Source organism: Telopea speciosissima, chromosome 9 (genome assembly GCF_018873765.1).
Source record: "Telopea speciosissima isolate NSW1024214 ecotype Mountain lineage chromosome 9, Tspe_v1, whole genome shotgun sequence".
Lineage (NCBI taxonomy): Eukaryota > Viridiplantae > Streptophyta > Magnoliopsida > Proteales > Proteaceae > Telopea > Telopea speciosissima.
In genome coordinates, this window is record NC_057924.1 from 63,828,165 (window position 1) to 63,972,343 (window position 144,179).

Here is a 144,179-nt window from a genome sequence, read left to right on the forward strand (position 1 = left end):
CATTTGAGGATTTAGAAATCTCCAAGTCTTCTCAGACTCATCAGCCGCATTATTAGCAATCAAGGCACAGGCATGCTCTAGGGATCAAGTTTGACATTCAACTTGAGAATATATCTTATTTGTACACTTTTTGAGACTCTAGGAGGACCATAAAGTTTCTTCTAAGCCAGGATTGTGAGATAATAGACTTAGCGATTTTTAGATATTGCCATTGTATCTTGTTTTTTGTGCACCATTGGAGAAGATGAGGGTATTTTGGTCATTAGATACCCTGAAACTAACATCTAACGTTTTAAATTAACGACAGAGACTAAAGTGCTATATTGTTTTGAAAGTTGGGGGAATTTGCAATTAGAAAAGTTATAAGGCGGCATTTGGACAAATGGGCATTTTCAGGGGGCATTTGACAAAAACCCTTTGTTTTTTTAGGGAAAAGAACGCCACCTGGTCGCACAGTGCACGCCGCCCCTAAGTCCAAACATAGGGGTGCAAGTAATGACCGTCGCATCCCTTGAAAAGATGGAAATGATCATGGGTGTGGTGGTCATTTTGTGCACCGTTGTGTCTAGGCGCAGGGGTGGTATGTGCTGCGTCACCGGATGGCATTCTCTTTCCCTTTTTTTTTTTTTTTAATAAATCAAAGACCATCATTTGTGTAAGATAGAGGATGGGATTAAAATCTTCTTCAACCATTCGTCATCCAACAACATGTAGCAGAGCTCAAATAGGTGGGTTACTCTTTTCTTTTTCTTTTTTGGTTTTAATTCTTGACTTTGCAGGTCCCCATAGAACTGCAAGGTGAGGTGTTGTTGCTGGGGCTGCTTCTATGCAGGGAGCACTAGGGCAGGAGGGATGGAGTAGAGAGGAGTTGGCTTGTTGCCTGAATGCCGTGATAGGCATGAACGACGCATTGCGCGAGGGTTGGAGAAAACCAAACGGATCTAAAACCGAAGGGGTTTCAAGTGGGTTTGCCCTAGCGAGCATGGGGGATTTAAGGTGAGCACGAGGGTATTTCATGTGAGGTGTGTTGTGGGGTGGTTCTTGTTAGAATTTTAGTTCTAATAAAATTCCATATGGACATAATTAAATCCCTAAACCAGGCTAATTAAGGTTTTGGTCTAATAAAGTGGGGTCATTAAGTTATATTAGAAGTCTAATGTGGACTGGCTTAGTGTGGGCCAGATAGATTCCTATTGGGACTGTGATGAATCAGACCCTATAGGGATTACTATATTAGGAGAGCTAGGTCCCCCCTCTACCCATAACAACTAATTATTCTCAATCACTATTGAAGAGTGCATTCTGGAAAGAGAGGGAGATATTCAGTGTTCATCGCCTCTGCGCATACGGTATTCTCATCAGGCCAGTTACTTTAGGAATAGAGGGGAAGCACCTAGATCTTTATTCTTTATTTTCCGCTGCAATCATCATCACTATGGATGCAAAACAAGGTCAGTGGTTCTATCCCTATTTTTTATTATTTATTTGATTGTGTTCTTGAACGCCCTATGGAGATCCTGGCTTTTGGGATTTTGTCCCTATTCGGATCGATTTATTCTAACATGTGGTATCAGAGATTCCATAGATCCGTTCTTGAACCTATATGGATTCAAAATAATAGAACATAATAAGGGAATCGAAAATTTTTCGGTTCGAATCAAGTTTTTTAGGATTTTTTCAAAAAACCCGTACGGATACTGGCATTCTGTCGGATTTTTTTTGGGCGAAAGTCGAATCTGACTATACAGGCAAGTAGAGCATTAAAAAACAGAAATTTCGATATGTGGATCGTCGCCGGCGGCAGTCGCGGGTGATCTCACTCGCCGGCTGAAGTGAAAAAAAAAAAAAGAAATCTGGGGTTTTGCTATCGTGCGCCCCTGACAGGTATAAAGGCTACTAACGTGCGTCGATGGGCTGGGTCGACCCGTTTTATGGCCCGAAAACCCAACCCGTTGACTCGAATTATGACCCGGTCAAACTTGGTCCGAACCCGATAGGACCAGTCCTGAACCGGTTTGCTCGAACCGGGGTTGAACCAAATTGATTTGATTTGACTTTTCGGACCGGTTTGACCAGTACAGTCAATCGAATTTGGACTTGAGCTTTCTGGGGGCTACGAGACTCCATTTGGGGTCCCATTTTTTGCGTTGGCTCTATTTTTCTGTGCTCTACACAGTGGTGCCCTCTGTTTTGATCAGATATGTATATTTTAAATACTTTTGGTATTCTTTTGATGCATGCCCTATTCTGAAATTTAACGATTCGTTCCATTGGGAACCGAACTAATTTTCTGACTTACTGGAATACCTACTTTGATGAACAATACTGTTGGCATATTTGTGTTAATTTTGAGACAGTTAAGCCCCTTGTCATAAAGTATAAAATAACACAATTTATTTAAGGATGTAAGTAATTTTGGAATATCCCAAGAGAGGGTTCCATGGGTTTGACAGGATGCAGCCGCCAAAGCGACCTTCCTTATTGGATTTGTGAAACACCGGTCTCATACAGTTGTGGGATGTCCTTCAACTCTAATGTGTGGTCATACACCCAAAGGTGGTGATCATGTATTGGTACTTAAAGGGGTACATATACAGTATGCATATAAATAGGCTGACCCTAGAATTCTGCACACCCAAAGGTGGTGGATTTTAAAAGTTGAGCTGTATTCCCATGGCCACTGGTATGTAGGGATTTTTACAATTACATATTGGGAATTCAGTCCAAAGGTATTTTCACAATGATGTGTGTAAAATTCTCATAAGCTTATATGGTTTCAAGCTGTACTTGCTTCATGCTGATTATTGTACTGTTCATTGTTTAAATTTTTAGTCACCTTTTCTATCAATAATAACATGGTTACTATTGAGATTCTTACTTGGTCAAATTTTAAGAAGTGGAAAGAGGACATTATGTTTACCATGGAAATGGCAAATGTGCATACGTCCCTTGTTATAGATAAACCAATGGACCTAACAACTGATAGTACTGAGGATGAAAAATCTGTACATTCTGCATGGGAAAAGAGTAATCGTTTAGCTGTACTATCTATAAAGAGGTCGATATCAAAACACCTTAAGGGTGGTCTACCTAATAAATGTACTGCCAGAGAATTGCTGGATACAATTTCCAAGAGATACCAAGTTTCATCGAATGCTGAGATTGGGAGACTTCTGCAAGGGCTATTTAATATGGAATATCATGGTTCTGGGGGTGTTAGGGATTATATTGTTTGGATGGTTGACTATCAAACCAAAATCAAAGCCTTGAATATTGCTCTTCCTGATGCCTTTATTGTTCATCAAGTTCTTAATACCCTACCTTTTGATTTTGACATCATCAAAACCAACTACATTTCCCAGGATGGTGTCTGGAGTATCAATGACCTTATTTCTAGGGTTGTATCCGAGGAAGAGAAACTACTTGTTATTTCCAAATCCCATGAGAGTAAAAAGTCTAAAAACCATACTCATAAGTCTGCCAATAAAGAGTGCGATCGGATTACCAATTTGGGACCTAAGAAAGAGAGTGATCGCTGCTTCTTTTGCAAGAAGAAGGGTCACATAAAGAAGGACTGCAACAAATACAAGACTTGGTTATCAAAACCCAAGCCATCACGTAACGATTCTTTAGCTTTTGTTTGTGAATCCAATCTATCATAAGCCTCATCCAGTTCTTGGAGGCTAGACGGCGGGGCAACTAACTAAGTTGCATTTACCATACATGGATTCATAAATCGGAAGAGGCCAAATCAGGATGAATCAAGGCTTGTCATAGGGAACGATGGATATGATTGACGTAAAGTTCATGGGAGATATCATTTTCTTACTAGTTTCTAGTTTTAATTTGACTGTAAAGAATACTTTTTTATGTACCATCCTTCAGGCGAAATTTAATTTCGATTTCAGTGTTGGACATTGGTAGTTACCATTTTGAAATAAAGAACAGTATGATAAATTTGTTTCAAATAAAGTTGGTTCTTGCATTACGTCCAATGGATTGTATAGACTGTGTTTATCTCCTAATGATATCTACGTCTTCCATAATGTTGAAAACGTTGTTTTCAAAAGACCCTTACCTAAAGAACGGTCTTTCACATTGTGGCATAAGATGTTAGGTCATATTTCTAAGGTAAGAGTGGAAATGCTGATAAAGTCTGACATCCTACCTACTCTCGAAAGTGATCTAGAAACTTATGTAGACTGATGTAAGGGAAAGATGACCAAGATAAAGAAAAAAACTGTAGTCTATAGTTCTGACCTGTTGGAGGTCATTCATACTGACATTAGTGGTCCCTATTCAGCCACATAGTATAGAAATTTTTTATTTCATCACTTTTAACAGACGACTACTCCCGATATGGCTATTTGTTCTTAATTAAAGAAAAGTCTGAATCTCTTGACAAGTTCAAGATTTTTGGGATTGAAGTTGGCAAACAGTTGGGGAAAGTAATTAAAATTATTAAATCCGATCATGGGGGTGAGTATTATGGCAGACATGGCGATGCTGGATAGCTTAAGGGCCTATTTGCCAAATACTAAGAGGACTCTGGGATAGTTGGTCCATTTACTATGCTAGGAAGTCCTAAGAAAAATGGTGGCGTCGAAAGGCATAACTGCACTGGTGAGGAGTATGATTAGTAAGACAAATTTTACCTAAGTTCTTATGGGAGAAGTTTTTGAAAACTACTCCTTGTATCCTTAACCATGTAGTTACTAAACCCAAAACCATCTTAGAGTTTGGGGTGCCTCTGTATAAAATTATATTATCCGACTTTGAACAAGTTGGATCCCAGGACTACTCATTACTATTTTGTTAGCTATCCAAATCATTCGAAGGGATATAAATTTTATAACCCCTGCGGAGACACTAGAATTATGGACTTATAGGCAACGAAGTTTCTGAAATTTGATGTGGCCAAAAGGAATGATTGTTCTCAAACTGTTCGAGATAGTGACATGGTTGGTACATCGGTACATGTTTTTCTACTTATTCAGACGGATGTGGGGCATACTACACCATTAGTTACACCTGCTGGAGTTCAGGAGCCTGATATTGATAACGGTCCTTGACATTCATGTAGCACCTGATGAGATTCCTCTCAATCAGGATGCGATTGAGGATCCTATCATTGATGCAGTTCCAACTGAGATTTCTCAGATTCAGGGTGAGGCAGTGGTAGCACCATCACGGAAATCCATCAAGGGGAGAAATTCAAAAATACCATCTATCTATAAGGTCTATCTGAGAGAACATGACTACGACATTGGTTGTGTGGTTGATCCAGTTACTTATTTAGGCGTTGTTTCTAGTTCTCAGTAAGATTTGTGGTTAGATGTAATGAGAGATGAGGTAGAATCGATGAAACATAATGATGTTTGGGAGCTTGTTGAATTAAACCTGAGGGTCTTGCGGTGGATGGTTCAGACCATCTTGCGTGGACTCAAGAAGTCTATTTACGGTCTCAAACAAGCTTCCAGGCAGTGGTATTTGAAGTTTGACAGTGTCGTGACTTCATTCAGTTTTGTGAAAAATAAAGCGGATCAGTGTATATATCACAAGGTCAGTGGGAGCAAATTCTGTTTTCTCATATTTTATATGGATGGCATCCTGCTTGCCAGTAGTGACCTAGGGATGTTGCATAAATGAAAGCAACTATTATCTAGAGAATTTGACATGAAGGACCTTGGTGAGGTTTCTTTTGTCCTTGGCATTGAGATCCATAGGGATCGTTCTCGTCGTTTACTAAGTTTTTCTCAAAGAGCTTATGTTGATCGTATTCGGAGAGGTTCAGATGCTGGATTGCAAACCGGGAATGTTCCTGTTCTCAAACCGAGCTCGACACGAGTGCCGAAAAATGAAGCGAGAAGGATGGCATAATGAGGTGCCTTATACTAGCGCACTAGGTAGTATCATGTATGCTCAGTGTCTGTACGGATGGATATTACTTTTGTGATGGGTCTTCTTGGAGATATCGGTCGATCCTGGTCTTAGCCCACTGGGTTGCTGCCAAGAAAGTATTATGGTACTTGTAGGGGACAAAAGATTATATGTAACATAAAGACACATTCCTGAACTCAAGCTAGTGGGTCATACTAATTCCAACCTTGCTAGCTGTGAGAATGATAGGAGATCCACATCTGGTTATGTTTTTCTAATGACAGGAATGGTAGTATTATGGAATAGTACAAAACAAACATTGGTAACCACATTGACTATACAGGTAAAGTTTGTAGCATGCCATGGGGTTGCTACTCAGGTTATTTGACTCAGGAATCTCATAAAGTAGTTGACCATTTTAGATTCTGTGGATAGACCCATCCAGACATATAGTAATAACAGTTTTACTGTGTTGTTTATAAACAACAATAAAGAACTTAGAGGGTCTAAGGACATGAAGGTCAAGTATTTGACCATAAAGGAGACAGTAAAGAAAGGTGACATTGCAGTGGAGCATATTGGTACAGATGATATGGTTATAGATCCCCTAACCTAAGGTCTTCGCCCTTGTATTTTGAAAGACATGTCATAAGCATGGGTTTAGGTGCATTATGGGATGCGATTGGTTAGTGGGAGTTGTTTTGCTCCATTTTAAATAAAGTTTATTTTCATCTGTAATTTTTACCGTGTGGTAAATCTTGGCTTATATGTATCAGTTGTCATTGCATGCAAAATCCTTTTGAACACTTGGGTGTTTCATTTATTGACATGATGTATATATATCTGGTTTTAAAGACTTAAGGAATGTGTTAACCTTAAGCAAGGCTGGGGCATTAAGTTATTAGCCTAAAGGTATGTCTTGTAACACATAAAGTAAAACTCGAGTTATTCAAGATGAGACATACAGATTCGTTAGAATCACAAAGATTATTTCTCTAGTGAGCCTGTGCCACTTAAAGAAGAGAAATTTTGGACTGACAAATTGATAATACATAAGAAATCACTATGTGAGTATTGCCACATTACCACATTACATCCATGTTAGTAGAGTTGAGGGCTCTCGTGACCATGGAAGGCTCTGTATCGCTTGATCATAGATGCAGTTATTGCCATGATTCAGTGTCTAAAACTTTATGGGATAGGATTGACTTTCTAATATGACCTCTAGACCAATTTATTTTAAAAATTGTGCACATAAAGTTTTCTTAAAGAGTTGTTAGCCTGTGATTTGTTTTGGTCAAAACTGTTTTTAAATCCTTTTAAAAATAAGGAATTTAATGTAAGTCCAAGTGGGAGAATGTTAGAATTTTAGTTCTAATAAAATTCCATATGGACATAATTAAATCCCTAAACCAGGCTAATTAAGGTTTTGGTATAATAAAGTGGGGTCATTAAGTTATATTAGAAGTCTAATGTGGACTGACTTAGTGTGGGCCAGATAGATTCATATTGGGACTGTGATGAGTCAGACCCTATAGGGATTACTATATAAGGAGAGCAAGGTCCCCCCTCTACCCATAACAACTAATTATTCTCAATCACTATTGAAGAGTGTATTCTGGAAAGAGAGGGAGATATTCAGTGTTCATCGCCCCTGCGCATACGGTATTCTCATCAGGCCAGTTACTTTGGGAATAGAGGGGAAGCACCTAGATCTTTGTTCTTTATTTTCCGCTACAATCATCATCACTATTGATGCAAAACAAGGTCAGTGGTTCTATCCCTATTTTCTATTATTTATTTGATTGTGTTCTTGAACGCCCTATGGAGATCCTGGCTTTTGGGATTTTGTCCCTATTCGGATCGATTTATTCTAACAGTTCTGAGAAGCATGTGTGCAGGGGGTTACATGGGAGTGTTGTGGAAGGGTTTATTAAATACCCGCACAATTAACAATGGACGAAAGAGTGTTTTAGGTGCGCACGGGGGTAACACGGGAGTGTTGCCAGGCTTTGGCAATGGGTGGTGTTGGGCTTGTAGAGAAGGTGGGTGGTGGTTGGTGCGAAGGAGCATGATTTGCAGGAGGTATACGATTGCAGCAACTTGTGGCAAGGATGGGGTATATACTAGTGTAGGGATGGTGGCGGGACTAGAGATGTGGTTGCAGCAGCGGTGGCCATTTTTTGGGTGCGAGATGTGACCAGGGGTGGGTGCTTGATGTGTTGGGCTCAAATGACAGCAAGGGATGGGGCCTTGCAGGGGCGGTGGTGGGTCTTGGGCCTTCTCCATGCAAGGAATGGTGGAGCAAGAGATGTGGAGTAGAGAGGGGGCTGGGATGAGTTGCAGGTAGAAAAGGTGTGGAAGGGTTGGGGTGTTTTATCGGGATCAAAGGAAATAAGTTAGGATTCGTTCCCCTGTTTTCAATCTGATTGTAAAGAGCATCTTTAAAATGTTCTTTGATTTTTTATTCTTGTAGATGTTTTGCATTGGTTCAACCCATGTGAGCAAGGAATTGAACTGAATTTTTCAAATATAATTTCGCTCTCAAATTAATTCTGCAGAACAAGAAATAACAGAATCAAGAAACATGAGTGGAACCAAACGTGGCCCAAGTAGGGAAAACACGATTATGAGGTCGTATATTGCCTGTGATCGAATATCGTCATTGTCAACTTAGAAAAATCGTCCTTTGGATTTAAAGGGAAAATTTCTTCCCCTTCCCCTATACTTTGCCACATAGCCTCATGATGTGGGTAAGGAATGACAATTTTAATTCTCAAAATAACCTTGGGTGAATGTAGCATGACCCTTTTACCCTTAAGACTTGAATAATATTCTTCTTCTTCCTCCTAGCCTCACATTGCTGATTATGAAACCAACTCCCACAACCTGAATAGTATTGCGGCGAGAGAAAGGAACAACATGGGAGTTCCCATGATTAGGCACTACTTCAATATCAAGCGAAGATGAAGAGACCTGAAGAAAAAAAAGAGCAACATGAGGATGAGGAGGTTCACTGTGTCGAACTTGATGGCGGAGATGACGCATTTGTAGAAGCGCATGACTAGGAACCATTTGTGAGGATGGCAGGATGGTTTGCCAAGTGAATGTCACGGTCACAGGTGACACTGAACTGGGCTACAAGTCAGTTGACCTACTCAAAGTGATCTTCTAAGGCATGGTTTGATTGAATCATATTCTATTTATACTATCTAATGAATCTCAGTAGCAATTTCATCAACAAATTATTGAATCTACAAATATAGGTGACAAAATTTTCATTTCCAACATAAATGGGGGGATGGAAATTACGTCAATTGAAAGGGTTCATCAACCAAATCAGTACCAGAAAAACCATCCATTCAGGTTAGCTCTAGGCAACTGAGATTTAGTTTTCCCTATAACCATATAAAATTGAAAATCCCAGTTAATGGTCTAGACTACATCAGAAAATGCGAGCATTCTTGAGAGTTGGACACCCGATCACACCTGCAATGGTCCAAATAGGATGCAACCCCTGACCCTGATCAACCTCAAGAACTGCAATGCAAGACTCATCGGCCTTGAGACGAGGCTGAACCGTTTCCTAAACCTTCTTCTTCTGGACCTGATTAGGTAACAAAGGATCAATCTGAGCTTCTGTCTCTTCCATTCCAAACCAGATTCTCTCGCCAAGGACCCAACCCTCTGGAGGTAAGAGCAACTTAATGTTCTCATGTGATGCATTAGAAGCAACGAGAAGCATTTCACTCGACTTGATCTCATGCATGTTCCCATGCTTAAGATGAACAACCACTTTTAACCCTTGGATTTGGTCCATAGGGATGTAATTGATAGGAGCGTTGCATATGTTTGCATATGTTTTCACCAGAGTTTGAAGGAGATACTTGGAGCTTGCTAGTTTTGTTCAGTATCCCCTCCCAACAAATATTTTGGGTGTTTTAGGTTGAAGATGAAGAAAAGATGTAGACACCCATTATGTCATTCCCCCCGAAGGCTTCCCGTGAAGATGATGAACATCTTCCAAGGCATAGAGTCAATGTATCTGTAGATGTAGAGTAAGTGTGCACTGCCCGAATCCGTCCACAGATTGTTCACCCCAGTAAATCCCTAGTAGAGGCCAAAACCAAACTCTATAGCACTCCAAGATCCCATAGAAAGACTAGCCCTGACCTAGACTTATTTGGAACCAACTTGGCTTAACACAAACTAGCCCAAATAGCCCTAAACCCATCCTGTCGACATCCGAATTAGGGTCAACATCCAAAGACCCTGAGTCAACATCGACCAATCTCTTTAATGTCGAGCAAAACCCTTATAATGTCTATCTTATATTGACATTCAAAATATTCATACTAACATTCAAAGCATCTCCATTGATGTCGATAGTTGTTCATCAACAGCAGCTCGATGTCGACCTTCCCCCTCCTCGATGTTGATTTGACCCCATCTCACTGTCGACCCTGCGCAAATCCGGGAAGCTTGAACTTGCCACCATGTTTAGCTCCGATTTCAATTTCTTTCCCGCCTAAGGTTATATTTGGCAACTTGGATGCAATTTTGGCTCTCTTAGGCCTCAGACAACTCCCCCTTTGGCAATAAATCACTTGCCCACATCCCATTGTCTATAACTTTGACCAAACACCCACCGTCGATGTAAAGATACCCATGCATTCCAATGCTTCATTGACGATCTAGATCAAACCAGCATCCTAAAACGCATTTGGGAGTGCACACCTCCCTCTACAACTATATATACATCCCTCTCACGTTGAGGAGGATCCCCGATTCGAATTCCCGAATCCTTGGACATTCTCTAAGTCCTACCTTAGCAAGTTATCTCACATCAAGTGATCTTCAAGTATGGTAGACGAAGTGTTGTCCAAGGGAGAAACAGAGCAGCACGAACTATTAGCGATATCATCTTCGAACATCTCTCCCTAAGTCACAAAAGGGAAGCCTCCACTTTTAGTCGAGTTTAAGCTACTCTTAACTAGGTAAACCTCTTTTCATTAGTCTTTTTGTCGAATTTATCATTTGCCTTGTTTCTTTTCTCATACATGTTTTGTATCTCTTTTGAGGCATGTGACCCATTTATCTAAATGGTGATCACACAATCCCTTGTTTTCTTCTATCTTTAGCTTTTTATATTCTCTTATATCTATAATCCCCATCCCTTGTAATCTAAGACTCCCCCTACTTGTATATAATTAATGAGTCCCTTATGTGATTGTATGTCCCACATCTCTTTTTTTATGTGTCCTCTTTTCTTACTAGCTTAGGTTTGCATGCTTGCATATCATGATGTCTTGATATTATTGAATCCATCTCTCATACGTATTCACCTGTCCATGTTTCATGTGTCGTATCATATATGTGTTTCTCCATGCTCCTAAGTCTTGATTAACACCATCTATGCATCCTAGTCTAGAGTCTGCGTATTTAGGATTAGTTTCCCCATGCAATGTTCATTCTTATCATTGTATATTATTTCTTTACATTATGTATACTAACCATGCAACCAAACCTTCTTGTATGTTTGTAAAACTCACACTTATACTTTTTTACTATTACCATTTCTTGTACTTTACTTTCTTTTCCAAAGCATGTTATATTGGCCAAGCCAAGTAATATAATTTAATTTCTTCTCTGTCTTTTACTGTAAGAAACTAACTTCAGACACAGAGAGGGAAAAAGAGAGAAGAAGAAGGAACCATGGTGGGAAACAGGGGTGTGAAAATGAAAACCCTCTTCATTTTTTTATTTTTATTTTCTTGGGTTCGTTGAGTCTTTCATTCTCTATACCCATCGGTATTGGAGAGCTAGCACCCTCTGTGTCTGTATGGGGTGGGGGTGAGTGTGAGTGTGTCAGTGTGTGTGGGGACAGCAAGGGGTGGGTGAGTGTGAGTCTGTATAGGGGCAGCATGGGGTGAGTGTGAGTGTGTCAGTGTGTATAGGGGCAGCTTGGGGTGGGGGTGAGTGTGAGTGTGTGACTGTGTATAGGGGCAGCATGGGGTGGGGTGAGTGTGAGTGTGTGGGTGTGTGTAGGGGCAGCAAGGGGTGGGTTAGAAGGACAGTGCAAGGTTAGAAGGTTAGAAGGTGTACTAAAGGAGTAAATACAGGGCGAGATTTTTGGTGTTGCCCGCAATCCATCCCGGTAAATATTGTTTATTTGTTTGTTAGTTATTTCGTTTGTCAAGTCAAATTCTTGAAAAGAATCATATTTGGATTGATTATTTAACAAAATTATGTTTTTTCATATTTCTTATAGGAAAACAAATCTGCTGGTTGTGGAATGTTTCAATTTATAGATAAGGGAGAATCTTCTTCTTCAAACGAGCAAATAGTGAATACATCCATGGGTCTAAACTTCACCATACAACCACCAATTCCAACTACGGACTATCTGTAGGGATTCATCGATTCAACAATTAGAAGTTCTGAGCATCATACAAAAACGTTGGAACATGTCCTTGAAGCTGTTAAAAAACTTGACCTGAACAAGTAAAGAAGTGTGGGAAGTGGGAAAAGAAGATGATAAGGGCATCAATATTTCTATCCTTCAATGCATTCCCTTGGAATTGTTAAACAAAATTTCATTTCATGGATTTTATTTATGTAATTGAATTTAATTTTCATGTGAATGCTACTGACTAAGACATTGAAACCAATTAATTAAATAGGGCATTTGGGACGTTTTTAGTGATTTACAGGATCATATTTTTTTGTTTTTAAATTTGAAGCTTTATTAGCTAGAAAGTGAGCAACATAGAGATTTGAATTTAGCACCTGGCCATTAGTAACTGACACCACCAAGAGATGGAGATTTGTCTTTTTTATTACTTGACAATTAATAATGTTGTCAATATCCTTTTGCATATGGTAGATTTAAGATGAATCCAACTACAAGACACAGGGTAACCAAACAGTTATTTAGATAGATTTAGGATAAATCAAAGTCACAGACTCAGGGTAACTAAACGGTTATTCATATAGATTCAGAAGAATCCACCTGACAGACTTAGGGTAACCAAACAGTCTTTCAGAAAGAATCAAGATACAGAAGTAGGATAACCAAACAGTTATTCATGAAGAATCATTTAACAGAATCAGGTAACCAAACAGTTAAATTTCAAAATTACGAATTCACAAGAACCTGATTTTAGAAAACCTGGTCCAGAATCATAATCTAATTCTTCAAAACAATCGAACCAAACGCTTCCTAATATCTTCCCCAAACCGTAACTTAATCCATACCTAAACCAATGGACCGATTAGTCCCCAAAGGGCATTGCATAGGAATCATTACATTTCCAATTCGGGTCCTAGACCCTCCTCTAGGTGGTAACTCCCAACATTTAATTCACCTCTCTCTTCTCCCTAAAGAGGAATGGGGTGGAGGACACATGGCACTCCCTCACATGTCATTGCCTTCACAAATGGGTAGCATTGTAATTGTATTTATGATGATTTAGTGCATGGGTAAAATAGTGTTTTCCAAACCATAACTAAGATTACACTAACACCGCAAGCCAAAAGGGGTCCGAGTGTAATAATTGAAAAATAGAGAAGAGGAAGTTGTAATTGGAGCAAAGTACAACGAAATGGGATGAAATTTTCCCATTTTAAAATTCAAAGAAAAATTTGTAACCTTCTGTGAAATAATCCGAATATTTCGGATTAAAATTCGGGGTGTAACATATCCCCGATTGATTACCCTTATTATTTTGACTTTTGAGGTTTGAGTTGGACCGTTTGCGCTCTCTCTGCTCCCTCCCTCCCCTCACCCAAACCCTAGGGCCGTCCCTCTGGTGATACTATGATTCAACTATGGCGATGCCCGAGCACTCCATGGCGTACGGTCCATTCGGCTCAAGTGGTGAGTGACGACCTGAATCATTCCTTCTCGTTGCCTCAAAGAATTTGAGTCTTTGAATTTGGCAACTCGGCTCAACCTCAGGAAGGTCCTCTCTCTCTCACTCTCTATTTGTCTATAAAGAATCGAAATTCCAAGCTCCAAATCTACAACTGAGAAGCCTGGATTCTTAAAGTGCATTTGAGAAACCAAAAAACTAGTAAAACAGGAAGGGAACGAAAAGCCTAACAAAGAAAACCTGGTTAAGCAAAAAAAGCAAGCTGTGCAAATCTGATTCACGGGAAGTAGGGAACCTCCTTAAATTCACCCATGAACCTGGAAAAAATGATTTGATTCAACGGTGATCTTGGGTTCCTGTTTGGAGAATTTAGAATTATTTTTTTGCCTATGGATTTTATATTTTACTATAGCACATATTTTTTTGGGATCTTGGTGGTTGTTTCAGTTTTAGAATTTTTTTTGATGAACTTAAATTTTTTTTCTTCTTCTTTATGAACCATGGCTGTGAGGAAGATTTCCGATTGGTTGTCAAATGTTCGTTCTTTTACATACCTCTGAAGTGTATAACAGGCAGACTTAAAACAAAAGAACGCACGCGCATGCCTTTGTGTTTCAGACAGGTGTTATGAAGGAAATCGCTCTTGTTATCAAACAAAAATCTTAGCCAACACACCAATTCTATTCCAGGTTTTCTCAGTACCTAGAAACCTCTCAAGCTCTCAAGCTGGCCAACGGTCGACTCTCCATCCCCGCCTCCTCAGGCAGCGGCTGTCGGCCAAGTCTCTCACAGGTAAGTAAACCCTCCCCCCACCTTCCCTAGAATTCGCCCAACCCACCGCCAGATTTCCTCTACCTATCGTCTTTCACTACCAGAACCCAAACCCATCCACTCTCTCCGCCTGATTTTCTCTGTTCTCACCTCTGAACCCTCTCTCACTCGACTCTATCTCTGACTTCACTGGATCTCGGACCTCACTCGACTCTTTCTTTGACCTCACTCCCATCCATTTCATCTACCCAGCGTCTCTCACTACCAGAACCCATACCCCAGATTATCCCACACGGCATTTCCTCTCACCCCCAGAACCCAAACTCACCCCACCTATTTCCTACCCATCGTCTTTCCACGAGAACCCAAATCACAGATTATTCCACAAGCATTTTCTCTCAGACCTCAAACGAGTCTCTGTCTGACCTCACTCCCTCCCATTTCCTAACCATCACCTCTCACTACCAAAACCCAAATCCAAGATTATTCCACACGACTCTCTCTGACCTCACTCTCCTCCATTTCCTACCCATCGTCTCTCACTACCAGAACCCAAACCCCAGATTATTCCACACCACTATTCCATTGACTCTCACCGCCTGAACCCCAACTCATCCCCCTGTCTTCTCTCTATCCTCACACGACTCCCCATCGATTTTAGCTCTACTACCCTAGCTTTCCCCTCCCACTGGCTCTCTCTCCCCTTCTGCCCTGCTGATGTTCCCTCCACAAAAGTTCTTATAGAACCAAACCAGTACCCCCTCCTTTCCCTTGGAATCGATACCCAACTCAGACCATCTCATTCTGTTTTTGCACCCTGAGAAGTGTGAGAAGGGTAAATAGATTCACACTTCCCAACGTCATTGACTCCCCGCCGCTCTGCATTACTCTGTTGACATTGTTGGTGTTAGGCTGCTGGCTTTGGATCACCCTGAGTAGTAAGGGATATCTCTTGAACTTTTGTACTTATTGATACACCTACACTACACCTTCACTCAAACCCCCACTTTCACTTCCACAATCACTTTATTCCTATACTCACACTTACACTTCACGTATACTTCATATTGACATTATTTCGTACATTTCCACAGTTAATTATCTCTTTACTTGCTTAATATATTTGGCTTAGTCTATTGCTTAATCACTTTGCAGTTTATTTGCTTGTAGTGTAGGAAGTTCCGAGATATTTATTCTTGTATTTAGATCACATGTTTATGCATTCCAACATTATTTGTTTAGTTCTATTCATTTATTTATTTGTTTAGTTTCATGCGTTGTTGTACCACCCCAATATCTTGCTTTGTTTGAATTAATTAAGTACTTGTTTGTATCTTTGTATTCTTATCTACTATATTTTATAGTTTTATATAATGGTGCATCAGGTAGGCAGCCGACACTTTATTTATTAAGCCAATCACCTTTGTGCATGGATCCTCTTGAGTTTTGATTTCTTGTTCTTTTTCTTTTTATCATGTCTTCTCGTTCTTATTTGGCTAGGGCGTCCCCCGTAAGTGACGTGCCGCATCGACACTCGGATGTGGTGATAAGTAGGCAAAGGGTAGTGAGAGGAATTATGTCAGCCTAGAAATGTAGGATTAGATTAGCTTCCTGTAACATTAGATCCTTAATTGGCAAGAGCATGGAGTTGATAGATGTTATGAAGAGATGAAGGATTAATATAGTTTGTATACAAGAGACTGGATGGAAGGATAACAAAGCTAAAGTGTTGGACAACTTCAAACTTTGGTATTTGGGAGATCAAAGTAATGTAAACGGAGTGGGGATAATAGTGGATAACGATCTAAAGAAAGATGTAGTGGAGGTCACAAGATTATATCCATTAAACTGGTATTGGAGAATGAGGTTGTGAATATTGTTTGCGCTTTCGCACCATAGATAGGATTGGATGGCAGTAGTAAGCGCCAATTTTGGGGCCACATGGATGATTTAGTATAGATTTTTGGTCATGATGAAGCGATTATTATAGGAGGTGGCCTGAATGGCCATGTTGGGAGCGATTGTAGAGGCTATGAAGGTGCCCATGGAGGCTTCGGGGTTGGGGAAAGGAATGAGGGGAGGACCTCAATCCTAGACTTTGCGGTAGCTTATGACCTATCTATTGTGAACACTTTCTTTGAAAAAAAGAGAGGAATGTTGTGTAACTTTTAGTTACCTACAAAAGTGGGATGCATACCAGTCAAATAGACTTCTTCCTAACTAGAATGGTTGACAGAAGGATTGTAAGGTTATTACTGGGGAGAATCTAACTACCCAACATAGACAGGTTGTCCTAGATATGTGCCTCAGTGCACAGAAGTGTAAGAGGAGGGAACATCTGTACCCTAAGATAAGATGGAGGAGACTAAAAGGTGAGTCCCTAGGCACATTTACTGAAAATGTGGTCAATCAAGGAAAGTGGGACTGTGAGGGAGACACTAATGTGATGTGGAATGAGATGAGGATGTGATTTAAGCGGGTTGCCAAAGAGGTTCTAGGGGAAGCAAAGGGTAGGCGTCAGTCCCCTAGGGAGACTTGGTGGTGGAATGAGGAGGTCCAAGTAGCCATCAAAATCGAGAAAGAGAGTTTTATGATTTGGCAACGGACTAATGAAACAGAAGATAAAAAGAAGTACAATGAGGCTAGAAACGAGGCTAAGAAGGTGTTGGGGATGTCTAGGGCGAGGAAATAGGAGGAGCTCTATATTAATCTAAGCACAAAGGGAGGGGAAAAAGCTATTTATAAAATAGCTAAGCTGAGAGAAAGGAAGAGTAGAGATTTTGAACAAGTGAGATGTATAAAAGGGGAGGATGGAAGAGTACACTGTGAGGAGATGGGATGACTATATTTATGAACTTCTAAATGGAGATAGTGTAGGATCAAGCGCTTGCTAATCCCCCAAAAGACGCTTTGTGAAGGAAGGTGCAACTTTATTTTCTTATTGCACACCAGCCAGTGTGCATCTTTCCGCCCGAGTCGGGATCTGGGTGGGTGTTGGATTCCCTAATAATCCCCCCCAATGCATGCTCAGGGACCACTCGCAAATACAGTCTGCTTCGCAGTATGTTGCACTCAGGGAGACTTTAACTCGCTACCACCTTCTCTGATACCAATTGTAGGATAACCTAGAGGGAGGTGAATAGGTTATCACTAGTGAATTATTGTCCTTTTTGAATTTTTCTTGAATTAAGATAAGATAAAGAAAGACAAATGCTCAGATAGAGGACACACAAGAATTATAGTGGTTCGGTTAACCAAGCCTACATCCACTCCTCTCAACCTTGAGAGAATTTCACTAGTGTCTTCCTTTCAATACAGTAGGTGGGAAGAATACTTTTACAATCTTTTTCTCGGGATAAGAGGATCCCAATCTTGTAAGGATAAGAGAATCCGAATCTTTTAAGGATAAGAGGATCCTTGCAATGTCGAAGTACAGTCTAGGCTAATGCAATAATGCTTTGTTAACTCAAAAACATAAACAAATACAAAAGAATAATGGTAAGGATTACCTAGGCAAGGAGTGTGACATGTACTCCTTGTAAGTGTCAAATGATGAAGAATGAATGCTTTATGATGATGACCTTCTTTAAGACTTCTCTTTAAAATGCAAGCAGGTAAAGGTCTTTGAGCTTTGAAGTTAACCTTCGAATAATCTTGATGTAGAAAATTTGACTTCAATGATTAGAACATAAAATGACTTTTCACCTTTCACAAAAGTTGTACTTTGAATTGTAGTGGATAGGTAAAAAGGTCTAAAATGTTCTCTATTTATAGGCTCATTAATGGTCTTTAGAGCATGTGCAAAATGTGTTCTAACAGATCTATTTTTAACCCATCCGGTCGACCAGATCATAGTCGTTGGAAAACTAGCCATTAAAAACTAACTGTTGGAGGGCAAAACTGGCATCTGGTTGGAGTCCGGTCGACCGGATAATCGTCCCACTTGATTTGGTCAATCAGATCATTTTTGGGAACGTATCCATGATGCTTCTATTTGCACCCGGTCGATGTATACCCTGTGATTCAGTCGACCAGTTCACGGTCCGGATCCCTGTCTTGGCTTGACTCTGACAGTTTGATTGTGGGGACTTCTCCAGGGTTTTCTCCAATTGTTTCCAACTTATTCTAAGGTCAGAAGGGGTTCAATTATAACTTCTTAAGGTCTCTAAATGATGCATGTGCACTTTCATTTATATTTTGCAAATGTATTTACAAGTATGCAATGTCTGTATCTATGTATGTGCACACGAGCATCTTGATGCAGGTCTTGACTTCTCTTCAAATGATGTTATTCAATCTTCAAAAGACTTTTCAAGATCTTCTTTGCTTGAGAAGCTTCGCATGCCTTCGATATCTTGATCTTCAAGGCTTTGTCCTGAATATCTTTACTTTGTGCTATGTCTCCTAAATTTTTGACTTATTGATTTCATCATCAAACCTATTGACATATTGACATACAAGACCTTGTCCAATATGTTTGTTGTCATCAAAACAATTATGGAGATAAGAAAGGCTTCCCCAACAATCTCCCCTTTTTTTATGATGACAAACATATGATTTGGTAATAACATAGAGCAATGCAACAAGATATAATGCAATATATTGATTAAAACAATTATGTGCATTCACTAGAAATTCACAAGTCATGATCCAAATCATTTGAATATCTTCTTCCCCTTTTGTCAACAACAAAAAGGAGTAGAGAAAGCTCCCCCTGTAATATAATGATAAGCAGAAAATAGAGAATGAACTCGAGCAGAGAAATTAAAGTATTGCACCCCATAAGCATATAGTCAACCACATAGTCATAAGAATTTGAACCATAGAGTCATGAGCACTCTCCCCCTAGAGATATGCATCACTTAAGGTGTCTCAAAGATTAAAAACATATTAAGCATAAGTAAAGTTACTGTTTTACATTACAACCCAAATTGTCTTAAAAAGGAAATAAAACTTAACAAACTAATCATCTGCAGGAGATGTGGATAGGTGAAAATGCTGAATAAGCATCCGCAGTTGGATCATGATCTCCTGGTTGTCTCCACGAAGTGCAGCAAATTGATCATCAAACCCCTGGAGGTGAGTGTCGAGCTTTTCTTGATATGCAGCAAATTCTGCCCTTGTCACATAATCTTCATCTTCACTTGCATCATCATCATCGTCGTCGTCGCTTTCAACTATGGATGTTGAGGCTTGTTTGCACCTTTTTTGACGGGGAGGAGGAGGATCAGATGCACCAGTAGGAATTGCCATCTTCTTCAAAGTGGAAGCATTAATGGCACTTGGATTGGTGGCTGGGACTTCATCAGTGAGGTCAACTTCAAAATGCTTGAAGATTATAGTCAAGAGACGACTATAGGGAAGGCCCCTTTCAGCAGCCAATTCCATGGTTTTCATGATGATGTAGGGAAGGCAGATTTGATGGGTGTTGGCAATGCACCAAATGAGATAGGCTTGGAATCGAGTGATGGCATCTTTATGCCCATCGGTAGGGAGTATGTTGTAAGTGAGAATTAAGTTTACAACCCTAGGAACATCTCCAAGATGAATAGTAGTAAGGCCCTTGGGTTCACCTAAATAATTTTCGAAGATTTTTTAGCACCATAATAAGCCTCATGAATATTCATGAAATCATTTGGAGAGGTTTTGGTTCTGAGATACTTGCGTTCTCCAGAGTCATCAACTCCAATCATTTGTGCAAGTTCCACCGTATCAAAAGAGATATATTTGCCCTTAACTAGAGAGGTGATGGTGTAGTCACCTTCAACACCTACAACTTTAAGGTTGCAATAGAAGAGTTGGACAAGTCTAGTGTAGGCTTTCTTTTGGGGATAGAGAATGGAATCCAACTCAACATTTCAAAGAAATTGCTAATTTCACAAGGAAGAATGTCATTGAGTTGGGTAACACTTACTAATCTCTCGTTGATGAGTTTCTTGAGTTGATATTCTTTCCACCAGATTGAAGCTTCTTTTGAGATGAACAAGTTCCCATCAAAGGAATCCTGCTTCTTTGAAGCAAATGTCTTCCTATTCTTTGAAGATTCTCCTTTGGAAGCCATGTGAGAGCAAGGGTTTTGGGAATGAGGGTTTTAGAAAGGGTTTTGGAGTAGATAGGGAAAATCTTGAAGATTTGATGGTGAAAGTGAGTTTGGATCACCAATAGAGTAATAATCTTAAAGGATTTTGGAAGATTTTGCCCTAGAAACTCAAGAGAGGGTTTTTGGAGAGGAGAGAAATGGGTTTGGGTGAGATTGGAATGAGCCAAATGACCCTCAGATTGGTTTAAAAACCATTCTATCTGCAATCCGGTCGACCAGATGACCTAAAACCTGTGTTTTAAGCTGGTCCGGCCCAGAATTTGTTCGAAAGGCCAAGTTGGGTTGGTTAAAGGAATTTTGACTCATTCAAAGGGTTTGCACATACCCAATTCACGTCGAAGAGTACAAAATCGTTCTTTGGACAAGGGTTTGGTGAAGGTGTTAGCGACTTGCTTTTCAGTCTCAATATGCTCAAGGACTACTTCACCCTTTTGGATAGTGTCTCGAAGAAAATGATGGCGAATATCTATGTGCTTTGCTCTTGAGTGAAGAATGGGGTTTTTGCTCAGATTGATGGCACTGTTATTGTCACAAAGGATTTTGGAAGGATTGAATGATATTCCATAATCATGAAGAGTCTGACGCATCCAAAGAATTTGGGCACAACACCTTCCAGCTGCAATGTATTCAGCCTCGGTAGTGGAGAGTGCCACACAGTTTTGTTTCTTACTAAACCAAGAAATGAGATATGATCCAAGAAAGTGGCAAGTTCCATTTGTGCATAGGGTACCACAGTACTATATTGATAGTTCCTTTCAAATATTTGAATATTCTTTTAACTGTACTAAAGTGTGATTGCATAGGGCTAACCTGAAATCTAGCACATGCACAAACATTAAACATGATGTCAGGTCTGCTTGCAATTAAATATAACAAACTTCCAATCATACCTCGATAACGAGTAGGATCAATAGGAGTTCCATTCTCATCTTTTGAGAGACTTATTGAGGTACTCATGGGAGTGTTAGAGGCTTTTTGAGAATTAATATCAAATTTCTTTAACAGTTTGATATATTTTGATGTTATAAAAATCCTATTTTCAGTTTATTTAATTAGTAGTCCAAAAAAAAAGTTTAGTTCCCCCATTAAACTCATTTCAAACTCATTTTTCATGCAGTTATTAAATTCAATGCATAAAGATTCATCAGTAACGCCAAAAATGATATCATCTACATATATCTGTACTGTAATTAATTTTGAACCTTTATGTTTAACAAATAATGTAGTGTTTATCTTAATAATAGTATATACACTTCCAATCAGAAATGTCTTTAACTTGTCATACCAAGCTCTTGGTACTTGTTTAAGTCCATACAATGCTTTCTTTAGTTTAAAAACATGATCAGAGTGAGAAGAGTTTTCAAACCCTTGTGGTTGAGAGACATACACTTCTTCTTCAATGAAACCATTTAAGAAAACACTTTTCACATCTATTTGATAAAGTTTGAAATTTTTAGGGCAAGCAAATGTCAGGAGCATTTTAATGGCTTCTAATCTAGCAACAGGGGCATATTTTTCATCAAAATCGATTCCATCTTGCTGATTATATCTTTGTGTCACTAGTCTTGCTTTATTTCTAACAACAATTTCATTTTCATCAAGTTTATTTCTGAAAACCCATTTAGTTCAAATGATGGATTTGTTTTTGAGTTTTGGTACAAGTTCTCATACATCATTTCTTTCAAACTGATGGAGTTCTTCTTGCATCGCCAAAGTCCAATCATTATCCAACAGAGCTTCTTTTATGTTTTTAGGTTCTATCATGGATAGGAAGGTAGCAAAATTATAAGTGTTTTGAAGTTTGGACCTAGTTTGAACACCTGATTCTAAGTCTCCAATAATTTGTTCTAATGGATAGTTTGATACGGGTCTAATTTCCTTAGGTAGCTCTAATGAGTTTTCTGTAGATGTTTCTAGAGAAGAAATATCATCTTCTTTTAAAGAAGTGGTCGTAACTCTTTTTGTGATTTCGGATATAATATCCTCCTCATCATCAACTAATGGTCTGTATTTTTTCTTTTGGAGGAGAAACATCAAATATGATGTTTGTAGACTCTTTTACTACTAAGGTCTTTTTATTGAATACCTTATAAGCACTGCTATTGCTAGAGTACCCAAGAAAAATACCTTCATATGATTTTTCATCAAATTTTCCTTTGGAGCCTTTAGTATTCAAAATGAAGCATTTACATCCAAAAATTTGAAAGTAATCAACTTTAGGTTTCTTTTCAAAGTACAGTAATGTGGTTTTGATAAGATTCTTTGAATCAAGACTTGATTTAAGACATAGCATACAGTATTTACAACTGCAGCCTAAAAATGCTTAGGTAGAGAATATTCATTAAGCATACTCTGGGCAGTCTCTTGAAGAGATCTATTTTTCCTTTCAACAACCCTATTAGATTGAGGAGTTCTAGGAGCTGAGAAATTGTGAGTGATGCCTTCATCATCACAGAATTTCCCAAATTGGTTTGAGTTGTCAAACTCACCACCATGATCACTTCTTATTGTAGTGACCTAATAGCCCTTTTGGTTTTGGATTTTCGTACAAAGATTTGAGAATTCATTAAAGGCCTCATTTTTATGTCTAAGAAATGAGGTCCAAGTGTATCTAGAGTTATCATCTACAATGACAAAAGTATATATTTTATCACTCAAGCTTGGAGTTGGGATAGGACCAAAGAGATTTAAATGAAGAAGTTCAAGTGGTTTAATAGTTGAAACTATGTTCTTTGATTTGTGAGAAACTCTAACTTGTTTACCCTTTTGGCATGCAACACGAAAATGATTTTTGTCAAATTTTAGTTTAGGTAGGTTTTGGACAAGTTCTTTGGATGCTATTGATTGAATTAGTTTGATATTTATATGTCCAAGTTTTCTATGCCAGACATTTGAATCTTCATAGGAAACGAAGCAAATATTGTGGGATCAAGCACTTGCCAGTTCCCCAAAATACGCCTTGTGAGGGAAGGTGCAACTTTATTTCCTTATTGCACACCAGCCAGTGCTCATCGCTCCGCCCGAGCGTTCGAATATGATTGATTCGGTTAACTACATTAGTCATCAAGACACCATACATCATAGATATGTACGAAAGGTTGGTGTGGCAAAAGTGAAAGAAGCCTTAAGAAAGATGAAAGTAGGCAAGACACCAGGCCCAGATGAGACCCCAATAGAAGTAAGTGTGGAAGGCCCTAGGATCTTGTGGGTTTATTAGTTAACCAAGTTATTTAACAAGATTATGATTACAAGGAATATGCCAAATGATTAGTGGAGAAGTATTGTAGTTCCGATTTACATACATGAGGGTGATGTCCAGAGCTACAATAACTATAGAAGCATAAAGCTAATGAGCCATACTATGAAATACTTTGGGAGAAGGTTATTGAAACTTGTCTAAGAAGAGAGACTCATCTCCAAGAATCAATTTGTTTTTATGCTAGGTAGATCCACGACTGAAGCTATCTACTTATTGAGGATGCTCATGGAAAAATGTAGAGCTAGCAAGAAGAACCTCCATATGGTTTTTATTGACCTTGAGAAAGCCTATAACAGAGTCCCTAGAGATTTAATCCGGCATGTTCTTGCGAAGAGAGGGGTGTCGAATAAATATATAGATGTAATTAAGGATATGTATGAGAATGTGGCGACTAGTGTGAGATCTGTAGGCGGCTAGGGCAAGAAATTCCCATATGTGTAAATTACAAAATTGATTTTAACCGATTTTCACCGTAATTCTTGTTGGTGAAAACATTTTCTTATTTTTTGAAGGAAAATAAAACCTTAAGATTTTCTAATTGTTGAAAACATTTTCTTATTTCTTAGGAGTATGCGTGTTCTATTCAATTAATGTTTGGTGTTAGATTTATCTTTACACACGTAATTTATACTCATTTGAAAACATTTTCTTATTTCCATCGTAGTTCTAGTGGTACCGTAACTGATTTTAACTGACTTCCACATTATATCTAATCAAGTATTTCGATAACCTTAGTTCTGATGAACTCAATTACTTTTCATCAGCAAGATAAGTTAATTTTGGTTAAATTGATTTTAATCGATTGAAATGTGTAGTTCTAGTTTATATGGTAAATCATGAACTTTAGGGAAAATTACAGTGCCACCCCCAGAGGTTTATATAAAATACAGAGCAACCCCATTTTTTAAATTATACAGCTACACCCCTTGAGTGGACGGTGTTAAATAATACATTTTAAATACCAACTTTGCCCTCTTCTAATATCCTGTTAATACTCAATGGGAAATTCCAACTTTGCCCTCTTCTAAGATTATAAATCAATACCTATTATGTCGTATGTGTAATAAGGAATAGTTCTCCTTCAACCTCACAATTGAACAGTGGGAACTGCAAACTAGTTCCATAAGGTAAGCTGTAACTTCCTGGAATTGAAAGAGATCAGAATAGGGCTTCAGCAATAGGATCCCCCAAGCCTAGAAAGTGATTCCGAAACCAGAAAATAGATTTCCAAAGTGATTCCCAAACCAGAAAATAGATTTCCAAAGCAACATGGCTAGATCGATGGGTGAGTTGTAGAAATTTCAGGAAACAGAGCAGGTCTTTTTTCTGTAAAAAAATAAAAAACAGCTGAATAAACACACAACTAAAGCCAGATATATAAGAGGAGAGGTCAACAAACCAAAAATGGAAGCAAACAGAATACTAGTCTGTTAGATATGAAAGGATTAAGGTAGCTGAAAACTAGCAAAAAAAACAGGGGATCCATTTGCTTTGAAACAAGAAGAAACAAGAAGAAATATGAGGGATAAGAGAGAGAACAAGGAAGAATACACCTGGAAGGAAAATACCAGCTTCAAACTGACAGAGGACTAAGAGGGGAAGGAATCAAGCGATCAGCCAAGTGGTCTCCAACAAGAGCAACCAGCAACCATGATGAAAACATGCTTCTACTGATTCAAATTAAAATCTTAATATTGATGGAGGGTTACATCTTACATAAATAACCTGTGAAAAAAGAAGATATCGTTGTCGCCGTTCGTCACAGGTCGTTGCCGTTCGTTGCTGATCTCGGTGATGGTCTTAGCAGATCCCACGTCACAGTTCTCGGTGATGGTCTAAGTAGATATCGCCGGTATGGTCGTCGCACTTCTCGGTTCGTGTAGCAGGCAGGGGATGGCGTTGAACACTGCCTCAGAAGATCGCCATGAGAAGTTGCAGAGGACCAGAACCCTAATCTAATTCAAGTAACAAGGCAGGGGAAGGGGGTGGGAAGCTCACACCCCTAAGAAGGATATATTAGTCATTTTAAGCCATGAATTACCAACACCGTACCACTTAACAGGAATGATATAACGGAGTGGGGCTGACTGTAACAATTAACCAAAACTCGGGGGTATATCTGTATAATTTAGAAACACAGGGGGTTGCTCTGTATTTTTTACAAATATCAGGGGGTGGCAGTGTAATTTTCCCTAAACTTTATCATCATATTTAAGGTTTTTTGTGTTCCTGATTTAACAGGTTGGGGTGTGGCTCCTTTTTTCATCCCAAGCTTCTTAACTGTATCTTTTGAAACAACATTGTCAACCATATTTTTTATTTTTGACACTCAACCATGGTACCCAAGAATTTCTCTGTGCAAGTATTGCAAACTATGGGTGTCACTTATATATTATGAGGATTCAAATTCTGAGATTATTTTTCTGGATTTGTGTCAGGTAGAGTTTTATCAATCATAATTATCAGAATAGGACAACAATCAAGGAGAACAAATGAAGCAATCAAAGGATCCATTTGAGGTAGCCTTTGAGGAGCAGCAAGACTTGCCCCCTGACTCCCCTGTTACGGCTGATAAGACCGAAGCTCAAGCTTCCACGTCAGCTATTGCCCCTGACAGTCAAGAGGATGACCTCAGTGTCAACATTCGGCCCACCCACCCATCAACATTGGTGGTGGCTCCATCAGCTGCAGAAACTGCTGGAATAACAAAAGAAGAGGAAGAAGAGGAGGAAGAAGAGAACATGGATGTCGAGCTTGAAAAATTTCCGTCTGGTGGTGACTCTGACAAATTGGCAAAGATGCAGTTGAGTGTTTCTCATTTTTCAACAAACTCCCTGACAATGATGCAAATTTACTTCATCTTTGCTCAGTTTTGCTGAGAAACTAATATATTTATTTCCATCTTTAAGCTTGTATGTGCTGAGAGTATCATTAGCCAATCCCTTTGGTATATGTCTATGATTCATACCAGTAAAGACTACCATTGATCACAGATACACCAACTTCATTGTTTGTTGATTCTTTGAGTTGAGTGTTGTGGCTGTCAGACAAATCCCCCCCCCCTCCAAAACAAAGAAAAGCACTGGTGTTAGATGTAGGTCTCTGAGCTTGCTTGTAAATATGTTTTGTTGGTTCGTACTGGGGAACTCTTGTTGAAACATCCTATAGCATGCTTGAGGTTGTGAATAAAGAGTGATCTCCTCTTGAACCATAGGCAATTCTCCTTGCACTAATTGTGCATTCCTTACCTTTTGTTTTAACGATGAGACATAGAAGATAAGATGGATGTGAAAGTCTTCATGCCTGGTTTTGATACCAGATGATGCGTGCACGAGATAGGGAGGAGAGAAGATGAGAAAGAGAGAAAATAGGGTTGGAAAAAATGAGACAAAATAGGGAAAATGGATAAAATAGCTTTATGGACGAAGCTTGGTGTCGTTGTCTTAGTAGAAGAATACATCCGTCCTTCTCAAATAGAGAAAATATGGGAACTTCAAAAGATACTTTATTTGTCCGTTCTCCTTCATTATCACTTTATAAATAAGTACTACAACCAATTCAAATAATTCCACGATCCCATGTTCTAGTGGTTATAATACTAATAACTTACTCCACTATTCAGTAACATAATTATCCCACCTTAAAATAACTCCTACTTAACTACTCAACATGTGCAACAAATACAACTTCAAGTGACCATCCTTCTACACCCATGCATGAGCCACGAATGAGATATGCGTGTTAGCTATCTAGGCACGTAACAGAGTAAAGGTAATTAGTGTTGCCTTTATGACCCACTGTGATAAGATTTTCAATGTGTCCCCATGGATAGAAAGATCTCCAAAGCCCAAAGGTTTCTCTAGACTGCACATTGGGTTGTATTGCATGGCAATTTGGATGGTGTTGGAATTCATTGGACTTTTATTGATCAATTTTGTGTATCAAATGGATCTCTTAGTCCCTTGTTTAGATGTCGAGGACCACCGAAGATAACACACAATAATTTATTTATACAGGGGTACATGATTGAATTTGAGCTCGAATTTTAAAATTTAGGGAAAAGAAATCACCCAATACAAAGTAGCACTTTAAGTGACATATATCATCCGAAATTGGCCTAACATGTAATGGGGATGTCTGGGATGATCTTGGAGGGAGGTAACCACATCCTTGTAACAGATTCCACTAGAATCTCGAAATTGCTTCAAGCATCCTAACCAAATGGGCAAGCTTTGCCATCGGTTGGATTGGAAAAGGAAGATGGTTCGGATATTGAAAACAAAGGCCAACCATTGTGGTCGTGACAAATGTAACCAACACCTCCTTTCATAGAATCTGGAATGTGGTTGGCATCACAATTGATCTTGAAATCATTCGGCGGTGGAGGACACCCTTATCACAGGGAATCAACGAGATCTTGGAGCATAGCTCCTCGGGAGACAATAATAGTCGGTTTCTTTCCTCGGGAGACAAGAATAGTCTGTGATGGAAGAAATAAGCAGAGGTATTCGAAGATGCTCGTATGACCTCGAAGGATTTCTGTTCATTAGAATTGAAAGGAGGAGAGATGAAGAATAGTGATGATTGGAGGAGGGGATTGTTGGAGGGAAAGGTAGAGGTGAAGGAGGTATAGAAAGTTGAAAAATCTGTTGAATCCTTCAAAAAAGGTGAGCTTGGTAGCTTAAAACCCTTTAAATCCAGAAAGCATCTTCGATTTGAAATTGGGAGTTACACAACATCTGCTATCAAAAGCATGCACAGTAGTTCCTAATCCAAGCTATCTAGAAATCTGAAAACTCTTGTAGACTTGTAGTCTTGTTCAAGAGATCGAAAAAGGGGTCAAATCAGGTCAGAGACAAACAAACTCCCCTGCTAAATTGTCTAGGATGGCTTATGATTTGTTGGAAATGCAAGAACCAAGCATCAACACCAACAAGCTCAGCTACGAGATACTCTATTCTCGAGAGCAAATTTCTCTTTGGCTACGATGAACAGAAGCTCTGGATGCCGAAACAGATATCTCCAGCTAATGAAACAAAATCTGGAGCTGTAGAGCCGGTAGCCACTGACAATGGCATATCGACAATCAAGAACCAGAGAGGTAAGGTCTGTATTCTCTGCATTGATGGCGAAGGCATGCAGGAGAAACTAGCGGTTAAAGCCCTAGCTTACCTCGAGCAAGCCCTCAAGAACAAATCGGGATTGGGACTGGCGTTGGAAGGATCTTCACGTTGATGCTCTTTGCCACCAAAGGCGGTGGTCGTCCCATTTTCTGCGCAGAGGACACGTGGAGGTTCTTAGCGGAGCAGGGGAAGCGATTCCTTCCATCATCAGCCGGTTCATTTTCTCCCGGAGGATTTCTCCGGCGAATATTTAAGGGTAGGACAAGCGGCTCAACCGGTTCAACAATAGGGGAAGGGGGTGTGAAGTTTGGACTGCCCTGTGGGCAAAATGGTAAGCTCACACCCCATTAAGGGTACATTTGTCATTTTAAGGTATCAATGGCCAACACGTCAGCAACTAATGGGAATGCTCTAACGGAGTGGGGTTGAGTGTAACAAGTACCCTAAACTCAGGGGGTCGGGGTGTATATTTTGAAAACACAAGGGGTCGCACCCCTCTTGGGAAAAATAGAAATCGAAAACAGACTCTTGGCCTCCTTCCTTCGACGGCGACACAATTCTTCACTTCTTCGAACCCATCTTCAGCCGCGACTTTCGGCCTCCTTCCTCTGCTTCGACGAGTACTCCCAGCTCCGGCAACCTCTTCAAGCAGGTAAGTAAAGTGCTTTTTGTTTATTTATTTTTTATTTGGTTCTTCTTCTCCTCCTCCCAGTCCTCTGGTAACCTTTTTTGTTTTTTTTTTTCTTTCTTGTATGAGACTATGAGTGTATACTCTTGTCACAACTCTTGTCACACCACTCACCCCCTCCACTCTCACTTACTCACGCACACATGCAGCGAGGGGCAGAGAAAGAGAGAGTCGTCTTCTACACTTCCAGCGACTCCTCTTCTCCTTTTCTTTTTATAGGTAATATTCACAGGCCAAGGCTACTCTCACAGTCGAGACCACAGAGAGAGAGAGAGAGTATTTTATATTTGATAGGCTAATCCATGATTTCATATACACTAATGGATATTACACTTTCATGTTGATTTTTTTTTATGTCATAGGGTATATATTATAGCATACTAAATGACATTAAAAATAAGAAAAATAAAAAATAAAACTGCTATGGCAGGCGACTTGTCGACATATCGATTAGACACCCCTCCACCGACTTGGATCGCCATGATGACGTGACAACTATGATCTCGACCTGGTATATGGGGCATAATTATCATTGGCTGAGACGATTGAAATCCCAAAACATCTTTCCCGTAAATCCCCCTCCAGCTGTGAGAATCAAACCAAATCCAGATCTGGTTCTTACCTTCTCCACCCGGTTGGTCACAGAATTTTCTTGAAGTTATTGCTTCTTGTTCTGGTCTGATGCTGTTTGGAATCAAGAGGGGTTTGACTAGATATCTCTCTCCCAGAGTTGCACTTCGAATGGACAATCAGAGTGGGAGTTCGAAGGATTAGAAGAGCTCTGGGTTTTTACCGTTTCGTATTCTGGTTTTCTATATTGTTGAAGGTTGAAGAAGAGGTACTGATGATTGGAATTACAAATTTGCCCTCAGCTTTACTCTTTAACCTCATATATCCTTATTTTGATTTTTGTTCCTATTTTATCCTTTGGCCATACGTTACTTACACCCATATTCCTTTGCTTCTTCTAAGTTAAGTTACAAGAAATTATGATACTGTCATTCCTTTGAAAACTTCCTTATATTTACAGAATTGCCACCCTCTCTGTAAAGATTGATGTATCTACTATTTTAGTATTTCTCTATTCAACTTTGGACTTGAGCTATCTATTATTCAGGTGAGCCCATAAGCAAACCAAATAGGGTTTTCAAACCCCGGATCTGAATCAGAACCCCTCCACACTGGTTGCGGTAGGGGTGGGAAGGTTGAAGATGGAGTTGTTTGTATAACTACAATTAAGGTTAACTTCTCCAAATTACAGATTAGCCTTGACTCTTGAATTTGATTCCATTCCAGGTACATTTTAATTACAAGAAAACCCCTTCTTCCCAATCTTCTTTTACAGTTTTTTTGATAGGAAAGAAAGGCATATATATAAAAAACCAACCACGAAGGAAGCTATAGTCCTAAAATAGTAGTGTTTGAGGGAGTTAGTAGCATATAGTTTAAACCTACGCTAGAAGAGTTCAGGAAAAAGTCTACGAGTTCACAATAGACGCCGATTGACGTCCACTGGATGGGGAGTGAAAAAGGGTACTTAAGCAAGTCAAATGAATTCTTGTCTGCAGTCCATATGCTTCTTAACTTAATTTTTTCTTGCCGTGCTGTTTGCCATCCATGGAAGAGTCCTACCAGTGCAGCTTCAGTGCTATCAGTAGTTTGTAAGCAACCTGCATCTGTTAGCATATGGTGGCCATCTATCAAAATGTAAAAAGCCCATTGAGCTAGTTTAAGCGCGGGTTCAAAAATTCCTGCGATCAGTAAACCAGGTAATTGGAAGTTAATGTTAGCAGGTAAAAAAGTGTTGATGGCAAGGTGTGTGCAGTTGGTGGTATGGGTCTGATTTGTTGTTTGGTCAGGGTGATGGATTTTAAGGTCAGTCAACCACCGCATGACTTTCTTAATAACCGATATAGGATCGGCTTTATCAGCACATAAAGCGTATAGTTGTCCGACTCGATCTTTCAATCTTCTTTTATAGTTGGATCCTATTATTTGTTTACTTACTCTTGAGAGCCTGGATTGTTCCAGAAATTACCATTATTCCATTAAATTGAGATATTTATTATTCTTGGGGGCCCATAGTGACTCTAAAATGGGTTTCTTGAACCCGTGGTCACATGTCCTTTCTTCTCATAGGCACCAACAAGTTATAAAAGTCTTCACTCTTCAGTAGGCTAGCTCAATCTCCATATGCCAAGAATGGAAAGGGCATACCCAGTGCATGAGGCTCCTGGCACTGCGGGGTCTTGGGAGGGTCATAATGTACGCAGCCTTTACTGTTGCACCAAGGTCCACCCTCTCGATCTCCATATGCCAGCCAGCCGGCCCTAAAATGAGTTTGTAACCTTTGTCCTTGATTTGAGGTACTTCTCAAACTCATATTTATCTTTTCCTCGAGCCTCCTAAAGTGCTTAGTCATGTACTCTCTCCTGTCTACAAATTTTTCAAATTTTGCCAAACCACACTGTATGATAAGCCACCTCCTCTATACTAAAGGTTAGAGATCTCTATCACCTCTAGTTCATCATCTTCATTTTTCGTTGAACAATCTCTCTTTCTCCTCTTTATCCAATGTCTCAGTCGCATTATTCATGTCAGCTCATCCAAGATTGCATTCTTCTCATTCCTCATGGGTAGTGAATTCATATTGCTTCCTGCTCTTGACCTTAGTATTTCCTATGGTAATACATATGAGGTACGGCGATGGAGGCTCCCAAAAAGGCCATTCCCCTTCTCCGCTGGCTTATTCCTTTCCAAGGAGTTGAAGATGAAGGAAGAGCTGCTAGAGTTTTCAAACAATAAAGGTGCTTCACAAGGCATTTGTAAAGAGCTAGGCAGGTGTAAGCCTTGAGATGCAGAGATTGTTTTCATGCACAAATCTTTTTCTAGTTTGTGATAGTGGAGCATACAGCATTCCTACTCCCTACCGAAGCTACTCAAACATAATCATGTTCTAAACATCTTATCTAAGTTTCATCAGTGCTCTTAGGTGAGTGCACTTATTGTTGCAAAAGCACAACTATGCCAATGACAGTTTAGCATAGGTCATACTGCCTAATCCATGCCTGCTTGGCATGCGTCATTTTTGTGAGAAACACCTCTGGCATTGGTAACTTTTGGAACGTCTGTTGTAAACCTTGTTAGAGGAATACTTTCATTCTGGCATATGAAGGAAGAACTAAAATAAATTGACACTGGATGAGTGCATCCCTGTCTTGTTTTATGTACTGGATATCAATAGTTCATATGACTAGTCATTCTTCACTGATGTAATACCAAATCTGCTTCAATTTCAGGTCAATTTTATCTCAATTCACAGAGGAACAGATGAGCAGGTATGAGTCATTTCGGAGATCTGGGTTTCAGAAAGCTAACATAAAAAAGGTATGCTTTTACTTATCATACTGTATAATATGTTCTTGCTTGTTTTTTTCAACCTTTAAAAGTTTGTCTACTATTCGAGTACCTCAGAGTATGCTGTTCTTTCTTTTCCTGAATATTAAATGGATATGGATGTTAGTGTCGTGGTTGTTGAGCCATATGAGTTTGCACTCACCTAATTCTATGTATAACTATTAAGTACAAATTGCAGTTGACTTTCCTATGTTCATTTGCTGAGTTTTGTGAGTCTCAACATCTTTGCATAAAAAGACATCTCTAACTTGTCTAACATAGTTATGTATACAAAATAAAGAGTGTCCCAGTGCACGAGGTTCTCGCAACTGCAGGAGCAGGGAGGGGCAAATGTACGCAACCTTAACCCCGCTTCGTAGAGAGGTTGTTTCCATGTTTCAACCCCGCAACCTGGTGGTTGCAATCACAGTTGTCGCGGCGTCTAGGCGACTCAAGGCGTCGGAGAGGGGCAAAATTCAAGGCGACACCAACAAGGCGTCCAAAGCGTCTGCCTAGGCGACCAAGGCGCCTGGTGCATCGCCTTGACAACTAGGTTATTGCAATAGCACAACTTAACCGTTGCGCCAAGGCTCTCCCACTAATTATGTATAAAAAATAGTGCTTCTAAATTCTAGGCCATATTGCAAGGCTTTCATTCGCCTAAAAAGCGAAGCATAAGCCTGAGTCCAAAATGGTTCTAAATCTAACTCTTTGAAAAAATTGGGATTGGTTTGGTTGGTGATTACAGTAGGCTTTTAAAATTTTACTGCAAACACTTGTGGGATTGAGGAGGCTGGTATCCATTTGGAATGATATTTTGTGCCAAGGTATGCAGTTTCCTCAACTCTACATAGAGTAACTACCCTCATTTTGCTATAGATTTTGATTTTGTGGCTCTGTTTCCTGGTAAAATCATGTAATAAGAAAAATTTCAGGTAAGATCTATTTTACCTTTCCCTTTTACGTGGTTTGGGTTGCAATATGAAACCCTAACTTTCATTAGGGTTTAATGCCTAAGGTTTGAAATCAGGAACTGAAATTTATCAATGCTATCAAGCTGTGAAGTCAGAAACTAGAAAATTTTGTTCAGAATTGGAATAGGATAGATTTAGGGTTTGTATGGGAGAAAATTCATGAATTTTGATCTAGGGCTTGAAAGTGGCTGCCTGGAGGGGTCTAACTATAGTCAGAAGTTGAGAGAAAAACTGACGCAAACAGAGTATGATTTGGTGTGTTATGGCTTGTGGACAGAACAAGGGAAGGGTGATTTTATCTGAAATTAGGGTTTAATGGTTGGGTTTATGAGTAATAGGTGAACAAGGAAGACGGATGAAGTTTGAGGGTGAACAGAGTTGATGTGTCAAAGTATTGCCAGTTGCAGGTTGCAGGGAAGTGGGACAAACAGGATATCCGTATGATGTGAAGGGTAGTAAACAGACCTGATCAATGAGGTTTTGAGTAACTGCTTCTTAGGAACTAGGTTGATAACAGAGCTTGTACCAGCGGCAACAATGGAGACCAAAATCCCCTTGAATTTCCTGGGGAATCCACCCTTTGACTTAAGGAGAATCCTCTCCCTTAGTTTCATCGTGCCTCAGCAGTGCCTACGCAATCAAAGCAGTTCTACATAAGTTGGGGGTAAGGGTTTTATGTGTAATATAAGACATGAAGAGCGGTTCATTTGTACAAATAAAAGAATGTTTATAACTTAGTTGCAAATATGGGTTATCAATAAGGATCTTTGATGCAGCACCATGTGCCCACATCCGAAGGAAGAAGAAGAAGCAGCCCTGAAATTAGGGCTTAGTTTGGGAGCCATCTGTCACGGCCTTAGACCTTACTAAGCAACCGTGCGGCACTTAGCACTCACTCTAGCACTAAGTCAGCCTTTCACCAACTCTAGCAAGGGACTTGGGAAGAGAACTTAGAGAACACTAGAGAGACTTTGAAAGAATGCACTTGAATTGCTTGAAAGCTTTTAGTACAAGACTTGATAGCTTGCTTGCTTGATTGGGTGGTTGGTTGGTTGTGCCTTAGCCAAATGAGGCCACCTCTATTTATAGGCACCTCAACTTACAATGTATGGTTAGGATTTGTACAAGTGTTCTCCATCCAATGGTGGAGAACTTTCTAGCCTAAGGAACTAGAATTTTCCCACCTCCTTTGTGGAGGATTCTAGCTCTTTGGAGAACTCTAGAATTGTCCTCCTTCCTTAGATATTTACAAAGCTTTTCTAGAAGCTTCTCTAGAAACTTCCTTGACCATCTTTGTTTCTAGAGGTTCTAGAACATATCTAGATTCTCTTCTAGTGTAGAGAGTTCTAGGCCATGGACTAGGTCTTAGCCCAATGTCTAAGTCCATGGGCTTGCAAGTTAGGCCCGTGGGCCTTTGTTGAGCGCGGCCGTGACACTCTCCCCGCCCAGTTGGCGCGCCCTCGTCGCAACCTTCTTGAGAAACACGTATATGGCTGCATGAGCAGCTTGTATAGCCTCCTCCGTGTGAAGTAACAGCGTCCATTGTGCCACAACTTGAGTCTTCCATGTCTCTCCTCGTATGGGCCGGTGTGTTGTGAGCCTTCTCCTTAGACACCTCCTTTAGGTACTTGTCGAGCCTAACTCCCCGTCTTTGAAGCTTGTCGGTCGCCTTCTTTTGCTAGCCCTCCTCTTTCTCTTCTTCTTGGTCTTATCTTTGCAAGAGACCGGGCCCGTCCACCCTTCCTTAGGTGGTGATTGTTTGTGGATCACGATGGCACGATGTCCTTACATCCATCAGAGTCTTCTTAGTAGGCCTTGCTTACGCATTTTGAGCCGCCTTCCTTGGCTCCAGCCGTCGTCGAGAGTGGAGTCTTGGAGCTTCTTTCCCTCTTTCTCGAGTCGAATCGCGGTCAAGCTTGGCACCCTCCTTCACCGACCCCCCCACGGATTTCTTGCTATGGCCGAAGCAAGATCTTGCACGCCTCGGCGTTGTAGTTCTTGCGCGGCCCAACCTTGGAGACCATCCATGAAGTTGAAGAGAAGTTCTTCATCGGTCATACTAGGGACCTCAAGCATAAGTGTTGAGAATTCCTTGACATAATCCCTAATAGACCCAGTGTGTTTCAGCCTTTTAAGGCTCTTTTCTAGCCAAGTAAGCAGCATTTTACAGGTAGAGCGCTTCTTTAATTCCTTCTTGAACTCATCCCGGGAGTCTATTGTGCACGTACCTCTTTCTATGTCGGCATGTCTCCTTCGCCACCATAGAGTTGCTTTGTGTCGGTGAGGTAAAGTGTTGCGAGTCCGCACCTTAGTCGGCTCGTCTCGAGTGCCATCGCCTCGAAGTACCTCTCCATGTGCCCAAAGTTGTCGACTTCCGCGCATCTCTCTTCCCATCGAATGGCTTGGGCTTTGGTACCTCCACCCTAGGTACCTCACGCGGGTAGGGCTCCCCACCGCTGCCCTCCTACACATTGCCCAATCCGCTTGTACCTCATCGATGCGAGCGTCCATCTTGGCCAATGCTTCCCATACTTGAGCCTTGAAGGCGGCAAACTCTTCTGTTGGGCGTGCATTATGGTGTTGAGAGTGGTTTGTAGGGACTCCTTGAGCTCCCCATTTGGCCCACTAGCTCCTCCTTGAGCTCCATCATGTGGCCTTGAGCTCCTCCCCACTTTGCTCTACAACATCGAGGCGCTCCTTCACCTCGGCCGTTGCTAGCTCCACCCTAGCTAGGCGTGGCTCCATAGCTCCACTAACGTCCACGAGACTTGTCCTTGCCTCTTCGCCTTTCCTTGGTGGGAATGGCCTCCCTCCCACGGGCTTGCTCGCTCACCATCATGTCTAGCACTTCCGATTCGTTAGCCATGATGTCGAATCTACAAGTATCTTCCTCGCAACCGAAGCTTTGATGCCACACTTGTCACGGCCTTAGACCTTACTAAGCAACCGCGCCGGCACTTAGCACTCACTCTAGCACTAAGTCAGCCTTTCACCAACTCTAGCAAGGGACTTGGGAAGAGAACTTAGAGAACACTAGAGAGACTTTGAAAGAATGCACTTGAATTGCTTGAAAGCTTTTAGTACAAGACTTGATAGCTTGCTTGCTTGATTGGGTGGTTGGTTGGTTGTGCCTTAGCCAAATGAGGCCACCTCTATTTATAGGCACCTCAACTTACAATGTATGGTTAGGATTTGTACAAGTGTTCTCCATCCAATGGTGGAGAACTTTCTAGCCTAAGGAACTAGAATTTTCCCACCTCCTTTGTGGAGGATTCTAGCTCTTTGGAGAACTCTAGAATTGTCCTCCTTCCTTAGATATTTACAAAGCTTTTCTAGAAGCTTCTCTAGAAACTTCCTTGACCATCTTTGTTTCTAGAGGTTCTAGAACATATCTAGATTCTCTTCTAGTGTAGAGAGTTCTAGGCCATGGACTAGGTCTTAGCCCAATGTCTAAGTCCATGGGCTTGCAAGTTAGGCCCGTGGGCCTTTGTTGGGCGGGCCGTGACACATCGCTTAGGTTTACATTTAGTAGGTTCTATACTTAATTTCATTTCAGCTTATTTGTAAACTTAAATTGAACAGGTTCATACCATGGTTCAATTTAAGTGATTCAATTAAGTGTCTTTTGTTTTAAGTTATTAGGGGTAGATTGGTCTTTTAACCCTTTCAAAATTTTAAGTTGTTTTAATGAGGTCCACCCTTCCACGATTTAGTGAGGGAGTGTTTTGTTTAGACTAGGATTTGGCCTATGGCCTTCTATTATTAATATTGAAATCATGGGAGGCTCCCCCACAGTCTTCTGAATTAAAAAAACCGTGTTTGCTGCCGTTGTTGCTGCTGCTCCTTATGAGTGTTTGCCTTGTGGTTATATCAAAGAAGAAGGGTAGGTGGATTTCCTATGATCCTTGCGCCGTGACGGTCGGGAGGATCTCTAAATGTGAAGGTGGTTCTATCCTTCCAAGTTCTCGGCTGATGCCATTGAAGGACATGAAATTCTAGTAAGTGATTTAGTATTTCAGTCATTCCCTTCTTCTCCTAATCCTCTAGAGCCTACCCTACAGCCCCCCTTTTATTTTATTTTAATTCCCCAAAACCCTAGAACTTCTTAATTCCAGCCAGCCTTCATCCTTCATCAGATTCAACCTATTTTAGACAGAGTCCACTCTCCTCAACCTTCACACTCGACTGTAAGTTCTGCCCCTAATTATCATTCAAATCTTAAGGTCCCTTCATTCATATAAAACTCAAAAAACCCTAAATTTCTGTGTAGACCTAACCAGCCATCAGAAGTCCTCCATACAACAGCCGAACCTCCTTCCCACTGTCCCCTACACTCCATCCAAAGCCCTGCCCCAAAATCCCATCTTAAACTTTAATTTTGGCTGTTTTTCCTAATTTTTAAACCCGAAACCCTAACCCTAATTTCTGAAATTTGAAATTTTATTCAAACCTTGTTCAAACCTATACTATTAACTTCTCCTAGACCTGCCTTTTAAAACCATATAAGATTTAACCCCATTCTCATAAACCTAACCTTAGAAATTGACCTAAAATCCTAATTCTGCCCATTCGAACCAGCAGCCCCTCTTAGATCCTGTTGCTTGGCCTATAGTAGGATTCTTCTCCTATCTAGAGCTACATTTATCTTTTATCAGTAAGATTTTAGAAAAGAAATATCAGCCTGATTGTTCTAGTTTTAAGCCCATAAGACTTCACTACACAGAGAAGATGACTTGCAACAGTGACTCTTTTCAGTGTCATGACAAAGAGATCGAAGTTGTCGGGCATTGAGTGGCACTTGAAGTCTGGAACAGGTATGCCCCCTTCCTCATCCTCTTCTTCATCCTTATATGGTAGCGACAGTTGCAGCGACGGTGGTGGCTGTAATCATTGTTTTCTCCAGCGGCGACTGCTACTGCTTCTTCTTCCTCCTCTCTTGCAGAATGAGATTGCTGCTGCTTCAATCTTCTCTGGAAGTGCCTCCTGCTGCTCCATCTCCTCTTTTTTATCATATTTTTCGTTTTCTTTCCATTTTTAACCATTTTCTCCTTTGGTTTTCCCTTTTTTCTTTTTTTTGGGGGGGGGGGGGTGTTCTTTTTCTGAGTTTTTTCTTTTGAGTTACAGTGCCTTGACAGAAAAGTGACCCATTGGACTGGCCCTCTCAGACAACCTTTGATTGGAGGGGGGGGGGGATGTTCTTTTTCTGAGTTTTTTCTTTTGAGTTACAGTTCCTTGACAGAAAAGTGACCCATTGGATTGGCCCTCTCAGACAGCCTTGATGCATAGGCACCGCCTAATAGGCAGCTTCTCGACAACTATGTTCCCTCTGATACTCACACTGAGTCCACAGATTAACAGCAAAGCAGAATTAATTGATAAAACTATGCATTACAATAAAGGGGTCTGTTAAAGTGGAATCACACAAGATGGTCAAATGTGAGATCGAAGAAAACAATAAACAAGACAATTGCAAACACAAACAGATTTATGTGGTTCGGTTTCACGAACTAAATCTCAACTTTTTCTCCCTTCGGGTCGTACCACAAAAAATGTCGGGGGTCGGGTCAGATCCGCATTGCACTCGGATCCTTGGAATACAAGACATACTCAACAGGATCCATCTCTATTTATGGAGCAGGGATCAGCCCAGTTGGTCAAGTCCGAAGTACAAAACTTTCCAAAACTGGCTGAAGGATCAAAATTAAAAGTAGCCTAGGATCAATTATAAACTTATCTAACAGACCTGCAGTCAATTTTCTAAAACCGTATGACAGAAATAGAGACTAAATTACGAAGGGGGATGTTATGGGACACCCATGAGAGGAAGTTTATGAGATGTCACCTGGCATTAAATATCTGCCATGTAGCAGCTCCGATGGGGCCCAAATTTTGTGGGCAGGTTGACATGTCAAGTTAGAGTCCAAACCAGCTTGGCCAGGTGGCAACATAAACCATTAAAAAATTCAAGACTACAGAGAGGATGCACAGGACAACGAGGAGGTGCATGGGAGGGTAAATGACTAAATTTGAGGTTGAAATTTATTATTTAGATCGATTCCATGGGCTTCACTATAACCGCAGGAATCAGTCTAAGGGCTGGTCTAACAACAACAACAACTCAGCCTTATCCCAATTAAATGGGATCGGTTACATGGATCCTTTCAAAACAAAGTAGAGAAAATATAAAATTGAGAGTAAGAATAAAGAAATGAGATAAGAAAAGTGAGTAATAGAAAATGAAAAATGGAAGTAAGAGGAAAGAGGATCCCCTAGGAAATCAGGAAAGTCTCAGCTACATGGTATCGATATCGTGGATCCATGCCCTCCAATAGGCTCTATCTGAGGTCATACTTGGTGCAAGACCCAGACTATGCATGTCATTCTTTACAATCTCACCTATGGTCATTTTAGGTTTGCCCCTAGCTCTTTGGCTCCTTCCATCGGCATCAGATCACTCCTTACTAGGTCGTCCCCAGGCCTCTGTTGCACATGGCCAAACAACCTTAGACGACATTCTCGGAACTTGTCGTTGATCGGGGCAACTCCCACATCAGCTCTAATACGTTGTTCCTCACTTTATCCTTCCTAGTTTTGCTCCACATCCATCTTAATATCCTCATCTCTACAACATCTTGCTTCGTTATATAGCATTGCCCAACATTCCACCCCATACGTCATAGTAGGTCGGACCATAGTCCTGTAAAACTTTCCTTTAAGCTTTAAAGGAATGTGTCGGTCACATAGTACTCCAGTCGCCCATCTCCACTTACTGAAAATGTGGTCAAACAAGGAAAGTGGGACTTTGTGGGAGACACCAAAGTGATGTGGAACGAGATAATGACTTGTATTAAGAGGGTTGCCAAAGAAGTGCTAGGGGAAGCAAAGGGTAGGCGTCAGGCCCCTAGGGAGACTTGGTGGTGTGATGAGGAGGTCCAAGCAGCCATTAAAACCAAGAAAGAGAGGTTTAAGACATGGCAACGGACTAAAGAAACCAAAGAGAAAAAGAGGTATAATGAGGCCGTTGCTATGTCTTAAACTCTCGTTTCTGGCCTCATTATACCTCTTTTTACTTTTTGTTTCTTTAGTCCGTTGCCATGTCTTAAGCCTCTCTTTCTTGGTCTTGATGGCTATTTGGACCTCCTCATCCCACCACCGAGTCTCTCTAGGGGTCTGACGCCTACCCTTTGCTTCCCCTAGCACTTCTTTGGCAACCCTCTTAATACTAGTCATCATCTTGTACCACATCACATTGGTGTCTCCCTCAAAGTCCCATTTTCCTTTTTTGACTAAATTTTCAGTAAATGTGCCTAGGGACTCCCTTTTTAGTCTCCACCATCTTAACTGAGGGTACATAGGTTTCCTCGTCCTACACTTCTGTTCATTGAGGAATGTATCCAAGACTATCAGTCTGTTGGGTGGTTAGACTCCCCAGGAATAATCTTACAATTCTTACACCACATTCTGTCTGCCCTTCTAGTTAGGAAGAAATCTATTTGACTAATATGAATCCCATTTTTGTAGGTAACTAAGTGTTCGTCTCCTTTTTCAAGGAAAGTGTTCAAAATGGATAGATCATAAGCTACTCCAAAGTCTAGGATTGAGGTCCCTTCCTCATTCCTCTCCCCAACTCCAAAGCCTCCATGGACACCTTCATAGCCTCTACAATCGCTCCCAACATGGCCGTTCAAGTCACCTCCAATAATAATCATTTCATCTTGGCCAAAACCTTGCACTAACTCATCCATGTGGTCCCAAAATTGGCGCTTACTACTTTCATCCGGTCCTATATGGGGTGTGTAAGCGCAAATGATATTGACCACCTCTTTCTCCAACATTAGCTTGATGGATATAATCCTATCACCCAATCTTTTGAAGTCAATCCAACACTTTAGCTTTGTTACTCTTCTATCTAGTCTCTTGGTCCAACACCCAAAATATTGGACCAACCCATGGGGCCATAGGGCCAACCAGATAAGCTGGGCCGGCCTCTATCAGCTGGAAGTTTCTGGTTCTTCTAAAACCAGATAGTGAGGAATCTTTAGCCCAGACAGCAAGTACATCTGCAAGGCCTAATTGGAGCTTCTAGAAGTTTTGTTTCCTTTTTATTTTCAGCAACTTTGTTTAACACGTGGGCATCTGGACCTTGACCCTTTTATCCGACGGTAAGATTGCCAACATCATCCTAGAAGTAGGGGTATTTGCTGTTTGGTGCAATTTCGGAAGGGTGACCCATAGTTTTTCCCAGTTACAAAACCAAAAGTAGAAACTCTAAGTTCTTAAGCTACTGGTGCTAGAATTTTCTAGAAGGATGCTAGAAACGGGACAAAAAACAAGGTTGCATGGATTTTTCCCCTTCTTCCTACCAGCTGCATCAGGTTCGTTCCTGGAAACAAACAGAGCCTGGTGCTATAGCAGTTCATCTCCTTTGCGGGTTCTTCCTTCTTATTAACTAGTTGGGGATGCATTTCACATAAAACATGAGCCTTTGTTTGAGTTTTATAACTGTGACATATCTACTTGCATTTGGGTTAAGGAACCCTCATTCTGAAGGGCATCACTTTGATTAAAGGGTCAGTGTGCTTTCTCTTGTGGACCAAGCCACGGTTAGCTTTCCCAGTTTGACATGCTTTGACTGTGGTATGCTAGAGAAAGGATTCTGGGGAGATAGGGTCTATGTTAATTCAGGACCTTTTCTTTTTGCCTCCCCTAATGAAGATTTGGATTATGACTGGCTTATGTTATCGGATTCATCTGTATCACTCTCAGGTTAAGCTGTAAAACTAAATTTTTTTCTCAAATCCCAGTATGACCATGTACTCAAGTTTTTTAAGACCCTGACTTCTCCTGATTATGATTTTGAGTGCAGTTGGTATCAAGCATCACTGGGAGTCCGAAAATCTCTGTACCCATGACGATTGTAGTTTCGGGTATAGCAAAAATGTTTGTTGGCGAGCTTGTGGAAACAGGCATGTAAACATTACTTTCAAAGTTATGCTTCAGAATAACAGATGCTTTACTCTACAAATCAGAATGGTCTTATTATTGCTGCAAAAGTGAAAATGCCAGTTGTGACATGGTACCCAGTGGCAAGTACAGTTTATGACAGTTGCTGGATAATGGACTTTGCAAGCCCATTGCTTTTGGTGATTGCATATTTACTAAAGAAAGTTGGCCGTTGATCCCTTTATTTTGCAGGGAGGATAGTTATGACAGAGAGAAAGGAGACTGGCCCTATCAGGCCTTGCCACATCCGGGAAGCTTATAGAAGACTGAAGCTTGAAGGTAAGGTACCACAGAGAGCAGTTCCAAGGCTCTTCCGGTAGATGGGTCCAGCTGAACTTTTCTGCATGATTACAAGGTTTTTGGCCTGTGCCTCTTCATGACAGCAGAATTTGATACCAATAGCTTGCAATTTAATGTTGCAGATGAATGAGCTGATTTCTTCCTCCTTGGCAACCATTGCTACTCTAATGCATTCTTTATGTAAGCTTTTACCTAAAAACATTATTTCTTTAAGCAAAACTATGATTCAATTAAGTGTGTTTTAGGATTAGGACTTTGTTCAACTTAACATTCAAGAATTACCTTGAAGATGAAATTGGAAAGAAGGGTGTAGAATTCTCCAGAAGATATTGGTAGAGCAAATGGGCTTCAACTTGGATTATTTGTTTCCCATGGCTTCATATCTTGTGTAATTGTCCACTTTCCTGGGCTTCAATTCCTTCTCATTGGATTCCATATGGTTACAGGAGCTGTGGTGGGGTGAGTGATGAGTCATGGACTGGTAAAGAAATTGATGCAGGATGACATGGTCAAAGCTAGAGTTCACCAACCAAAAATTATTTTTTTCCCTTTAATGGTGCCAACTTTCCCGTGTAATAGATTATTTGGCTATTGGAAACCCAAGATTGTCGTTTGTCTGGAACAGGTGGCATCCGAATTGGCACGATTGAAATTTGATGCAAATTCAAAGCAGGGTTTTTTCAAAGTCACAACTTGTCTATAATATTCCAAAAAAGGTGATTTGAGGATGGGTCGGTGGGATGACTTGCCAGATTTGGTATGATTTCTATTTCAATGTTGAATCGATTTCATAAAATAGTCAATAAATAGGTGTCTGCTTGATAACCTTACTGTTGTTTTTATTTTGGTTATGTGCTGAGAAACAGTAGAACAGGTTTTTATCTTTGTTGTGCTGAGAAACCATTTTTGACCCGCTTGGTAAACTTGTTCTGGAAAACAGTCTTTCTTTTCTTTTTCCTCTTCTTCTTCTTCTCTTGGTTATGGGTCTTGTCTGCAATTGTAACCTGCTTTAAATCTTTTATCAATAGATCGTACCTTCTATGTGTGTTTGCTTGGCAAGTCCTGACTTGGCTGAGATGTATTTCTTCCCTTCTCCTCTTGGTGCGATTCTCTTCCTCCTTTCAATTTCTTTCCTTTTTAATTTTTTACTTCCCCATGCATCCCTGTTTTGTTTTGTTCAGTCCCAGTTTGATCTGGTTCCACAAGAGAGACACGGATCCTTCTCAATTATTCATCTATCCATCCCAAACTCTAGGGTCTGAATCGATTCTCTTGTACGACCATAGCCCTTGTTTCTTACACCCTAAATCCAACCCTGTTGTCATATATCAAACTAAAATCAAATCTGATCTCTATTCTACCACCAGGTATGATTTCAGTGGCTTGGCTTTATTTCTGGCTTGATCTTTTGGGTGAATAAATACTCTGTACCTAAGAGGGTAGTCTATTTGGATACCTGCCCTGAAATTTCACTTCGATTGGGCTTTCAGTGAGGGAGGTCTTCTCATTTCTAGTAATGGCGAAAGCATATCGAACTAGTTATTTTGTTGTTGTAGCAATGATGAAGGTTTCTTGCATTCCTACTTTGCCGCGAAGGTTCTCAAGTGGAAAACCCTAATAACCATGGCTTTCAGTTCACTCCAATGGATGAACACAGAAGTCGTGGTTTATAGGGTTTCTGTGAACCAAATCGTGCATAGAGAGTGAGCGACAGAAAGAGAGAGAGAGGAAGAGATAGAGTGAGAGAAAGAAAGCGATAGAGTGGGAGGTCGATCTTACCTCCAAGATTAGTTGTAGGTTGTACAAGGTTTCAATGGCTAGAGGCGTGAGAGGTGAGAGAGAGGTTAGAGACGTTGAGAGGTGAGAGAGAGGTTAGAGGCGTGAGCAGTTTATTGGGCACAACTTTTAATTTTCAGCACAGAATGAAAAGTCTTCCAGGGAGCATAAATTTTGATTTATGTTTCAAAAAACACTCACAAAAAACATTTCGTTATCAAGTGGTTCTTGGGTGTTTTCCTGTTTCTCGTAACGGAAAAACACCAAAAACTATTTCTCGTAAGGTTATCAAACGGGTTGTAAATTTTTGGTTAAGAAATTGAAATTGTTTTGGTTATATCAATTTAAAATATTTCAAGAATAAGAAATCCATTCGGTAGTTCAGTTTCTGAGAATAAATTTTTTATATTTCTTTGCGAGAGGGTGATGGTGGCGGTGGAGGCAGGGCGGTTGATTATGGAAAGGGGGGGATGGAGGTGGTGGTGGAGGAAGTGGTGAGGTGGTGGCGGTGTGGTGGTGGTAATGGCGGTGGTGATGGAAGTGGTGGTGGCAATGGTGGTGGTGACGAAAATGTTGGTGTTGACGGCATGGTGGTGGGGACGGCGATGGTGGTCGAGGTGGCAATGGACCAGTGACGGTGGTGGTGGAGGCATGGTGGTGGTGAGATTACAAGGAGAAGAAGGCTAGTGTTTTATTTTTAATATGAAATTACTACTTTGCCCATGGACGGATTCGGATAGTGCTAAACGGATATGGACACGGATACGGATCGCATATTTTATCCGTGTACATGTAAATATAGGTTTTCGGATAGATATAGCCTATTCGTATCCGCATCCGTTTAGCTTTCGGATGGATTCGGATAGTGCTAAATGGATACAGACACGGATACGGAAACAAATTTTGACTATTCATTTACGCCTCTAATTGTGGGTAATGGTTCCATGAAGAAAGGGAAGTGGGTTGACCTGGGACGTGAAGGGAGTTGAAGGAAAGTTATCTCCTCTAGTTTCCCAGTGCCTATAATGAAGGGGGTAGACTCCACTCCGCAGAGCGTTTGGGCAAGGGTAGGGTGGACATTGCCTCCCCCCTTATTACAGGCACTGGAGGGGACAAAGATCTGGAGCTAAAACAGTTTATTGTGTACGTATAAGGTCTGTAGAGGTGGACCTTTGATGTTGCCCACCTCCCCTAGTAATCGTCGGACGACGGCACCACCAGTAGTCACCAATTGATTCATCACAGGCTGAACCACACTATTACTCTCAAACAATGACATGACGGTAAAGTTTGGCATATTCTCAAGTTGCCGAACATCTGGAATGCTGGCACGAAGATCAAAATTATAACAGAGCTTTGAAAACTGGGTCAAGACTTGCTGAGCATCTAGTACAAAGACAGGTTACATAGCATGTCTTGGTCATTGTATTATAATAAAATATTTTTATTTTATGGGAAAAGTTTTCATACACGGCCATGTAAGCATGCCCAGTCGTGTCCCCTCTCACAAAGAATTGGAAAAGTCATAAACCCCACCCATTAATTAATGCCTTGAAACTCCCGCCCTGCTCCGCCCTCCCTCTCTATCTATCCAAAGGATGGAAGGGCCAAGGCCTGTTAGAACCAAGCGTTTGCCAATCCCCCAAAAGACGCCTTGTGAGAGAAGGTGTAACTTTAATTCTTTATTGCACACCAGTCAGCGTGCAATGTTCACCCCGTTCGAGCCGGGATCTGGGCAGGGCATTTTGGGTCACTCCCAACAATCCTCCCTCCAAATGCACGCCCAATAACAGAGCACCCATAGCACCGGGGAGACTCGAACTCGCGACCACCTGCTCTGATACCAATTGTTAGAACCAAGCGCTTGTCAATCCCCTAAAAGACGTCTTATGAGGGAATGTGTAATTTTAATTTCTTATTGCACACCAGCTAGCGTGCATCGTTCACCGCGCCCGAACCAAGATCTGGGCAGGACATTTTGGGTCACTTGTTGGGGTAAATTCCACACATCACCCATTATGATTTTGATGATAACAAATACGTTAGTTGTACTAACTCTTGTCTAAAAGATGCATAGATAAGAGCAGAGCATCAAGTGAGGGGGAGCATGTCTTGGTCATTGTATTATAATAAAATATTTTTATTTTATGGGGAAAGTTTTCATACACGGCCATGTAAGCATGCCCAGTCGTGTCCCCTCTCACAAAGAATTGGAAAAGTCATAAACCCCACCCATTAATTAATGCCTTGAAACTCCCGCCCTGCTCCGCCCTCCCTCTCTATCTATCCAAAGGATGGAAGGGCCAAGGCCTGTTAGAACCAAGCGTTTGCCAATCCCCCAAAAGACGCCTTGTGAGGGAAGGTGCAACTTTAATTATTTATTGCACACCAGTCAGCGCGCAATGTTCACCCCGTTCGAGCCGGGATCTGGGCAGGGCATTTTGGGTCACTCCCAACAATCCTCCCTCCAAATACACGCCCAATAACAGAGCACCCATAGCACCGGGGAGACTCGAACTCGCGACCACCTACTCTGATACCAATTGTTAGAACCAAGCGCTTGTCAATCCCCTAAAAGACGTCTTGTGAGGGAACGTATAATTTTAATTTCTTATTGCACACCAGCCAGCGCGCATCGTTCACCGCGCCCGAACCAAGATCTGGGCAGGACATTTTGGGTCACTTGTTGGGGTAAATTCCACACATCACCCATTATGATTTTGATGATAACAAATACGTTAGTTGTACTAACTCTTGTCTAAAAGATGCATAGATAAGAGCAGAGCATCAAGTGAGGGGGAGCACTCAATTCAAGAGATTGATGCTCAAAGCAAATTGAACTTGTCCAATATTTCAAGACATCAAAGAATCATGAAGAATGGAGAACAAGTTTTGAAGACAAAGATCAAGACAAGTTAGAGGAACTCACTTTGAAGATACTCATGTAAAGAAGTGAAGTTCAAGACTTGAAGAATTGTACTAAGGTATAAATTCATTTGTTAAAGTCACAATTGATGTAATGCACACACTCACGCATTCATCATTTTAGATTGTCCTTAGGTGGCTATTTGACCCTTTAGACATGTGATTATTGAGTTTTGGAACTCCCCAAACCAAACTCTTTTGGAATCTCCCAAGTAAGTCCAATAAAAGACTCAAATTTCAGCAGAAATTTGATGAACAAGCATGCTGGATCAAAATCCAGCATACCGGATCAGTGTTGGTCTCAGGGAAATGGCCACAGTAGCCCTCCGGAGTACGCTGGATTATGATCCAGCATACCGGATCCTTTTTGGCTTAGTTTTGTCCTGATCCGGCATACCGGATAGCCATCCAGCATACCGAATCAGTGTATTACTGTTATGATTTGACCATTAATTCCCTGTTCTATATGAAAATTAGGTGATCCGGCATACCGGATTGGAATCCAGCATACCAGATTATTTATGAATTGTGGAATCCGATTCATACTTAGATTCCTAATCAATCCAAGCCTCTATGCCTATAAATAATCACTTGTTTTAAGCTCTAATCACTACAATTAATCACAATCAAGAGCCTCCAAGAACAAGTCTCTCCCAAGTGAGAATTTAAGCAATCAATCCGAGGAAGATCAATCTCACTTAGCTCCCTTCATACACATTAGCATTCAAGCTTCATAGTTTGAAAGGTAACACATTTTTTACTAAGGTTTGAGGTAATTCTAAACCCCTTAGTAGTGTTTTTTTACTTTGCATAAGTTGTTTGAGTCCTCTTGTTCGGAATCAAGAGAAGGTCGAGTCCTCTTGCTCTTACTCAAGATTTGTTATAGTGAAATTCTCTCTAAGGTGCGAGGAGTGGACGTAGGCAAGTGTTGGCCGAACCACTAAAAATCTCGTGTCACTCCTTTACTTATTGTTTACATTTTGCTTGTCTTTACAATGGTAATTTGTTTTTAATTCCGCATAATTTTTTATTTTTCTATCTTCACCTTTTCACCCCCCCCTCTAGGTGAATTCACAAGGCCTTTCGTGTCCCTTCTAGTCAAGAATTGGGGCCTCACAATCACTAGGCAACATACTTTTCTCTCATGCCTTTCTTCGTTCATGGTTCGATATTCTGGTGTCCTTGGCGCAAAGAACCTGTCACTGTCTTGGTTGTGCTATTGGAGGCTCTGGAGACCTAAATGAATTAATAGCAACACTCCCGATCCCTGGTATTGTACTTCAATCGGTTAGAGCACCGGCCTGTCAAAGCAGAAGCTGTGGGTTCGAGTCCCGTCAGTTCCGACCTAGTATCCGATGAATCCATCAATTTATCTCTCCATTTTCTGTGAAGAGGGGGATAGAGAGTGGGATCTAACTAATTGTATTTTATAATTTTTGGATTTCCATGGAACCCTTCACTAAGAATCAAAAGAAGCTTCATATGAAACTCAACTTGGACTATAAGATGTCTAGTTCTCTTTGACTAAGCTAAAAGTTAGAGCAATTTGCAGAGATTTTGGCGAGAAAATAAAATTGGATATTAAGAGTCTGAGTGTCTATTAGATGGTGAATTATTAGAACAAGATACTAGCTATTAGAACATCCACAGAAGCACGCAAATAGGAATGAATGATATGGGTTGGATCCACTACGTAATAATATCTACCAAATTGACATTCTAGAAAATATAAAAGATAGGAAAATTCACAGACACCCCCTATAAGTATCCAATATATCACGGACATGCCAAACTTTGAAAAAATATCATAAACTACTCCTATTTTATGTTTTTATTTCAACTTAGTCCACTCCGTTAGGTCTATGCAGTTAAGTTGCTGTTAGTTCTTTTATAATGACAAAATTACCCTTAACACAGGGTGAACTTCCTATAATACTCTTAAGGGTAAAACCCAAAGTGAAATGTCATATTTCAGGCTATTGAAGGAGAGATCTCACAGAGCTGAAATGCAAGTGGCAATCCCTCCGACAATGGAGTTATTTGCAAGATTGAGGACTATGAGTGAATCAACTGAAGTAGAGAAGCAAGGAATCCCTGAAACAAAAAATAAATAAAAGAGCTGAAATTGTATCTGGCGGAAGTCACCAGATTTGATTTGAACTTGGGTATGGAACTCGTGCTAGAAGAGGATTCGGGAGTCAGGATTCGAGAGGGGAGACTCTTAAGGTTTTAAGTTGCCTTCAAAGGGGCTTCCTTCTCTCCAAATCGGAGATGCGCCAAGGAATTCAAACTCTTTGATTAGGTCTGCAAGTACCGCCCAGAAATAGGATTGGGAATGAAGCTTTAAGATTAAAAGAAATTAGGAAGAAGGGCAAGAAATAAGAAGCAACGTAAAGGGAGTAAGAGAGAGAGAGGGAGAGATTGATAAAAATGAAACCTCGGTGGACAAGATTATTTTGTCCTCATCTCTCTAAATCTGTTATGTTTCTATCACCAAAACACCAAAAGCCCGAAAATGGAAACCGTCTTTGGGTTTCTGCCTTCCTTTGTTTGTTCTCAAACATAAAACAAAATTTTCTATAAATCCCCAATAAAACTCCCTCTGATTTGAAAGTAAACCAAAATCCCTCTCAAAACCATCTCCCTTTCTTTATGTATGTATTATATGTCTCCAGATTCATTCCAGAATACAAAATTTTTAGCACCCATCCGCATTACAGGAGAAGGAATTGGGGGCTTTCGGCATGGTGAGACAGGGGAGCATGGGAAAAAGAGAACGATAGTAATGTTAACAAAGGGGTTTCTTTTATTGCTATGATTCGTTTCCATTTGGGGAAATATATTGTTTATGAGATTTGAATCACTACTCACATCCTCTGGGATACGTTTACGGAACAGAGGGTATAGCGAGCGAGAGGGTTGCAGAACTAAGGGCATAGATGGGGTGGGGTTGCAAGGGGTTTGGTTGTGTAGCTCCTATGCTCGAACACTACAATTTGTAAAATTATTGTCCAACTCCTCTTAAAATAAAAAAATTTCACCCATAATTTGTATACACTCTCATTGACCCCGTGTTGATGCAGGGACTACACGACCAAGCAAGGACCTCTTATCCAAATTTTTCATACCTTAACCCAAAAAAATTGCATAAGAAAGAAAAAACACACACGCACACAAAGAATTGCGAAATCAAATCCCAATTTGAATTTATTTTAGTATTCTTTTCTAATCAAACTCTTAAATTAACAAATCCCTTTCGAATTATTTTGAATCCAAATTTGCTATGGTTTGAGTAAAATTCTGAGTCTCGAATCTCGAGCTGAGTCTTATCTTAGATATCTGTCTAGTAATTTCCTCCGCAATAAAGCACTCAGCTCAGACAGTTCCAACTTATGTACGTACGTACGTGTCCGTTGCTTGAAGAGGGAAGAGGGGATTTGGCTCCTATCTAGTCGTGGCGGGAGCTGGACCGTCCAACACTCCCCTAAGATGTAGCCACCGGGACAGGAGAACATCCAACGGTCTTAATCTATACTACTAGCTTTAACCCATTTGGCTCCCCTTCGTCCTCTCTCACCCGATTATAATGACAAACCCGACCCGATGGACTAGAGATTTTGAAACCAACCTCAAAACCCACGCTCCTCTTTCGTCTTCCCCCTTTCTGGTTTCTCCATTTTTTTGCTCTCTCGCGACGAACCCTAGCAACGGCGAACGTCGAACCAGGTAATCTGACTTTGGATCTCCCCTCTTCTTCTCTCTCCTTTTCTCTCTCACTCTCTTTCATTTTCGTTCTGAAACCCTAATCAGGGGAATTTCGTTGTTGGTACAGGGGATTTACTCATCTTATTCAAGGGATTTGAGCACAGCGAGGCTAATCAGGTAACCAGGCTAACCTGGAACTTCGTTTTTGTTCTTTATAATGGGCACTACAGGCTTTTCTCTCTGAATCTCCACCCTTACAGAATGTCTTAGGAATCGGATTTTTAGGCCATTCTGGTAGTTCGAGTCAAGGATATTAAAATTGTCTGGTAGTTCTTCATTTATTTTGGGCCTTTCTTTCAGAAGGGAGTTGAGGGATCATGAGACCGAAAAGGTTGATTTCCCCCAGAAGGTTTTCCCTTTTAAACCCATTTCAAAATTTCCTGCTTCCCAGAGAATGTAGTTTTGTCTCTCAGGAAAACAATCCTGACATTATATCTGGTTTAATCTGTATGGTTTTGGTAAGCTTCATTACCTCGTTTAGGTGCTCTACTCGACCAAACCCAGAGTAATCCATGAACCAAGTGCATATTTTGGAGCTATCACAAGTACTCAACAAGACCGCTAAACGCACCTCTCATGGTGTTGGCAGCTGTAGTTTTCATCCCAACATTCATCAGGTAATGTTGGAGGAACAACTCTGTAAAGGCTTTCTACTTCAAAATTTCAAATAGCTTAATCTAGAGTTCCAGGGAAAGCAAAAGAACCTTTGAACACCGCACAACACTTGTAATCTACCATTGTATATGAGGATTAGAGGTAAAGAACTGTGCATCCTCCTCCAGAAAGTAGAACCAATCAATCAAACTGAACATTATTCACCATATTCCCACATCTCTGCTTCTTATGGTTACTATCCAACACAGTGGTCCAGGATGTAAATCACTCATGCTTCCAGAGAGCAATCCTTTTGAATTGAATGAGCCTAAATTTGTTACTAGATATTGTGTACACTTCTTTGGATTGTTCTGTAGGAATCCACCCAAATTCATTCCATCTTAAATTACTGCAATTATCCTCCAGATGAACTCAAGTTTAAGTTGCCATCACAAGAGGACTGATCTGGTCATTTGCAAACTCTTGTCTGTGTAAAGGGTAAACAACTCTGAATTTAAGATATGGCAGATCATGGCCTATGGCCTACCTAAGGTCAGGTCAAAACACCATCAACCCTAGAGTCCCATCAAAGCTTTTTGCCACCTGGGAATTTCAGGAAAAAAAAAAACAAAATTGGGAGAATTCCCTCTTGAAATCTCAGTGTTTTCTTCAGAAGGTTTTCCCTTTTAAGCCCATTATTCTTTGTTCTCTGAATGATTAGGTCGTTCAAGTGAATTGAACACAATTCGTTGGCAAAGGATGGGGGCTCTACCTTTTCAACAGAAGATACAGGAAGTTCATCTCACAGACTACAGACTTGGCTACAGAAGCAAAGCAAACAAAATCCATCGAATTTGTTGAAGGATACGTGCGTGGACAACTTAAAGTACTGATGGATGTCCTTGATCTTCTAAAAAGAGTGGACATAAACAACTAGTTATAGCCCTGACGGATGTCCTTGGTTTGGTGGGAAAGATTAACAATGTGGCATAATCTTATATCTATATTTCATTTTCTCTCTTTGAGCATGTATAAGGGCAATATAGTCATTATGCAATTCTCACCATAATGTTTTCTATGGGATCGAGCTAACTTGAGCCAATTTAAAAGTTGTAGTTTTGTAATTGTAATCAACTAATCATCTAAATGATGAGTGACTTTGTTGGCTTGCTACCAGAGACCAAATTTCACCAAGTATTTGGACATTGGCGTGTATGTGTGTGTAAACTTGAACCTGGATCAGGACCAGAGCAACTAAGCTTATGGTTGGATATTTGAGCTGAAAAAAATAATAATAATAACCAACAGGTTTTGTTCTCCCGAACTTTTTTAAGCAAGAAAAACATCAGGTTAGGAATTAAAGTGGGAAAAGGATAAAACAGGGCAGATGGAAATGAAGATCTGATTGAAAACAGAGAGAAATTGGAGAAATTGAAGCTTTAGATCAAGCAGAGAGAAAGAAAGTCGATGAATAGGAGCAAGAGTAGATCTATAATAGAAATTAGGGAAGAACCAAAGATGAATATGAAAGTGATCGAATACTTGAGAGAGAGAGAGAGTCCCAATAACTTAGGTAGGACATAGTGATTAATTAGAAGCTTTATACTAGTGTTGGCACCAACATGCATGAGGATGAGCCTGAGGAGGATCTTTATAGGGAGAGGCAGAGAACTGGAAGTGTTATTAGTGATGCTGTTCCAATCCAGCAGCGGCATGCGGTGCCGGATGTAGCAATGGTGGAAGCACATCCAAATATGGATGCTGAAGGTGACTCCCTTCAAACAATTAAGAGTGACAGTAGTTCTGGACTATCTGTTTCTGAGGGGGGAAAGACTGCGGGCAAGGATTCAGAAGTTGAAAAATCTCCGGTGGCTACAAATGGTCCTGAATCTACCAATGTAGCTCGAGGTGTCTCAACCGAGGGAGATGATTTTGACTTGCAGAAGAAGGATCTGAAGGTAGATAAGAACAAGGTTGAGGGCCAATAAAATAAGAATCGGTTGCTTGTTAGGACATTGATCTAATGAGGAAATTGATATATATTCTTGAGAGGATTTCGGCTTCAGTCATTCATCACTTATTGATGTATGTGTAGAATCACGTCATCGTTTCTTTTATTTTTACATACTTTATTTTAGGATGTCTTTGTAAAGTAGGTCTGTAGTTACAAATGATGTTTATTGTTTTCTGGAAATGCTTCCCCCCCCCCCCCCCTCTCTCTCTCTCTCTCTCTAAACAAACCAAATTTTAGTCGTACCGAGCTATCTTTTATATCATCTCATCTTGGACCAATTGGTCAATCAATTAGGAAGCATGCATTAGCTCATCAAAATACAGAAATACAGACACAAATCTACACATACACACAAAGGGTAAGAACCAAGTTTAATTTCTTGACATATTTTTCAAATGTTCCCTTTGATAACCTGTAAATACAGCCATAACAAGTGATATACTGATGATAGGTTTCTCATTAATTATGCATGAAACAGCTGGATGCCCTTGCACCTAATCTCTTGGAAAGCTCTTTAATGATAGGTTTCTCTTTAATTTCTTCCTCTCTTTTGACATTCCATTTCTTTGACGTGCTTTCAGCCTGGAATTAAAAGCTAGAGTTAGTTCAATTATAAAAGCAATTATCATGAAACTCAAAATTATGATTAATGAATGCAGTTACAATATGATTAATAAATTCTTATCTTTCTATTTACTATCTAATGCATTCCTAAATAAATAAAATAAAAAAAAGGGGAGATGGAAAGTAAACCTATTCAGCAACATACCCAATTTAGATAATATATAAACTTCAGATTCCCCTGCCAACTTAACATTCCACTAATTCCCTACCTGCATTTCATTGTCCTTGCACAAGAAAAAATAATAATGCAATTAAGATGAGAGGGATAGAAACATGTATAAAGAAATGTTATTTTATTTCAACTTTAATTTTGACTTATAAATAGAAACCATATAAATTCTAGTAAAGGGGGAAAAAGAAAAAGAGCTGCAATATTGCAAAAATTAGGCCAAGTCATTATATAATTAATTACACTCACAGATAGGAAGAGTTCCACTAAGGGAGCAGATTAACTACTTCGAGCAAAGCAGAAGTTACATGAGCTTAATGGGGGAAAATGGGACCGAGGAAGGGAGCAATGTTCTCTGTGACAAGTGGGTCTAATGATATCTTGAACTATCTCCAACCTCCCATACCATTTCTTAGCAGGGAAGATAAGGTGTCCCCTACCATACTCCAAGATTTCTTGCTTCCAAATAGGCAGTACCCAGTCGTCTCCCACTTGTTACAGGTCCTAGTTTTCCAATTCGAAGGCTTCTGGTTCTGTCCATTCCCATTGTTACCCACAAATTGAAACGAATTCAAATAAGGGAAATGTACGGAGAAGAGCAGATTTATGAAACCCCGGATTCATCAATTCAAGCAAATTCCCAAATGGGTGTTTCACAGACACCTAATTAAACTCAACAATAAACAGGTGGAACAAAATTTGGTTCTGAAGTATTAATCTCATTTAAGCAAGAAAAACAACAACAGCTTCTTATACTGATTTAAAACAACAAAATTCCATCAAAAACAAAAAGAGTTGATAATATTCAGAAGGAAAAAAAAAAAATTACAAGAGCTAGAACTAGAACCCAATAAATAAAAGATGGCCAATTTCAGGATCGAATAGAAGTAAAAGTGGCTAAAGAACCTCACATACTAAAAAAGAAGAGTATCTAGAGATTTGGGCAGTAATGAACTAATTACAGATTTGATTGACAAAGAATAAACGAAGAGACTCTGTAAGGGTGGAGACTGAGAGAGAAAAGCCTGTAGTGCCCATTAGAAAGGACAACAACGAAGTTCCAGGTTAGCCTGGTTACCAGATTAGCCTTGTCGTGCTCAAATCCCTTGAATAAGATGAGTAAATCCCTTGTACCAACAATGAAATTCCCCTGATTAGGGTTTCAGAACGAATATGTAAGAGAGAGAAGGAGAGAAGAAGAGGGGAGATCCAGACTCACATTATCTGGTTCGACTTCGAAGTTCGACGTTCGTCGTTGCTAGGGTTCGTCGCGAGTTCAAGAGCAAAAAAAATGAGAAACCAGAAAGGGGGGAAGACGCAAGAGGGGCATGGGAGGGTTTGTTTCAAAATCTATAGTCCATTGGATCGGGTTCGTCATTATGGTCGGGCGAGAGAGGACAAAGGGGAGCCAAATGGGTTCAACCTAGTAGTATAGATTAAGGCCGTTGGATGTTCTCCAGTCCAGATGGCAACATCTTAAGGGGGTGCTGGACGGTCCAGCTCCCGCCACGGCTGGACAGGAGCCAAATCCGGAAAGAGGGCATGGCTGACCAGTGTGCTCGTAGGGACTAACACGTGGCCGTGCGGTAAGCTTCTGAATCAGATATGGACGTGGACATGTGTGGGTCGCTCTCTTAGTTGTTTCTGCTATTTATATTTGGCTGCACATTTGCAGCTGCTGCTTAATTGGTTTAAAAATCTCAAGCAAAGGGAGCAGAATCTAACTAAATCCGTCATTTTCAGATTTTAGAACCTAAGGAGGCGGTCTGTGGGGAGGAGGAAAGAGGAGAGGATAGAATGTCCGGAGCGCAAGGTTCCCAACCCAAAGAGTCGCTGACTGCGACGACATACGAATCGGCGGAAGGAGGTGAGAACAAGACGAGGACTGATCCCCGATCCACCGAGGATGTCGGAGGAATTCAGGTAGAGAAGCTTCAAGACAAGGTCAAAGACGCTGCCGGCAAAGGTGGGCCTGTCTTTGATGCTGGTAAAGATGAAAACAAACAAGACCTCGGTGTCACTGGCACCAGTTAGCCACATAGCCTGCCTGCCTTCTAAATCTTGAACTAAGTTGTAGCCTTGTGGGGTTCCCTAGGAGCCGTTTCCACTTTTATTACCAGTATGTATGTATTTATAAAATATAAATAAAAAAACTCTTTATGTATCGACTTGCATTGTCTCGATCGTTCAAGCACTGGTGTGGTCTGTTGGAGTAAGAGATTGTTAAAGCTTAATTTTGCTTTGTGCCCAGTACATTTGTGCCAAGCGTCTAAGAAAACATATAGCACTTTTTATTTTAGGGTAAAGTACACGTACCTCTCTATAATGCATCCAATATTCGTCGTACCTTTTAAACAATTCAATATTTCATGTATCACCCCTCAATATTTCACATATCACCCTTGTTTTACATCTCAAATGCCATTTAAATTCACATCAGATATTAAATACTAAAAAATGATCAAATTACTCTTTCTTCTATCTTTTCTAAAATCTAAAAAGACGCCTTCACCTATTCGCTAAAATTGGAAGAGATCAAAATACCCTCATCTTCCCCAAATCATCGTCTTCTTTTAAATACCCACCACCTCCACCTCCGCCACCCACCATTAACGCCATCACCATCGTGAAGCCCCACCTCCAACTCCTCCAACAAGGAACACCAAGACCAAATATAGTAAGCGCCCTTGCCCTTATTTTAAAAGAGGTGTTTATAGCGAGCTTCCCTGCCCCTATTTTCATGACAACGACGGTGAGTGCTCACAAGCAGTAGCTTTTAGAATAGATCCAATCTCTCAATTGCAGCAATGGGAAGCACCGACAAAGGTACTCTCTCTCTCACCAATCAGTTGTTTGATTGAGATCCGAAAGAATAAACCTAACTTTCTTAGTCTTGGTCCATCTTAGAAACCCCAGTCGATTCATTCGCCGGCGAGGAAGTACTTGGAGAGATCGGCATGTGCCGGGAAACCAAATTTGTCGAAATTGGTTTTGTCAAGGAAATCGGTGCTCTGGTGTGAGACGGTAATTGACAAAGACAATGACGGCTTGGAATTTAATGGCGGATTGACGACAGACTTCGTCATAGTTTGGAATCGGTTGTGAGAAGAGAGAATTCTCCGCCGTGGAAGAAGATGATGACGGGGAGAAGAATAACGTCACCTTTGGTGGTCTCGGTTGGGGTGAAGAGGCGAAACCTGAGATTTCGGTTTGCGTCGACGGTGACGTCGGAGGTTTTGACACCTCTTATGGGTTTGTTGTTGGCAAGGGCTTTGACTTCTAAGAACTTGAGCAAACGGCGGTTGATGTTGTCGTTAAGGTGACACACGGTATCTGTAACTGCGGAGAGGATGGTGAGGACGATCTTCGTCTTCCATGGTAGTACTGGTGACACCATTGAACTATTTATCGACGTTCTCTCTCTGTCTCTCAGTTGCAGAAAACACAGAGTGTGTGTGAGATGGTGAGTGGTTCATTATATTGTATTGTGGTGGTGCTGGAGATGGGGCTTCAGGATGGTGATGGTGTTAATGGTGAGTGGTGGTGGGTATTTAAAAGAAAATAATGATTTGGGGAAGATGAAGGCATTTTGATCATTTTCAATTTTAGCAAATAGATCAGAGCAATTAAGTCTTTTTAGATTTTAGAAAAGAGACTTTAGAAAAGATAGAAGAAATGATACTTTGATCATTTTTTAATATTTAATACCTGATGTAGACTTAAATGACATTTGAAATGTAAAGCAAGGGTGGTACGTGAAATATTGAGGGGTGGTACATAGAATATTGAGCAGCTTAAGGGGTACGAAAAATATTGGGTGCATTCTAGGGGGTACATGTATTTAAACTTTATTTTATTGCTCATATGTTCGGTACAGATATTCTAAACCACCTCATAACTACCACAATCCAGCTTCTAATTGATGGCCAAAAAAATCAACCAAAATTCCCTGTTTCAGCATTTTAGGAAATTATTTTCATCTTCTGGATCACTCCAACATTCATCACCTCTTCTTAGAAATGAAGACTGCCAAAAGGCTTCTGAAAGCTGTTAATGAGATATTTCCCAATGCGAATAATATTCATTCATTCCACATTCACAATGTCTGAGGATGGAGCTCCAGTCCAATTTTACATCTCTATGTATCATGTTTTTTAAAACCACTGGAAGTGAACCTAATAGGAATCCTTAAAAAGCCACAAAGAAAGCCCCACAATTGGTGAACCAGACATTTGAGACAATGGTGGCGTGTCAAACTGGATTTGACATGGCACCAAATATGGCACTCATTACTAATTCATTCTTCCATGTCTGAAGCTTGACACATTAGTAAAGTGTGACCTGGATTGTGGGGGTTGAGGGAGAAGAGAGCTATTCCTTTTGGGAGGCAACGATGATTTAATCAGAAAGGTAAGTCAAGAAAAGAATAATTGTACAATAACCATGCCACTGGGCTAAGGCAGGTCAGGCAGGCCATAAATAACATGCAAAAGCAACGAAGACTCTTTGAACTACCCAGATGCCTGAACAAGACACGCCAAGATACATCCATTTCCACCTGCTAGGTCGTGGTTGTGGTCTTCCAGCTTGCAAATGAATGCCTGAACCGGGCCTAGAATATCTTAAACCCTTGCTTCCACAGTATGCCTGATAGAGGGAACATGATGGTCTTTGCCAACTTCTTGTTCCAGTGGGACTCACCAAGTTCGGATTCACCAGAGTCGAAGTAAATGTGCAAATCTAATTCAACCATATGGAGGCCTGGGATCTGGTGGCACATATTAAGAGTTATCTAGCCAAGTGGTGATTGCAATAGAGGATTCCATCGATCAAATATGATGCGTCCTCCTCGGCCAATCCTTCCACGGAGATGATATGGTGGTATGGATTCGCCATTTTCAGTTGGAGGACTTGGTGGAGGTAGTATTCTTGCTGCAGCCAACTTTTCTGGATACAAAGGTCTTGTGAACAACAATACTGGCTCAAGTGGATCCTGCATCAATCCGGCAGTTTGTCAGACAATGCATTATGTGCCAAACACGATCACGGCTATATTGGTCACATTCCAAAATTTCTGAATACTTAAAAGAAGGGGGTGGACATCGGTACTCAAAAGAAACAAATGCAGTGTCGTTTACTCATTCAAACAAGGGATTGCCAGTTTGGCAGCAAGCCAATATTATTAACTCTTCATCTTATCTTCACTTGCTAGTTTGAGGGGATAGGGAATCAGCTAGGTATCCTAATTTAGCAAGGTTAAAATTGTATACCCTTTTGTGGAACCATCCATGTGGTGGATGTCGTCGTCTCAATTCTCGGTTCACACGCCCTGTTGGGAGAATCATCAGCTTGGAGTCTGTGAAAGGTGTACTCTGTGCTGCAGATGGTCTCATACGTGTGCGGCTATTAGCCATGTCATCCGAGTCCGCAAAATCATCCTCGCTCGAACCAAATTTGCAAGACATTGGTGGGAAGCCTGGCAGGGCCAAGCCATCTTCAACCAGCTGAGTCTCATGCTGAAAATCCATTACAATTTACAGAATCAAACAATCAATAAATATGGATAAGTTATGCTACAGAAATTCCAAAGATAAAATAAAAAGTTTAACAAATCAACTCTTTCAACAATTTTACTAGGATGACAAAGGCAGAGTTTTAATCTGCATGACATTAAAGTACTGGATCCATTCCTTTTGAGGAAATGCTAGTCCGACTAAAGCAGATGAAACATGACATTAAATGCACACCTTGTACTTGATTTGTATTCGTTGAAGGCTGACTTCACTTTCCATGACCTCTCTTTTCTTCTCTTCCCTCTGCAAGAAATTGTGTTATTGGGTAACCATCCATACGCTGTAGCAGTAACTAGGAATGTTTATAACCTCAAAACAACAGAACAATTTGGAAGTTATAAACTTCGTCAACAATTCGATACCTTAATCAAAGCCTCCAGTACAGTTTTGGCTTGATCCAAATTGCGTCTGACCTGAAGAATGATTTAAAAAAAATGAGAATAATATTGATAAGGGGAAACGAAGTACACACTGTCAATGTGTACCTCCCTCTCTCTATTCAAATATGTGGGACCCCTTCTACCCGCTATTGGCTTGGCATGTAAGAGGTTATATAAGCGGGCAGTTTGTAGATCCGTCTGAGAGGAAAATTCTTTGATGCGGATAGCCATAAATGCCAAGGGGTACTAAAAGAAATGGAAGTGGCAAAAATTCCACCATCTGAGAAGCCTTTTAAAGCTTCATAGCAGATGTGATAGCGAGCGTAGAAGCAAAAGCAGGGAACCTACTGTTATAAGAATTATCAGGGAGCGGGAGCGGGAGCAATAAAGAGTGCCTGTATAATTAATAAACAATTCAAGTCTATCCATATTTGGTAGAACTTATGAACTAACATATTTAGAAACGTACTAGTATATCTTCTTCAGAAAACAAATTAGGAGTATTAAAAAGGAGAATGCCCTTATTATGACAGCAGACTTCAAGGAGTCAATAGTGATATCTGAAATCCAACAGAAAAGCAGGAAGAAATTTGAAGCAGAATTCCCACTAGGGATGAGATTTCTAATTATCGTTAATTCTTCAACTTTACTACCTCCCAATACACCTACCTAATTCTATACAACCCAATGCAAATTATTTATTAAATGAGTTGAACCCAAAGTTAGGTCATTGTCTCATTAAATACGGAAAGAATGGTTAGTATTAGTTATAAGAAAACTAGCATGGTGACCAGTAGAAGGATGGCACTGGCACAAAGAAAGTAGTCAAACTTTTAGACATTTAAGTTCCCCAATTCATTACTTGTTACCAATCACTCAAAATTACAGGTCCTCCAAAGTTCTACCGGAGAAGAGGGGGAGGGGGGGAATAGAGAGATGATGGATTCACAATTTCTTAGTCATTATATTGCTCAACTGAGTCATTGATTATTATACCCTTCTATGCTTTAGGCTTTTTAAACACTATTTCCCTCCCACTTCAGACAATCAGCGTATTCAACAACCATCTTGTATATATGTTAGCATGCCATATAAAATACTTCAAATGGGATTAGTGCTTTCAGATTCTATTAATGTCTATAATTCTTGATAAGCCTCAGGATAATGAATTTTTTAAATTTTAAAATTCTCAAAAGAACTTGACAAGGTTCGTGCCCTGGAAGGAGGGCCTTGGAATGTTGGCCAGAAACCAATTCTGTTACACAATGGGATCGTGAACTGCAAATAAACCGTGTCGACCTGAACACCATCCCTCTTTGGACATCTCTACCGGGCCTTCCGCTCCACTTCTGGTGTGAGGATAGTCCAAGTATTGTTGGCTCAATCTTGGGGAGGCCCCTGTATTCCGATGGAAGGACCAAGAAGATGGACCGTCTTGCTTTTGCCCGGATATGCGTAGAGATTTCTGCTGAAGACCCTCCACCATCCTTCATCATGGTGGCTGATTATAAAGGATTTTCTTTCAACCAACAAGTCTGCTATGAATGTACTCCGCCCCACAGCTTGAAGTGTAAAGTCTTTGGTAATCTCTCTGAGAAATGCCCGTGTCCTGCTACCACCATCATACCCCCTCTCTACAAACAGCCACCACCAAACCCCCCATCTCGACCAGCAGCCACAATCAAACATCCCCTTGGTCCTGATGCCGCCATCGAACCTCTCTCTCATTCAGCATCCACCACCGACCATCTCGCCACCTCATGCAACCCTACCTATGGCCAGAAAAAATCCATCTCTTCTCTCTTACCCCTTGTCCCACCATCTCCCTCCCTAGCTCAAATCTTACCATTGCGGACTGCTCCCCTAGTCGGAGTAGACGCCTTCATTGCTAAGGGCCTACTCATCGTTGGCGTGACCCCTCTCTGGCTCCCCCCATAGTCAAGAACCAGAAAATCCCTCTCTACCGTCCATAACTCAGCAGCCACCAAAGGTAACAATAGGTTTCTGGCTCTGTACTCTAACAATGACAAGTATGTCACTTCTATCGATGAACCTGTCAACTCTACCATAGCTCTCTATCCTTCTTGCCCGTTGAACATCAACCTTCCATCCTATCGCTGCAACAAACCACTTCATACCCTCCTTTTGAATCCGCATTGAAAAACCCCAGCAGGTTTACCCCTCCTCTTCAAGAACATCCTCCAACTCTGTCCTCCCCCTTTTTACCCCTCCCTTGCCCCCCTAGCGATTCCGACTTGCTACCACCTCACCAACTCGCTATCGCCACTCGTGTTGGGCTCATCACACGCCCATGTCCATCCCAATACCACCCCCGCTAACCACCCTCACTCTCTTTTTACTGAGCCAATCCCTTAGCCCAATCCATCTCAACTCAACCCCCTGCCACAAACTAACCCCCCAGCCCAAGCCAACTCTATTCCACACCCATTGCCATGAGCCGACCCACCGTACCTTGTCTCCCCTAGTCACCCAGAGAGACCAATTTCCTCATTGGTAGTTGGTTCTATCCATCCGACCCATACCACCAACAACCCTCCTGCTACTACCAACAACATCACTACTCCACCCTTACCTCTGTCCTGTTCCACACAGAAGCCTTTAACCTACATCTCTTTTGACTCCATGGGACCCTCCCCCCTCCAACGCTACCCACTTCCACCCTCTCACTCCATCAGCAACCTACTCTCAATGTCGTTGTCGTTGCACTAGTACCCTTACTATTTTCCAACAGCATCCCCCCTCGTCCCTGCTCTTTGGATCCTTCGATGCACCACTCCCTGAATATTTGATGAATCATTGCGTGATATGGAATACCTGAGGCCCCAATTCCTCGTCCAAACAGTCCAAAGTTCGCTCTCGCATCAAATCTCTACATACTGTTTCTTGTTGTCTTACTGAAATCAGAAATGAAGAGCCGAATGCCCCCATATATTCTCCTCTATTGCCCAATGGCCACCTTTCGTGCCTCCGGGACCCATCTATTCTCCATCTCCAACTGTTGTTCTCCTCTTCTCAGTTGCTTCACTTCAAAATTTTATATATCAATAGGAACTCTTTTTTTCTCTTCACTATTGTCTATGCCTCTAATTGCCCTTCTAAGAGAACCTCGCTTTGGGCTGACCTTTGGCACATTGCTCTCCGGGTTGGATCTCTTCCTTAAGCATTGAGGGTGATTTCAACATAATCTGGTTTGGCCATAAAAACAGGGTGCTAATCATCTTGTTGATTCTTGAATTGATTCCTTTAATGAGTGCCTTGAAGATATAGGAATAAATGATCTGAGATGATCTAGTATGAAATTCTCCTGGCACAAAAGAAGAAGTGGCAACTCCATGAATTCTTGCAAGCTTGACAGGGTTTTGATAAATGAGATATGGTTAACCTCCTTTCCATCTTTCATGCTACCTTTGATCCTGCTGGTATCTCAAACCATAGCCCCATCACTATTTTTATCCAACCTTAAATATTCTTTGGCGCTAAACCTTTCAAATACTTTGACATGTGGTCCTCTCACCCTGATTTCCTCTCCATAGTCTCTAAAACCTTAGCCAAGCCTGTTCTACTTCATTCCACCGCCTTTATCTCCTTGGCCAAAAATCTCTGAAATGTTAAATGTGCGTTTAAAGCATGAAACTCTTCTTTTTGGGAATATTTCCTCCTCGCTTTCAGAATGCAGGGCCAAGCTTTTTGATATCCAATTGAAACTCCATTTTGATATTCATAAAGCCACTCTGGCTGATGAAGAGAAAGTTCTCCTTTTGAACCTTCATTCTTTAATTTTCCCCAAGAGGAAAGATTCCTAGGCTATCCCCTCTGAGGAAGAAATCCTCACTGTTGTCCACTCTCACAAGGCTACAGAGTTTCAGTATGAGGTTTTTTTCTTCCACTTGGTACACTATCAAAGAGGATTTGATCAAGGCCCTACATAATTTCTTCTATAATCCCGGTCAGATTAAAGGGATTAACCACACTTTCCTTTGCCTCATCCCCAAGAAAGAAGGTGCTTCCTCTATAACAAATTTCAGAACCTTGAATCCTTTCTCGAAGTATCCAATCCAGTTTGAACCAGCAGTTTATTATTCTCCTTCCCAAATGTAAGGCCCTAGGGCTCTCCCATTTGCCCTTTGCTAACGACCTCATGATCTTCTTTAAGGCTGATCCCCTTTTGGTGTATATCGAGTCTCCAAATCAACCTTTCCAAATCCCTCATGCTCTTGCTGGGGTTCCAGAGGATGATAAGGCTTGTTTGAAGAAGTTGACTGGGTTTTCTTTAGACCATTTGCCAGTCAAATATCTTGGTTTGCCCCTGATCCCATCCAGACTGACTACCCACTATTACACTCCCATGTTGGACCCTATGCGTAAGAGACCCCAGCTTTAGAAGGGTACACTTGTATCTTATGTTGGCCGCCTTGAATTGATTAGATTTGTCCTTTGATATATATATATATTGGTCTGTCATTTTCGGAGTACCTCAGTCTGTTATTGTAAAGCTTGGACCTCTCATGTGTTCCTTTCTCTGGATAGGAACTGATTGCTCCAAATTCATCCTCCCTATCAATTGGGTCTTCGTCCGCCTCCCTAAAGATGAGAGGGGTCTTGGGCTAAGGAGTATTAAAGATGTCAACTCTATTGGTATTTTCAAGCTGATTTTGAAGCTAGATGCCAAAAGAAAAGTACCTGGGTCGATGGGTTCTACTCTAGGCTCCTTTGTAATGACTCTACCTGGACTGCTCCCCTAATCTCTTATGCTTCTTGCGTCTGAAGAAAGGTTCTGAAGCTTAGACCCTCTTGCTTATGGGGTCATGATGCAGATTTATCACCAAATTGGACTTCTTTTATTAGGAATAAGTCTAGGGTTGGGATATATATAAGGGTTTTTTATGTAATAGGCCACTTTTATGGGCCTAAAGTCGGGGTACATGAGTTGCATACGGGATTAGCCCTATAGTAAGTTTATTTTCATGTTTTTTAATGTTTTAAATTGAACCAGCTGGTTTTGGCCAGTGGTTCAATTTAAGTGATTTTATTAGTTTTTCTCTTACTTGTTTAGTTGGGCTGGATTAGGACTCTATCAAGGTTCGAAAACTCGGGTCTCGAAGCCATCTCGGCCCAGTAAAAAACCGAGTTGGACCGACATCTCGGCGAGTTTGTCCATTTTTTTTTTCCGACTCGGAAGCCCATCTCGGTGGGTTTTAGACCTCTTTTGGATCTGAAAATTGGTATACAACCTATTTTAGGCCATTTAAACACAATGGCATTATTAGATTTTGCAAAAACAAAGTCCAAATAGGAGTTTCAGTTAGTGAGAAAGCAGGACAGACACTTACTTATTCTAGAAACCAGGACAGACACAGGACAAACAGTCTTATTTATGCCTAATATCATTTAAGCAATAACTCCTTCAATATAAATCAGATTTAAGCAATCTTGGACTTGTTGGAAAGCTTCCAAAACATAGCTTTCCAATAAGTCCAAGATTGGTAAAATCTGATTTATAATGAAAGAGTTATGTACCGGTCAAACTTAATTCGGTGTGCGCGAATGCTGTCAAAATCGCTCTGAATGAAAATAATTTTTTGGACATCAAAACAAATGAATATTTTACCGCACTTTTGATTTTTAGCAATGCTTTACCATAATAAGATTTATGGAATTTTTAGATTTGAGAAAAACCCCAGCATTAGAAAGTTGAAAATTACACCTATCGTCAAAAATCCAGTTTTTGTTCTTGAACTGGGGGGTTGACTTTTTTTCCTTTTGGAATTTGATTTTTTAACTATTTTTATTGAATTCAAATTGGGGGGTATTTGCTTATTTATGAATAATATCTTAAGTAAATGAATTTTCATTTACTTTGTTCTGGCATAGATAGGTGTCGTATACCAAGAATTTCCAGCAAGATCTCGAGATCGCACTCATATAAAGGACCTAGATGGGCATTTTCCTATGTCAAACCAAGATCTTGGAGAGATCTCGCCGAGATCTTGGATCTTCTGGCACTCATATAAAGGACCTAGATGGGCATTTTCCTATGTCAAACCAAGATCTTGGAGAGATCTCGGAGAGATATTGACATTTTAAGTTTCGTAGGCCATCTCGACTCGGGAAATTGGAAAACCGAGAATCTCCCCGAGATCTCGCAAGATTTCGGATTATGGACTCTATTTTGAGTTTATTTCAGTTTCCTAGTCATTTTAAGTTACCCAATAGGTTAGGGATAGGGTTAGGCCTTTCCTTTTTAGTGTTTAAGTCTATTTTTGAGTCTTCTATATAAGTTTGTAAGGGAGGCCAGCATTGAATACGAATTTGATTAATAAAAATTAGCTTGATGCTTGCTGCCATTGCTGCTGCTCCTTGTGAGATTGCATCTTTGTGGGTTTATCAAGGTGGAAAGGGTACATGGACTCCTGCGACTCCTTGCATCGTGAAGATCGGGAGGTTTTCTAACCATTGCTCAAGCCGTTGTTGTTGGGGATCCCTTCAAACCAATAAGCAATTTTAATTCAGTTATTCCCTTCTACTTCTCATTCTCTGACCTAAACCTATCTTACCCATCGATCCAATCAGATCATTAAACCAGCCTTCCATCCCCCTCCATTAAACCTGCAACAAGTAAGTTCATTCTGCAACTATTCTTCTTCCTTCGAGGAGGTCACATACAAGGTGATTTTTTAGATCTACCAAACCAGCCATCTGATTGAACTCATATTTTCATCATACCTCTATTAACCCTAATTTGGGAAGTGATTCAAATTTGACCTAATTCCTATGGCCTGATTTGAATATTTCTCATATTTCCCGTTCTGCCCCTTCCTCCATTGAAGCACAGTTTCAGATTTTCAACCATACTTGATTCTGATTTCATGCTCAAAATAAGAAGTTGATTTCATGACATGTTAATTCTGAAATTAGTAACCTTATCATATCTCCAAACCCTAGTTCCAATATCCTATTTACCATAATACCCTCACTCCTACCCTAACTAGGATTCCTCCATAACTTCAAATCTGTCCATCAGTTTCAAACCAAACTTTCAGCATACATCCCTTACATCATTATTGACAGTCAATCCAAGTTTCATCAGACCCTCACCATCCTAAACCCTAGAATCCCCTTCTCCTACCTCCATTAGGAATTGTCTCAAAACCTTAACTTGCTGCCCAACTCACCTAACCTACTTCCATTCACTCAAACATCATAAAACCTGTGCCATTAGACTTCCCTACACCTGTCCATCATTAATATATAAGACAACCCTAACCTAAACCTAACTTTAACCGTAATTTTGACCTAAAACTCAAGTTTCACCCATTTGGATGACCTGTTCAGATCAAATCCTGGTTGAACTGGCCCCTAGTAGGTCTCCTACCTATCTAGGACTACATTAAGTGGTATCAGAGCCATGGATCAGCATGGCACTCCAAAACTGAATCCAACCCTTCCACCTCCACCAGATGAACAGGGTTTATTTGCCCTACCCCCCAGATGATAGTGATGATGGGGCTGATTATTATGAAGACTTGGGTGAAGATTATGAAAATACCCGAGGAGTACAAGTTGTAGCACGTATATTGATGGTTGCAACTGAAGGTGAAGATTGGCGACGTAGCTGCATATTCTTTACTCATATGAAGGTTGGAGAACGCACTGCTCAGATTATTGGCAGTTGCGTTAATGTAGTTTCTGAAAGAAATGTGCAGAAGGCCAATCTAAAGTGTGAAAAGCATCCTCTACCTTACAAGGTTGCTCTGCTGAATGGCAACAAATTACGAGTAAATAAAAGGTGTTATGTTCCTTTACAACTCCAACACTATGCTGAAGAGGTTTGGTGCGACATCATCCCAATGCAAATGACTAATGTGTTATTTGGAAGACCCTAGTTATATGACAACGATGCTGCTATTTATGGAAGAAAAAATCATTGTGTATTTCAACACAAGGGACAGCAGATCATTCTAAATCCTCTTAATCTACCCTCCGAGATGCACAAACGACAAATTATGTGCACCAACCAGAAGGGGATAGATTGTGAAAGTAAAGTCTTAGCTGTACCAAAAAAGGAATTTGAGCAAACCAGCCATGATTCAAGTCTGATCCTAGCCGTGGTTACACAATAAGTTGCTGCCCAGCATGAGGGCAAGTTCGCACAGCCCATCAAGGAGTTATTGCATGATTTTTCTGATGAAATGTCAAAGGAGCTGCCAAACGAGTTACCCCCACTGAGAAATATTCAACATATAATTAGTTTGGTGCCTGGTTCTATTTTACCAAATCTACCAACCTACAGAATGAGTCCTACAGAGCATGATGAGCTCAAGAAGCAAGTCGGAGAGCTGCTCCAAAAGGGTTTCATTCAAGAGAGCCTAAGTCCTTATGATGATACAGCAGGAAATGAAAAGGTGATTCCACGGGAGAACAATGACCTTCAAGATGTTGTTCTTGAAGAGGTAGAGCCCGTGTCTCAAGCATTAGATGAGAAGGTTGCTAACACTAAAGACTCTAATGACAAGACATTCACAGTTGTTGTTGATTCAAAAAAGGAACACATAGAGTTTGTTATGCCACCATGGTCCTTCGAAGAGAGAGCTCCACGCCTTGAAGATTTTATTCCTAATGTCCCTGCCTCACCAGAATTTTGTTTGGGAATGGTTAAAGCTACTAGTCACAAGTTGTTTCCCCCTCATCACTGCAAAATTTGAGGACGAATTTTTTCAAGCTGGGGAGAGTTGATGCAGATTTATCACCAAATTGGGCTTCTTTTATTAGGAATAAGTCTAGGGTTGGAATGTATAAGTATATATATGTTGGGTCTTTGATCCCAAGGGTTTTTATGCAATATGCCACTTTTATGGGCCTAAAGTTGGGGTACTTGAGTTGCATACGGGATTAGCCCTATAGTTAGTTTATTTTCATGTTTTAATGTTTTAAATTGAACTGGCCCAAAGCTGGTTTGAACCAATGGCTCAATTTAAGTGATTTATTAGTTTTTCTTTTTTAGTTGTTTAGTTGGTCTGGATTTAGGACTCTATTTTGAGTCTATTTCAGTTTCCTAATCAATTTAAGTTACCTAACAAGTTAGGGATAGGATTAGGCCTTTCCTTTTTAGTGTCTAAGTCTATTTTCGAGTCTTCTATATAAGCTTGTAAGAGAGGTCAACATTGAATACGAATTTGATTAATAAAAATTAACTTTATGCTTACTGCCATTGCTGCTGCTCCTTGTGAGATTGCATCCTTGTGAGTTTATCAAGGTGGACGGGTACGAGGACTACTGCGACTTCTTGCATCGTGAAGATTGGGAGGTTTTCTCACAATTGCTCAAGCTACTGTTGTTGGGGATCTCTTCAAACCAGTAAGCTATTTTAATTTCAGTTATTCCCTTCTACTTCTCATCCTATAACCTAAACCTAACTTCCTCATCAATCCAATCAGATCATTAAACCAGCCTTCCATCCCCCTCCATTAAACCTGCAACAAGTAAGAAGTTCTGCAACTATTCTTCTTCCTTCGAGAAGGTCACATACAAGGTGATTTTTGAGATCTACCAAACCAGCCATCCGATTGAACTCAGATTTTCACCATACCTCTATTAACCCTAATTTGGGAAGTGATTCAAATTTGACCTAATTCCTGTGGCCTGATTTGTATATTTCTCATATTTCCCATTCTGCCCCTACCTCCATTAAAGCACAGTTTCAGACCTTCAACCATACTCGATTCTGACTTCATGCTCAGAATAAGTAGTTGATTTCATGACATGTTAATTCTGAAATTAGTAACATAATCATATCTCTTAACCCTAGTTCCAATACCCTATTTACCATAATACCCTCACTCCTACCCTAACTAGGATTCCTCCATAACTTCAAATCTATCTATCAGTTTCAAACCAAACTTTCAGCATACATCCCTCACATCATTATTGACACTTGATCCAAGTTTCATCAGACCACCACCATCCTAAACCCTAAAATCCCCTTCTCCTACCTCCATTAGGAATTGTCTCAAATAACCTTATCTTGCTGCCCAACTCACCTAACCTACTTCCATTCACTCAACATCATAAAACCTATACCATTAGACTTCCCTACATATAAGACAACCCTAACCTAAACCTAACTTTAACCCTAATTTTGACCTAAAACTCAAGTTTCACCCATTCGGATGACCGGTTCAGATCAGATCCTGGTTGAACTGGCTCCGAATAGGTCTCCTACCTATCTAGGACTACATTAGGTCATCAAGTCCTGATTGATGATGGTGCCTCCACTAGATTATGGCTGGACCATTGGCACCCCCAGGGAGTCCTCCATTTGGTAGTTGCCAGAGCTATTTACAGTCCAGGTTATGAAAGGATGGATATTGTTTCAGACATTATTCAGCATGATGACTGGACTCCTCGCCCCCTCCTCCTCCACCCAGCTGTTTATTCTCTAGTTTGCTCTATCGGACATCCCCAAAAGGCCCAGAGGTGCTAGTGATATTGTTTCTTGGTCTGCCTCTTCTTTAGGGCTATTCAGCTCTAAGTCAGCTTGGGATCTAATTCGAGCTCGTGGACTTGTTTCTTGGTGCAACTTGGTCTGGTTCAAGACCCACATTCCCCGACACAGCTTCACTACGTGGCAGACCCTTTCTTACTGTTTCCCAACACAATCCTTTTCAAAATACTCACTCCTCTTAAATAACCTTAGTTGGAATGCCAATGATGTCGTCGGCCACCTTTTCCTCGGCTGCCCGTTCTCTATGATTTGGAACGGTCTCCTTTCTAGATGTTGGCACCAAAGAAGAAGGATTTTTCCATTCCAGCACGAATGAGTTTGGGAGGACATGACCTTTGCTGGTAACTCAGTTTGTGATCATGTGGATAAGCTTTCTTTTGGAGCCGCTATTTATCACAATTGGATGACACGCAACCTCAAAAGATGGACCTCCAAATCCAGATCTTTCCAGCAGATTTGGCACACTATTGTCTTGGTTGTCAGAAACAAGTTATTTGTGGACCCGGCTCCCAGAAATAGGCTTATTGTTGCCTCTTGGTACCTCCTCCACTTGTTATAGTGTGGGTACGGTTTTTTCTTTTCTTTTCTCCCCCACCCCCCTTTTCTCGAAGGCGAGGGACCTCCCCCACTCATTATAGTATGGGTAGGGTTTTGTTTTGTTGTTTTCTTTTCGTTTCTCCCCCCCTTCTCTGAGGGGAGCCCTTGTATCTCTTTCTCCTTTTGCTAATGAATTTTTTATTTATCAAATATATATATATATATATACTTCTTAAAGCAACAATCAAAATTAGAGAGAGCAGTGCCCTCAGATTCTAGTAATGCCTAGAGTTCCTAGTCAGGGTAAAACAGTGGGGTACAATCACAATTATAGAAAGTCTAAAAGAACTTGGGTCAAATAATAAAAATATGAGTTTCATCATGCAACGTGGAACAAAATTTATGGATGACTAAAACTGCAATGTTTTTAGTATTCTACCGTATCCACCGATACTAACCAATACGTATTGGTATGACATGTATCAGAATGATGCGATACCCAAAAAAAATGGATCAATTGTAATTTCGTCCTTTCATTGGTAGATTTTTGGTTGTGTATTTTGATGATATCTTGATTATAACATGCATCTAGATGACCACATCGACCACTTAAAACAAGTTTTGAGAGTGCTCCATATAGAGAAGTTGAGTATTAATCTCAAGAAATGCTCCTTCATGCTGCCCAAGGTTATATTCCTTGGTTATATTGTCTCTTCACGAGGTTTCAAAGCTGATCCAGACAAGATCAAGAGTATTACTGATTGGTCTACATCGAAGACATTCACTGAAGTCCGTAGCTTCTCCGGTCTAGCTTCATTTTACAGACATTTCATTTGGAAATTTAGTGCAATCATGGCACCCATCACCAAATGTTCTAAGCAGCATAAGGGTAAGTTTGAATGGAGCAAAGGCCTTTGATCTTATCAAGAAGATGATGACAGAGGCTCCGGTATTACACTTACCAGACTTTGACCTTGTATTTGAGGTGGCGACTGACGCCTCGCATATTGGTTTGGGGGGTGTATTGATGCAAGGTGGACACCCTATCGCTTTCTATAGAGAAAAACTTAATGAAGTCAGGCAACGTTATTCGATGTTTGCACTTATCATTGATGACTTAACCAGAGGCATACAAGATGGTCCCATTGGTGTATGATCTTTGTTGATGATATTGTATCGACAGAAGAGACAAAAGCAAGGATTAATGAAAGTAGAACTATGGAGATCAACCTTGGAATTAAAAGGTCTAGGTATAAGTAGACCTAAAACCAAAAATATGGTGTGTAACTTCAGCAACTCTCAGACAGAAAATGAGATCGTGAATATTGGTGAGAGGGAGGTCCCGCAAATTAATCACTTCAGATATTTGGGATCAATCGTAAATAAGACGGGCAAGATAGAAGACAACATTACCCAGAGGACTAAAATAGGATGGATGAAGTTGAGAAGTACGTCCGGAGTTCTGTGTGATCGTTGTATCCATAGTTGTCAAGGCGTAGCCTAGTGATGCAGATTCATCATCAAATAGGGCTTGTTTCATTGGGAATAAGTGTAGGGTTGGGATATATATATGTTGGGCCTTTGTTCCCAAGGGTTTTTTATGTATTAGGCCACTTTAGTGGGCCTGAAATAGGGGTATATAGGTTGCATACGGGATTAGCCCAATACTTAGTTTTTATTTTGTGTTTTTAATTGAACCGGTTTAAATTGGTTGCATCCAATTGGTTCAATTGGTCTAATTTAAGTGAAGTGGTCCTATTGGCTAAGAGGTTCTTATATCCTATTGGCTACTAGGGAATCTTCTTTATTTTAAGTAGTTTAAGTTGTTTTAAGTCATTAGGACTCTATTTTGAATCTATTTGAGTTTCCTAGTCAGTTTAAGTTGCCTAATAGGTTAGGGATAAGGTTAGGCCATTCCTTTTTAGTGTCTAAGTCTATTTTTGAGTCTTCTATATAAGTTTGTAAGGGAGGCCAGCATTGTACACGAATTTGATTAATGAAAAGCTTTTGTTTGCTGCCATAGCTGCTGCTCTGCTCTGTTGAGTGAACCTTGTGAGTAATATCAAGGCTACCTTGTGGGTAATATCAAGGTGAAGGGATTGGTGGACTCCGATCGACTCCTTGCATCTTGTAGATCGGGAGGTCCTTCTTCTAGTTCTTTAAAGCTGCTACCATTGAAGATTTAATCTTTCAAGTAAGTAGTTTATTAATTCAGCATTTAACCTTCTTCTTCTAATCCTCTAACCTAAGCTCCATCTACTCCTATTATCATCCCTTCCATTAATCCATAGATCCATTAGAACCCTAAAACCTGCAACACACTTCTGTCCAGAACTGCAGAATTTTGTAACTCATCCAAACCCTAACTTCTTTATACCAAAATCACCCCCTAGACCTGCCCATTAATACCCTATAAACCTCTTTCCTAAAATCTGTCCCTAAACCCTAGATCTTACAAACAGTCCATTTTCATAAGGCATCCTACCCAAAACCCTAGAATTCCAACCTCAACCAAATTTGATCCAACTTATACCATTAGACTCATAAAATTCTGCACATCATTACCAAATAAAACCCTAAGTCGAAACCCTAACCATAACCCTAATTCTGCCCTAATTAGCCTAAGCTGTCCCAATCGGCCAGCCTTGTTAAGAGATCCTATTACCCTGGTTCCTAGTGGGATTACTCCTACCTAGGACTACATTACCTAGACACCACTTAGGAGTCCAGCGGATCTCTAGCGGCCTAGGCGACTGCCGCCACAATATAAGGCGCCTTGCACTGGTTTAATTAGTATCGGACCATGTTCTGGTACTTATTTATGCCAAATATCATTTACTTAGGATATTATTCATAAATAAGCAAACACCCCCCCCCCTTTATTTGAATCCCATAAAAATGGTTAAAAAATAAAATTCCAAGATGATAAAAAGTCAACCCACCGGTTCAAGAACAAAAACAGGATTTTTTATGATAGGTGAAATTTTCAACTTTCTAATGCTGAGTTTTTTCTCAAATTTAAAAATTCCATAAATCTTAATATGGAAAAATATTGCTAAAAACCCAAAGTACTGGTAAAATATTCATTGTTTTGATATTTAAAAAATATTTGCATTCAGAGTGATTTTGACAGCATTCACGCACACTAAGGTTTGATCGGAACATAACTCCTTCAATACAAATAAGATTTAAGCAATATTGGATTGTTGAAGCTGGTTTTGTGTTCTACCTAATACAAAAAATTCTCATGTAAAAATAAAATCATTTGATCAATCAAACTTCTAGAGAACAAGAACATTTTTCTAAATCGACAGTAATTTAATTACTTATTGATAAGATTATATTTTCTAATAACAGTATAAACTAAATGTATGTTTTGATTGTTTCAAGCTTCCAATAGCTTGCTTCTTCAATTTCGTTGTCTTCTAGTTCTATATTGATTTTTATGACTTTATGCGGCTTAATATTAATTTTTTATTGCTTAATGTAACTTAATGTTGATTTTTTATGACTAGATGTGGCTTAATGTTGATTTTTTATGATATAAGGTAAATATTGTAGCACACTAAATAATATTAGAAAATAAGGGGAGAAAAAAACCACTACCTCCACCGCCTTAGGTCGCCTTGCCGCTTTGACAACTATAGTTGTATCCCTTTAAAGCTTAAAGGAAAAAGTTCAAAATCAGAGTTGGGAGAATGATGTGACTCTTCATAAATGACAAAGGTCTACTTTATTTATAATGTAGTTACAACCCTAAAAGGGTAAAAAAGGTTTAAAAGAAAAAGGGAAATAAAATAAAACCTTAATGTAACCTAATGTAAGGTGCCAATATTCCAATCCTACGGTTCTCAACACTCCCCCCTCAAGTTGGTGCAAATATATCGTACATGCCCACCTTGGAGACCAGTGGATGAAACACCATACAATTCAAACCCTTTGTAAATACATCAGCAAGTTGATTAACAGAACTAACAATAAGTACACAGATGATTCCTTGCTCAAGCTTCTCTTTGATGAAGTGTATGTCGATCTCAACGTGTTTTGTCCTATCATGCTAGAGCGCATAGGATCTTCAGAAGTAACTCCCAAATCACTCAATAATCCCTTAAGCCACATGAGTTCACAAATCTCTAGGACCATGGCATGATACTCTGCTTCAACACTAGACTGTAATATAACTGATTGTTTCTTGCTTCGCCATGTAACAAGGTTACCACCAAGGAAAGAACAATAACCAGAACTAGATATCCGATCATCAACAGGCGCAGTCCAATTGGCATCAGTAAATGCCCCTAGCCTTAAGTTCCCATTAGAAGAGAAGAGAAGACCTTTCCCAGGGGCAGACTTCAAATACGTATACGGTGCACTGCATCAAGATGAGACATCTTGGGATAATGGAGAAACCGACTAACAATGCCCACAACATAGGCAATATCGGGTCTAGTATGAGAGAAGCAAATAAGCCCACCAACGAGCCTCTGGTACTATTCTCTGTCAACCAGATCACCCATGGCACTACACAGCTGGTGATAAATCTCAATAGGGGAGTCTGCATGCTTACATCCTAGCATTCTTGTTTCATCGAGAAGCTACAAGACGTAGGTCCGTTGGAAAATGAAAATGCCCTTGTTTGACCTTGCAACTTCAATCCCAAGAAAGTACTGAAGAGGTCCTAGATCCTTTGTTTCAAAATCCTTTGTTAACCGAGATTTCAACATCGTTGTTCCTAGTACTCACTATATCATCTACATATACAATGAGGGTTGTAATTTGGGTACCATTTTTCTTCACAAACAAGGTATGATCAGCTTGGCTTTGTTGATATCCAAACAATGCCCTAGGAGATTGTTTGAGTCCATAAAAAGACTTTTGCAATCTGCTAACACGGCCAGTAGTAGATGGGGAAGCAAAGCCTGGAGGTAAATCCATGTAGACTTCTTCAAGAGCTCCATTTAAGAAGGCATTCCTGACATCCAATTGTTAAAGGTTCAATCCCAGATTGGAAGCACATGACAACAATGCCCTAACAGAATTCATTTTTTTCCACAGGTGCAAAGGTTTCTTGATAATCTATCTCATAGGTTTGAGTGAAGCCCTTGGAAACCAAACCTACCTTTTACCTCTCAATAGTGCCATCATCCCTTTGCTTGATTGTTAACACCCACTAGCATCCAACCAGCTTCTTCCCTTCAGGGTGAGGGGCAAGTTCCCAGGTACCATTTTTGTACAAGGCCTACATTTCTTCTGACATGGCAGCCTTTCACTTCAGATCTTTGATGGCTTCTTTCCAGTCCTGTGGAATAGACACAGAAGACAAGGAAGAAACAAAGGCCCGATAGGAGGGAGATAAAGATTTATAAGAGACAAACTACGAAATGGGATGTTGGGTACAAGAACAAACGCCTTTTCTAATAGCAATGGTACGGTCATCAAGCATAGGGTTAGCAAGATTAGTTACATCATCAGAAGTAGGAGAGATATTACCCGATGGTGGAGGCGTCGCAGTGGGTAATGGTTGGTCGTTCATGATACCATTTTTTAGCATCTACACCAAGTATAGGTTATCATTTCCGGATCAGGAACAAAGTGACCAATGTCTCCCCCTCATCACTGGTACTGTTAATCATAGGCTCCCCTAAGCTCCACCTGAATAGGAAGACTATCAATAACCATAGGGACTGCTGGAAACGGCAGCTCTTCCTCAAGACTCTCCCCCTGAAGAGGTGTCGTAAAATATGGTTAAGACTCATGGAAGGTGACATCCATAGTGACATAGAGACGGCGAAAAGGAGGACGATAATAGCTGTAACCCTTTTGATAGGCTGAATAACCAAGGAAAATACACCGAAGAGCCCGCGAAGCGGAAGAATTATGAGTAAAGTGGATATTTATACCATTATCAGTTCTAAGAACCCTAATAGTGGCATTAAATTGAGTGCGAAGCATAGAATGGAAAGATTAAAAGCAAGAAAATGCATCAGATTTTTTATGTAGAAGGTAGAAGACCCATGTGAGATGTGTGCAATTGTCAATAAATGTAATGAACTAACGAAAACCATTACAATCAACAGTCCTAGAAGGACCCCATATATCATAATGAATAATGGACAAGGGAACATTACTTTTACCATCACTAACAGGATAAGAATTTCTAGTGTGTTTTCCAAACCACAAACTTTAACTAAGTCCGAAAACATAGAACGTAAAAAATGAAAAGAAGGGTGTCCCAATGAAGCTTTGTCAATGCGCTATCAAACGGAGGGTGTGAGCTGAAGATGGAAGTAGTACTGTCGGGGTAGAGTCCAAGTAATAGACACCATCACGTATCCGATCATTACCAAATCGTTGTACCCATCCCCCCCATCCTGAAACAAGCAATGAGTAGAAAAAAAGTGAACAAAACAATTCAACACACTGGTTAAACGGTCAATGAATAATAAGTTTGCACATATTTTTGGGACATGTAAAACAGAAGAAAGAGAAAGATGTGATGAACACAAGACTGAACCTTCACCGGAGATGGAGGACATAGACCCATCGGCAACACGTCCCGGCCAAAGCAAGGACAATAGGTACGGAAAACCTCCAAGTTACTAGTCATGTGGTCAATAGCACCAGAGTCAATCAACCAAAAGGGACTCGTAGAAGAGACAAGGAAATAACCTAATTAAGCAAGGTTGGAGACGGGAGAAGAGGAAGAATCAGTGGTTAGTTGTGTCACCAATTTTTAGATGGCAACCATCTAATCCAAGGAGAAGTGTTCCGTAATAAAAGGCCCAAGGCAAGTGTCAGGTGCTTTAGAGAGATGAGCAAGGGAACGAATGCTGCCCTATTTAGGATGGCGCCCACCCTTAGGATGCCAATGGAGCTTCCAACAAGTCTCTCATGTGTGACAAGGGCAACCACAATTATCAGACTTCACGGGTTCCCGTGCAGAAGGAAGAACCTTGGAGAGATCTACAATGCCAGATGCAGATGGTGTAGTAACCAAGGCAGATCGAACGGGAACAACGTGAGGCATCATAACAGTCCGGCGGTATTCTTCGGACTGAACCAAATTATACGTCTAAAGAAGTGCAGGGAATGTATCATGCCCTAATATCTGGACCCGAGCTTGGTCATATTCCGAATTCAGGCCTGTCAGAAAGTCATACACACATTCCATCTCCCTTTCCTTTTGAAATGTACCAACATCATCAGGGTGGACCATACGAATGGGATGATAGAAGTCTAATTGTTGCAAGAAAGTGGTCAAAACATAATAGTAGGCAGTAAGAAATAGCTCCTTTCGAGTAGTAATACGAGCCTGACGCCGTATCTCATAGATTTGGGCAAAATTGCTTGCCTGTGAATAGGTCTGGCGAATTGCATCCCGTAGCTCCTTGGCATAATTAAAGAAAACAAAGTTGAGAATAACAAGGGGCACCATCGAATTGAGCAGGAAGGAAATAACCAGCACATCATTAGACAACCACGTTGAGGCGGCAGTAGGATCCGTTAGCTTTGGAGTGCCTCCTGTAATGAGGCTAGAGTAGTTGTGTCCTCAGAGTGTGAGAAGACATGCCCAGGACCAGGTAAGGTAGTTCTGACCATTTTAATTGATGGGGCCAGGTTGGAGAGTATGATGCCCAACGTTACTCCAGCGACTAAGTGAGTGCCCCTCAGTTGTACTTGTGGAGGATGGACCAATGGACATAGCACTAGTAGGATCATCATCCATAGTATCCAAGGGAGTGGACGATCACTTGATAACCAGAGAGAGGGCAACAAAAAAGGCACGGCGACCTAGGCAAGTTACGGAAGCACAGGCAAAAGGGACCGACAAACAGGCATGGCGACCTACGAGGTCGCGGCGTAAGGAGTCGGGGAAGAAGGAACAACGACCGGCTGGTCGCAGTGGTGGCGAGCGGAGACAACGTCGGTGGCTAAGGGTGCTAGCGGAAGATGCACGGCGACCTGCAAGTCGTGGTAGTGGTAATATGGCTTCCCTCCCCCAATAGAATTTTTAACTCTAGCTCAGCTTGGAACTTTGTTAGACTGCATGGCCCCTCAGTCCCTTGGCACAATTTAGTTTGGTTCAAAGGCCATATTCCTCAACACTCCTTCAATGTCTAGCGAACCCTTAACCTTTTTCTCCCCACACATTCATTTCTCCTTCTCTGCCACATCCCCTGTCTCTCCTTCATGTATACTTTCCTAGAATGGTGTTGAGGACGTTGATCACCTCTTTTTTCTTACCCCCTAGCCTCCACTATTTGGAAGAAAACCCTAGATTCCATTTGGCCCCATAGTAGACGTCTCCTATCTTTCGCTTGGGAGAGGCGATGGCTAGATATGTCCTTTTCAGGTAGCTCTATCTGTGATATCGCCGGCAAGCTTGTGTTTGGGGCTGCCATCTCTCAAAATTTGGATGGAGCGGAATCTTCAAAGATGGACCTCCAAATATTGACTTGATTTGGAAAGGCATCTTTTTCGATGTCAACTCTAGGCTTCATATGCTTCCCCATGGCTCTCTTACTGATTCCCTAAAGAACACGCATATTGTTGTTACCTGGGGCATAGATTCTTCTCTTTTGCAGTCCCCTAGCCCGGCCTCCTAGGCCTTATGGCTTGTATAGCTTCCCCACCACCTTTTCCCTGTGTATTCCCCTTCCCCTTTTTCCCCTCCCCTTTGGGGTTTTGGTATTGAATTTTTATTCACCAAAAAAAAAGAAGGAAAAATGCTCAAAAATGAAAATTTATGTGCATTAATGGCCGATTCTAAATTGGGCTTTGAGAATTGGCAATAATCGGAATCGGGGTTAACCAAATCCAATCGGCCAATTCCATCGAATCTGATTTGATTGCTAAATCCATTCTGTAATCAACAATCAGGAAAATAGACACAAGCACAAAAAGGGGGTTAATGCAGGCCCAATTCATAAGCAAGACTGGGTTAGGCTGGGTTGGGATTAATTGGGTTTATTTACTGTAATGGGCTGAATTATGAGGCTCAATAGTAGGGGGCACACAAAATTATTATCACATTTTACTTGTCCCATGTTGGTCATAGTTGGATAGGGATTATCTTATATTTTATTCCTAAGTCGTTAGTCTTTGAGTTAGTTGTCGAGTTAGGAAAGTCTTAGCAGTTAAGTTAATCTAGGAGATTTCCTTTTATCCATAAGTTAATCTAGGAGACTTCCTTTTATCCACCCCAAGCTTTATATTTATAATGATCAAAACATTACATGGACAGAATTGTCCTAACATACTAGAAAGCATAATAAAGAGCAACAAAGAGGTAAAAAAGTCCAGAATACCCCCATGGTATTCTAGCCCAGACAATCCAACACTCCCCCTTAAGTTGGTGCATAAATATCACACATGCCCAACTTGACTAGAATAGGATGAAACACCTTGTTACTCAACCCTTTAGTGAATACATCGGTTATCTGATCAGCAGACTTCACAAAAGGAACACAGATAAGTTCGGCTTTGAGCTTCTCCTTGATGAAATGTCGACCAACCTCCACATGCTTAGTATGATCGTGTTGGACAAGGTTATGAGCAATGCTAATGGCCACTTTATCATCACAATATAGCATCATGGGAAGATGGACAGCAACACCAATATGCTGCAACAATCCTCTAAGCCACTAAAGTTCACAGATTCCTTGTGCCATGGCACGAACTCTGCTTCAACACTGGACCTTGCCACAACAGTTTGCTTCTTGCTACGCCATGTGACAAGGTTTCCACCCACAAAAGAACAATATCCATAAATGGATTTTCTGTCAGTAGAGTCGGCCCAATCAGCATCAGTATAAACTTCAACTTTTAGATGACTACTGGAAGATAAAAGTATATCCATTTTCCTGGAGCAGACTTCCAATATCGCAAGATGCAAAGAACTACCTCCATATGAGAGGAATAAGGATCATGCATAAACTGGCTTACCAAACTCACGGAAATGGCTATGTCTGGTCGTGTACAAGAGAGACAAATCAACTTGCCCACTAATCGCTGATAACGACCTTTGCCAACAGGTTCACCTTCTTTCTCCCTAAGTCTTGTAGTAGCTTCCATGGGAGTATATGAAGGATGACACCCTAACAGTCCAATCTCAGACAATAGATCTAAGATATATTTTCTTTGAGAAAGAAAGATGCCCTTTGAAGATCGAGCAACCTCTATCCCTAGAAAATATTTTAGGGTTCCCAAATCCTTTATTTCAAACTCACGACCAGGGAAAAGCTTCAATTGGTTAATCTCATCACCAACATTTCCGGTTACTACAATATCATCAACATAGAATATGAGGATAGTTACCTTATCACCAACTCGTTTGATGAACAAGGTATGATCTACATTGCATTGCTTGTATTCCACAGAAACCATAGCCTTGTGAAATATACCGAATGAAGCTCTAAGTAACTGCTTCAACCCATAGAGAGCCCGCTTCAATTTACAAACCTTGCCCCTGGTAGTACCATCAGAGAAGCCTGGTGGAATGTCCATATATACCTCTTCCTCTAGTCCTCCATGGAGGAAGGCATTCTTCACATCCAACTGCTAAAGATCCCATCCAAGATTCACAGCACAAGAAAACAATACTCTTACAGTATTGAGTTTTACTACTAGTGCGAAAGTCTCCTAGTAGTCAACTCCATATGTCTGAGTAAATCCCTTTGCAACCAGACATGCCTTTTATCGATCCATTGTTCTATCTGCCTTCTGTTTGACCACAAACACCAATTTACATCCCACTGGTTTTTGCCCTGGAGGAAGAGCCACAAGATCCCACGTAACTTTTTTTTCAATGCTCTCATTTCTTCCAACATTGTTGCCTTCCACTTTCCATCTGTAGATGCTTCTTGCCAATTTTTAGGAATGGAAACAAAATAAAGAAAAGATACAAATGCACAAAAGGAAAGAGAAAGAGAACTATTTTCCATGGTCTCTCCCTGTAAAGGATTCCCCTCGGATGAAGGGGCAACAGTCAAAGGAGGCTGGACAGCAGCCAAAGTAGGTTGGACAGTAGCCACAAGAGGCTGGGCAGCAGACGGGAAGGGGGATGGAAACACTTATAACCTTTCTTGGTTGGAGAATAACCCAAAAAAACTACACCATAACCCACGAGGTTCAAGTTTGCCTGGAGATTTAGTATCTCTAGCATAAGACACAGCCAAACACTTTGGGAGAAACCACAAAGGATGAATTCCCAAGTAAAATTTCAGCTGGAGTACGGGAGTCAAGAACTCTAGAAGGTAACCTATTAATGAGATAAGCGGCAATGAGAATAGCATCCCCCAATATTGGGAGGAAACATGTCGAGCAAACATCAAGGCCCTAGCAACTTCTAAGAAGTGGCGGTTCTTCCTTTCAGCCACACCATTCTGGGCTGGGGTATCGACACAACTAGTATAGTGAATAATGTCATGATCAGCCAAGTATTTTAAAATTGAGATTCTTTATACTCAGTTCCATTATCACTTCTCAAAATTTTGAGAGTAGCCTGGAACTGAGTTTGGACCATCTTATGAAAATGCTGAAAACATGAAAAAAACTGATGTTTTGTATGCATAAGATATACCCAAGTGTTCCTAGAATGACAGTAAATAAAAGACACAAACCAATGATAACCAGAAAGAGAAGTTTTACGACTAGGGCCCCAACATCAGAATGCACCAAATGAAAACAAGAACTCCTTTTATTTAATATAAAATAAGTTGAACGTGTCTGTTTAGCCAGAACACAAGCCTCACAAAAGAAATCAGATTTATCACAATCTTTTACTAAAGCAGAAAATAAATAAGATAACATTCCTAATGGGGGTGACCTAATCTAAAGTGCCATTAGTAAAGTTTTAAAGAGACGAAGGAGTTCTGGTGCAGTGGAGGAGGTGCAGTGGGTGGAGAAAGACGACCATCATCAAGCAGCTACAATCCACCTTGCAATTTACCACATCCAATCGTCTTCCCTATCACCAGATCTTGAAAAACACAATGAGAAGGGAAAAAAGTTACTTTGCAATTAAGATCGCGAGTAAGACTACTAATAGAAAGAACGTTAGTAGCAATGTGCAAAACAGAAAACAAAATAAGAGAGAACGTGCAGTTGATGATTCCCTTGCCAAAGATGGAGCAGAGGGAACCATCGGCTACCTTGACCTTGTCTTTCCCCATAGTGGAAGAATAGCGATAGAAAAGGCTAGAGGAACTAGTCATGTGATCCGTAGCTCCAGAATCTATTATCCAAGGATGGGAAGCTATAGAAGCACAACGACCAACAAATGAAATACCTGACCGGGCAAAGCTTAAACCTAAAGGAGCAGAAAAATTGGAAGTAGAGGATGTAGTAGAGGCAGCAACAGCGGAAGACCTTACCACACGTACGAATGCCTGTAGATCATCCTGGGATAGACCAATGTCAGTAGCCGGGGCTGTAGTAACAGATTCAGAGTGATTGGCCTTATTTTTTGTCTTCTTCTTGGCAGCCTGTTTAGCTTTAAAGTCAGCTGGTTTCCCATGAAGTTTCCAACATTTTTCTTTGGTGTGGTAAGGTTTGTGACAATGCTCACAAGTAATAGTTCCTGTGGTAGAATTACCAGAGATAGATTTCCAACAGGGGCAGTAGGAGCCAAGGCAGCAGTCTGTAGGGTTGATCTCTCAATAATAGGAGGGAGTAACATAGCAGCCCAACGGTTTTCTTCAGAGGAGACCAAGGCATAGTGTTGCTCAAGTGGGGGAAAAGGAGAATGGCCCAACACTTGAACACGAATCTGGTCATACTCAACATTCAACCCTGCCAAGAAGTCATAGACCCTGATCTTGTCCACATTTTTCTTACAGGCAGCAATGTCAGCAGCTGTATTAGGGGGAAATCAGAAAAGTGGTCCAATTGCCAGAGGCTGCGCAGAGTAGCATAGTATTTAGAGACTAACAAATCTCCCTGAGTAGTATGAAGGACCTTCTTTCTGAGTTCATAAACTTGGGCATCATTGCCAAGCTGCCCGTATGTTTCCTTGCAAGCAAACCAGATCTGAGAAGCCGTATCAAGGAGAAGAAACCCATGTGCAAGGTCTGTAGTCATAGAACCAATCAAGTAGGACATGAGAACCCCATTGTTGGCAAGCCATCTAGTTTGAAGAGGACCAGGTTCAAGTGGCATAACACTGGTGCCATCAATACGGCCGGTAAGGCCACAACCAGCAATGGCAAAGGAGGCAGACCGAGACCACAGCAGGTAGTTTAAGCCATCCACTTTGTTAGAATTAGGAGGAAAATTGTGGTATTCTGATTTTCCATGGCCATCATCATGATAAAAAGTAGCAGTGGAAGTGACCGAGTCACCCATAAGTGCAGAGAAATTGTAGGGATGAGAAACCTAATAAAAAGTCCAAGATAAACTCCAGAAATTGAAGGAGAGTCCTTCTAGGATGAGGATATATGCCTCCAAAAATCAGCAGCAGCAGACAAGTTAAAACCCTACATCGATATTGTCAGGGTTTTTTAAAAACCCTGTTTTGCTGAAATCGACATAGGGGAGACTGGCCCAAAAAACAGAATGGATGAGGCTGAAACTGTAGTCGAGTGTGCCTTGATGAGTAGTGAAGCACCCTTCAAAAAATCAGAACCAATAGAAATCAACAACTCCAAGATCGATAATTGTCAGAGTTTTGAGAAAACCCAGTTTCTGTTGGAAAAATCAATCAGAGGAGCTCTTCAATACAATTGGAGATAGGAACTTATCCAGATAAGAAACCCTGCTGCCGTTCTTGGTCGTCAATGAGGGAGATTGGTTCCTTGTAGTTGAGATGGAAGCAATCCAAAAAACTTGAAGCTCCAAATATTGCAGGCAGGTTGCTTGTCCCTATCGATCAAAACTCCTCAGCATGGAATGAGGTAATAGAGGGCAGCAACTGGATCTGTAGATCACCTCATCAGTGCTGCCCTAGTGGGAGAATAAAGAACAAAGGAGATCAAGACAGAAGGAGGAGGGAAGAAGAAATCGAGAATGGAAGAACGGAAGGTCCCTAATTCAAAACCTGCTCTGATGCCTTGTTAACAGATCAGCATTAAAGAACAATAATGCTTGGATGGTCTAAGACTGACACCAAGCTTTACATTTATAATGATCAAAAACATTAGATGGACCGAATTGCCCTTACATACTAGAAAGCATAATAAAGGGCAATAAAGAGGTAAAAAGTCCAGAATACCCCCATGGCATTCTGGCCCCATACAATCCAACAATATGAAACCAACCACTCACCCCCCCCTGGTATGTGCTTTTGGAATGGAATAGAATTCCTTTTTTTTTTTTTTTTTTTGGATAAGGTTGTGTGTGACCCTGCCCATCCCCCCCTCCTCACTACCGATCTCTCTTCTCTTTCCTCCCTTCCTTCCTTCACGGTTATTCCTTTCTCCTTCATCTTAGCAATCTCCTTTTTCCTCCCTTTCCTGCCGCACCTTACTTGAAAGTTCTTCTCAGATCTGAATCTTCCCCCTCTATCTATTAAGCGGGCCCACCACCAGCAGATCCATTAATTGATCCGCACCAGGGGGAAAGGTAAATGATTAAGGCAGATAACTAAACAGAACAGTGGAAAAAGTAAACAGCTAAAGATCTCACAGGGGAAAAGAAGAAAAGCTGAAAAAATACTTTCAGGAAGATCCAAGTAACTTCTCTCATCCTTGTAACAGACAGCAGAAAACAGAAACAATCGGCAAAGACCACAGTTGAGAGTTTCCAACCTAATGAGGCAACAATGAAGCTCCAAGCCTTGCATTACACATTTTATATCTACTAAGGAAGATGAGGATCTAACATAATGACTTCATATAAACACATGCAGACAGCATAAAATACCACATACAAATGGATTATGGCATTTACCTGGCGAAGCTTTTCAAATGACTGAACATTGTTCTCCCTCCTTTGCATCTGACAGTCAAGAACAGAAAGATTTGTAATGAGAGTTTTAATTTTTGCTTCTGGCATCACTAAAATAGTAATCGATTGATTGAGAATATCATGATGCAAAGTTCACATTTCCTATTAGACAAGGAAACAAAACCATACAAATTTAACCACCTACCCTTCTTGTGTGGAGCCGGTGGGCTTTCTCCCTTGGTCTAAATACATTGTATGGATTTGTATCATTAACTGGTGGAGGGGGCTACACAGAGAAAAGAATTGGTCAGATTTAGATTAGCTGAAGCAAACAGGAAGTAACATTGTTTAAGTGGAACACAAGAGAGCCAATGGCATAAAGCCGAGTTGTTGCTGTCGTCGTCGCAAGAGAGCGAATAGTAATCAAACTTAACCATAAATCTAATCACGAGAAACTGTTAGGATTTATCGTACTTCAAGCATTTCTTAATTACTAAGAGTAGACCCTCACCAATGACACCAACAAATTCATAAATCAACATGTCGACTTAATTCCACGAAGCTGTATCCCAACTAAATGGAGTCAGCTACACGGATCCTGTTTAGCTTTATTCTAAGCTATATTTGTTGTCCTACCTAATCCATGCATATCTTTCTCACCCTTTCTCATAAAGTCATTTTAGGCTGATCCCATGCCCTTTTGGCTCCTCTAATCTGAATCAAATTACTCCTCAGCAGCACACTCAAAGTTCTACATTACATGGAACGGTGCCACCTGATACAAATTTTTCCCAGATTATTATGCATTGAAGCAACTCCTAAATTGCCTCTAAAGTGTTTATTTCTCATCTTTTATAGTTTTACTACTCATCCACCTCAACATCATCATTTCTGAACCAATTTCATTTATATTTTCTTTCTTCACTGCCCAACATTCAGCTCCATACATCACTGGCACACTGCTGATCTTATAGCTATCATATCTAATTTTCCTTCAAGTTTTAGTGAAATGCATGGATCACACAACACTCCAAAAGCACCTCTCCATTTTATAATTTATACACCCCACTTTAATTCTGTGTGATATCTCCCAATAGCTCCTCCTCCATTTACAAATTACAATTGAACCCAGGTATCTAAAATTATCACTTTTTTAGGTGTCTGACATGAAAATTTAATCTAAGAGAAGTGGAAAAGAACAAGCACTACAGACTGTAATTTTCGATAAAATAATGATGACCCAGACTACTCCCAGAGTCCCAGAACAACGAATTATAAATATTCAACCAAGACCTCGATAATTACCCCCAATAAGCAGCGCTATCCCTGAGATCCACTCTGACCAAACAGCATCTTCTTTGACGGCTCATCTGCCATAGAATTAGCCGAACTTGGCTTCCAAATGGGAGAGCAATTCAATTTCAATCTTATTTTTACTGAAGTTGCATATATTCTGTTTCTGTCCGGCCTATCTTAAAAGCCTTCTGAGTTCTGATTCTAAAGTGTTTTTACACAATTCTAATATAGCATTTATCCCTGTTTACGATTCAAACACCAAAATAATATCATTTGCAAAAAGCATACACAGAGGAACTCATCCTAAATGTGTCTAGATAACTCATCCATAATTAGCTCAAGACATGATGTTTGGCAGGTAACTATCCCTACCCTAAATATGGAATTAAGAACACTTCAAAGTTGAGGGTACAGGAAATCCTAAGCATTTCAATGCACAAATCGTGCTTGTGCATTGCAAAACTAAAATATTTTGAGAACATAAAAATATGTAGTAGAAAGCAACAGCACAAACCTGCAAGCGGCGTAAAATAGGCTTTTGCCACCGTTCTCGCTGTGGGGAAAAGGCATGAGAGCACACATAAGAATTTATGCTACAGCAGAAACAGTGAATTGAACTCATATAAACTGATTGTGCTCACAAAAACCATAAACAACATATAGAGGAGAAAAGGTATTAGAAAGGAAAAGGAAACAAAGGAGGGAAAAGTAAGCTTTAAAAACACCATTGTAAAATAATTCTATATTAAAAAAAAGGCAAAAAAGTTTTGTGCATGGCCATGCATCACACAGCCGTAGGATGGGAGATGAGGGTCTACGGTGCACCCCCTCACCCTCCATTTGACAGATGTGTGCATGGTCGTGCACCATGCACAACCGTGCATAAAAACTCTCCCCTTGCAAAAAAAAAAAAGAAGATAAACTCCTGATCCTGGCAACAAATTCACAATTAAAAATCTCGGTCGAAACCACCGAGATTTCACGAATTATTTCGGTTTCATCGAAGGTCGAAACAAAAATTGGGTGTTACAGTAGGAAAGCAGAGTTTCAACCGAAATTTCGGCATTTCACCAAAAATTTCGGTTTCCACTCGGTTTCGGTACAAAGTTTCGATCCACTTTGCGACTTTCGAGTGGTTTCACCTTTTAGAGGGAAAACTTTAAAAAAACAAAACCAGATTTGGTATTTTGGCCAAAATCACCTACATTCTTTGTTGGACAAAGTGTTGGGGACTACCACAACCCATCTACAACAACGATATGCCATGTATTCCTTTTTCCCCAAAGGTATTGAGCCTCCCTGGAACTTTTTGTGGTACTAACATAGAGTTGGAGGAACGGTTTTGTAGAGGTGTATTAACATTGGATGTACACTTGTACCTTACTATTTGTAACACTTAAAAACTTGTACTAGTAACACTTTGAGATTGTGTAATATTAAATGGTTTTCTTCATTCCTAACACATATTTTAGTAGTTTTCATTAAATTTTGTGTGTTCTAAACATCTAATACCAAATTATGTGCAGAATAGGCTATATTTGAAAAAGTACACAGCAAGGTATGGCATACATTATCGACCTAGGGTACGAAGCCAAACTACATTTGAGCATGTTTTTCATAAAACGTTTAGAAATGCCTAATTAGGATTTTCCTGAAGTTTTTACCCAAATAAGGTCATTTGACCACCAAAATGGCCAGTCAAAAGTCAAAACATTTAGAATGTCGGTCGAATTTCAGTCGATACCCATAATATTTCAGTTCCGACCAGGGTCCAAACCGAACTCTTGAACCTTGCAAACTCACAACCAACTCATTTCTTCTATTGAGTTAATCTTGAGTAAGGAGGCAAGTTGAACCCATATCAGTATAAATGCTAACTAAAACGGGCACAAATAAAATAAGCATATGCCTGTGAGTTTGTGGGTATATTCAAACCTTCGCTTTCCAATAGTTATAAACAGATTGAAAAACTGTACTTCGTATGGATTGGGATTGCAAAGCCTGCATAATAAGGCAACAGAAAACAATTAAACAAATGCAAACTACATGACAAAAGGCAAGAACAATAAAATTGCACAAATAAATAATAATGTCGAATCCTTCAAAGGGTCTCCCATTATTTTGTCTTATTTCCCAACATTTATTCCTAAAAGGTGCCTCAACAACCATGGTCAATGCTATGATAAGTTCTTCTTTTATCAGCAACAAGTAAATTTGTATTCATTCAAGTAAGAAAGATGTATAAATTTAAAAAGAAAATAAAAAACAAAAAAAGCAACAATCATACATATCCCTAAAAACACTCAAAGAAAGGAAATTTCAAAGAAAAAACTTTTCTAAAAACACCTCTGAACTCTTTACTTGCCATAGCCCACCAAATAGGTAAAAACTAACATCAGCACAAATTCTGGGGAAGGTTCTCATGTGATCTACAAACGCCCCTCTATTCCTCTCCTTCCACACCCCCAAAGAATGAAAAACCACACCTCTCAAATCCCTAGGCCATATTCACTCTCACCAAAACTTATACCCACAAAAAATTGCAATAAAAATAAATGGGAGGCATATTACTCAGCCTTTTAACACAAGCAACATCTATTTCCCAACTTCTATCCCTAGGGCCTAATTGAAAAGCCACCATCCAAGCAAAAGTTGTAGTTCTAAGAGGGTGTGGGCGCCTACACAGGAACAGCTCCTGTACATGACCTAATTGTGACATGTGGGAGGATGACGTTGTAATAACGACCGTTGGAAAGATAGGGCATCTTTCATCTTTCCTTGTGTTTTCAGCAATCTTTTCTTTTCAACGATTTTTTTACTCTTTATATGGAATTTCAAAGACTTATTTTTCCAAGTTGACTACTTTGTCATGCCTAAAATGTAACACATGAAGAGGAGACCTGATGTAGATTGAAATACGAATAAAAAAAGACCAAAACACTGTTCAAGATACTGTTCACATGAACAGTTTCACAGCCCATATTTGCCTTGTGTGGGAATGCTTTTCTTAGAAGATCTCATGGGTCCATTGGAGATATCAAGTGGAGAAAAACCCTATCCTAATGCTGCCATAGTTTAGTTTCTATTTTTCAGTCTTAGAAAGTATATTTATTTCATTGCAATAGAATCTTAGATAGTTTCTAGTTTCAGTTTGTTACTATTTTTGTTTTGTTCTCTATAATAGAAGTTTCTATTTTGATGTATCAGAACTAGATTTTATAGGAAGTTTCTATTTTGGTTGTAAGCTATTTGGTAGCAAACACTTTCTATTCTGTAATCCATACTTCTATTCTAAATAAAGGGAAGTGGGCAACCTAGCCCAACGAATTGAAGAAAAGAATTTAAGCTTTATGGTTGGCTGTGACATTCAGTTTGCTGAGAGAGCTCCATGGTGAGAGACCCTTCTATCTTCTTTCCTCCATTCCCCTTTATCCCCCTTTTCTGTTTTACGTTCTGGATTCAAATAAGGCCAACCGAGGCCTGTTCTGAGGCAATCGATTGATCACTGAAGCCCTCCAAGTGCTGGTAACAGTTGCTGGTTCACAGAAGCATGAACTCCATTCCTGCGGACTCCAGATCCGGGAGATATCTCCAAGCCACTGCTGCTGCTTCTGTATCTCTGCAACCAACCACAGAAACTGAGAGATATTTCCACAGAAACCCTTTAATGTGGCCTGCAATCGACCCAAACTTGGAGCAATTCCACTGGTTCAATCTAAGGATATACACTAAGCTTCTAATTTTGAACTTAGTTTCTATTTTTGTTATCCTGTCATATCTCAGTCTACAGCCATCAATTGAAGCTCATTTTTGGAAAACTGATTTACCCTATTTTTCCTTCCAATCAATGGTAATATCTTCTTAAACTCTTCGCTGGTGGTTTGATATTTTATTTCTGGAGTTTTGTCCATAGTTTTAAGCCTGTGGTAGGACTGTTTGGGTTGCTGTCACATGTGTCTTTTGGAAGGTTTATTCCATATGCATATTGGATGTTATGGGAGGGTTTACAGGACTGTTATGATCTTGTGTATTTACAATTTGGATTGCATTTCAATACTGTTACAAGTCTGAACCAGTATCTGTACTTGAGTTGTGCCTTTGATCCTAACTGTGGTTAGAGAGTTCCTATCTAGCCTTGCATTAAGACGCTAGGGCCCACTTTTCCACAAAATCTGGACCTTTCGTAATCTACAACATGGCAGATATTAAAACCATAGGAAAAACCCATCCCTTGTAGGCTATACAAGAGACAAAAATATGTATCTAATATAAACGGATTGATAGTACTACATTGAAGTGTGTACCAGCTTTTGGTGGTCAGGATTGCCCTTTCCTATATATAATATTCACTCAACAAGTCACTTTATTAAGCCTTAAAAATTATTTTTCATCTTAGAAATTCATAATAATTTTGGAAATGACAAAATACTGTACCAATCAACTCCTTGTATATAGAACACTGTCCAGAGTTATGATGGGTCAATATTTACCAAAACTTCATTGATTGTAGCAGAATATTTGCTCTGCCACAACAGGCTTACGGGTTGGATGCACCGAAAAAACAAAATTATGCATAAATTAATTTAGTTAGTCAACCTAACCAAACGTAAAGGTATTGTTGTTCCCACGTATTGCTTTATTAATAATTACACAAAATTGAATTGATTGTGGAGAGATATTGGAAGTCAGATTGGGCCCTGGTTTGATAGTCAAGAAAACTGTGTTAGGAACTTAGGATTGAAGACGATCCTGAACAACATAATCATATTCAAATACCAAATACCATGTAAACAACCATGTTCTCAGAAAAAAATAATTAGTAGATATGCCATGCCCCATATATAATTTCCATAAAAAAATATGCCAATATGCCATTTACAAAGAAAGACGGGAAGTACCAAATTGTCAGTGGAGTGATGTTACAGTACTTGAAGGTCATCTTAAACAAGTGATAACAACAAAAAGAATGAAGAACAAGAATCAGGGTGCACTTTTACACATTCAAAGAGGGAGAAATCAAATATGGTAGAGTTGAAAGAGGTATGTCCCATCTAACATCCCCCTTCCTCTTGTCGTCTTCCCACTCTACCACTGCTTCTGCCACCGTCTTTATCTTCCTTGCAACAACCCCAATCCAAGGACCAGGTGGGGCCCATGACACCAGAGTCCGGTTGGGACCGCACAGGAAAATATTCGGTCAAGCGTTCAATATAATCAAAGTGCTTAAAATTAAAGACATAATAGTAAGCGGAAGATAACGATTTAAAACTTAATACATGGTACTGATGCTCTAACGTCTACAATCCATACTCTCCAAGGAGAGGAACAGAACTTTAAAAATATTTACAGTCATCCGGGTTCAAGATTTTCCTTCAACATAAATATCCTTACGATAGAAGAATTCTATCATTTTCAAAGTATAGACTCCAAAATGATCCTCAGATCATCAGTCTTCATCTTGCTCGACAATAGCAATGCCCTTGCCCTTATTCATGCCTGTCTTATCTGTCAAAAGATTCATTCGAGGGACGCTGGTGGTGGGGCCACAGCGGGGACACTATGCCTGTAAGGGGGGAAGAATGTAACACCCCAAGAATACGGCCTAGTACCGGCCTACCTTGGAGATCGTTGAGGTGTCCCTACCAAGACACGGCTGAGTACCAAGGGGTTTGGGAGATCGGTGAGGGGGGGCAAACTTAGTCCCACATCGGCTAGGGAGGGAGATCCTGAGCAATTGATAAAGAGTAGCCTCCTCTACTTGGTATGACACGTTTTAAAGCCTTGAGACCCATTGGGCCAAAGAGGACAATATCATGCCAATAGAGGGGCTGGGTCGTTACATTCCTCCTCTTCTCTTCCTCTGCCAATTGTAAGCAATGAAGAACAAGAGTTTAGGTGCGCTTTTACACAAATTAATTCTACCAGTGTTTGCTTCCGGTCCCAAGCACATAAAAAGGAGGAGGGTTGCTGTATAAGGTCGGCGACCAGCACCTAAAAAAAACCCAAGCCAAACCCTTTTACATGGATTCCACAACCATATATTATAAACGTTATGTTAGGGCATTCCCCGACGAAATAGGCGATGAGCTACGCTATGACCCGGATGTAGTGAAAAATGAGCAAGGGTTAGCTAGGGCGTCCCTCCTAAGCGAAGTGTCGCATCGACACCCGGATATGGTGATAAGTAGGCAACGGTTACCGCACCATGGACGACTGCAGGTAAAGAAGCTAGTCCAAAAGCGTAGGATTAGATTAGCATCTTGGAACATCGGATCTTTAACAGGAAAGAGTCTAGAATTGATAGATGTTATGACGAGAACAAGGATTAATATAGCTTGTATTTAAGAGACTAGATGGAAGGGTAAAAAACTTAAGGAGTTTGATGACTTTAAACTTTGGTATACGCGAGATAAAAATAATAGAAGTGGAGTAAGCATAGTAGTCGATAAAGATTTAAAGAATGATATGGTGGATGTTAAAACATTTGGAGATAGGATTCTATCCATCAAGCTTGTGTTGGAGAAAGAGGTTGTCAATATAATTAGCGCTTACGCACCTCAAGTAGGATTGGATGAAAGTAGCAAGGTTGGGAAAGATCGAGGGCTATGAAGGTGTATATGGAGGATATGGTTTCCGAGAGAGGAACGAGGAGATGATCTAATTTTAGATTTGTTATGGCTTATGATTTATGCATGGTAAATACTTACTTTGAAAAGAAAGAGGAGCATTTAGTTACCTACAAAAGTGGTCAACAATCAACATAGTAGCCAAATAGATTTCTTCCTAACTAGAAGGTCCAATAGATTGTTATGTAAGGACTGTAAGGTTATACCAGATGAGAGCCTAACTACACAACATACATTAGTACTCATGGATATCTGCCTCACTACACAGAACCGTAACAAAGGGTGAGCTTATTTGCAGTAGGATAAGGTGGTGGAGCTTAAAAGGAGATACTTTGAATCATTTGCTAATGAAGTGGTCAAACAAGGAAAATGGAACTTTGAGGGAGATGCTAATACAATATGGAATGAGATGACTACTTGTATTAAGAAGTTTGCTAAAGATATCCTAGGCGAATCAAAAGCAAAACGTCATTTGTCTAGAGAGACTTCGTGGTGGGATGACGAAGTTCAAATGGCCATTAAGACTAAGCAAGCTAGTTGTAAGACATGGCAAAGGACTAAAGATGTTGAGGAATACAAAGGTATAAATTGAAAAGCAAGGGCGCAGAAACATTAAGATCACTACAACAATCTGAGAAAAAGGAATGGGGAAAACCATTTATAAGACAGCTAAAATGAGGGAGAGGAAGAGTAGATATCTCGAACATGTTAGATTAAAAGTGAAGATGGTACAGTACTAAGTAAGGGACTAGGATATTAAGAATAAATGGGAAGGTTATTTCTGCAGCCTACTAAATGAACACAATTCGACACCACGTGTCGTAGATATGTACGAAGAATAAGGGTGTCTGACGGGAAAGAAGCTTTAAGGAGGATGAGAGTAAGCAAGGCACAAGGCCCAGATGAGATCCCAACAGAAGTGTGGAAGAGCTTAGGAATCTGTGGTTTATTTTAGCTAACCAAGCTGTTTAATAAGAGATTATGAGCACAAGGAAAATGCCAGAAGAATGGAGGAAAAGCATTTTGGTTACATCAAGGATCAGCTTTAAGCCCTTATTTGTTTGCGCTTATTATGGACGATTTAACCAAAGACATTCAAGATGAGGTTCCTTGGTGTATGCTTTTCGCTGATGATATTGTTTTGGTGGATGAGACAAAAGCAGGGATTAACGCCAAGTTAGAGTTATGGAAATCAACCTTGGAATCAAAAAGTTTTAACATAAGCAAAACGAACACGGAGTATATGGTGTGCAACTTTGGTTACACTAGGACGGATAATGATGTGGTGAAAATTGATAAGAGGGAGATTCCGCAAAGCGATTATTTTAGGTATCTTGGATCAATCATAAATAAAGAAGGTGATATAGAGGATGAAGTGGGGAGGTGCGTCCGGAGTGTTGTGTAATTGGCACATTCCTTTAAAACTTAAAAGGAAAATTTTATAGCACAGTCATACGACCAGCTATGATGTATGGTGCATTGTGTTGGGCGGCTAAAAAGTATCATATAGATTAACTAAGTATGGCGGAGAAGAAGATGTTGAGATGGAGGAGTGGCAAAACTATGAAGGATAAAGGAAGGGATGAACATATTAGAGCTGTTTTTGGGAGTAGCTCCAATACATGATAAGCTACAAGAAAGACCCTTGAGGTGGCATGGCCATGTTCAACGGAGGCATTTGGATGTTGTAGTATGGAGAAGTGATTTGATTTAGATTAAAGAAACTAAAAGAGCCAGGGCAGACCTAAAATGACCTTAGGAATAGTGAGGAAAGACATTCATAGCTTAGGCCTTGTACCAAGTATGGCCTCAAATAGTGCTCATTGGAGGGCAAGGATCCATGTAGCCGACCCCATTTAGTTGAGATAAGGCTAAGCTGTTGTTAAAAACAGAGGCTGCTGCCGCAAAATTCTGTGGCAAGCATCGAATGTTGCTGCTGCTGTGATTTGCTTCTTATTCTTGTGTGCCTGCTGCTGCAAACCCCCCCCCCCTCTTCCCTGGGTTGGCAGTGGCCACTGCTACAACCTCCTCCTCCATCTTCCCTGGACTTGGGACCATAGACGACATGGCAACCAGTCGCCTTGCCCAATCATTTCCACCTTGGTGCTTAGGCGATCCCTTGACAACTATGCTCAAGGGAAGCCAAACCCACAAGTACTTACATAAGGGGGCTAGAAGCACGGATATAAATTTCCCTTATTTAAGATTATGCTTAAATATGAGGCTACAGGAGACAGCCAACAGTATTTGGACGTTAATGGGAATCTTTTCTACAAGAAATATAAGGCCAAATAATAGAACAAGAGAGCTCTCTCGGAAAAATATATGAAGGTCAACCCTATACACTAACTAAGTGGACAGTGAAGATGCCTAAATCACCTTTCCCATTGAAAAGCTACTATAATGGCCAAACATATAGCACCACCATACACAATAATTCAATACTCTAAAATTCAAATTGATGTCCCTGTATCAATTCCTGCATAATGAAAAGAAAACAGGGACTAAATGAAGATTTGCAGCTACTATAGAATATATATGTGTATATATATATATATATATATTGGTCCAACCACACTAATATTTCTTTTGAAATCCGACCTCTTACCACGTTATTACCCAAGTCACCTGATTATGACTCAACAATACTAGTCAACTCTGCAAGGACAAACTTCTTCTACTTTAACTCTACAAGGACAAGCTTCATTTACTTTAACTTTACAAGTACATCTCCTGACATCTAGGCAATTTCTTTCGCCAATCACAGTCATAATCCAACAAATCAGATGTACTAAAAATATAACTAATCTAACTCATATATCCTCAAGTACTTCTACTTCTACATATGCACTAGAACTGATTTGCTTCTCAACTTTGCACAGTGCAATCTCCCTTCAGAATTCACCTTATTCAGCTTATCGTAACCATAAGCCCCTTCTCAAAATTGCCCTTGCCCTTAGAGTATTGCAACCACCAACTGAACAGCTATATTTTGGAACATAGGCACAAGTACGTGCGCCATTTAAATAGAAAAACATAGCCTTTTTTTCTATCATGTCCCACTTTGGTTACCAATTATGATCTATGCACGTCAACAGGAGAATAGTTAAAAGTCACTGGGAACAGTCGAGAGTTGAATAGTAAATGCACACTACAATTGCCCATACCAAAGAAGAATGACCAAAGGATGATTTGACCAAGATGTGCAATTGTGTCAAAATAATCTTGAATATCGGGTCCTAGCTATGAAGGTGTTTCATCCTTCCATGTAGATTCAAACTCCATTCCTCTCTTCTTTTCTCTTTTACTTTACCTTGTTGACAACTTTCATTGTTCAAATCTATTACTACACTATCAAATAAGGACTGAAAATTTAGAAGGCTAAAACAAGTCACGCTTTAAGATTGTACCAGTAGTACAAAGCAAAAGAAGAAAAGTTGGAAATAATGCAATGATTCCATAAGATTCATCTAATGCGAGACAACCTCACACAAAAATCAGAGCAGAAGAGGTGGTGGACTACAATACTCAATTCTAATCCAACTTCAATTAGAAACAGCTTCACACAAGGCTAGTCTGATTAGTCTTCCCTTGAAACAGTTAGCAACTCGCAGTGAAAACTTTATTCTCAACTTACATTGTAGACAATAGTTCACCTCAATGGCAAGCATTTCAGCATCCAGCTGTACAATAAAAGGGATGGATGCACTGGGACTGGGTGGCTGAAAACAAATAACACAACTGGAGATTGGAATATAGTTCACATTATGAGATCAAAATTCACCTCGAATGCAGCTTCTAAATGTAGAACAACAGGGATGGGTGAACCAAGAGTAGGTGTTATTATTCCTGCTCTTTCCCGGGCTTTATGATCCAATACCTCCAATTTAAAAAGAAGACTTTCAAACCTGCACTAACAGGGATTAAAGCACAATTAACAAAAGAGATTACATCTCAGGCAAAAGAGAAAGTATTTCATAATTTCTTTTATGAGGCAATTCAATAATTGGAGGGGGGGTAGTTTGATTGTTGAGAAGGATTTGATATATAGTGGTGGAGGCTGATTTGGCTACTATCATTTCTTGGGTGGCATATAATGAAGAGGGACCTTGGAGATCAGCTCACATTCTTAGGAACATATAAACAATTGCATCGCAGATGAATACTCATTCAGCTGGAAGCCTAGGACTGCAGATGATGTGGCAGACCTTTTGGCCAGGAAGGTGGTTCCATGGATCAGATATAGATCCGGGAATGCTCCTCCCCCACTGAATGATTATGCATTTCGTTTTAATTTATTGTTTCTCTAGGGCCTCTCTTGTACTCAAGTTGATAGTAATACAAGACCATAAACACACATTTCTTTCCCTTAAGAAATTAAGAAATATTCAAGATTATATTATTAATCAACCAAAGATTCTGCACACATCATCAAGACATCAACTAGCAAAGAATTCTTGCATTTCTTTCCCTTAAGAAATTAAGAAATATTCAAGATTATATAATTAATCAACCAAAGATTCTGCACACATCGTCAACTAGCAAGGAATCCTTGCATTTGTTTCCCTTAAATAAAGAAATATTCAAGATTATATTATTAATCAACCAAAGATTCAGCACACATCGTCAACTAGCAAGGAATCTAAGACAATGCCTAGTCAAAAGCCTCTCATGAAAGAGGCTCTGCCGAACAAACTACCTTGTCTGGAAACGAGGCTTTGAAAACCGCTGCTGATTTTCCACCTACTGAAGGGAGAGGTACCCAGTAGTCTGCAGTTAGGATTTTGTTGTTATGTTTTTTTTTTTCTCTGGGTTAGGCCATGTTCAACGGAGGCCTTCGGATGCCCCGGTTCGGAAGAGTGACTCGATTCTGATTGAAGATTCTAAAAAAGCTAGTGGCAGGCCTAAAATGACCCTAGAAGTGAGGAAAGACATGCTTAGTTTAGGTCTTGCTCCAAGTATGACGTCGAAGAGAGCTGTTTGGAGGGAAAGGATTCGCGTCGCTAAACCCAGTTACGGTGTATAAGACTGATTTGTTGTTGTTGTTGTTGTTGCTGCGTACCTTTTCTTTATTTTGTCTTTGCTAGGATCCATGTAGCCAACCCCATTTAGTTAGGATAAGGTTGAGTAGTTGTTGCTGTTTGTTTGTTTGTTTCTTTTATTAGTTAGGTGCAAGTATTACAGCCTAATTTCTTATATGATTAATTGAATTAGTGGGGTGTGATGCTAATCAGCGGCAGGATAGGTACTTTAAAAAAGTACCAACAAAGGCGAAAGGCAAGCTCAACTCACTGATTCACCAACTCAGTGAGTTAACAACCAAAACAGCAATTCAGAGAGTTGACACAGTTGAAGTGTTCTAGTACAACAAAACAACCAGGACGTGGGGTACCATTTATAAATTCCAAGTCAGTTTTATTAGTATTCCAAGTTGCTTTAGGACCTACAGACTAACTGGGGAAGATTTGACCACATTCAACAGATTCAGGTAAACAACTTTTTCCCATTTTTTACAAAAAATGTGATAAATACCTGTTGGTTGGTTATGAATTTTTTAGATGTCACACACCAGAGGTCGACCTACAACCTCATGGTGTCGAAATTTTTGTTCTGTTTATATATACTTTTTTATTTTTCTAATTTAAAAAATATATATTTTTCTACAACAAAAATGTTAAAAAAAAATTACAGTTAAAATAAACTGGATGATGCTCAATTATATCTATCTTAATCACCATTGGCTGATCCACAGCCTATCTGAGTTGGAAATTATTTTCTGCCGGTAAATTATAATGTTTTATTTTCAAAATTATGGAAAATATTTAACAAGTTCTAAATATTATGTTTTAGTTTGAAAAATAAAGGAAAATTATGAGAGTAATTTTAGCGTCTTTTTGAAGCACATATAAGGCTTATAGTGTTGTACCATACTCAGTTTTTCTGAGAATTTTAAGGATAAGGGGAAAATAATATATATCCACATAGTTGTTTCAGTAGTCTCAGTTTGATGTTCCTCAGTTAATAATGTCTTCTTTTCTTTATGCAACAGTAAGGAGCTGAGATGATGGCTTACAGGGGAGATGACGGGGGAGGCTATAGGGGAAGAGGGAGGGGAGACATAGCATGACAGCATAGAGTGCTGATTGATGGTGACAAAAGAAAAACAGAACGTAACTACTATCACAAGAAGATTATGGGAGGTGGGGCCACAAGACTGAAACAACATTTGGCTGGAACGACAAAGATGTGGCTCATGCCCCATGGTACCTGTGGAGATTGATAGGGCCATACGGCCTGGGAGGAGGGAATCAGAGGAAGGTAGAAAAGGAGAAGGCAAGGATAGTATTTGAGGAGGCGGTTCATGCGACCCAGCCAGGAGCAGGGATGGTAGTGATAATGACAGTGATGATCTTGTGTATGTGTATGTGTATGTGCATGATGATGTGCAGACAGAGGTAGAGGCAGAGGATAAATATTTTCGATGGGCACAGGCGAAGAGCAGAGCCATTTTTCATGAGAAGCTGAATAGAAACAGAGCCTCTATAGGACAAGCTGGTCCATCTAGAGTAGGTGGTAGTGGTAGTCAATCAGCACAGCCACAGGGTCCACTTTACTTGCCTATTCTGTCTTCTTAAAACAATCTGTAGAATAGGCAATATTACATAAGGTATACAATCATGTTTGACATTTACTGCCAACCAAGGGTGCAAATCCAACACTAACATGTTGTGTGACTATTTTTGCAATATGAAGGTTTACATAGGTTTATTTAGCCCTAAACAAGGTTTGCATGAAGTATCATAGTACCATGGCCGTTTGCCCATCACAACAACCAATTGAAACATCACAAATAAAAAATACATCATTTGGCGGAAATTTCAGCCATTTCGGTCTGATCGAAACGGCGAGACGAGTTCTCGAACCTTGGCCACTAACCCTTTGGTCTCCTCTCAATCCTCATAGTCTAAATTTGACTTAAACTTCCCTAGGATTCTTCTAAAACCACTTCAATTCTCACTACCAAGGCATCCGCCATTTATAGTCCCCTTTGCCGCCTTCTACAGTACTTCGAATCATTTCTTTGCTTTTGATTTCAAAATTTAAATGGCAAACCCCAGAAATCATGTAACGGGCCCATCTATTTCAAAACCCGCTTGGGAACCACTTAACCCCTCTAGGATTCATCCCAGGCTCCATTCCCCACATTCTTTGAGGCTCTTTTGAGTCAAATTCATTTCCAGCATTCACTTGCGTCAATAAGGCAAATTGGAATATTAATTTATCAAACATTTTCTTTCAAAATGTTAAATCCCTTTATCCTTTTTGTTTTTGGGAATAATAAACTCATTACCAAAAAGGGAGGGCAATAAAGGGCCCTAAAGAGGGGAAGAAGAAAAAATAATACAGAACGAACCATGATTCAAGAATCTGAGATATCTCGGTTTCCCAAGAAACAGAGACGAAACTACGTACAAGTCAGACTGGTTTCGACCATATTTCACACATTTCGGTAGTTTCGCCTGAAAAATACCAAATTTCGACCAATTTTACCAGCTTTGACCACCCTAGTTTCGGCCAATTCCAACAACTTTCGACCAGTTTCGACAGCAGATGATATGTCTAATTTGCCTAGAAAGTACCAGGTTTCGACCTGGTTTCAATCGAAACTTGGGAAATCTCAGTTTCCTAACTAGTCGAAACCGACCTTGGCACCGAGATTTGGAACCTTGGAACAAACCAAATACAAGCAAAGCGGAACCCTACTCAAAGGGCTGCAGAATGGAGGAAGGCCCCAAGTGATGCAGGTTCATCATAGAAATTGGCTTATTTCTTTAATAATAGGCCTAGGGTTGGGTTATATACCTATTGGGCCTTTGTTCCCAAGGGTTTTCTATGTATTAGGCCACTTTAATGAGCCTAAACTAGGGGTAAATAGGTTGCATACGGGATTAGCCCAATACTTAGTTTATTATTTTTTTTAATTGAACCGGTTCAAATTGGTTGCATCCAATTGGTTCAATTTAAGTAATCATGTGACATGGTAAAGTGGTCATGTGACAACTTAAGTGGTCATGTGATGTAAGTTGGGCTGAATTAGGACTCTATAAGTCCAGCCATGTTTTGAGTCTATTTCTTTTTGTATTCTAGTTTCTTAGTCAGTTTAAGTTACCTAATAGGTTAGGGATAGGGTTAGGCCATTTCTTTTTAATGTCTAAGTCTATTTTTGAGTCTTCTATATATGTTTGTAAGGAAGGCCAGCATTGAATACGAATTTGATTAATAAAAATTAGCTTTATGCTTGCTGCCATTGCTACTGCTCTTTGTGAGTGTATATCCTTGTGGATCTCAAGGTGGATAGGATGGGTGGACTCTTGCGATTCCATGCGTCTGTCTAGTACCGGGAGGTTCTTCTTCTTCTTCAATCAAGCTTCTTCAAGCTGCTGCTGCCTTTGAAGGAGATCAAACCAGTAAGTAAGTTTAGTTTCCTGCATATATCCTTCCCCTTCATCCATCAAACCCTAACCTCAATTAAACTTGCAAATCCTACCTTAACTAGAGCTCCCTCATAACTTCAGATCTGTCCATCAGTTTCAAACCAAACTTCCAGCATACAACCCCCACACTTCTCCCTACACTCGATCCTAAACCCAGCTCATAACTCCCACTCTATCCCCTCCATTCGCCATTCCATTGAAACCCAAAACCTGCAGCTCAATTCTGTCCAGAATTGCAGAATTTTAAAACCTTCCCAAATCCAATTATTTTTATGCCACAATAACCCCGTAGACCTGCATATTAAAGCCATATAAGACCCATTCCCAAATTCCCATCATAAACCCTAGAATTAACCAACATCCTAATGATGTCCATTCGAACCAACAACTCCTTGCGATTGATCATGTTGTCTGGCTCCTAGTAGGTCTCCTACCTATCTAGGACTACATTAATTGGTATTAGGGCTATGGCGGAGGGAAGCTCCAACCAAGCCTCGAAAGACCCACCCCCCTTCGTTTTCAAGACCCAAGTTCATCTACCCAATGGGAGCATGGCCATATTAATTGTTGATGAGAGGAGACATAACAACATTATTTCACAATCCATGGTGGATATGTTGTCCCAGTCAGGAGAGAATTGCATAATGCATACAGGTCAAGTCTTTGTTGAATTTGAGTGTTCTTCATACTCTGACAGTGCTTGGTGTAAGCCGATACCATCTCCAAAGAGCGTTATTGCAGTAGGTTGAAATTGGTTGGACGAGCGACACGGTTGGATCGAACCTGAAAACAACTCGTGTGTCGTACTTGATCGACACCGTCTATACCATTTGTTTACCCTGAAAGGGTTACAACCAAAGGTGACCACATCGACTGTACAGCCACAGAGACTGGCAAACATGTCAACTCAAACGCAAGTGGCATCGACCGTGTTTAAAGTTTCACCAATGGCGGATATACCAACAGAAGATTCTACTAAGACAGTTTGTGTTGAAGAGATTCAAGAACCGATGGCTAAAGAAATTCAAGTAAACCAAGCTGCACCAGTTGTTGAGATCATAATTGAGAAGCTCGACCATCAAATTGATGTGGAGGTCCAAAACACAATTGTAGAAGATTCTACTGAAGAGGTATACATTGAAGAGAACAAAGTAGACAAAGCCCAAACAGTAGAAGCTGAAAAGTTGATTAAGAGCATTCCAAAGAAAAATAATGACCTTCCAGATGTTGTTCTTGAAGAGGTAGAGCTTGTGTCTCATGCATTAAAAGAGAAGGTTGCTAACACTGAAGGCTCTATGGACGAGACATTGACAGTTGCTGCTGATTCAAAGAAAGAACACATAGAGTTTGTTATGCCACCATGGTCCTTCGAAGAGTAAGCTCCACTCATTGAAGACTTTATCCTCAATGTTCCTGCCTCATCAGAATTTTGTTTGGGGATGGTCAAAACTGCTGATAACATGTTGATTGCCACCCATCACTGCAAAATTCGAGGACGAATTTTTTCAAGTTGGGGAGAGTTGATGCAGGTTCATCATAGAAATTGGCTTATTTCTTTAGAAATAGGCCTAGGGTTGGGTTATATACATGTTGGTTGTTCCCAAGGGTTTTCTATGTATTAGGACACTTTGAGCCTAAACTAGGGGTACATAAGTTGCATACGGGATTAGCCCAATACTTAGTTTATTTTTATGTTTTTCTAATTGAACCGGTTCAAATTGGTTGCATCCAATTGATTCGATTTAAGTGATCATGTGATGTAAGTTGGGCTAGATTAGGACTCTATAAGTTCAACCATGTTTTGAGTCTATTTCCTTTAGTATTCTAGTTCCTAGTCAGTTTAAGTTACTTAATAGGTTAGGGATAGGGTTAGGCCATTCCTTTTTAGTGTCTAAGTCTATTTTTGAGTCTTCTATATAAGTTTGAAAGGGAGGCCACCATTGAATACGAATTTCATTAATAAAATTAGCTTTATGCTTGCTACCATTGCTGCTACTCTTTGTGAGTGTATATCCCTGTGGATCTCAAGGTGGATAGGGTGGGTGAATTCCTGCGACTCCTTGCGTCTGTCCAGTACCGGGAGCTTCTTCTTTTTCTTCAATCAAGCTTCTTCAAGCTGCTGTTGCTGCCTCTGAAGGAGATCAAACCAGTAAGTAATTTTAGTTTCCTGCATATATCCTTCCCCTCCATCCATCAAACTCTAACCTCCATTAAACCTACAACTCCTACCTTAACTAGGACTCCCTCATAACTTCAAATCTGTCCATCAGTTTCAAACCAAACTTCCAGCATACAACCCCCACACTTCTCCCTACACTCGATCCTAAACCCAGCTCATAACTCCCACTCTATCCCCTCCCTTCCTCCACTCCATTAAAACCCAAAACCTGTAACTCAATTCTGTCCAGAATTGCAGAATTTTAAAACCTTCCCAAATCCAATTAATTTTATCCCATAATAACCCCCTAGACCTGCATATTAAAGCCATATAAGACCCATTCCCAAATTCCTGTCGTAAACCCTAGAATTAACCTAAGTCCTAGTGCTTTCCATTCGAAACAGCAACCCCTTTTGCGATTGATCCTGTTGTCTGGCTCCTAGTAGGTCTCCTACCCATCTAGGACTACATTACCAAGATACAACAATATGTCTATTCCTTGGGGAGTAAACACAATGAGAGGACGCAAACGAAAGATTGCTTCTGATATCAAAGTCAATGGAGCCCTAAGATTGATAGAATGACTGGAAGACCATTTTCTGAGATTACGCTTCACCCAAATGTGACTGATGGTGGCACAAAAGGCAAGCTTACCCACTACATCACAGACAGACATAACGCCAAAGGACATATCCAAGGAATGAAAGAAGAGGTCGTCCACATCTTCTAAAGCATTCTAGCAGAGACAACATGATGAAGAGACGGGAATCTGACAATGAATCAAAAAGGACTGCTTTAGGAGGCAATTCGAGAGGGCTCACCAGACAGTGAAGGTATGACAAGGAATGCAGTACTTGAATGGTTGAACCAAACTAACTTGTGCCAAGGGGACAATGTGCTACAGACTTTCATGAAGTCCCAAGCCGACTTGGATCCAAAAACCCATTAGAAAGCAAACCAAACCACAATATATGGAAGGCAAGGCATCCCAAACGGCTGATAATAGGGGAGAGGAAAATTACTTCATCCTTACTTGTCTAGTTGTCTTACATTTGAACATATTAACTTATCTTTCCAATATATTTCAAACCTACTTAACCAATTTGCCTTGGTCATATATACTTTATAATTGTATTGCAACATGAATTACTTACACTATTGCAGCTAACTATGCAGCACAAGGATTCTAGGCTATATCATCGACGACCAGGGAATATCCTTACAAAAAAATTTCCCCAGCGACTTTCCCTCAATATGAAAGAAACATAATTTACATTACTAGAGGACAAAAATATCAGAGATAACAAAGAAAAAGTGCAACAAAAAATATGGTTGATAAAAATCGACTTAAAATGAAGATGTTACTTTTCAGGTGAAAGAATCTTCCTTTCATTGTTGAAATCTTGAAGCCAATCCTCATCCATATTGTCCAGATCATACTCAACAAACTCTCCAAGCTCAGACCGAACTGCAAATGGTCAAAGAATAGTCTCAAAGGTAGAAATTTGTCTCAGCTAAACTTGCAGAAAGTCAGAAACAACTTCAGACTTCTAATGAATAGATGAGGAACGTTTCTGGGTAACAAACCTCCCCTGCCTCGTAAATAAGATGTTGTCTGGGTGAAGGTCCTGGAATAATCTCTTTCATATGTATCCACAACAACAAACTGAGGAGTAGGTATTTCAGGAGTGCTTTTCTTATTAGGAATTTGATGTACCTATTAGAAACAGTTAATCAGTTGAAGTGAGGCTAATGATAATTCAGCATAAAGCAACTACATTAAGTTGATCATACAACACAACATTCATATCATCATATTACCGAAATATATCAGTACTCCAACTCATAAGCTTTTCCGTATCATCAAAGCTACATATTATAGAAAATAATCAACAAGGTTTGTCAACCCTGGAAGATCAAAACCTGTTATACAATGGAATAGCCCATGGATGTTACATAGTAATGAACCAAAACATGTAGCATGAATGATCAAGGTTCATGGGGATGAATTTCATTGGACTCCCTCCGATTGGATACTCAAAAGGCTCAGTTACAATTGAAGACCACACCACAACACTCCAGGGAGATGGAGGAAACAGAAGAATCATTTTTTGCGTGGGAGCCAGGAGGGGGGAGTATGTCTTCTTGACCTTTATTGGCCCCATTTCATTGGTTTGAGTAAATGGAGTCTTAGGTGTTGATTCCCCAAACCATCCATGATACATTGACTGTACTTAATATCCCTTCTAGTAATTCCTCACCCCTCCATGGGAAGCTTTCCGGTAAATGTGACTGAAGTTGTAAAGCTAGCATGCTGAATCAACTCTGACCTTTTAATGAACAATTCAATGAGGAGATATCCAACTATTGCAGATCTGTTCAAATATCAATGACTGATCTAAACCTGAATCACTCAATGGAGTGGCTCCCAGCCTCCCCTCTCCCCCCCCCCCCAAAATAAATGAGGCTATGAACTATTTTATGCATCAGTTGACTGTGACAAGCGGATAAAAACAGACTCAAGCTAATCTAGAACTACTAGAAAATAGAAACTAGATGATGCAGGTCCAAGCATCCGCAAGAAGAAGAGGCAACCCTAAGATTAGGGCCAAGTGTTAGGAGCCTTAGTTAAATTTTAAGTTTCCATATTTAGTTTATTTTTCGGTCTATTTGTAAACTTAAATTGAACTGGTTCAGACTATGGTTCAATTTAAGTGATTTAATTCTATTGGTAGTTAGGGAATCTTTTATTTTAAGTTGTTTAAGCATTTAATTTAAGTTGTCCCACCCCTCCACGATTTATGTAGAGAGGGTGATTTATATTTGTAATAGGAATTCAGCCAAGTATTCAAATTCCTAGGCTGAATAGGATTTGAGCCTATGGCCATATTATAAGTAAATAAATCATGGGAGGCTCCCCCACAAATCAGACTTAAAAAATAAGCTTTCTGCTTGCTGCCTTGCTCGATTGAGTGTGCCTTGTGAGTAATATCAGGGTGAAGGGACTGGTGGATCTCCAGTTGACTCCTTGCGTCTTGTAGACCAGGAGGATCTGCTATTCATCTCCTTGCATCTTGTAGATTGGGAGGACCTAATTCTGATCTTCAAGCTGCTGCCATTGAAGATCTGCTAGACCAAGTAAGTGTTATAGTTAGTAGTCATCCCCTTCTTCTTCTAATCCTCTAAACGTAATCCTATCAATCCACAATATCCCCCCTCCATTAATCCCAATCAATCCATTAGACTCTAGGTCATCTTCATTCTATCCAGCCTTATTCCACCATTAGAATTCATTCAAATTTTAACCACATCCCCACAGTAACCCCTACACTCAACCTTAGCTTCTGCCCTAAACCCATCATCAAAACCCTAATTCCCCTCTCTCTCATACAAAACTTATCTTCAAGCTTATGAAGTGCTCTCTCTCTCTCTCGGAAGAGAGTCACCAACAACAATCACACTCTAAAGAGAATCACCAATAACAATGCCACTCTGATGAGAGTCACCAATAACAATCACATGAAGACGCAGCCGCAACAAGGGAGCATGAAGAAATCGATCTCACAGGGTTTTGAGATCCAAAGTATGGGTTTAGACTCTGTGAGATCGACAGTTTTTGTTCTTGAACTGGGGGGGTTGACTTTTTATCCTTTTGGAATTTTATTTTTTAACTACTTTTATTGGATTTAAATACTGGGGTATTTTCTTATTTATGAATAATATCATAAGTAAATGAATATAATTATTCACTCAAATGATATTAGACATAAATAAGTGTTTGTCCTGGTTTCTGGCATAAATAAGTCTGTGTCCAGGTTTTGAGCCAGATTTCCTCAAGTTTCGATAGGCATAAGTGTTGAAACTTGCAAAATTACCAACATCTCAGTCGAAACTGGTCGAAACCTGTCGATTTAAAATATTTTTTAAAGTCACACCTTATCTAGTCTTGGTTTCTTGCGAAACCGAGATTTAGAACCATGCTAGAGATTGGCCCTATTTAATTGAAGAAAAAAAAAATCAGGGATCAGCAAGCATTCGGAGATTGATCTAGTAAAGTCGACCTACAGGGATGGCCCTATGAAAATCGATAACCAAAAAACAAGGATTGGTCCCTGTAAGGATCTCGAGAAGTCTCTCAGACCATGAGATAAAAAGTTTAGGGTAAAAAAACTGAGAGACATTAAAGTTCAAGGATCAAGGACTCAAGTACAGTGGGTGGTCTAGGAAAGCACCATTGAGGGCAGTAGTAGTGATGGGATCAGTAGTTGATGAAACCGAGAAGAGGAGAAAGAGAAAGAGGAGGTAGGTAGGTTAGAAAATCGAGGAGAGGAGAGACTTGTTGTACCTTAGGGTTGGAATCCCAGCTCTGATACTATGTTAATTGGGGAAATCTGACTTGTGTGAATGAGACACCAGCCAGACTTTATTTAGTAAGACGAGATACAAGTACAATAATGCCCCGAAACCTTAAAGACAATTCTACCCTTATACCCATATTACAATAATTATGAAACTTCAAAATCAATTTTTTACACAAAACACAAATTCTTAAGTCAGTGGGGTGGCTTTCTAGACAAAAAAATTGAAACTAGAGCTAGGCTACCATGAGAGAGCACATCTCAAAAATATGACAAATGGGATCATTAGCTCACATAAACCAGAAATTCATCTACAAAATGCAGGAAAACAATGTGACTCTATATTTATAGTATTGAAAATCATAAAGAAAACAAATACAGAATCAACATGTTGCAATGAACCAAAATTAGAAATCATATTCAGTTGAGACAGGAATACATCCAAAGAGAAGTTAACTCAGATAATTGACAATATAACCATTACCTCATTATCAGCCTCTGCAGCAAGGCGTAGTATCTGTGAGTTACGTGTAGAAGTTGTGGTTTCTTCATCTTCAAAGTCCTTGACAGATTTAACAATTGGAAGTTTCTTATGAATGTCAAGGGGACGAGGCCTGAATGACAGCCTATTCATGTCCGCTCATCTCCAAGTGAATCAAATATTTCTATGTGGTCATGCCAACCGCATTCACTTGCAGATAAGGACGAAGCAAATATAATCAACAAAATCCTACGATTGCTCTGAAGTGATAGAGATCAAAATTTAGAAACCATCTCCTTTTGTCAGTCCAACTTCCTCAGATCATTCTGTTAGTAGTATAATAAACTCAAAAGTAACAGCAGCCCCAGATTTCCCGTCAGCTGTCAGTCAGGAATTTTACCAACAGGGAAACCCCAAATATTGTCCTTTCTGCCCGAAAGAAAACAACATATAAGACGGAGCTCAACCAAAAAGAAAACAGGGAAATTAATACTTATTGAGCAATTAAACTCCATTTAAATACCAAATTTCAATAGAAAATGAAAGTCCACCTAGATAAACAAAGCAGATAATAAAGAGAATCCTAAACCCTATACATATGTGTGTAAGCGTTCTAACAAAGAGATGAGGCAGCATGTATGAATTCTCTCAAATGTTGAGCTTCGAATGAAATAGTATGTACTAATCAGATCTCTCACTATTCCTAGCAGTGAGCTAACGAATTCCATGTACTGTTAAGCAAAGAACTATTTTGATGTTCAGCCAGGGTTTTGATTATTAAATTTCGAGCAAAAAAACGAATATAAACAGACAAAACGAAGTCCTCAATGAGACAACATAGGAATAAAAAACTCATAACGGGCAAAAGCCCCTCGCTTGGCCAGAGTTGGGTACGTAGAGCGATATTTAAACAGAACAAATAACAATCGTAGCTTCTCTTGAAATTCGAATGACAAAACCTTCTGAATCCCAAAAACAGTCGTAAAACGTAACTTGGTGAAAGGATACCTGCATTGAATTGGCATTATTGTCAATTGATGGATGAGGCACCAACAAAGGAATCAGGGTTGATGCACAAAGTGTCAAAACGCTCTCGCACGTGCAGACTCAGGCGATTTAGGGCTCAGAAAATGTAAATCTCCAATGCTAATGTCAGAAGAGCAATGATTTGATGGAGGGGTTAGGTTTGCAAGACAGACACAGAATAGGAGAAAACAGGTTTGGGACTGTTTTAAAGGGGACCCAAAAAGGATGGATGAAGAGGACATCGTATACTATCGAACGATCAAAATGAATGGCATCGAATCGAAGCCGCCATTACGTACCATAGTTAGTAAGTTCAGGGACAAATGATATTAAACGCTCTTGACGGCAATAATACTTTTCAAAAAATCCAGCGCAATAAAAACGCTTATGGCATTGATATGGTATGTGTTTAATACGGCTGCTCTGTAAGCAATAATACTGGCATCTATTCACTATGTAACAAACATTTGCACCACCTAATATACCAGATAATAGTATGTAAACAATAATTTTATCAAAAGGAAGCCTTACAACTGAAATAAACACAATATAATAGCAGAATACTTAATCCCTATTGCATCTCATATTATCATATAACATAAAGGACCAAAACAACAAATACACAATAGAAGCGTCATCATATAGCCATCGCTGAAATATAATCAATAAATGTGCAGCAACAAATAAAAAATGTGTTAAGTTCAAAATGTGGGGATTGACATAGATTCTGACAGTGTTTTACGAAGTTTGAACACCATTGCTGCAAAATTTCAAGAGCCACCCACTACAATTTTACCAACTTGTCTACATAATGGTATTAACTGTGTCATACTTTCGGAGTGGAAAAGAGTTCTCTAGGCATTTTTACGAACTTGTCTACATAATGGTGTTAATTACATCATACTTTCGGAGTGGAAGAGTTCTCTAGGCACTTGTATCCAGTAAGCTGATATTAGAAAAATAACATTTGGAAGAAAGTCTCTTTTCTCAGTTTAGTCAACCCCAGGTAGTGACTAGTGGTCACCTATTCAAGCCTTTGGCCATATCAAAAGAGAGCTTACGCGTGCTAGCTATGAGTGAATTCTGAACTTAGTTTGATAATGAGTTTTGTGTCTGTTTTTGTGAAGTAAAACACCTCAACAAACACTAAATCTCACAAAGAAGAGTCAATGTGAAAGAGATAAGCGTGAAGAAGAGAAGGTGAGGAGCAGGTTTTGGTCCCGTCGTTTTTAACTCTCTTTCTGTCAATAACACCTCAGGACAATTTGAAGAACATAACTGCGTCATGTCGAAAGAGGAAAGGAGAGAGAGATACTTACAGAGAGGAGGGACCGCTGCAATCCACTGGAGAGTCGGAGGGATATTTCGTTGCAATCCACTGAGAAGGGAGAAGACACGCTGCAATCCAATACCCTTAGATGGAGAGTGGAGACTCGCCAGACTCGCCGCTGCAAGCCTGCAACCGTTGCCGGACGGATCCTCTTCGGTTACAAACAATTACGAAAGGGATTTAGGGTTCGAGTTTGGTTTGGGAGAAGAGGAGGAATCGAGATTTGGGGGTTTTGAATCAGTTATTTGTGGGAATTTAGATTAACGTTTTATAAGACGTATTATACGTTTAAAACGTATAATTCGTATTCAATATGCGATCTAATAAAAATCACATTTTTGCTGGTGTGTGGTTTTTGTGATTACCCTTTGTTGTTTCATCAAAAAAAAAGTTACATTTGTGCGTAAAATGTATTTTATTCCGCATTAGGTTTTGCTTTTCCTCATAATGTTGGGTTAAACTGGTTATGTCCTGCATCAAATCGGTTTCCTATACTCTTTTGATCAATGGGTCGGAAAGTGATGATATTATCCTTATTCGAAGAATCAAGCAAGGGGATCCTCCCTCTTCGGCAATTTTCATTTTATGTGCTCAAGCTTTATCTTCCATACTAATTGCGGTCATTTCAAAAGGAGAGATTCATGGCATTAAAATTAGAAATCGAGGTAATGTCTTCTCACATCTTCTTTTTACAAATTATTGTCTCCTCTTTGGTAGAGCCCATATCCAAGAGGTTATTGCGGTAAAGAAATGCCTCGATCTTTATTATCTAGCATATAGTCAAGAGATCAATCTAAAAAAAGTCTTGCATTACTGCAGTGAAAATACTTACTCCAATTTTAGAAGATGGTTTTCAAGAGTACTTAATTGCCAGGTTTATATTGAGGGGACGATCTCTTAAGATAGGTTCGAGAAGGACGTTTATAGCCTCCAGTTCTAGTATAAGGTTTGCTGGTCGAATATGGTTTATTAGGATGAGGATAAGGCTTAGGACATGGCTTTGGATAACTGGATCTGGTTCGGGGTTTGGATTTTCCTGGGATCTGGAGTTTTTCCATACCGAATTGTTCACAAAAATCTCCTAACTCATGAGAGCCTAGCTGTCGCTCATTTTATAGTTTCTTTTTAATCCTTACATTGGTACAGATTTGAAGACCTTCTTGTTGAATTTCAGCAATGAGTTCTCCAAAGGTATATTGATCAAGTGGGAGGAGACCTCTAGGCTTGTTCCGGAATCTCATTCAAACCTTTTCAACGAAAAGAGGGGATAGACTAGATATAAATTTTTCTTTCTAGAATTCGAAATTGCTATCATCTCGGAGCTATCTTCAAGTTTATCTCATATGGGGGCTTTCGGCTTTTTAGAATTTTGTTGAGTTCTAATGACCTTAATATAAGTTGACAGGAGCTTAGCTTTTGAATTATGATTTGATTTTTGGTCTATTGTTTTGAGGAAGGCATCATCTTTTGTGGTAAGGGTGTTAATACCTAGACCGTTCATGCAAAGAGAGGCTTTGTAAGGATCACAGTGGCAGTCAGGCTCAAAACTGGAGTCTGAGTCGGATTCTCCAAATAGTCCTTCCTCCTCTGCCAATTGGTTTACTTCTTTATCTGAATTTCCATTATTAGAATGGGAACTATAAAGAAGGATATCACATAGATTTTGTTTCCAAGTACCGTCAATGTTGAGAGTATTAATCTTTGCTTTGATCTGATATTGATTCTTAAAATGATCAATTTTGCCGCATTTATAACAAACTGGAGGTTTATTGCAAAGTTTATGCATATGCATTTTTATTCGGGTAGACACCTATATGCATATATATGAGAGCTAGAGATTGGGCTATAATGAGCTGACCCTAGGCCTTGATCCAAATGGCTATGGCTCAGCCTAGAGATGACATTCTAGAACCTTAAGCCAAATCTAACCAGCCAAAATGGGGCCAGGCCTGATTTTAGTTAGTAAGTTCGGGAACGGCAATTGAACGGGAACGGATACGTACGGCAATTAAACGGACTAGACGGTACTAATGCTTTTTAAAAATCCGGCTTCATAAAACGCATACGGTAATAATATGGTACGCGTTTAATATGGGTATAATACGGCATAGACGACAATAATACTTTAAAAAAAATGGACATATATTCATTATATAATATGCATTCACCACCTAATAAACAAAATAATATCATGATTTTATGAACTAAAATAAACACAATAATATAATATGCTATATAGCATCCCTAAGATTATCATTTAACATACCAAAATATCAATAATCTACAAAAAAATGAATGTAGATTGTCTAAAAATGAGATGAGCAAGTTGATTACCTTATCATTAAATCATTCTTCCAACATTACATTTATTTCTATCTGCAATGAGATAACCATATATTTTTAACCAGATGTGTTATTGTGAAGGGGGATGAGTTCCCACTAATTAACCAATACAAGACAAGAGGGAGAGTTTCAGATATGGATCTCCACTGTACACATTAGCTACAAGAGACAGAAAAACAAGAATAAAATAGAATAGAGATTGAGCCGTTCTCGCCAATATCACACCAGATTCATTTGCTTCACCACCACCATCAAAGTTCAAAGACCAGAGAAACAAGAGGAGAGTACAAGACTTAAGTGCCGTGTTGTGGATCCCAAAGAAATAACCAAATCCATCTCTATCGTCAATAAAAGCTCACGCATATGACAAGCTAAAGTAGAAATAGATCCAAAAACACAAAAAGTGTCCGAACACACTCTTTCTTTATTTTCCCAAAAATTAAATTTCTCTTATCCACCGACCTTTCTGCATTCTTCACAGAGCTGAGGATTAGAGATCTTGAGCTGCCCAAAGCATTGCAGAGCTTCAGTTCTTGGTCTTTGAACTTTGTGATTTTTGGTTTGATTAGCAAACAATAGGAACTAAAGAAAGGGATACTAATTGAACAACAGTGGAAGAAGGAGAAACGTCGCCGCTGCCGTCGCCGACGAAGCTTTGTTGAACGGAGATGGGGAGGATGATTGGAGATGGAGGGCGGCTACTGTTGCCTGCTACAGTTGCATGTTCAACGCAAATCGAAAGGGACGAAAGGGAAAGTGAAATCCTTTCCCTAAATTCTAATCTTTTGGATATGTTTAAAAAAAAAAAAAAAAAGTATAACATGCATACTATACGAGTATAATACTCGATCGATTAAAAAACACGTTTTTTTTATAAAAATATGGGAAAATATGAGGACGGGAATATTATACGTTACAAAATTCGAGTACGCGTATTATACGCATATTTACTAACTAAGGGCCTGATAGGGCGTAGTGGCCTAAGTTGAACCTCTTATTTTAGATTGGGGCTCTCATCAAAGGGTGTCAAGCACAAAAAAAAAAAAAAATTTATTTAATTTTTATAGAAAGCACAACAAATTCAGTTCCAAATCACCGAGTTGGCCCGGGGGACCTTTTTTGTTATTAGGAACAAGACCGTTTTCATAGTTACCATAATTTTAGAAATGGACGGCTGAGATTAGGCCTCACGTGCCTCATCTTATATATAACGCTAGGTATGTTGTTACGGTTGAAGCCTCTGCAATTGACGCCTAAACCCTAGCAACTGCGCGACGTCTGATCCACCATGGGTAAGCTAACTCCCTCCATTTGGTTCTATACGCTTTTTACATTAAAGTGGAGAGTCTTATAGTGCATTTATTTACCTGTTTATAGCATCTATTATATGCATTCAGGTGCTACGGTATTGAGTTTTCGTTTTTTGATTCATGAGTGACAACAGTAGAGCAAGATTCAGCTTAGGGTACAGAGTGCAACTTGAAAGTGGAATGGTGCTCTTGCTTCTTTTTCCCCATGTAATATAGCAACACAGAACCATTTCGGTGCATAGTTTAGAACCCTTATCCTTCATTGTGGGTTGCAACAGTTTCAGGATGAATTATTTATATTAAGTTTTGTTAAACCCCAATGAATAATTTGTTGAAGCCACGAGTAATTCTTTCTGGATCAGCTTCACTGAACATGTTCATTTTAAGGTTCTTTTGTTTAATTGCAAGTTTAGTCTTTTCTTGGCTCAGTCATACAAATTCTCTGTTTGAATGATTTGAAACTGACACTTTGTCAGTAGGATGGTTACATGTGGTCATACATTATACATCTAAAACCTATTGGGTCAAAAAGTTCCAAATTTTATTTGAGAAGACTGATAATGTGCCAGAAAACTTTTTCATGGAGGAATTTTCATTCAAGATTTTTATATTCTGACATAAATCCTCTTAATTCCTTTGTGGTGGGAATGATAGTTTCGCCTAATGCAAGAATAGCAGCAGTGGAAAATGGAAACCTACACAATTCTCTCATGAAAATCTGAAAGAAAAAAAAAGAACAATTAAAATGTTCCTTTTATTTTCACAATTTTTTGATGAATAAGTTTTTTAAATGAATAAATAATGTAGAGTTGTCTTAGCTGTCTATATGATTTTTCCAATATGTAAGATGTTAATTCGGATTGTCAAAAGTTATACTCCACACATCATTATGTGGATATATGTAATATATGGGGGACCGTAATTGAATCTCAGTAATTTATGATGTAAGGCCTATAGGACCATGTCTAGAGCCCATCTTCTTCTCCAACAGTAACTACTAAGTAGTAGTCCTCATGCCTTACGAAATTTTGGTATCTATTATCAGTTGTAGAAAACTTGTGGGCAGGCCTCGTCGCAATGGCAAGGTTGCTCCATTGCGACCTAGTGGTTGCAGCTATGAGTTGGGAAAGAGCCTCTCTGCGAAGTGGGGGTTAAGGCTGAGTACAATATAGCCTTCTCCAGACCCCACTGTGGCGGGAGCCTCGTGCACTGGGTACACCCTTTATTATCAGTTGTAGAAAATGAACGTCCTTAACAATATGGAGTTACGAAGTTGTGTGTGTGGATGGATTGGTTTTTTATTGGTCCTCTACAGCCCGCATTCGCTGTGAATATGGCTGTGTGGTTATTATGCCTTCGCTTTCGCATGTCTAGTTGCAGTCTGCTTCCTTACGAGTTCTTATTATAATTCTGGCTCGTTTCGTATTAGGATCTGACATTGGGTCTCCGGTTTTTATATTCAAGGTTTGTTTTGTTTAGTTGTGAAAAATGAATTTTCAATGTTTTGATAGTTGATACTTCTGTTTTTATGGGTGTTATGTTAGGGGCTTACAAGTACGTCTCTGAGCTATGGAGGAAGAAGCAGAGTGATGTTATGAGATTTTTGCAGAGGGTTAGTGATGGGGACATCAGTCCCATTCCTAAAGACTTTCGAAGAGTTTACCAACGAAGACGGCGCAGACATCTTCAACTTGGATTAGGCTCACTTTGGTTGGATGGAGATTTCTTTCGTAATGGACTGTGGTGCTGATCTGGAGTGCTTTTGCTGGCCTAAGTACTTTTAATCTTATTGTAATTTGGGTTATATGTAATTTTGGTTCAATTTGGTTCAGTTTTTTTTTTTTGAAGTCTTTAAGTTGTTTAAGTCACAACCCAGGCCCAGGCCTAGGCCCACTTGGGACTAGTCTTTAAGTTGTTTCAGCCATAGCCTAGGCCCAGGCCCACTTGGGGTCATTATTTAAGTTGTTTAAGTCATTGTCCAGGCCCAAGCCCATTGGAACAGATTATACTTTTGCTTTTTGGCACTTTCCCCTAGGTTATTGGACTATGTGCCCAATAAAAAAAACCTAGTTAGGCCTTTTCTTCTATTGTTTGTGTCTATTTAAAGGTGTAATAGGCCATTCGGCCAGGGTTGTTGAATGTTAAGAAATGAAATGAAATAAGCTATTGGCTCATGGGTCTCCTTCTCCTCTCTTGTGTGGAGCATCTTCTCCCCTCAACCCCCCAAATGGATTTTCTTCTTCTTCTTATCTCCTTCTCTGTTCTAGCAGCACAACAGGTAAGTCATTTCTATTCCTCTCCCCCCCCCCCCCCCTTCTTCTTCCCCTCTTATCCAGTTAGGTCTGCTCAGTTTTTCTTCTTCTTTCTTTTTCTGTTTATCACATCACCTACCCTACCCTCTTCCCCTACTCGAATGCATGCTCATCACTACCCTTCCCCTCCTTGTCATATTTACTAATTAAACATTTGGAACCCTTTTATTTTTTGACCTGATATGCACTTATATTGCTGCTAGTTTTGGTGCATCTTCTTCATACTTCCTTATGTCTTATTTTCTATTGGAATGCATGCCTAGGACTAGTACAGCATGAACTCTTTTTAGAGTATTGAAAGGTCTGCACTTGATTTGCTAATTTATGTATTGTTTCCCCTTCCCCATTTTGCCTATCAAATGTTTGTGGAAATGATGTTGTGAGCTCTATTTTGTATTGTTCATTATTGCATACTCTTCAATGTTTTATTCAAGCACATTAGTCTGTATATGCTGCTGCTACCCATTTCTGTTGTCTGCTGTCCTATGAGTTTTAACCCATTAGTTATCTTAAGTAGCAATCCATGTAGGAGCCCTAGTTTCTAGGTATCCCCCTGCATCAACTTGGTATCAGAGCTTGTGTTTAAGCTATCTTAGGTTGCTGTTACATTAGGGCAATCTGTCCCACACTTTGCCATAGTTCTATCCTTTCGGTTCCAGCCTCAATGTGAACAACCTTGAGTACAGTCATTCCTTTCCTAGGTTGTTGACAATCCTAATCTAAGTGTTTGATCTCTTGTATGTCCACCAGGAGTGGTAGAACATACCAAAACATGCCAGGCTCCAATAGCTCTACCATTACATCTGAACAATTAGAAAGGATCTTCAAACAGAATGAAGAAACCTTAAGAGCTATCCAGGAAATTTCAGACCGACTTAATGTTGTAGAAACATCCATGCGACAAGACCCCACTGTTCAAGGTAACAGACCTAGACAAGAAGTTACCCAACAAGAACTTGAAGAGCATGATCGTGACATTGATGATCATGATAGGTATGGGGATAACTTCCTACGCAATGGGCGTGGTCGAGGTAGAGGAAGAGGTCGAGGACCTCAAGGGCATCATTTTCAAAGGAATTATCATCCACATAGGGATGAGGAATTCTATGAACCCCAAGATCGAGAATTTGACATTAGGAGAATGGTCAAGGTTGAAGCCCCCTCCTATGATGGGCAAATTGATGCCAAAGTCTTGTTGGATTGGATTAGGCAAATGGGCAGATATTTTGATTTCTATGAAATGTCCGAGGAAGTTCGCTTCCGATTTGCCAAAAACAATCTCACAGGAGCAGCCCAAGATTTCTGGACAGAACTTAGGAATTGAGCCTATGTCCACATGGGTGGAAATGCAAGAGAGACTCAAAAGGGAGTTTCTGCCTATGACCTATAGGCTTCCACTTCTAAATGAGATGAACACCCATAGGCAAGGAAAGTTGTCTGTAACTGAGTACATGAGCAAGTTCAATGAACTGAAAATAAGGAGCCGTACTCGTGACGATAATGAACAGACCCTTTCTAGATTCCTTAGGGACACGTTTGGTTGGAGATGTTGTCGGAGTCGAATTCCATGAAATTCGGATTCCGTCATTTTTCGGGTGTTTGGTTTCTCGGAACCCGGATTCGTATTGGATTCCAAGAATCCATAAAAATGTACTTCTCTATGTAAATTTTGGAATCCACCAGAATTCGTCCAAGGGGGTGAATTCTACATAGAATCCGGGATTCCAAGCCCTCAAATAAATACGGTGGAATCTTGTGGACTCCAATTTTATCGAGATTGAAATGAAGGAAGTCGGTACTAGGGTTTCTCTCAGCCTTCTCGTTTCTTCTCCAAACCGAAGACGAAGTTGTCTCTACAACTCTCGTCTTGCCATCTCGTTTCTTCTCCAAACCGAAGACGAAGGAAGTCGATACTAGGGTTTCTCTCAGCCTTCTCGTTTCTTCTCCAAACCAAAGGAGAAGTCATCTCTGCAACTCTGGTCTTGCCATCTCGTTTCTTCTCCAAACCGAAGGCGAAGGAAGTCAATAGTAGGGTTTCTCTCAGCCTTCTCGTTTTCGTCTACAAAGGTTCTTTACTACTCCATTTATCTCTCTCTCTCTTTGTTTCTTTGTCTCTCACTCTCTATCTCTATCGTTGTCTCTGTCTCTCTCTCTCTCTCTCTCTGTGTCTATGTATCTCCCTGTCTCTCCCTTTATCATTGTCTGATTGTAGTTAGGGTTTATTTAAAAAAAAAAAAATTGGAAGTATTTGATTGCTAACCGATTTTCCTCTCCATTTCAGGTTCGATTGTAGTTAGGGTTGTTTTGAAAATCTCCGGTGGAAGGAACATCTTGGATTAACGCTGGTATACCACATTTCTTCACTCTCTCCCTTCTCTGAGACAACTGCATTATAGTTATGGATTTTTTAAAAATACATAGGTTAAGTAGATGATTTGGGGGCGACTTGAGAGCCCTGAGTGTTAGCTCTGGTGGCTGTATGTTATATGTTGATTAAGTTAATAAACAGGGGACTGGTACTCGCTTAAACAAATCCAAAACCTGACCACTTCTTTCAACGAATCTTGATTGATCCCCATGAACATGCCGATCCAAAGGAAGGAGCTCACATGTGGGCACTATTCTGTGTAAACCCTCGTCCCCCCCTTTTCTGTGAAGGCTTTCCTATTCTGCTGTTTCTTTGTGCCCAAAGAAATTGCAAAGGAAACAGCCTCTGTAGAATTGCCTTTCAGATAACATGGATATTAGGCGAATTGAAATCATCTTATGCTAAATATGGACCTGCCAATTCAAGAACAAGCAAGCCATCATAAGACAGCCATAACAGATTGGCTATTTCGCACTTCTAGAATAGGTGTATTGAAGTCTATTTCCTTACACAGGTAGCACTCAAGTGAAACCATCCTCACAATAGTTTCCACTCTGAGGTGAGGCTGAGCCCAACATTTGATCAATTTGTACTTTCTGGTGGCTCAAAGCACAGATGACCATAATATGATGTAACCGTTTAAACTCTTGACCACTTCTTTCAACCAATCTTTGTCCTCCCTTAAACTGCCAAATCTGCAATCATGCAGTTGTTGAAATAGATTAGTGCAATCTTTGTATTCTTTGTCCAGAAACTGGGATTTTTATACTAAAAAACATAAATGGGAAAATCCTGCTTGGTGGTGTTTCCTACGCCCTCTCACAGGGCACCGTGAGATGACGCCTCTGCCACTGGGTAGTTACCCAAGCGTGCTCCCCCATTGGACACATTCTCCTTCTCCAAGCACATCTCAGCCCAAGCAGTAAGTTTTGGACACTTAGCTTCCATGTTGAAGTTCCCAAATGTTTCATAGGAGTAAAACCAAGTGTAGAAAGGAATGAGACTCAAATCCATAAAACCAAACTTCTCTCCCCCAAAGTAAGGGTTCTCTCCAAGCTCTCCTTCCAACACTTTCAAGGACTCTATCAGCTCCTTCTTTGCTGTCTCAGTCTCTTCTCCTTTTGACATGCATGTCTTCCTACCACCCTGTGTCCATGTTGCATCAGATTTTCCGTTGTGACCCAGGCTGCTCTTATTGGATGAACTATGGTAATTGATCATTGAAAACAGGTTCAGCTATAACTTTGTATAACTCCTTGAAGCAGTAGGGCTACCAATTAGATGAATGTTTGATGTATGTAGGGAGTAAACTCAGAAATCAAAGTAAAAAAAAATTGGAAGTTTCCTTGCTCATTTGGAAACTCTTTATAGGCAACTCTACAGGACAGTTCCACATAGTTAATGGGAATTGGTGATTTATTATGGTGATTTTTCGAAAACCTCATAATAATTATTCCCAGATATGGATGTGCTCATGGGCTTCTTATTTTTTTCTGATTGTATTGCTTCTTGATAGGTCTGGGTTTTGGAAATTTGTTTAAAGGCGCTAATTAAACGTCATGGAACTCTTAAAAAAAAAAGGAAATACTTGTAACATGGTGATCATGCATTGTAACCATGGCATCATCTTGCATGAGTTGCAGAGTTTGGGCCTTAGAAGCAATTCAGTTCTGTTTTAGTATTTGGATTGGCAACATGTTGAATGACCACCTCACCAGGTTAGATATATCCACAGATGTGGGTTTGAGATTTACACTAGTCATGAAGGGCCTCACTAGCTATCAAGTATCATTTGATAATGGACCATTCAAGTGTTCTAGATAATTCTTTCATAGCTTTGTGATGATATTTTGATTAGTTTTGCAAGACTGCCCTGGTTATTCTAAGTTTAATTGGAAAATGATGTAGGTGATGACCACTGGATTCAAGAATCAGTTTTTCTTTTACTTTTTGCTACCAGTAATAGTTCTGAAAATGATTTTAGTTGTTTCTAGTGGGAGAGTCAAGTTGCACAACAATCCCAAAAAAAAAATTTCACCCCATGGGATGTCTTCTCTCCAAATAATATCCAAAATTGGTGTTGGATGGGGGGCTCAGGTATGGTAGTTCTTTATCTCACATTCATTGTCATCTTGGTCCATTCCTATCAGTCTTGAGAGCTCATTAGACTAGAAAGCAATATACTATCAGTCTTGGAATGTCATGTCCTCTTAGTTAGTGGTTCTATTTGTTGTTGATTAAATTCCAAGCTCCACTTGATGGGTCTTTAGCTCAAATTGGTAGAGCACTTGGAACATGAGCATGTTCCAGGGATGGTAGTTCAAATCCACCAAGGCCCTTTTTATTCAACTGTTCATAGCATAGTCAGTTATGACACTAATCCACACAAGAACCCAAATTTAATGGCATCTTTGAAATTTGACAAAAAAATTTATATGTATGTATTTAAATTAAATGGATATGGATTTTTTACCATATGTAGAGATCTCTGTTGTTTGAAAATGCCCGTACTATGAGTTTTGCTTTGTTGAAGTAACATAACACCACTTAGTGCTAATTTTGTAATTTTTATGGACACATGAAAAATTGGGCAAGATTTTCTTTTGAGAATTTTAATCCAATTTTTTTTTATTATTATTATCATTTCTTTTTATAAAGTCATATTAAATGTATGCATATGTTGTATAACAAAATAAGATTAAAATATTTTTTTATACAAAATTCAAGTAGAATCCAACTGATAGACTCAGGGTAACCAAACAGTCTTACATATGGATTCAGAAGGATTCCACCTGACAGATCTAGGGCAACCAAACAGTTTTTCAGCTGGATTCCACCTAACAGACCCAGGGTAACCAAACAGGTTTTTTATCAGAATCCAAATCCACATGAACCAGATTCTTAAGAACCTGATCCAATGTAAGAATCTGACTCCTCTGACACCTTCAACCAAAGCGTCCTAGTGGACTCAATTCAGACATTCGAACACGCATGGCACCACACATGGTTCGAGATGTCCATCAGGCTTTTAGAGTTGCCTTGGAACTTGAGTCATCCATGAGGACCTTTCCTCAAAAGAAGAGTTTCCAAAGTGGAGAGTCAAATGCCAAAAAGCCTTTTCAAGGTTCTTCAAGTTTCTCTAAGACAACTGGCAACCCTCCTCGTCAGTTTGAGAACAACAAGGATAAGGGCATTTTAGGTGCAACACCAAAAAAGAATGGTCAACAACAATGTTTTAAGTGTCAAGGATTTGGCCATTATGTTAGAGACTGCCCCAACATGAATCTTTACGTTGGGAACCAGAATCTTGAAGAGGAAGACCAGAGTGAAAACCAAGATGAGAGTCAGGATGATGAGTTTGAGGATCACAATCCAAATGAGATCATTTCTGATGAAGAACAAGAGGAGAGCAATATCTCCCGATTAGGTGTTGTTCGATGCATGGTCTCGCAACCCAAAAGCGACGATGATTGGCGGCGAACCAATATCTTCATCACTCACACCTGTCATCAGGGTAAGAATTGCCATGTCGCTATTGACAATGGAAGTTGCATGAATGTGGTTTCTCAAAGTGTTGTGGCTAGAATGGGACTCAAACCTCAAGCCCATCCAAAGCCATACAAAGTCGCTTGGGTCGATCAATCTACTATTCCTGTCACTCTTAGGTGCTTAGTCCATTTGCATTTTGCGGGCTATGAGGAGAGAGTTTGGTGCGATGTCCTAGAGATGGACGTTGCCCACATCATTTTAGGGAGACCTTGGTTGTATGACCGAGATGTCACAAACTATGGGAAGTCTAACACCTGTGTCTTTGAATTTAAAGGGAAAAAGATTAGATTGACACCTAGTGCACCTAAGGAAGTAAAGGTCCCCGAACACAAGGGTAGTACCTCCAAGCAAGCTCTAAAGAAAACACTCAACATTCTAAATCAATAGCAGTTTGAGAGTGAGTGTAAAGAGTTGGGGGTTATCTACGCTCTAGTTCCCAAGCCAAGTAAAGCTGAATCGTCAAGCAAATTTATTGAGGCTCCTAGAGAAATGCAACCCTTGTTGAAGGAGTTTGAACAACTATTCCCTGAGGAGTTACCAGATGAGCTACCACCAATGCGTGAAATCCAACACGCAATCGATCTAGTTCCTGGCTCATCTGTGCCAAATCTGCCCCACTATCATATGAACCCTAAAGAACATCACGAGCTCAAACGACAAGTGGATGAGCTTCTTAAAAAAGGATTCATAAAGGATAGTCTAAGTCTGTGTGCAATACCTGCTTTACTCACACCTAAGAAGGATGGCACTTGGAGAATGTGCATCGACAGTAGAGCCATCAATAAGATCACTGTCAAGTTAGTTTTCCTATACCTAGACTTGATGACATGTTGGATATGATGGCGGGGTCGTCCATCTTTACAAAAATTGACCTTAAGAGCGGGTACCACCAAATTCGGATTAGACCAGGGGATGAGTGGAAGACAGCCTTCAAGACGAAGGATGGACTTTTTGAATGGTTAGTTATGCCCTCTGGCTTATCCAATGCACCGAGCACTTTTATGAGGATTATGAATCAAGTGCTTCAACCATTCATTGGCAAGTTCTTAGTGGTTTACTTTGATGACATTCTCATCTATAGTACCACCATGTCTTCCCACTTGGATCAATTACAACAAGTTTTTAGGGTGCTACTGAAGGCTAAACTTTATGTCAATCTCAAGAAATGCACCTTCATGAGTACTCAAGTTATCTTCTTAGGATTTGTTGTGTCAGCTCAAGGAGTAGCTGCTGATCCCGAGAAAATTAGAGCAATTGTTGAATGGCCCGAGCCTACCAATGTTCACGAGGTGCGAAGCTTTCACAGCTTAGCCACCTTCTACAGAAGGTTCATTTATCGTTTTAGTTCCATCATGTCTCCTATCACATATTGTATGAAAAGGAAGGAGTTCCAATGGACTAAAAACGCTGCCAAGGCCTTTATGGAGATAAAGAAATTGATGACGGAGGCACCAGTCCTACGTCTCCTAAATTTCTCCAAAGTTTTTGAAGTCAATTGTGACGCTTCTGGTATCGGAATAGGTGGTGTCTTAGGACAAGAAGGGCACCCAGTTGCTTATTTTAGTGAATAATGAGGCTAATCAACGCTATTCTACATATGACAAAGAATTCTATGCGGTTGTGCAATCCCTGCGCTATTGGCGACATTATCTGTTACCGCAAGATTTCGTGTTGTTTTCAGATCACCAGGCCCTGAAATACTTAAGTGCCCAGAAAAAGCTCAATCAAAGGCATGCTAAGTGGGTCGAATTTCTTCAAGAGTACACCTTTGTACTCAAGCATAGACCTGGTGTTGAGAACACTGCAGCAGATCCGTTAAGTCGAGTCAATATCTTGTTCAAGCACATGAGTGCTAGGCACCGAACTAATGTTTTACTCCAAACAATGAGCATTGAGGTAGTAGGGTTTGAGCGAGTCAAGGACCAATACCCCACTTGTCCTGATTTTAGTGAGATTTTTACTTCAGTGAGTCAAGATCCTCCTATTGCTCGTTCGGATTTCCTGCTAAAGGATGGGTTTCTGTTTACAAGTGACAAACTATGCATTCCCAGGACATCACTTCGGGATTATCTGATTTGGGAATTGCATGCTGGAGGAGTCGCTGGACATTTTGGTCTAGACAAGACCACCACTCTTGTTGAAGATAGGTTCTTTTGGCCTAGTTTGAAAAGGGATGTTTCTCGAATTGTGAGTCAGTGTCACACATGCCAGTCTGCCAAGCAACAAAAGAAGAACACTAGCTTGTACACTCCCCTTCCTGTGCCACATGCTCCATGGCAAGACCTTAGCATGGACTTTGTGCTTGGTCTTCCCAAAACTTCAAAGGGACATGACTCTATCTTTGTGGTTGTGGTTAGGTTTTCAAAAATGACACATTTCATCCCATGCTCAAAAACTGTTGATGCATCCAATGTGGCCAAACTTTTTTTCAATGAGGTTGTTAAGTATCATGGTCTGCCTTTAACCATAGTGTCTGATAGGGATGTCAAATTCACAAGCCACTTTTGGTGAACCTTATGGCGGATGATGGGTACTAAACTCCGTTTCTCCACTGCGTTCCATCCCCAGACTGATGGTCAAACTGAAGTCATCAATCGGAGTCTCGAAAATTTGTTACGTTGTTTGGTTAGAGAGTATCTTAAGAGTTGGGACAGAATCCTCACCCAAGCAGAGTTTGCTTTCAATAGCTCTAAGAATAGGACTACTGGTATGTCTCCTTTTGAGGTCTATCTAGGTTACCAACCCAGGGCACCCATTGACCTTATCCCAGCCATGTCTAGCTCTAGAACCTCCCCATCAGCCGAGTCTTTTGCACAGCATATTCATGACTTACATGCAGTATAAGGCAGCGAATTGCGTTGAGTAACGACCAATACAAGTCCAGGGGAAAGGGGGTCTCCTTGCCGAATACCCCGAGTAGGGAACACAGTACCACACACCGTTCCATTGATAAGAATTTTGTATGACACCGAGCGCAAGCAAGCCAGCATCAGACTAACCCACTGATTCGAGAAGCCAAAATGACGTAATAGCTGCTCCACAAACTCCCACTTAACCCTGTCATAGGCCTTCCTCATGTCCAGCTTGAGAGCAATAAATCTTTGCTTTCCTTTCTTTTTGTGGTTGATGTAGTGGATAAGCTCATGGGCTGTATAAATGTTGTCGGATATGGATCTACCAGGGATAAAGGCTGACTGGGCCAGAGAAATCAACAACTCAAGCACATCTCTAAGCTTGTTAGCCATGATCTTAGTAATGACCTTTACAACCACAGAGCAAAGGCTGATAGGGAGGTATTGATTTGCACCTTCAGGGTTAGGGCATTTTGGAATCAAGCATAACATAGTTTCATTACATTGGGGGGGGGTAAGTAGCCAGTAATGAAGAGTTTTTTTATAAATGTGAAGAGATCAACATGAGTAAATTCCCAAAATTTCTGAAAAAAAGCAGGGGGCATACCATCAGGGCCTGGTGCCTTAAGAGGGGCCATGTCGAACAGGGCTGACCTCATCTCCTCGATAGTAGGAACAGGGTTGTCTTACACTAACGGACAATGCACATGTCAAACTTTAGCATTGTACATCCTATGATGAGGTTAATTCCCATGTTGCCCCTTATGTATAAAAAAACAACAGGAAAGTTTGAAACGTTTGTTCTTAAGATCATTCTTATCCTTAGTCACACGTACATTGAGGGCATAATAGGGATGGTCACATGTTCTATATAACTGTTCGTGGTTATCAAAGCATGACTCAATGGGTGTTTAGTTGAAGTATCGAAAAAGAATTTAAATAAAAAATGGAGAAGCTAGCGGTACATCGTATGCTGGCACCCTATGTTGTCTCTCTCTCTCTTCCACTCTTTGAGTTTCAAAGGGTGGAAGAGAGAGACACACACACATAGGGTGCCAGCATGTGGTATACTGCTAGCATACGACATACATAGCGTTTTCTCTACAAAAAAAAAAGGTCAAATTACATGCATCCCCTGGTGTTTGTAAAAAATAACAAACCCCCCCCCTTAGTTTCACCACTTACGTATAACCCCCAAATGGCTCACGGTATTAGTGAGCTGTTAGTTTTGAAAGTAAAAAAATAGTTTTACCCTTTTACTTCAATGACTTATTTTAAGTACCATTTTACCCTTATTAACCTTATTTTCCTCCAAATGAGAAATCCCTAAATCAATTTAGGGTTTTGCCCTTGTGAAGCTCCAACTCCAGCGAAGGTTGCAGAAGATCAACTCATCTTCGGCGGACAATCCATGGCCCAGCCACCCTCCAACGAAGGTTAGTCTCTCCATTGCCCCTCTTTCTCTCTCTCTTTTTTTTTTTGTGAGTTTTTAATACTTATATTTGTATTGTCGGAATAGACTTGTGAATGTAGTGACAGCTCTTGTGGATCTTGAACTAGGGATGTGTTTCTTCTTCTTCTTTGCAGTACGTTTTTTCCGCTCATTTTTACACTTTAAACTTCATGTCAGAACAACTTCTGGTTATGTACTTATCTAGATGCTTTCTAAATTCAAGATTTTAGCCAGGTCAATTGAAAATTCACCAATTTGAGGGTTTTTTGGCCTGAAGACCAGAACCGATCCACGTTGATTTTACTCTATTTTTTATTAATTCTGGCAAATTCCAAGCATGGTTTCAAGAATTGGGAATGTCGACTCAGTCTGGAAGAGGTGACAAAGCGAAGACTCTGAAATCAACTTCGTCAAAGCATTTTCTTCCGCCCATAAAGTGCAGATAGGATAGCTCAGTCTCAAGTGTGTTGGTTGGAGTCTTTAAATTTTTTTCCTTCTAAAAATGTATATTTATAATAGCTTTTAGTGTAGCAACTTGTTGATTATGCCTATTCTCATTATGGTTGTAAAATTTTCATATTCGGGAGAAGAAAGAGTGGAGGAAGATGACAATGGAAGGTTTTGGGGGAAATGGATTTGGGCTATGGGTTATGTCATAAGGGTAAAATGGTCTATTATAAATATTAAAGGGTAATATGACTATTTTTAAATGTTTAATTACACCTAACGGTTTTAACTTATAATTGGAATGGGCTTATTTGTAAGCCCCACAATCGTCTAAGGGAGGTCCACATAAATGGTAAAACTATGAAAATGTTTTGTTATTGTTTCCAACGCGGGGGTGTATGTATTTTGCTCAAAAAGTAAAAAAATTGAAATATCCAAGTGAAAAAGAGAGGAGAACATCTACATGGATGTTGGTAGTAATTTTGTGGATCACCTTTCGACCAAAAAAAAAATAATTTTGTGGATCACCCGACCAAGTAACGAATTGGAGATGTTTAATAAAGGGATAGGCCCTAAAGTCGTTTGCCAACTAAGCTGATCCCTTAGGGTAAATAATGTTGCTTTCTCATAAAAATATATACATTCCGTTACTGACATAGCGGTCATTTCGTGCGGCCTATGTTTGGGTGTAGGGGCCGCACGCCGGACGCAACCAGTAGAGATTTTTTTCTTCTTCCCCAAAACTCTCATATATGTCTCGTACTCTGTCAAAATATCCATCTTAGTTTTCGAGAAACCAAACCCACTCCCAGACCTCGCTGATACTCTCTAATGGCGACCACTACCACTCTATTTTTTGGTACTGCTTATTGAGATCCGGCCATCATTCTTGTTGTTCCATAGAACCTGTCGGTAAAGTTCATCTCGATCTGAATTTTTCGAATCTCTCCAATCGGTAGTATAGCCGCCTTCCGGTGAGGTAGGTTAACTTTTTTTTTTTTTTTTTTTTCCCTCCCTGCCAATCCTTCGGTCTTACTCACTCTCCCTCCTCCTCTGTTTCTCTATATCACACTAACCACCACTCCAGCACAACCCAACCGATGGCGATGACGGTGATCTACGTTCGACGCTATGGTGCTCTCTCTCATCTGTCCTTACGTACCTCATCTCTGTGCTTAGAATTTTTCTCGCGAAGCCCTTAACCTTCAAAACACCGTAATTTTCTTTTCTTTTCTTTTCCTAACTTCCAATCACAGCTCTAGGGTTAGGAGACGGAGAGACTAGACAGCTGATCGATCTTGTTCTTTGTTCTTAATTTGTTCGTCCCTCACGGCATCCGTCTTCTTCTATTCACGGTTTTATCTTCTCTCTCTCTTTTTTTGTGTTTGGGTTTGGAGTTTTTCAGTTTTTTAGTTTCGTTGAACTTCGACGGAGAGATCAGACAGCCGACCGATCTTTTTCATTGTTCTTAATTTGTTCATCATTCACGGTCTACGTCTTCGTCTGATCACAGTTCTATTTTCTCTCTCTTTTTCTGTGTTAGGGTTTAGGGGTTTTCATTGTTTCGATGAGCTTAAGCCTTTATTCCCCTCTATTCTCATTCTAGGGTAACGAGACGGAGATAACAGAGCCGACCAATCTTCTTTGGTTTATGTTTAGGAGACGGAGTCACCAGACTGCCGACCGATCTTCTTTGTTCTTCATTCTTTCTCATGCACGGCTGTGTGTCCCTCTCCGAATCCTCCTTACGTCTGATCAACGATTTTGTCATCCTCTCTGTCCCTCTTCATTTATTTTCTCTCTTTTTCTGTGTTAGGGTTCAGGTGTTTTTTTACCATTTTTCATAGTTTTGTTGAGCTTAAGCCTTTATCCTTTACATGCAGCTTTGTTTGGATTCTTTTTTCTTTTGCATTTGGGTAAGAGACCATCTTTACGGAGGCTAGGAGCTGCAGACCTACAGAAGCATCAAAGGTTAAGGTGGAGAGTCTGGCCTATGTTGGGAGTTGCACCCTGTTCAGGTCAGTGGATGTAACATTTGAAAGTTTGATTCTTTTCCAATGCTATTATTTCGTGATTGAAATCAGCAGCTTTTGCGTTTCTTGTTATCATTTGTATCATTGTTACCAAATGTTCTTGTTTCTTTCTCTCTTTGCAGAGAAGTTGTGATCTTCATTTGTAATTCTAAGATGTTTCTTTCTAAACTGTAATTGATTTTTTCTATTTCTTTGCACTCAACGTTTTCCATATTGATTTATTCATACTGTGGTGTATATTTCTAATGAAGGAATCTGGAGTAATAGATTCCTCTATGCTATTAAATTAGCTGCTGCATTTAATTGTTGTGTTACTTGTCAGTTTGTTGGCTTTAAGAGGTTCTTTCTTGTTATGAAAGATGGAACCAAAGTACCAAACCCAATGAAATGATGTGACTGACCTAACTAATACTATATCCTTAAAAATTGATGTTACGAAATACTTGTCCTACTCATATGTGAGACTCAATTCCCCCCAGCCAAGGGGATTCACTTCCAACGACTATCGAGATTCATACATAGTATTAAAACTCGTTTTGGAAGGCCATTCTGCCCAGACCGAAATTTCCGAGATACCAAAATTTCACCAATATATTGAATTTATTCTATGCTTGGCCATTTCTGGGTGTAAAATGCCGAAATACTAAACGAAATAACCGAAATAAGTGTAATTTCGACGAAACAGTGCACTTTATAAACCGAAATTTTCTAAATATTGCATTTTTTCATTTCGACATGGCATCATGTTTCGGCCTGGCTCAAATATCTGAAATTTCACCGGGATTTTGAGCTATGGATTCATGCTTTTACGACTTGTTTGGGTTATAATTTCAGATTTTGCATGGCTTCCATGTCACTTCTAGAATAATGTCTCGATAAAATTTTAGTGCTTTCTAGGTTATAACACCAAGAGAAATATTTTACAGCTTGCTTCGTTAACTTTTAGAGTAGGGTTCTCGAGGTTGATTGTTCATGTTGAATAATGTCCACCAGAATACTATGCGGGTATTCTGGTCTTTTTGCTATTATTTCTTTGTTTTATGTATCCCCTAGTTGAGTTGGCTATGCTAGGGGTTTTTTAGACTTTATGTTGTAGCTCTTTTTATTATAAATACATAAGCTTGTGCGATCATAGTGATCATTCAAGCATTCTCCTAATTCCTGTTTTGTTAACATGGTATCAGAGCCACTTTCTCTGATCTAGGTTTTCAAAACCCCATTGCCTTCCATTGTTCCTCTCTTCCACCTTCTCCCACTCGATCTTCTCTTTCTCCTTTCATTCCTTCTTTGGTGGTTTTCTCTTATTAGGGCAGATCTAATGAGGTGATCATACGATCTAGATCCTGCCCTCAATTCCACCTCTTCAACAGATGGTTTAATCAAAATACCAAGTTCGATAGCTGCTGCCCTTGTTCCTGCGATTTTTGGGAGATCTCCCCTTCTTGAAGATTAGCTTTTCCTTTGCCTTTAAGCTGTTTTTACCTATTGGAGATTGATCATAGCAGTATTGGACGGCTGATATTACAAAAATTTCAACCTATTTGAAGCCTATACCCAATATCGATCTCGATTCAGGGTTTTGAAAAACCCAGAATCTTATCAATTTTTGGGTTTTCTGTTCCTGGCTTGGGCTGATCTTTGGAGATCTCATCCATACTACTTCAAGGAGGATTGTACTATCAGCGCCTTTCGAGTTTTTTTTGAAGACTCCTAACCCTAATCGGTCTTCTCTTTTAGGGTTTTTTTCAAAACCCTGATTCTTATTGATTTTTGGGGGATAGGGCTGCTTGTTGCTGCTATTATTTTCAAGGTGTCTTTGCTGCCAAGAGGATGACTTGACCTTATTTTTAAGGTCTGTTACTTCTGATTTGCTGTGAAGGATTATCTTCATCATGCTAGACTCTGATGTGATCACGGTTACTTCTGGAGGAGATGGTCAGTCCAGGACTGAATTCCTCCCTTATGCCGCTTCCATTAAACTTGAAGGCACCAATTATTTAATGTGGGCTAGATCTCTCTCTTTGACGGTGGCTGGAAGAGGACTCAGTGACCATCTTAATGGCACCTCTAAACAACCCACTGAAGAGGGCCCTTCTCAAGCTTGATGGAATGCCAATGATGCTATGGTTATGTCCTTTGTTTTGAACTTCGTACCTCAAGAACTCTCTAGCCAATACCTTCTCCTTGACACAGTCGCGCCGATATGGGCTGCTGCTAAGGGACTTATGGACAATTGGGGAATGATGCACGAGTTTATGACATCCGGAAGACACTCCATACCACTACTCAGAAGGAGTTGTCAGTTACCAAATACTATGCTGTCCTAAAGAGTTTATGGCAACAATTGGATTACTATGCTCGATTTCAGCCCTCTACATCTGACAACATTACTGCCTATTCCAAGTATGTGAACCAGTTTCGGGTTTATGATTTGTTGGCTGGTCTTAATGCTGAATTTGATCCAATTCGAGTGCAAGTTCTTGGTAGGATTGCTTTCCCAACATTGGAACAGGCCTTTTCTTACGTTCACATTGGAGAGACACGTCGGGCTACTAGGATGTTGATTGCTACAGTTAAGAGATCAGCCCTACCGGCTGCTGATTCCAACTCTTCTACTACTACTGAGAGTAGTGCTTTTGTTGTTGCTGCTCTTGCACGAGAGCCAATTAAGTGTGATCATTTCAACAATCCCTATCATACTAAGGCTCAGCGCTGGAAATTACATGGGAAGCCCCAAACGTGGTCTTGGTAAACTTGAAGGCAAGGCTAATCACACAGAAAGTGTAGCTACAGCCCCTACTACTGAACCGGTTTTCTCCCACGAAGAATTTCAGGCTCTTAGGCGTATGTTACAGACTTCTGCTGCCTCTACCACATCTACTGCCAGTTATTCCACACCATCAGGTTCTCATTTTGCCCGTGCAGGTATTCCCTTTGCTGGTCATTGTGCCTCGGTTGTCTCCACTACATGGATCATTGACTCCGGTGCCATTGGTGACATGACAGGTTCTTCTAGCCTTTTTCATACCTATTCACCTAATCCTGGAAAGGATAAGGTTAAAATAGCTGGTGAGTCCCTCTCATCTATTTCCGGGAAAGGATCCATTAGTTGTTCCCCTTCTCTTACTTTGTCTTTAGTGTTGCATATTCTCAATTTCATTACTAACCTTTTATCTAGTAGTTGTATTTCAAAAAATCTGAAATGTAGAGTGACTTTTTTCCATCTCATTGTGTCTTTTAGGATCTGGACGTGGGGAAGACGATTGGATTGGGTAGAGTGCATGGTGGCAAGGTACTAAAACTCGGGTCTCGGTACCAACTCAACTCTTGGAAAAACCGAGATGAGCCAAGATCTCGCCGAGTTGGTGCATTTTTTTTTTCAACTCGAAGCTTCAACTTTGGGTCAACCCGAGATCTGAGATCTCGCCGAGATATGTCGAGTTTTGTCCAATTAGGTAAGGTATTTAAGTGGTAGGTGGGTTAAAATAATGGGTCGAAACCGAGATCCAACCGAGATCCGAGATCTCGCCAAGATATTGCACTTTTGAGACTCGTAGGCAGTCTCGTCTCGGCTTTTCCAAAAACCGAGAAACTCGGCGAGATCTCGCAAGTTCTCGAACTATGCATGGTGGATTGTACTTGCTTGATGGTGACCCACTTGTTACATATGCGTTACCTTCTCAGCTATATTAGCCTGCGTCATTCTCCTCGGAAGTACACAAATGGCATTCTCGACTAGGATACCCCCCTTAGGAACTTTATCACTTGATATTCTCGATTCACTTGGGTCTACCTGATGCACACAAAAATGAGGTTTTTTTTCATGTTTTCAGCATTTTAACATGATGGTCCAGACCCAATTTAAAGCCTCTCAAAGTCTTGAGAAGTGACAATGGGGCAGAGTATATGAAAGTCCGTTCCAAAGATACCTTACTGCCCATGGGATTTTACATTAGACCAACTGTGTTGATACTCTAACCCAGAATGGTGTGGCTGAAAGGAAAAACCATCTCTTGGAGGTGGCCAGAGCACTTATGTTGGCTCGACATGTTTCTTCCTTTTAAATCTTTTATTGGGGAGATGCTGTCCTCACTTCGGCCTATTTGATTAATAGGCTGCCCAGTCGGGTTCTTGACTCCAAGGCCCCTGTCGAGCTCTTACTTGGTTCTTCCTCTTGTATTGTTCCCCCTAGGGTGTTTGGTTGTGTTTGCTATGCCAGGGATACTAGGTCCCCTGGTAAACTTGAATCCTGTAGTCTCCACTGCATTTTTTTAGGGTACTCTGCCACCCAGAAGGGGTACAAGTGCTATTATCCTCTTGCCAGACGTACATTGGTCAGTATAGATATTGTTTTTCATGAGATTGTCTTATTATTTGTCACCACCTCTTCAGGGAGTGAGTGTTAGTGAAGATGTACTGACCATAGAACCTCCCCTATAGTCTGTTTACAATGAGTCTGTCCTTATTCCTCCTACTCCTAGTACTCTCTCTGTTTCAAGGGGAGAGGTTCCTAACCAGGAGGAGACCATCCCAGATGATGTTGTTGACATTCCTACTCAAGGGGAGCAGCCTCCAGTCCAGAAAACCGTCAGTTAATTTCAGAGGAGGATTAATGAATCTAATGTGCATACTTATATAAGAAAACATAAGCAACTTCAGTCAACTATAGCACCAGTACCCATCCAATTGTCGAACCTGGTTCCAGAACCTGCCTTTCCACCTGGTAATACTTCTCTTGATTTACCTATTGCTATTCGCAAGTGTGTCAGGGCTTGCACTAAGCATCCTATATCCCATGTTGTTTCTTATGACTCCCTTTCTCCATCTTTTCGTGCTTTTGTTTCTTCTATTCGTATTCCTAACAATTCGCTGGAAGCTCTATCAGATGAAAAGTGGAAGGCAACAATGATGGAAGAAATGGAATCCTTGAAAAAAATAGCACATGGGAGCTTGTGATTCTTCCACCTGGGAAGAGAACTGTGGAATGTAAGTGGGTATTTGTAGTGAAACAGAAGGTGGATGGCATTGTGGATAGGTATAAGGCACGACTCGTGGTAAAGGGGTTCACCCAGACATATGACATTGATTACCGGGAGACCTTTGCCCCTGTTGCAAAGCTGCATTCTTGTGCAGTCAATCTTGGATGGGAATTGCAATAGTTGGACGTGAAGAATGCTTTCCTCAACGGAGAATTAGATGAGGAGGTGTATATGGACATTCGACCAGGATTCTCCTGTGACAAAAACCAAGGTAAGGTGTGTAAATCGGTTTCATAAGGCCATGATTTCTGTGGGCTGTAAGCAGAGTAATGCTGATCATACTCTCTTCATAAAGCGGGTTGGTGGAAAACTCGCTGTTCTTATAGTCTACGTTGATGACATAGTGGTCACTGGCAATGATGGTGATGGGATCAGCCGGTTGAAGTACTTTCTTGGCTAGGAGTTTGAGATTAAAGATCTAGGAAAGCTACGGTACTTTCTTGGGATTGAGGTTGCCAGATCTTTTAAAGGCATTTTTCTCTCCCAAAGGAAGTATGCCTTAGATTTATTGGCTGAAAACTGGTTTGTTAGGATGCTACCCTTTAGATACTCCTATGGATGCTACTGTTCGTCTCTAGGAAAAAGAGGGTGAACATGTTGATAAAGGCCGGTATCAAAGGCTAGTGGGGAAGTTGATTTATCTCTCACACACACATCCGGATATTGCTGTTGTTGTGAGTACTGTGAGTTAGTTTATGCATGATCCCTACTCTTCTCATATGGAGGTTGTTCTTCGTATCATTCACTACTTGAAGTCAGCTCCTGGAAAAGGCATTCTCCTGTCTTCTCATGGTCACCTTCGGATAGAGGCGTACATTGATGCTGATTGAGCTGGTTCTACAGATCGCAAGTCTATCTCTAGGTTTTGTTCTTTTGTAGATGGCAATCTTGTCATTTGGCTTAGCAAGAAGCAAAATGTGGTTGCTCGTTCTAGTGCCGAAGCAGAGTTTCGTGCTATGGCACAAGGCATTTGTGAGTTACTTTGGCTCAAAGGCTTGCTACAAGACCTTGGGGTTCCTATTCGTCTTCTTATGATGTTGTACTATGACAACAAGGCTGCAATCAATATTGCACATAACCCGATACAGCATGATTGCACTAAGCATGTTGAAGTGGATAGGCATTTCATGAAGGAGAAATTGGAAGAAGGGCTGCTTTGTGTTCCCTTTGTGAAGTTTGCTGATCAGCTTGCTGATAATTTCACCACGGGATTATCCGGAAAACTGTTTCATCCTAATTTAGTTAAGTTGGGCATGATTGACATTTTTGCTCCAACTTGAAGGGGAGTGTTGAATAATGTCTGGTGTTTTTATTGTTATTTCTTTGTTTTTATGTATCCCCTACTTAAGTCGGCTATGCTAGGGGTATTTTATACTTTATGCTATAATTGTTTTTTATTATAAATACATAGGCTTGTGTGATCATATTGATCATTCAAGCATTCTCCTAATTCCTGTTTTGTGAACAGTTCATAATGTCATCTTTTTGCTGTGTTAGTTACAAATTTTAAGTAAATGGACTGTCTTGGTATTTGCAAAGTTCATAGGTTTCTGGGAGCTATTGGATACAATAGGGCAGCCCCATTACTTAGACAAAAAAGTTATTTCTTATAAAAAAGGGTGTTGCCTAGGTTATGAATTTTCTCTTTTGTTTTTCCGTGATGAACTTCGAGTTTGTACTGTGGAGAGCAAACTGTCTCTGTTTTGATTTCATGTCACAGCTTTATTTTTCTGTGACTCGATGCTACTAATGTTGAGTGTTGCTTGAGGAGCATGCTTATCATTTTTATTTTTCTTTTGCTGCTGGAGTGCTTGTAGTCCCAAGGTTTTAGGACTCGGTTTCGCCGGCCACCAAACCGATTTGATGTATTTTTCCCCGTCATGACTTGGTGGTGGGTTGTGGTGGCTATGTTCCAGATAGGTCCTGAAACTTGACATCCACCCTATTTTAGGCATTCTAAACACAATGGAAATATTAGTTGTTACAAATTCAAACCCAAAATGGTACTTTGACTTCTCTCCCTAGGCTGGTAGTTTACAATGTAGGTGAGCTTGATCCTAGGTTATTCCACACAGTATTTAGAATACATATAATTAAAATAGAGGTGTAAAACAACTTAATTAGGCATTTGGAATTTAAAAACATCAAACCATAAACCATTGAATGCATTAGCCGTCATAGTCATAGTCATGCATGATGGTAGTTTTGTAATAATTGTTAGAAATTTAGAAAGAGATATAGATTAAACAAATACAAGTGTTGGAAGTACTTGGATCCTACCATTTGATAGTAGCTAGTACTGAAATGAGTGCCGGGTTGGATTGCTAAAACGACCTTCTTCTTGTTGCTGTTGTCGAATCTGATGCAGATAAGTCACCTAATGGGCTTATTTTATTGGAAATAAGGCTTGGTGGGGGAGGGTTATGTATAGATTGGGCCATTGATTACATGTGTTTTCTTTGTAATGGGCCACTTTAATGGGCCTAAAATGTGGGTACAAGGAACGCATATGGGATTATGCTTAGTAGCGTATATTCATGTTCTTTGGTTAATTAATGTAGTGGATTTTACTTTCCTAGGTAGGATTAATTAGTCATTGTATCTTGTTTATAGGTTCTATGTCTTGGGAACAACTTTCTAGGTCTTGGGAATAGTTTCTATGTCTAGGATTTGCTATTTATGTATGGGAAATTCCAAAATAAGAGTCTCTTTAATGTCAATGCATTGTACTCAAGATTTCCATATCTATATATTGCAAGTCCTGGCTGCTCTCAAAGGCAACCCAGAATTAAAAAAAAAAAAAAAAAAAAGATTACTCTCGTTTAGAATTTTTGCTTGTGTGACTTAAGTGGGATCAAGGTGGGACTCCATCGTGACCTTGGTGGGACTCCGATGGTTGGGCAACTAGTTGGGCTCTCTGCCACCTATATATCTTCATCTTCAACTATCGGCATCCATCATCCATTCGCTACAATCACCAACCATCAACCTCCATCATACCTACCCATAATCCACTCAAACTAGATTCAGATCAGAACCCTCTTCCAGATTCGATCTTTGCTTTCTTACCCTTTTGGGTTTACATCATTTTGGTATCAGAGCTCAGACTGATAAAGAGAATGAATCCGGATGTTTTTTACTTTACCGGACAGAAATTCATATCTATTCCTTGATTGGATAGATTCTTTGGAAGAATATTTTTATCGGAATGGTTTAACAGAAGCATGGAAGACTAGATTGACTTATTTACGTTTGGCTGATTATGCTAAAGTTTGGTTGAGATTCTGTGAAGAGAGGTTCAGAGTTAGACTACCTGAGCCTCACACTTGGGAAGAGATGAAGTACGAGTTGAAGAACAAGTATCTTCCAAAATGTGTCAACAACAAGCTCTCTCATCGACAAGATTACCACCAGCCGGTATTTCATGTCGAAAAAGAAACTTCTACTATCGTAGATACTTTTCGTTCGGAATTGCAAGAGACTAGAGCTATGTGTAACAACATAGTACAACAACTTAAGCAGATGATCCAACATACAAAATCTCTTAAAATTCTGATGACAAGATGGAAAAAGTACTTGAAGAATCCACTACAGATGTCGCCATGGAAAGCAATGAAGTGACTGTCGATTGATGAACTACCAACCGACGATTGCATTGAGAAGTTCATGCCTCAAGATTCTATTTTAGGAAATTGCATTGTAGTGGTTGATGTACTTGCCAGTGAGAATGTGAGATCGTGGTAGATGAGTTTGTCACTACGGTCGAAGTAGTGGATGTGACAATTTATGAAGATCCCGTGGTTATTCCCTTTGAAGCCAACATTGATTTAGAGGTGGAGCATGTGGATTTTGTCTTTCCACCTAACTTTTTCGAGGATAATGGACCATAACTAATCGACTACATCCCTAACTACCGTGAGCTACCATAGTTTTATTATGGGCTGAAGCAGGACATTCATCACATGAAGATTATTCCTTGTGTCTACAGAACTCGAGTTCAAGTTTTTATTAAGCAGGGGAGAATTGATGCAGATAAGTCATATAATAGGATTATTTTATTGGAAATAAGCCTTGGGTGGGGTTATGTATTCATTGGGCCTTTGATTCCATGTGTTTTCTTTGTAATGGGTCACTTTAATGGGCCTAAAATGTGGGTACAAGGAAGGCATACGGGATTAGGCTTAGTAGTAGCTTATATTCTTGTTCCTAGGTTAATTAATGTAGTAGGCTTTACTTTCCTAGGTAGGATTAATTATTCTTTTAGTCTTCTTAGTAGTCATTATATCTTGTTTGTAGTTCCTATGTCTTGGGAACTACTTTCTTGGTTTTGGGGATATTTTCTAAGTCTGGGATTTGTTGGCTATGTATGGGGAATTCCAAAAGGGTTTTGGAATTCTACGAGTCTCTATAATGTTATTGCATTGTCTTCAGGATTTCCATCTCTATATGATGCAAGTCCTGGCTGCTCTCAAAGGCAACCCAAAATTTTGAAAAAAAAAAAAACAAAACAGATTATTCTCTTTGAGAATTTTTGCTTGTGAGACTCAAGTGGGATCAAGGTGGGACTCCTTCGATCGTGACCTCGGTGGGACTCGGACAGTCGGGCAACTAGTGGGGTTCTAGTCTACCGCCTATATATCTTCATCTTCAACTATCATCATCCTCATCATCTCCATCATCCATTCTCTACAGCCACCCTCCATCAACTTCCATCATGCCTTCCCATAACCCCCTCAAACTAGATTCTGATCAGAATCCGCTTCCAAATTCGATATTGGCTTGCTTAACCTTTCGGGTTTGCATCAGAATCAAGCTTTACTCCGATTGAATCACAAACGTTGGCCATAACAAATTATGCTGGAAGTAAAGCTCGAAGTCCTACACAACACCCCTATAAGTTGAATCATTAGTGTACTGGAGGTACCTAACCTAGGCTATATATATCTCTGAAATGCAAGGAACCCGATTTTGGGCCGCTATTAGATGGTGTCCGTGGAATCGGAGCTAGCACCGAAATGTATGGTGAGGGGCTAGGATCCCAAAGATGCTTTCCATAAAACCTGACCCACTGTGTGACTTACCCTCATACTCATAGGTAGCGGGTAATGATGATGAAGATTTGGCCTCCCCAAACTCACCATATCCAATTTAATGACTATATTCGGAACTGGTGCTCCCTGTGCCATATATGGATGATGGTGTGTGCCATTGCTCCCCATGAATACCACTCTCCATACTCATGCCTCTAATATTGTTAGTCTAGCTCCTGATCGTATCCTCCATGCTATCTTGTTGCTCCCAGCTGATGGTGTGAATTGGTTTTGTGTGCCTCTCCTGTAGCCAAGTCCACCAAGTTCCTCATCTTGTGTGGCATGGGTGTACTGAGTCTCTCTTGTGAACCGCACTGACTCGGGCATAGGGTCAGGCTCAGGCTCAGGCTCAGGCTCTTGGTATTGATACCCCTTGCGTATACGCCTGTCTACCCCATCATCCCCATCACCATCATAACTACCATCACCATCAACATCACCATCACCACGATTACCTTCACCACCATCATCACCAGTGGCAGTAGCCAAACATGATAACTTAGGGTTCTCATCGTCAATCCCACTAGCTTGAGACTCAAATGCACATGGTCCTTGTGAGATGACATATACTCGTCAACTTTAGTACCCATTTGAGTAGCAATCTCGGGGTTGGGCCTAACCCTAACCTGATCCATAAATGGCACACCTCGATCCATAGGGGATCCTCCTCATCATTTGATTCGATTTGGAAAACATTGGCAAGCTTGATTGGTACGTTTTTACCCTCCAGACCTTGGGGTATGTGCTGCATCCTCAATCTCGTGTTGTAATGCACAAGCACCAACTGCTCCAATGGTTTGTGAACCAGTCGGTTTTGCTTCTTGCTGTGGATGTTGAGAATGTACTCCAGTTGCACGTGCATCTGGAGGTGGAACAAGTTTGGAGAGAGCACCTTGATTACTATCCTTCTTAAGTGAGGTGCATCGTTCTGACAAAGGACCCACCATTTGCTTGCATTAGAAGTTTAAAATATTAAGATTATTTATAGGTACTGGAATTAAATGGAAACAAGATGACACATAATGCATTGGACCTATCAGGGTCTCCGGTTTGTCTACTATCCATTGTGGCTACACTACCAAAACTTTTGGTTGCATCCCTAAAGTACTTTATGTATGCTCATTTCAAACACGCCTTGGATTATTACACAATATAGTAAATTACTATAAATAAGTAACAACCAAGGACCAACTCTCACCTCATTGTTCCATTTTGACTGGTCAGTTGCTTTAGGGACCAAGTTTTCCATCATTGATGCCGTTGCTTCAATTAGTGAATCATCCAGTCCAAGGTTATGCTTGTGCTGATAATATGCTGAAAATTCCATAAATAACTTGTCAGTGTTTATGAATATGTAAAATTGTAAATCAAATGTAAATTGAATGCCTTGGACTAAACATATAAAACTCAGCTGACTTAAATGATGTTGATTCATGTTAGTTATACGTTTGGACCTCGGGCCACCAGACTTAAATGATCCAGCTGTTGTTCCATGAACACTGCCTATCTGTGTGGTTTTTTATGTTTAGGTTTGTGATTACAGGATCCATATTTGGATGGTTCCATATAGATGGTGCTTAGTGTTCAAACCAGTCGGACATTTAGGAGAATTTTGGTTTATTGAATGTTTTGGATGGTTCATACATGTCTTTGGAGACTTAGAGGCCTAGATTGGAGATTTATGGAGCAGTGGCCTTGTTTTTCTGTGGAATACTATAAGCTGGGAAAGGATGAATAATTGCAAAAGGATGCTGTGTCTGCAAAACATAGTTATCAAGGCGTCACCTATGCGTCCAGCTTCCCTGGGCGCCTTGCTGCCTTGTTGGTGCCTCCTTGATAAGTGGACCCTCTCCAACTCTTTGGTCGCCTTGACGCGTTGATAACTGTGCTGCAAAACATCACTTGGATAGGGAATTGAAGACAATATTTTTTTTTTGGGTGAATAAATAATATCATTACTGAAGAGAAGAAAAGAATTACAGAGGGCCCCTAGGGGCAAGAAAAACACAAACAGCCAAAGCCTTAGCTAGGAGAGGCTGAAGAAACAAGAGAAACATTAGAGAGGCCCCAGGAGTCAACAATGAACCTGTTCCTTGGGGAGTCTAAACAACTAGAGGGGGGGGGACAAGAGATAACTTTGCTTTAATCTCAAAGGAAATGGAATCCCAAATCTTTTGGTAAGGACGAGAATTGGAGGTCCATTTCTTGATATTACGCTCCATCCAAATATGGTTGATAGTGGCACAGAAAGCCAACCTCCCTACCACATCACAAATAGAGTAGCCAGCGAAGGTCATATCAACCCAAATCCACTCTCTAGAGAAGGGGAGAATTCTTCTACGGACCCTCCAGCACTTGAGGAGGATGCCTTTCCAAATAGCAGTAGCGGTAGGGTACTCAAAGAAAAGATGACTCAATTCTTCAGCATTGTTCCAGCATAGGCAGCAAGCAGAAGAGACTTGGATCTGGTGGCTTCGAAGAAAAGC

At 40.2% G+C, this 144,179-nt stretch overlaps 4 protein-coding genes and 1 long non-coding RNA gene across 6 annotated transcripts in view; 4 read left to right on the forward strand and 1 right to left on the reverse strand.

The window, feature by feature from the left end:
• The first annotated feature begins 13,695 nt into the window (after positions 1–13,695).
• LOC122639708 (transcription initiation factor TFIID subunit 11-like) lies at positions 13,696–43,496 on the forward strand. Of its 2 annotated transcripts, none has more exons than XM_043832619.1 (5): positions 13,696–13,759; positions 26,323–26,687; positions 32,995–33,082; positions 42,932–43,031; positions 43,261–43,496. In XM_043832619.1, exons 2-5 carry the CDS (start codon positions 26,377–26,379, stop codon positions 43,386–43,388), a joined length of 627 nt encoding a protein of 208 aa, XP_043688554.1. In that variant the 5' UTR covers positions 13,696–13,759; positions 26,323–26,376; the 3' UTR covers positions 43,389–43,496. The 2 variants fall into 2 exon arrangements, with proteins under 2 accessions (XP_043688554.1, XP_043688555.1); XM_043832620.1 differs by lacking the exon at positions 13,696–13,759 and adding an exon at positions 13,995–14,096.
• LOC122639709 lies at positions 27,227–57,322 on the forward strand. The gene is made up of 3 exons (XM_043832621.1): positions 27,227–27,236; positions 28,135–28,143; positions 57,010–57,322. The coding sequence occupies exon 3, from the start codon at positions 57,033–57,035 to the stop codon at positions 57,267–57,269; it is 237 nt and encodes a 78-aa protein (XP_043688556.1). The 5' UTR covers positions 27,227–27,236; positions 28,135–28,143; positions 57,010–57,032; the 3' UTR covers positions 57,270–57,322.
• Positions 57,323–59,620: 2,298 nt separating this feature from the next.
• On the reverse strand, positions 59,621–110,908 carry LOC122639706. Its single transcript, XM_043832618.1, has 12 exons — positions 110,545–110,908; positions 107,290–107,419; positions 107,068–107,170; positions 98,834–98,957; positions 90,359–90,424; positions 88,938–88,976; positions 87,333–87,413; positions 87,131–87,178; positions 61,171–61,221; positions 60,983–61,051; positions 60,506–60,751; positions 59,621–60,228 (listed from the first exon to the last, which is right to left on the reverse strand). The coding sequence occupies exons 1-12, from the start codon at positions 110,692–110,694 to the stop codon at positions 60,028–60,030; spliced, it is 1,308 nt and encodes a 435-aa protein (XP_043688553.1). The 5' UTR covers positions 110,695–110,908; the 3' UTR covers positions 59,621–60,027.
• A 5,506-nt stretch (positions 110,909–116,414) lies between these two features.
• LOC122639710 lies at positions 116,415–118,126 on the forward strand. The gene is made up of 2 exons (XR_006329559.1): positions 116,415–116,532; positions 118,095–118,126. It is a non-coding gene; the product is annotated as an uncharacterized LOC122639710 (long non-coding RNA).
• Positions 118,127–140,440: 22,314 nt separating this feature from the next.
• LOC122640528 overlaps positions 140,441–144,179 on the forward strand; it is a 17,902-nt gene continuing 14,163 nt past the window's right edge. Inside the window, exon 1 of the mRNA XM_043833744.1 lies at positions 140,441–140,445. The gene's annotated coding sequence lies outside the window, so the exon portion shown is untranslated. The remainder of the gene's footprint in view (positions 140,446–144,179) is intronic.

What these genes read in the sequence shown, in the direction of transcription:
- LOC122639706 (XM_043832618.1), bottom strand. Translation starts at nt 110,694, where the DNA reads ATGAATAGGCTGTCATTCAGGCCTCGTCCCCTTGACATTCATAAGAAA. An exon ending in CTGCAGAGGCTGATAATGAG is followed by an intron (nt 107,420 to 110,544) that starts GTAATGGTTATA and finishes TGTTTCTAATAG; the next exon opens with GTACATCAAATTCCTAATAA. An exon ending in AAGATTCTTTCACCTGAAAA is followed by an intron (nt 98,958 to 107,067) that starts GTAACATCTTCA and finishes CTGTTAGTGCAG; the next exon opens with GTTTGAAAGTCTTCTTTTTA.
- LOC122639709 (XM_043832621.1), top strand. Translation starts at nt 57,033, where the DNA reads ATGTCCGGAGCGCAAGGTTCCCAACCCAAAGAGTCGCTGACTGCGACG.
- LOC122639708 (XM_043832619.1), top strand. Translation starts at nt 26,377, where the DNA reads ATGAAGCAATCAAAGGATCCATTTGAGGTAGCCTTTGAGGAGCAGCAA. An exon ending in GACAAATTGGCAAAGATGCA is followed by an intron (nt 26,688 to 32,994) that starts GTTGAGTGTTTC and finishes CTTCAATTTCAG; the next exon opens with GTCAATTTTATCTCAATTCA. An exon ending in AGAAAGCTAACATAAAAAAG is followed by an intron (nt 33,083 to 42,931) that starts GTATGCTTTTAC and finishes TTTTGAGTGCAG; the next exon opens with TTGGTATCAAGCATCACTGG.